We start from the raw sequence: 144179 nt of genomic DNA on the forward strand, positions 1-144179 counted from the left end.
TGTCCCAGTCTTTATCTTCTATCTTTCCTTCTGGTTTCATACATACCCCTAACCTTCCTCTTTCAACCATACTCACATTCATCTTTTTTCAGTGTACTTAAAATATTGTGTTACCATCCCACAGTATTGTGCTGTTTCTGGATCTATGCTATCCATCCTGTTGAACATTCTGTACTCCTTCAGCAACAAATGCCTCATCTCTACCCTCTTTCTATCCCCTGGCATCTCCATTTCTACACTCATCTCCAAACCTCTCTCTCCTGTCTTTTCCTGCCTGTAGCACTCCCTTTAGTATTTCTTATAGAGATTATGTCCTGTTCACAGACTCTCCAGTGTCTGTTAATCTGTAAATATTTTAAACTCTCCCTGATTTTTGAAGGACAGTTTTGCCAGATACAGGATTCTTGGTTGGCAGTATTTCTCTTTCAGTATCTTGAATATATCATACCACTGCCTTCTCACCTCCATGGTTTCTGCTGAGAGATCCACACTTAGTCTTATGGAACTTCCCTTATATGTGATGGATTGCTTTTCTCTTTCAGCTTTCAGAAGTCTCTCTTTGTCTATGATGTTTGAAAATCTGCTTAGCAACTGTCTTGTAGTAGGTCTATTTGGATCAATTCTGTTTGGGGTATTCTGTGCTTCTTGGACCTATAATCTTATGTCTTTCATAAGAGTTGGGAAATTTTCATTTAATATTTTCTCCATTATTCTTTCTGTCCCCCTTTCCATTCTCTTCTCCTTCTGGGGCACCTATAACACATACATTTGTGTGCTTTATTTTGTCATTCAGTTCCCTGAGACCCTGCTCATATTTTTCCATTCTTTTCCCTATCTGTTCTGTTGTGTGTAGCATTTCAGAAGTTCTGTCTTCTATTTATCTGATCCTTTCTTCTGGCTCTCCAAGGCTGCTGTTGTATGTCTCTATTGTGTTTTTCATCTCTTCTTTTGTGCCTTTCATTTCCATAAATTATGCCATTTGTTTTTTTCAAGTTTATGAATTCTTCCTTGTGGTCACCAAATGTCATCCTTATATCCTTCATTTCTTTTGTCACATTTTCTTTCAGCTCATTGATTTGATTTATAAGACTTGTTTGAACATCTTTAATTAGTTGTTTCAACCCCTGAATCTCAGTTGAGGTGTTAGTTTGTTCCTTTAACTGGACCATATCTTTGTGTTTCCTGGTGTGGCTCATGATTTTTTGCTGTCTAGGCATCTGATTTTCTTGATTAGTTTATTCTGGAGGTTGCTTTCTCTCTTTTGCCTAGGGTTTTCTTGTTGATTGTCTTTGATGTCTGTCTTTTCTTTGTTTCTCTTACTGGCCAGTTGTCAGATTGGCTCCGACCCCCAGTCTCCCCCCCCCCCAAATCAAGCACCCACTGTGGCCTGCCATAGGGATGGGAGGTAGGCACCCCCAGCAAGTTCAATCTGCTGGCTTCCAGTGGTGCTCTGCTTTCTGCCAGCCAGCAAGACCTGGGTTTGTTTCAGAGCCCTGCTTTAACAGTTGGGTCTTCTGTATTTCTCAGGGCCGGGTTTCCATACAGGGTGTGTAGACAGCTCCTGTTTGGTAACTTAATTGTCCTCAGAAGTTGCTTTGCCTCCAAGCACAGGCTGCAATTATACAGGTGAGCTGAAACTGTGGGATTCCTATGCCTCAACTTTGTTGGCCAAAATTTGGCCTCCAAATTTGGCCTCAATGTGGGCCTCCACTTGTGGCAAAATACTTCCTCAGCTGATCCAGTATTCCAGCCATCCCTAAGGCAAGGAAATGACCATGGCTGCTGCTTCCCTCAGGGAAGGGAAAGGGCTTTCAGACCTAGGGGTGGAAACACAGTCTCTGTCCATGTTTTCTCAGTCTCTTTGTCCCCCACTGACCTGGGCCTTGAGATGCTCTCTGCTGTCTCATGGGTCTTCAGTGAGGGTATGTCTCACTGCTATGAGAGATTTGTCTGTGTCCGTAGTGGGAGGGGTCCCTTCTGCTGATTCTGTGCCTTTCCCCCAGTGACACCATGTGAGGAAGAAGGGAGAGGACTCGCTGGTCTGGGATGGATACTTCCTACCTGGTATTTCTTCTCTTTCTTCAATTCAGCATTTGCAGGGTCCTTCTCCAGTCTATACTCTCCTCCAGAGTTTCAAACTATTCAGAATTGTCCTTTTTTGTTGTTTAATCTCTGAAGAGAAGGTTTCAGTAGTTGTTTATGTCACCATCTTGGTCCAGATTGTTTTTTAGTGCACTCCTCTTTATCATGTCCTTTCTGCTCCAAAATTTCAACCTCATTTCCTACTTTATAAGTGATAAACTCCTTTGTTTGCCTTTTAAGGCTCCCCATAATCTAAAACCATTCAACTTGATCAGTCAGACATTTGTATATATACCTCTGTGATGGTTAGGTTTATGTGCCAACTTGACCAGGTGATGGTACCCAGGTGTCTGGTTAAGCAAGCACTGGCCCAACTATTACTGCAAGGACATTTGTGGCTGGTTAGTAAACCAGAAAGCTGAATTGACTGCATCTGTGACTGATTACATTAATGAAGGGCATGTCTTCCACAATGAGAGAATTCAATCAGCTGGATTAAATCCAATCAGTTGAAGGTTTTTAAGGAAGAAGAGAGAAAACATTCATTTCTTCTTCAGCCAGTTACCCTCTCCTAGGAAGTTCATTGAAGACCTTCATCGGAATTGCCAGTTCGCTGCCTGCCCTTTGGAATTTGGACTCGTGCATCCCCACAGTTGTGTGAGACACTTTTATAAAATCTTGTATTTACAGATATCTCTTATTGGTTCTGTTTTCCTAGAGAACCCTAACTAATACGATCTCCAAATCAAAATTTCTATTTTTAAGGACTGCTTTTGACAGCATAGAGTATTTGCTCCTCTAATCAGCTTTATCTCTTCACTGTTTTAATGATCCAAGTTCAGTGTTGCTTATGTTGTTTTTTACTTTTGAAAAGCCCACATGTCTTTCCCTCACCTGTCCACATTGTGTCCATGATTCAAGGCTCAGCTAAAATTCCATTCATCTGTAATGTCTTCTCAGATAAGTCTCTCAGGATATGTATCACAATTTAAAAATGAAAAAAAAAAAACCCTACATACATGTTATTTTGTGTTGTTCTCAGTCTTTTAGTATCTCATTGTAATAATTTCTAAATAGTCTGTTGTTATATTCCTTTTTCCTGCTGTAACAGTTTGTAGTAAAATGTTTTAAAACTTCTGAATGGTTGTGATTTTCTAATGTAAACTTTAATTATGCTTTAATTATGGATGTTGGTCAGAAATAAGGACTGTAAAATTCCTGGTCTTTTGAAATTCATTGCAGTTTTTCTTTATGCTATAATCTAGTTTTTGATCAGTTTTTACAAAGTTTTTATGGAAATTTGGAAACAATATGAATTTTGCTTTCAAAAGTTTTTAAAACACTAGTGAAAATATCTTTTTTTGGTACAAAAGAAATGTAACTTATTGTTCAAAATTGGAAAGTAAGTCCATAATCCTACCACACAGAAATAACAGCATTTAACATTTTAGCATATTTGCTTCTAGGTTTCCTCTTACTGTTTTTTTTTTCCAATGCATCCTCATTGTTTTTTTTAATGACTAAAATCCTACTCAATGTGTGTATATATATTTGTGTGTGTAAAATTATATATATATAAAAGTATATATATATAAAATTGTATCCTACTTTCCTGCTTACCAATAATTAAGATTTTTTCCCCAATACCACATCATCATGAACATGATTTTAAAACATATATTAAATATTCCATTAAATAAATATACTGTAACTTAGATAACCAGGTTCCCTAATGTTGTAAATTTAGATTTAATTCTGTCTTTTATGATTATAAATAATATGTTGCACTTCAGTGTTTAGATGACAGACTCAAAACACACCACACCCTCCCATTCTTGTTCTAAATCCTTAGAAATGAAACAAAAGATATATTATTTTAAGTTGTAACTGGATTGCAAAATAAAAAAGGGAGAATTCATGATGGTCTAGGAAGTGTGAAAAATCCATGAATAATGGAAAGTAAATGGAATCTGCTTGCAAAGGAAGACTTGACCCAACAGATGTGTAGGAGAGTACTGCTAGTAAGAACATACCATACCTGGAAGAGATAAATACTAGGAGCAGGGAGGCTCTGGCAGGCAGCAGGGTAGATCTTTCGGGTGCTAGAGCAGGAGCAGCCTGATGTCTTCCTCTGGGTTAGGGCAGTGGATATGGGAGCTCCTGGGGCAATGATTATTTGTTTTTCTCCTTAGATCTATTGATAAATAGTTAGAACTTTACATTATTAAACATGACACTTTTTCTGGACTCTTGATTGATTTTCCATCCTTGTTAACCAACAATAGTAAGCATTTAAAAACATCTCTTATAGTTTGCCCTGTCTCTCCAAATGAACACACATTTTAGTAGCATGTTTCCGAAATTCAGAAAAATGCTAAATAAAGACTAATATATTTTCCAAACTAACTTCCAGAGAATTGACTTTCCATGAATTGGTTTGCCTTCCTCTTCTTATTCTTGTTTCTTGAACTGTATGCTTAAGCTTGAAAATTCTGGTTTTTAAGACTATCTGCTTCCTTACCATTTCATTACAGTAATTGAAAATATTTAGACACTATGTAAAAACGCATAAAGAATTCCTTCTTCCTTATATTTCTCACCTCCAAGCCATGGAGTATCTAACTTTGAGACTTCATGGGAAGATGGAAAATGTGGGATCATTTTTTGGTGGTGTTTGGTGGACTATAGGTAGTTACCAGGGTTAGGTCAGGCCTCTTCAGGCCTCTAAGTGTGTGAAGGTTGTTTGAGTCAAAGATGTATCTTGTCCTAGGCAATTAATTTCATTATTCTCAGTGACTGAGAATTTGGAATTTGAGTAATCATAAAGTCAAACTGAGCCAACCCCCTCTCTCTCTAGCTAAGTCAACTTGGCAGGTGAAATCACTGCCCTCCCCCCTACGTGGGATCAGACACCCAGGGGAGTGAATCTCCCTGGCAATGTGGAATATGACTCCCAGGGAGGAATGTAGACCCGGCATCATGGGATGGAGAACATTTACTTGACCAAAAGGGGGAAATGAAAGGAAATGAAATAAGCTTCAGTGGCAGAGAGATTCCAAAAGGAGCCGAGAGGTCACTCTGGTGGGCACTCTTACGCACAATATAGACAACTCTTTTCAGGTTCTAATGAATTGAGGTAGCTGGCGGTAGATACCTGAAACTATCAAACTACAACCCAGAACCTATGAATCTTGAAGACGATTGTATAAAAATGTAGCTTATGAGGGGTGACAATGTGATTGGGAAAGCCATATGGACCACACTCCCCTTTGTCTAGTTTATGGATGGATGAGTAGAAAAATGGGGGAAGGAAACGAACAAACAAACAAAGGCACCCAGTGTTTTTTTATTTTAATTGTCCTTTTTCACTTTAATTATTATTATTGTTATTTTTGTGTGTGTGATAATGAAGGTGTCAGGGAGTGATTTTGGGGATAAATGCACAACTATGTAATGATACTGTGAACAATTGAATGTATGATTTGTTTTGTATGACTGCATGGTATGTAAATATATCTCAGTAAAATGAATTAAAAACAAAACAAAACTGAGCCAACCACTTGTGCAACAGAATCCCAGTCTATGGATGTGTTGTTTGTTTCCATATCTAATTACATAAAGAAGTTTCCAAGTCACCCCCAGCCTCTTCTGCTCCCCAATCCTTTCTCACTTCTATTGGAGAGGAAAATGCTTTAAAATTATTTGTAAGTAAGACTTACTTTTCTTGTTTTAATATAAAGACTATGGTATAATACCAAGTAGCAATTCAGTATGCTCCATGCAGGTGTTTCCTGTTTCCCTCTTTCCCTTTATTTACTTTTTCCTTATTCACCAATTTCTATCTCTTTTTTTTTTTTTCGAGGACACATGGGAAGTAATTTTGTTTTATTTTATTTTTTTGACTTTAAGCTTGCCAACTCCTTCCTTACTTGAATAGCATTTGTCTTCTGTTTGATACCCTTTTGTACTAATATTGGAAAAGTACTTAGTAATTCCACTTTGCAATTATAATCATATGATTAAAATATTTTGAGTATATGCCTGTACATGTTAGATAAACTTTAGGAGTTTTTAATGTCTCTTTTTTTACAAAAATTTACCTCTATCCTGATGTAGTTGGGTTGATCAAAAACATTAAGTCTAAGGACCAGAAAATTAATTACCTTAAATGAGATAAAAGGAAAGGTTTTTCCAGCTACTTCTGTACAATAAGAAATCTTTCTTTCAAGTATTTAAACAATTTATTTTACTGTATGATGAATTCTAGTTTGGTGGTTTTCAAATGTGATATAGTAAAGATATCATAAAATGAAGACAATATGAAAACAGAGTAAATGGAATACGTAACTCAAAAATAGGTTAAAAACAAATTATCTACAATGGATTTGTTAATTGGTGTATAATCATATATTTAAATTTTAATTACATACATAAGATCAGAGTCAAGGAGTTTAACCATAATTTAAAATTTTATTACTAGCTACTTTTACTATTTCATCACATTTGAACATCTTCACATTTATCACTTCACTTCAAGCAGTGACTTACAAATTTGGTTAGATAATAATAGTTAATAGAGTACCTTTTCTCTTTTTTCCAGGGTAATAATTTTTTTTAAATGATGTGTTGAAGATAAAATACTATCTATAAGAACTTCACCTTTGGATTATGGTCTCTGCTTTGAAGATCTGTAGGAATTTTTCCAGTTAACTTTCAAATCTTCCCAACATCTTTCCATTTAAAGAAATATCATAATTGAAATAATTTGAGTGAATGCTTTACAATAAAAAATGATACACAAGTCCCTATTACTGTAATTGTGAAGTAATCACTAATTTTAATAAGTTCCCTAAATATGTTCTATGTCAATTTTCTTGATTCTAAGATGTCAATAATATAGAAACATTTTTAATAATATTCCAGAACGTTTAATCACAACATTTTCCCATCAACACACCAAAGTCATTTAATGCTGATTATATTGGCCATTTCCATTGATTAGTGGGAGGTTTTTCTACTATAAAGTCTCTCATGGTTTCCACTGTATCATTTTTCTCACCAGACTTAGTTCATGTTCACTTCTATTTGACCTTGCTGAACCTGGTTTTCTAATTTTTTAACATTTGGTTCCGCTTTAACAATACCCAGCTTCTCATTTGTAATCTGTTCTGTTTACTTTCTATAAGCTGCTTTTTTAGGGATTTGCTCAAGAACATAAGGATCTTCATGTACAACATTCTTAGCCTCTCCTGTGGACTATCACAGCCAATCCCACAAGGCCAGTGGTCCTCTCAAGCAAACCCGCCATGACAACACTGACTAGCTGATGACTTGCAGCCCTCCTCTTTCTCTTTTGACTCCCAGATTCTCTATCCGCTTGCAAAAGACTTTAGCTTCCTCTTCCATCTCTCTTTGTTTGGGAGGGAGTCCTCACAGGCACAACTTCAAATAGTGTAATTGCTGCATTCATCTTCAGCATGAGTTTACCCTGGTTTATATTTTGAATGTGCTGAAAGAGTTAGATTATATGTTTTTCATATACAGTTTTGAGGAGTTTTTCCTTCCTTCTTAGACAAAAAATGTTTACAAAGTGTGATAGTTTGGAGCTGTTATGTACCCCAGAAAATGCCATCTTCTTCTAACCCATCTATGTGTGTGCAAACCTATTGTCGGTGGGACCTTTTGATTAGATTGTTTTAATTGAGAGGTGAACCATCCAATTCAAGGTGGGTCTTAATCCTTTACTGGAGTCCTTTATGAGAGGGCAAAGGCCAGAAAAAAGCCGGAGAGCTGAGAGACAGAAACACCCAGAGATCTTACAGAGAAAAGCCCCAGGAAAAGCAAGCAAGGATCAATAGAAACTGAAAGAGCCAGAACCTGAAAGTAATGAAACCTGGGAGAGAAGGATCAGCAAACGCTGGCCATGTGCCTTCCCGTGTGACAGAGGAACCCGGGATGCCATCGACTTTTCTTCAGAGAAGGTGTTGTCCTGTGGATGCCTTAACTGGAACATTTTCATGGCCTTAGAACTCTAAATTTGAAAACTAATAAATCCCCATTGTAAAAGTCAACCCTTTTCTTATATATTGCATTCCAGCAGCTTTAGCAAACCAAAACCCAAAGCAATTATTTGAGTGGATACATGCCCTCTTTCACTTTAATAACACATTCTGGAGAGCTCTGGGATAAGTCATGATTAGAGTTGAAGGTACAGAGAATTACCTACCCAGCTCATTTGACATGTGAGAAAATTCAGGCACAGAGAAGTTGAATGACTTGCTTAATAACACACAGGAAAAAGAGGCACACAAAGGAAGGGAAAGAGGCCTGCATAGAGCACACCAATCTGGATTTGTGGTTGGAAATATAACTTAGATCTTCTTATTCCCAGTTCAGGGATGTTTTGACCACCAGAGGAGAACTGGTCAGGGAAATGGAGAAAGTTTTGTCTTTAAAACTTAGCTCACTGCCAATACCATTGTAAAAAATATAATATCAGTAATATCATTATTCCCACAGTTATTGCCTTGATTACCCTCCTCAGGCCCTAACCACATTGCTCTGTCTTGGCTTTCTTCTCACCCATCATCTGCAGTCTCTAAGCATTGGCTCCCTGATGCTCGGGGGGCCTTTCCCCCTGCATAGGCTGAATTAATTCTTTTGCTTTTAGATTACTTTTTATTAATTCATTGGCAGAATGTTTTTTTTCCACATTTTTATAAGAGCTTTGGCTCTGAAAGAAGTATTTATAATACATGTTCTTTAACCCCAAAGGAAACGAGAAAAAAATGTAAACTGGTACAAGCAATTAATTTTCAGTTTACAGGGAAATTAACAGATGAAGTATGGTTAGAAAAAATTTTCCTGAAATAAAATAACCACATTGGCATTCAATCTTTGCCATTAATGTGGTTTGTCACAATACCAAATTAAATCCTTTTAAAAAATGTTCCATGTTCTTTTAAGCAACTATTTTCCCTAAATTTAAGCAAAAGGAAAAACTCCATTCAAGTCAATAAATATTGGGGTGCTTACTATTTGGAAGGCACTGTGGTGGGCCCTGCAAAGGATACAAAAATTATTAAGTCCCTGTTTCTCGGTGCATGTCATCCGTATCTTTCAAATAGCCTTTACACAAACCAAAGTCTGGGGTCTGTGAGGGAAACATAAACATTCCCACATCTTTTTCCAATCATCATCAGCACGTATGCAGAGGCACTTGACACTGTTAATGAATTTTACACATTGATTCAACAAACATTTAAGAGCTTATTATATGTCTAGTGCAGGTTACTGATAGAGCAGTGAACAAGTCACAAAAATCTCTGTCCCCAATGGAATTTGTATTCTAATGGGAGGGAGAAAGACAACAAACAAATAAGTAAATTATGTAAATGTTATAGAGAAAAATAAAGCAGAGAAGGGGTTTAGGGAGTTCTTGAGGGTGATGGTGTTATAATTTCAAATAGCCTTGTCAGGGAAGGTCTCATTAGAAGGAGAACTTAAGTAATGAGAAGAATGAAATAAAGCCGTTAGCCAAGAAGTTGTCTGTGGAAGAGCATTCCAGACAGAGGAAACAGCAAGTGTGCAGGCTGGCAGTTGGAAGTGTGCCTGTTCTGTTCAAAGATGAGCTCAAAGCTACAAGGCCAGTGTGGCTAGAACTGGTGAACTAGGGAGAGAGCAATAAAAGAAAAGTTTTGACAGACTTTGGCTTTTACTCTGGGGAATGATGTGATATGATTTGCAGTTTAGGTGGGCTGCTGGGTTGAGAGCAGACCAAAGTTGGTCATGGATGGAAGCAGGAACACCAATAAGGTATCTATCACAATATCTAATAGAAATCATTGTGGTAGAGGGAATGGTGAGAAATGGTCCAATTCTGGATTATTTTGATAGCCATCAGGATTTGCTAAGGAACCAAATGTGTGATAGAAGTTTCAAAGAGCTGTGAGCTTCAGAAACCAGTTATGCTGTCAGCATCACCTTTACAAAACGTGGAGCTTTGTGGACATCCAGATACTGTTTTTTCATTGCAGACCTATCAAATCAGTATCTCCAGGATCATGGCCCTGACACAATACATTTAAAATGCTGCCATGCATCAAGGGATTGAAAATGCCTTCTTGACCAAAAGGGGGAAAAGAAAGGTAACAAAATAAGGTTACAATGGCTAAGAGATTTCAAATAGAGTCGAGACGCTGTCCTGGAGGTTACTTTCATGCAAGCTCCAGCTGGATATCCCAAATGGCCACAGTATAACAAGCCCTAACCAACAGTAGCCCCAAAATACTTAGGTCCCTATTTGAGACTCTATGAAAGTTTCACTCACTGTTCCAGTTTGCTAAAGCTGCCATTATGCAAAATACCAGAAATAGATTGGCTTTTATTAGAGGAATTATTAGGTTACAAATTTACAGTTCTAAGGCCATAAAAGCACCCATACTAAGGCATCAACAAGAGGATACCTACACTGAACAATGGCCGGTGGTATCTGGAACACCTTTGTCAGCTGGGAAGGCACATAGCTTGCCTCTGCTGGTCCTTTGCTCTGGATTGTGTTTCAAAATGGCTTTCTCCAGAATGTCTCTGGGCATCTGTCTTAGCTCCTCTCTCTCAGCTGCTGGGCATCCTTGCTTGTTCTCCCAGGATGTTTCTAAGAGTCTAGAGGGTCCTCTTTTAGCTTCTCTGGGGCAAACTCTGAGCTTCATCTCTTAGCTTAGCATCTCCAAATGTCCTTCTGTCCACATCTGCAAGCATCTCCAAGTGTCAGTGTCAGCAAGCGTCTGTGTTGGCTCTTGAGTTCTCTTAAGTAATCCAGTGAACTAATCAAGACCCACCCTGAGTGAGTGGGGTCCACACTTCCATGGAAATAATTTAATCAAAGATATCACCCACAGTTGGGTGAGTCACATCTCTATGGAAACACTCAATCCAGAGGTTCTACGCAACAAGATTGGGTTAAAAGAGCATGACTTTTGTAGGGGTGTCATGGCCCAAGAGGGCTTTTGTAGCCAAAAGACTAAAGAAAGCACTGTACATGTTCTGAGACATGAGCTTTTATTATAGGGCTTACCTACGGGGTGGGGAAGTCGAGCCATTATGCCCTGAAATCAGGAGCTTCTCTGAATGGATTTGGGAGCTGCTCTGAATGGCGGCCAGTTATGTGGGAGCCCCTGGCCCCTAAATGTCTTGAAAACTGCACACAGCAGTTTGCTTGACCTAGGACCTATTCTCCTTGTTATAGCAGATGCTAACTGTAATCTATACCCAAAACTACCTCCTCCCTGAGACTCACTGAGATACTGTTATCTCTATAATCCTTCCCTCCTCCCTGTTGATTACAATCAAACCCTCCCTACATTGCACGACCCTGCTCCCTGCCTTATGCTCTCATACCCATTGGAATGTCGAGCCCTTATAACCAGCTTAGTCAGCACCCCCCAAAGTGCGAACTATTTCCATGTTGTGCTCTGAACTGGCCGCCATTCAGAGCAGCTCCTGAATCCATCCAGAGAAGCTCTTGATTTCAGGGCAATGTGGTTCGACTTCCCCACCCTGTAGGTAAGCCCTGTAATAAAAGCTCATGTCTTAGAACGTGTCCGGTGCTTTCTTTAGTCCTTTGGCTACAAAAGCCCTCTTGGGCCTTGACAGGGGGACATAATGTATCCAAACCAGCCTACTCAATAAGTTTATTTTTCAGAAACTTAAATCTACCAGAGTGTTCCTATGCTAGATAAGTCCCAAAACCCAGAGACAACACCCTTTTTAAGAACATCACTCAGATGCAGTCCCTTTTACCCATAATGTAGACACCCCTTTTCAACATAAACAAGTTAGGGTGGTTACTGCCTAGACACCCCTGAGGATTGAGAAAGTGATTAAATGAGAGGAAGGGGTAGCAATAAACAAGATAGGATTTAACAAAGGATTACAAATACTGAATCTTTATATGTTTTGCTAGATGCTGGAGTATTAGAATAGCTAAAATGAAATAACTGAAATGGTGGAACTACAAACATGACATTCTTTGAACTTTGCTCTATAGCTGCTCATTAAATTGTACTTGAAAGTTATCACCTTTTTGTTTATATCTTGCATTTCACAATTAGGAAATAACTGAAACTGTGGAACTGCAACCCATAACATTCTTTGAAGTTTGCTCTCTAACCACTTGTTAAATCGTACTTTGAAAGTTATCACTGTTTTGTATATATGTTAAAGTTCACAATAAAAAAAAGTATTAAAAATAAATAAACCGCTGCCACAATAATTCTTCCATAGCCTGCTTCAGAATTGTGCTGGCTTAGGGCTGCTTGTGTGAGTTACATGGAGGAGCCCACCTCTTCAGAATGCAAACCAGGCGCACAGAGCTGTGCAAAATGTGTGGGCTGGTGGGGTTGGAGATAAAGATTAACTCCATTCTGATTCCTTTCAAACACAAAACAGGAATAATGCAGGACACCAGAGGTGGGTTGGGTTAACGAAGGAAGGCTTCCGGAGGAGACCGATTTTGAAGAATTTCTCAGGCCTTTATCAGTAAGGAAAGGACCCGGATGAATGGAAAAGGTGATGGGGGTGACGCTGAAGGGTGACAACTGACACTCGCAGGACCTCAGCCTCCCACCCTCCTTATCCGGAGACGCAGCGTTCAAGGAGCGAAAGCAAAGCGCAGGCGCGACTCCGCAAAAGCCACGCCCCTCCCAGAAAAAAACAAGAGGGTTTCTGGCCCGCCCGCAGAAGCGCGGGTTACCGGAAGGACCTGATTCTAGAGCGGACCGACCCGGATGGAGGTCGCTTTCCCTCTTCCGTCCTCTTTCCTATGCTTTTAAAATTCAGGGGATGAGTGGCTCCCTTGCGCAGGCGCATTCGTCGCTCCAGACGCGGTGAGATGCTTGGCCGGCACGTCTCTCGCGTCCGGAACTTGTATCGTCGCATCTTGCTGCTGCACCGAGTTCTGCCCCCTGACCTCAAATCCCTGGGGGATCAGTACGTGAAGGATGAATTTAGGAGACATAAGACCGTTGGTTCTGCTGAGGCCCAGCGCTTCTTGCAGGAATGGGAGGCAAGTGACGCCCCCTCTTCTAACCTCCAAAACTTTGGGGTCCTTCAGTAGTGCCCCGGTTTGACTCTGCCAGAGACCACCTGCCCCGGCTGTCCTCGCGGGCCCCGGGCAGGATCAAATAGCCATAGTCTGCCCCGTCTGAATTAAACAGCGTAGCGTAGAGAACACTTCCCCAAGTTACATCCCGAACCCCTGATTTTTCCTACGGGTTCTTCTCTGGAGCAGATCCTGTAATCTCAGCGTCTCCAATTCATTTCAACTTTTTAAGCTCTTGCCTATGGCACGCACTGGAGGGGTGCGTGTGTGAGGTGACAAACGAGTAAATCACTGTCAGGTGTTTCAAGAGCTCACAGCCTAACGGCTTTCTGTGCCGTGCAGTGCCTTGCCTCCAGTGTAGCACCTATTAATAATTTAATGGTTCTCACATTACTCAGTTTTCAGAATTGGAGGCTTGTTACCATAATTTATGATTTATCTCAGAGCTCTTGATTGGGTCTTATGTTCTCACCTTATTAGGAAATCAAATAACTTTAAAAAGACTGGGAGACTCATGGAAAAAATGTTGGTCAGAATCAAGTTGCGTAAGTTAATTACCTTGGAGCCTGGAGTCACGTTATCTTGTTTCAATACCCCACACCATTGTACTAAATCTTAAGCAGACACATTTAGCCTTTTTATTTATTTATTTGTTTGTTTTTTATGAAGGAAAAAATAGAACATTTCGGGGCCTAGGGGCTTTGCAGAATTGCCCTTAGTTCTGATAGCAAGTATCAAGAAATTTCTGGAATTGGAGATGAGTGACACTAATATAGGTATTTGAAAGCATGAAGCAGCTTTCATCTGAGAATAGTGATAATTCTTCAGCCCAAAAAATCGAGGGCTGAAAGGAGATAACTGAAGTCTGTTTTTTTTTTTTTTAAATCATGAAATTTTAGGCTGACTACAGGACTTTTTCACTGAATTCCAGAATTCTTAATCCAGAGAATCATTGAAGCTTAAAAAAATGGATACTTTTGACAGTGGTGAAATGTAGAACTTTCTTAAAAATCATGGTGAATTAGACTCATTTAGCTTGCCTGGAGCCAGGGGAGTAGAATCTTTATTATATGCAGACCAGAAGTAATTTGGTCTTTGAGCCAGAAGTAATGGATCCAATCAAATCCATTCAAATCACTTAATTTTTCTAGTCTCATTTTCTTTTCTGTAAAATAATGATATAGTATTTATAATATGCACCTCACAATTAGTGTGTTATAATGTCTTTAAATGCACTTTGTAAATTGCAAATTGCAGTGAAGATATTAAAGTGTTAATTATGTGAATCTTTTAAATCAAGTGAGTTTAGGATAGGAAGGAGAATCTCCCAACATAGAATTGGGAGGAAATAAGGGTACTTTGAGAGGTACTAAAGTATAAGAACTTGGAAGCTTTTAAGGACAAAAATAGGAAAGAGTAGGAGCCCAGAATAAATTGATAATAGGTTGAAGGAGAGAGAGAAAGGGTTAAATCAAGAATATGTTGATCAGTCTAGCTTTTTTTTTTTTTTTTAATTTTTTAGTTGAAATGATTTTCGATTTACAGAAGAGTAGTGTTACTGGACCAAGGCAGTGGATTCTTTGTCTGATGCACTCAAATGACCAATTCCCAAGAAACTGGAGTTTCAAAGAGAGAAAGACTTTTATCATTAGGTGCGAAGCAGGAGAGCAGATGACCTATCAGCCCAAAATCTGCCTCCTCGAGCTGTGGTAATTCTGGTAGTTTTATAGTATTAAAAGATAGGCAGGTGTTAGGATAATGAGCATGGTGGTCCCAGATGATGTAATTAGAGGTGTGCAGGTTGATTACATGCTTAGTCACAGAACATATGTAAGAAAATGGTGGCCTTAATATGATGATGGGTGTGATTTTTAGTATTATAATGTGGTATAGGTCACTTACAGGTTAAAGTCTAAGCTACTGTGCATCTCAGGTGGGCCCATTTTGGTTAGATCCAGCTTTGGTTATGTCAAGATAACTTTGGATTTGGGGTAGGTTAGTTCTGGGCTGACCCAAGACACTTTATTAACAAACATTAGGGGCTGTCTTTAGTGAGCATAAGACTTTAAAGTAAAAAAAACCTGGATAAATGGGTACAAGTGAAAATTAGTCCCAGGGTTTTTACAATTGCAAGGACCCAAGATAAAGGCTGTACAATTATTAATGATCAAGGCAGCTATATTACAGTTCAGATATTTCAGGTATTTCCCTTGTCTGTGCTAACATACCAGAAAATAAAAAGCAATATCTATGTAATGATTCAGTAATCATAATGAGCCCTTAAATCCTAACTTTTCAGTTACAGTATCAGACAGTACAGAATTATCATATACCCTAATGCGTTTCCCGTTAGGCATCTTATATAACCATGGTACAATGATCAAAACTAAGAAATTAACATTGGTACAATACTGTTAACTAAGGTACAGGCTTTATTCACATTTTACTAGTTTTTTCATTAATGTCCTTATCTGTTCCAGGATCCAGTGCAAGATCCCACATTGCATTTAATAGTCATGTCTCTTTAGTCTTCCCCAGTCTGTGACAGTTCGTCAGGCTTCCCTTGTGTCTCATGACCTTGATACTTTTGAAAAGTACTGGTCAGTTGTTTTATAGAATGTCTCTCAATTTGGGTTTGTCTGATGTTTTCCTCATGATTAGGTTGATGTTGTGTATTATTGGGAAAAATACCATTAGGTGATGTGCCCCTCTCCGCCCATCATTTGAGAGGGTGCATGATACCAACATGACTTGTTATTACTGATAATGTGGCTCTTGATTACTGGGTAAGCTGATATCTTCCAAGTTTCTCTATTGTCAAGGTACTATTTTTCCCTTATGAATTAATACATATTTTGGGATGTATGCTTGAGGGTAAGCAATATCTTGTTTCTCTTTAAACTTTTATCCTCTAATTTTAGCATTCATTGATGGCTCTTATCATTGTGTCTAATGGTGATTTTCTATTTCCCTCATTCCATCTACGTTTATAAATTGTAATGCTCTGTAAGAAAGTTATTGCCACCATTTTTTGATTTGGCATTTTTACTAATGTTTTGGAATGAAGAAAAGAGTATTCCATCGGACTGGGGGCCCTGTAGTTAACAAATTGACAGCTGGTTAAAGGGAAGTTTAAACCTAGTGATCTATTTAGATAAAATAATGATTCTCGCAGTTGCAAGGCATATCCGTCTAGGCCTGTGAATTAGGAAAGGTAGGGTGAATCTATCATGAAAGATAGTTGCTCTTTACCAAGGATTGGGGCCAGGGAATTGCTAATGATCTGGAGGGGAGAAAAACCTTGCTGAGATAAGTAACAGTGATACCAGAGAATGAAATCCTTCAGCCTTCTGTTTTTCCCCCAACACGGGTCTTCAAAATATCTTAATTTACGATTGTTATACTAGATGCTACTAGGTGTGGTGTGGATTAAATGTTTTTGTTGTTTTTTGGTTAATGGTGAATACAAACTTGGCACATACCTGAATATTTCTAACTTGATATGTATGTTTATTCTAAGCTAAATGAGAGTAAAGTGATTGTGATTTTACTCCTAAGCACGTGGGATTTGCCCTAGTATTTGCGAAATCTGTGTACTTTTTTAGGGGATGCCTTACATTGCCATGTTGATGACATTACTCTCCTTCTTCTTTTTTAATATGAGCATTTATAGCTATAAATTTCCCTCTCAGCACTGCCTTTGCTGCATCCCATACGTTTTGATAACTTGTGTTCTTGTTTTCATTTCTCAAGTTATTTACTGATTAACCTTGTAAAAAATTACAAAATACCACTGATTGTTTAAGAATGTGTTATTTAACTTCTCTGCCTATTATCGATTTGCAGCTTCATTCCATTATGGTTGGAGACGATGCTTCATGCAATTTCAGTCTTTTTTAATTTATTGAGACATGTTTTGTAACCCAAGATGAGGCCAATCCTGGACAATCCATGTGCACTTGAGAAGAATATATATGCTACTGCTTTGGGGTGCAATGTTCTGTATATGTCTGTCAGATCTAGTTCATTTATCATATTATTCAAGTTCTCTGTTTCCTGATTGATCTGTCTAGACATTCTGTCTGTTGATGAGAGTGGTATATTGAAGTCTCCACCTATCATTGTAGAGGTAGGTGTCTGTTTCTCCTTTCAGTTTTGCCAGTGTTTGCCTAGTGTATCTGGGGCACTGTGGTTAGGTGCATAAACATTTATGAGATATATTTATTCTTAGTGGATTGACTCTTTTATTAATATAGAGTGACCTTCTTTGTCTCTTATAATAGCTTTTGATTTAAAAAGTCTGTTTTGTCCATTGTTAGTATTGCTACCTCAGCTCTTTTTTTGGTTACTATTTGCATGGAATATCTTTTTCCACCCTTTCACTTTCAACCTATTTGTGTCTTTGGGTCTAAGATGCATCTCTTGTAAACAATGTATAGTTGGATCATGCTTTTTTATCCATTCTGTTGATTTGTGTCTTTTGATTCGGGAGTGTAATCTGTTGACATTCAGCACCGTTATTTTAAAAGCAATACTTCAGTCATTTTGTCTTTTGGTTTTTTTTTTTTGTTTCTCTTTCCCTTTATTGCAACCTCCTTTTCTTTATAGTTGATCTTTTGTGATGTATCTGACTGCTCTCTTTCTCATTTCTGTTTCTGTATATTTTAAAAATACTTTTTTTTTGGCTACCTTGGACTTTGTATTACCCAACCTACATCTATAACCCACTAATTTAAAAACATACCAACTTAGCTTCAGTATCACACATGTTCTTTTCTCTTGTATCCCGCTGTTTCCCCTCTTTATGCTGTTTTTGTCCCACATAACCCATTTATATTTTGTGTGTCCATTTATCAAGAAATACGCCTTTTTTCTTATTCAGTTATATTCTGATTTTTATGGGAATTAAAGAGTAGAGTTGTGTAATGAGGATCCAGTACTATTGGATTTTGCATTTACCCTTTTAGTTACTTTTACTGAAGATCTTAATTTCTTCTTGATATTCCAAGCCTCTTTCTCCTGTCTTTTCCTTTTAACCTGCAGAACATCCTTTAGTAATTCTTATAGGACAGGTCTTTTGTTGATGAGCTCGCTCAAGTTTTTGTTTATCTGTGAATATTTTAAACTCTTTCTCATTTTGAAGGATAGTTTTGCTGGATAAAGAATTTTTGGCTGACAGTTTTTCTCCTTCAGTACCTTAAATGTATCATACCATGACTGTCTTCTCACCTCCATGGTTTCTGATTTAAAACTGGCATTTAGTCTTATTGAGGATCCCTTGTATATGATGAATTACTTTTCTCTTGCTGCTTTCAGGATTTTCTTTATCTTTGGCATTTGACATTCTGATTAGTATGTGCCTTGGAGGAGAACTATTAGGATTTATTCTGTTTGGAGTACATTGTGCTTCTTGACAGGTATATGTCTTTCATAAGAGTTGGGAAATTTGGGGCCGTTATTTCTTCAGATATTCTTTATGCCCCTTTTCCCTTCTTTTCATCTGGGACACTCATGATGCATATGTTTGTGCACTTCCTGCTGTCACTTAAATCCCTGAGATACTGCTCAATATTTTGTATTCTTCTGACTATATAATTTTGATTGTCCTGTTGTCTAGTTCACTGATTCTTTCTTCTGCCTATTCAAATCTGCTGTGGTATGCCTCTAGTATATTTTTTATCTCCATTATTGTACCTTTCATCCCCATAATTTCTGTTATGTTTCTTTTAAAAGTTTTACGTTTTTCTTTATGCTCACGCATTGCTTTCTTAATATCCTTTAGGTCTTTATCTATATTTCCCTTCCTTTTCTTGAATTGATTTAGGGGATTTATTTCAACATCTTTTGATTAGTTGTTCCAACTTCTGTGTCTCCTGTGAAGTTTTAATTTGTTTCCTTGACTAAGCCATATCTTTTTGTTTGTTAATATGGCCTGTAATTTTTTGCTGATGTCTGGGCATCTGATTATCTTAATGAATCAACTCTGAAGGGCAGTCTTTTCCTTTTTTCTAGGGTTTTATTGTTGATTGGCTTTGTATTAAGGCTCTTCTTTGGTGCTTGGTCCAACTTATTCTGGACCTTTAGAGTAGCCTGTGTTTAATTGATCAGATTTTCTCAGTTCTTCTTCATCTAATTCTTGCCTTGGATATGCAGTACAATTTTTAAGGCTGCAATTTTTATGCAATTGTTTCACCTCCAGGAGAAAGCTTCCTTTCCTCTGTTGCTTCTCTGGGAATCTTGATTTGTTTGTTTTTGTACAGAATTTTCTCTCCAGCTCCTATGAGTTGTTAAAATTGTCTTCCTCACTCAGTGCCCCCTATTCCTTACCCCTCTCAGTTCTGGGACCTGTCCTGAACTTGCAGTTCAGTCCCACCCCAACCATTTTTTTTCTATGGTGCTTTTCTGCTGCTGGTTTCTTCCCTGTTAGGGTATCCTGTGCAAGGGACCTAGATAGGGTCTATCCAGAAAAGTGGATCAGTTCAGAAAATTTCATTTTGTGTTTAGGTGGTCCAGCCAACAGAGACTGGATTGAATGTGTGCAACTCTTGCCAGCAGTTCTGCTGCGTTCTCTCTCTCTCACTCTCTTTTTTCCTCTCTTGTGGCCCTTTTGTATGTGGCATTCCTCAGCTGCTTGTGTTCCAACTGGGTCTCTGCAGACTTGCATCCCCGTTCCTGGACATGCATGGGATTCTAACTTGCTATTCTGAGTGACTTTATAGGCTTCATCTGTGACTAGAGGGACCGGGCTGTGCTGCCTCTGTGGGCTTCCCAGCCTGCATGGGACTGAGTGAGGAGGAGGGGTCTGGACTGTGGGTCCAGGAAATCAGGAAATTATTTTTCTGTTTCTTCGATTCAGCATTTGTAGAATTCTCCTCCAGTCTCTGTCATCCTCCAGAGTCCCAAGCGAGAGGAATTTGTGCTTTTATTAGTAGATTCTAAGGGGAGAATTTTCCAGGGGATGTCTTATGTCACCATGTTGATGATGTCGCCTCTAACCAGTTTTTTTTTTTTTTATTGTGATTGTTCACATACCATACAACATACAATTATCCAAGGATCCAAAGTGTACATTCAGTTGCCCCCAGCACCATCATACAGCTATGCATCCATCACCACAATTAATTTTTGTTCAATTTTTAGAACATTTTCATTACTCCAGAAAAGAAACCAAGACAAAAAAAAAAAAAAAAAGGGAACTCAAATCCTCCATATCCCTAACCACCACCCTCCATTGTTGACTCATAGTATTGGTATAGTACATTTGTTACTGTTTATGAAAGAATGTTGAAATACTACTAACTGTAGTATATAGTTTGCAATAGGTATATATTTTTTCCTATATGCTCTTTTATTATTAACTTCAAGTTGTAGTATCATGCATTTGTTCTGGTTCATGGAAGAGATTTCTAGTATTTGTACAGTTAATCTTGGACATTGCCTACCACAAGATTCACTGTTTCATTCATTCCCATCTTTTAACCTCCAACTTTCCTTCTGGTGACATACATGATTCTGAGCTTCCCCTTTCTGCCACTTTCATGCACCATTCAGCACTGTTAGTTATTCTCACAACGTGCTACCATCACCTCTGTTCATTTCCAAACATTTAAGTTCGACCTAGTCGAACATTCTGCTCATACTAAGTGACCACTCCCCATTTTTTAGCCTCGTTCTGTGTCTTGCTAACTTATATTTCATGTCTGTGAGTTTACATGTTATAATTAGTTCCTGTCTGTGAGACCCTGCAATATTTGTCCTTATATGTCTGGCTTATTTCACTCCCTTTAGTATTCCCTGTAGAGCAGGTATCTTGTTCACAAACTCTGTCATTGTCTGTTTGTCAGAGAATATTTTGAACTCTCCCTCATATTTGAAGGACAGTTTTGCCGGATATAGGATTCTTGGTTGGCGGTTTTTCTCTTTCAGTATCGTAAATGTATCACACCTCTTCCTTCTTGCTTGCATGGTTTCTGCTGAGAAATCTGCACATAGTCTTATTAAGCTTCCTTTGTATGTGATGGATTGCTTTTCTCTTGCTGCTTTTGGGAGTCTCTCTTTGTCTTTGACATTTTATAATCTGATTATTAAGTGTCTTGGCATAGGCCTATTCAGATTTATTCTGTTGGGAGTATGCTGCACTTCTTGGATCTGTAATTTTATGTCTTTCACAAGAGATGGGAAATTGTTGTTGATTATTTCCTCTATTATTGCTTCTGCCTCTTTTCTTTTCTCTTCTTCTGGGACATCCATGACATGTACATTCATGTATTTTGTTTTGTCCTTAAGTTCCCGGAGACGTTGCTCATATTTTTCCATTCTCTTCCCTATCTGTTCTTTTGTGTATAGGCTTTCAGGTGTCTTGTTCTCCAGTTCCTGAGTGTTTTCTTCTGCCTGTTGAGATCTGCTGTTGTATGTTTCCATTGTGTCTTTCATCTCTTGTGTTGTGCCTTTCATTTTCATAGATTCTGCCAGTTGTTTTTTTGAACTTTCGATTTCTGCCTTATGTATGCCCAGTGTTTTCATTATATACTTTGTCTCTTTTGCCATATCTTCTCTAAACTTTTTGAATTAACTTAGCATTAGTTGTTTAAATTCCTGTATCTCAGTTGAAGTGTAAGTTTCTTCCTTTGATTTGGCCATGACTTCATTTTTCTTAGTGTAGGTTGTAGTTTTCTGTTGTCTAGGCATCTGACCTCCTTGGCCACCCCAGTCAGGTTTTCCCAGATGAGAACAGGCTCAGGTCCCAGAGGGAAGAAACATTGAGTATCAGGTTTCCCTGATGGTGTGTCTTAGGGGATTGATACATCCTGTGCTTTTCAGCCCAGCAGGTCGCGCCTGTCAGCTTGTCACTCCAGACTGGTGTAAGGAGGTGTGGCCTGTGGCTGTTTTCCCCCAGGCTCTGGGTTCTGGTTCTGGATGGAAGGCAGGTGGTAGAGCTGGGACCCTCCTCTTTCCTCTTGGATAGATATGCCCCCAAAGAGAGGTCATTTGCATATAAATAGATTCTTTGTTTCTCTGACTTTGCTGCCTCCCTTGTCTGGGTCAGGGTGCTGCAAGTTTAAAAAGGCCAAGGCCTTCTCTACTGCAGAGCACTGCGAGCTGAAAACGGCTGAGGCTTTCTCCACTGAGCCACCCAGGTTGCAGAGAGAGAAAGGGACAGAAAGCCCCCATCCATGGCCCCCAGATTCACCTGTTGGCCAGAGATAGCACCCAATCCCTTGGGCTCCCTGTCCCAAGACAGATAACGTCCTCTGGCTCTCCAAGGTCAGTCATCACCAAAAGTCTCCATCTGCTTGTTTTCCCTGTATTGAGCGGTTAACATTAAAACCCCATTTGGAGGTGAGGTAAGGTATATTCGCTTGTTCAGAGAGTGCTGCTCTGTAGCACCGTGGGGTTTTGAAGTTCAGGCTGCCGTGAGGGAGGGGACTCTCGGCTCGGGACTCCAGCCTTTACTTAAAGATTTTATGCTGTGATCTCAGGCATTTCTCCCAATTCAGATTGTTGCACAATGCGTGGACAGTAGCCACCGTCTCCCAGCAGTTATTCCAGATCTTTTACTAGTTGTTCCTGTTTTTTTTTTTTTTAGTTGCTCTGGGGGGACTAACTACCTTCCACTCCTCTCTATGCCACCATCTTCTCTCTTCACATTCTCTACCCAGTTTTGAGTGAACTTCTTATCACTTATTTTCAGGAAAATATGAGAAAAAGCATTGAAGATTAGATAGTAAGTAAAACATGATGGTTTGAGAGTGTTAGACAAAGTGTGAAAAACAATGTATATTCAGGACCTGCTTTGAAGAAACTCTTTGTGTTTAATTTTCTTTTTCCTGCTCCATTTCTTTATGTCATTTTACTCCTTGCCTGGTTCCTATTTTTCTTTCATAGCTGCTTTCCTCTGTGTCTGTTGGGTTATTTTTATAAGTGGAATTCTGTTTCTGGAGAAAAAGTGAAAAGGCTTAAACATTCTTAATAACAGATAGTTATTAATCATTTATATTGCCAGGTGATGTGTAGGCATTGTGGGACACAAAAATGAATAATAAATGTATTTTACTTTCACAGTGTCCAAAGTTTAGTAGAATAGAATGGACAATTATAGTAAGTACAAAAAGATGTTGTGATGGTTAAGTTCATGGGTCAACTTGGCTAGGTTATGGTGTCCGGGTCTAGCAAGTACTAGCCTGACTGCTACTGTGAGACTATTTCGCTAATTTAAATCATTAGTCAGTTGATTGCATCTATGGCTGATTACATCTACAATCAACAAGGGAGATTGCCTGCAATAATAAGAGAGGTCTGATCCACTAAGTTGAAGGTCTTAAAGAGAGAACTGATGATTTCAGCCATCAGAAAGAATTCGTATTTCTACTTTAGCCAACCAGCTTGTTGTGGGAAGTTCATTGAAACCTTCATTGGAATTCTTGTCTTGCAGCCTACCTTATGGAATTTGGAATTACAAGTCTCCTCAGTAATGTGAGCCAATTCCTATAATAATAGATCTCATAATATGTTGAGATTTCTGTTTCCCTGGAGAGCACTGACTAAAACAATTGTCTAATTAAGGGCTATGTGAGCAAAGAGGGAGTGGGGTAAGTTGAAGGCCACGTAGAATGGCTGAGGTCAGTCTTGAAGAACAAGTCAAACTTATCCATGTCAAGAAAAGGACGTTCTACAAAGAGGGAATAACATGCAGTTTTGTACTGTGGTAAGAAACAGTATGACTTTTTCCAGGAACTGCAGTAATGTAGTTGGAATTCAGTGCCTTACAGACAGGATTGGGAAGAGATAAAGCTAAAGAAGCATGCAAGAGATTTTTATTTTGAATCATTGAAAGATTTTTAGCAGGGGTTGAAATGATTCGAATTATATTCTAGAAAGATCGCTTTAGCAGCAAGGTAGAGGAAAGATTGAAGAATTGGCTAGACTAAAAACAGAGAGAACAGTTAGGAGACTGCTGTAGTAATCCCAAATATGTATGTGCCTGAACCAAGACAGTTGTATTGAGAATGAAAAGGATAGATTCATGAGATATCTTTCATTTTTAAGATAGAATGGACTTGACTTGGTGACTGATAGAGGATTGGTGAGGGGGAGGAGAAAACAGAAAGGATGACTCCTGGGTTTTGGAACATGGTACCATGAGCCAGAATAGGGCATATCAGAGGAGCAAGTGGAAATGAGTTCAGTTTGGTACATTTTGTTACATTTTAAGTTAAAAATTCCATTGGGATAGTCAAATTGAAATGTGAGATGTGGATTGGTCTGATGCTCTGAAGACAGATTGTGGCTGGAGATAAGAGATTTGGAATTCACATCTTCAGGTGGTAGTCCAAAGGTGTGGATGAAATTGCCCAGACGGGGTACAGTATAGGAGAATTTGGTCAAAGAACACTAACATTTAGGAGTTAGGAGAGAGTAAAATTAGCAATATGGTACTGGGACAACTATTCTCTTCTGTTTTGTCTTCTGCATTTAGTTGTTTCTGACTACTTTTTTAAAGGAATATACTTTTTTCCTTCTTAATTATGTTTAATTCTTTAAATTGTGTGATAATCTATATATCATGATATAACATTTGCTTTTTGTTTTGTCGCATTTGTGTTAGAGAAGAGGAAATGCTTCAGATTTCATATAGCTATCATAATTCACATGGGATATCTTATTTATGATTTTGGAGTGGATAATCAGATAAAAATGTATGATTAAGTTGTGCGTCACCTATATTTACAGTTTGTTTAACTTAATATAATTAGGGTTGGATGGCTGTTTTGCTAGTTTTTATAATTGCATGTCTCTCTTAACTAATTTGGAAACCTCATTTTGTTGCTTTTGAACATTCTGATTTGTGTTTGTACTTTAGTTTGTGGGAGAGATGAATTACCTCTCTTCAGTAGATGGATTGTATGTGTGGGGAATATATCTACCAAGAATGAGAGAGTCATTTGGGTACCTCTCAGTTTTATTGTTTATTCTAAATGTTACTCGATGTAGCGTTTTTGTGGTGGTTTATTGAATGGTAATGGTTATTGAATGGTGATATGCCACAAATCTACGTTTTCTAAAGTAAGCTTTACTTTTTAAAAAACTTTAGCTGCATTGTGGTCCTTAGTGGGAAAAAAAGGGATCAAAGAGAGGCTGTGAAGCAATGTATCCTTGCAACAGAAAATGTTTGCTTTTTTCCATGTCTTAAGCATTTGGATTCTTAGTGAATCTTTAAAAATTTTATTATTTTTTAGGAATATTTAACTTTTATTGCTGTAAGATGAAGTGTAACAAAACTTACCTTATAAAGTGATTGATAGTGTTTTAAAAATTCATAATTTGATATATTATTGACTTTGTAGTATATTACTGGACTATGAAGATTGTTTATTTTATTTAAATGATTTAAAATAGTAGTAATAGGATAATAATACTATGCTAGTGGTCATGGTTACAAAATAGATCGTGTGTGTGTGTACATAATATGCAATTTTAAAAACTTGAAGTAAGTTTTTGCAAAGAATTTAAGAAGATATAGGATTATTCATTTTACTTACTATTTTAGGAAAGTAAATGTTGTTTATGCTTGCTTTATCAGAATAATAAATATATCTGAAATTTTACATAGAGTATTAAGATTGACTGAAAGGGAGTTTCAGATTGCTTCATTAAACTTGTACTTTAATCAAACTGTACGCATATGGTTGGGAAATATATTTAGCATTGAAGAGCTTATGATAAAGTGTGATTTATTTTCTTGTGTTCCCTAGTTATCTCTTCTGTAAACATTTTTCTTTTGGTTATTTTGATTCTTATGTTTCAAATGTCTTGTAAATTTTGGTTATCTGTCCATATTTATGAATAAAGCAGTAAGAAACCGATTGAGAACTCTGCTTATAGTTGGGCTTGTTGATGGAGAATTACTTTTAGGGTGACAGTTTCAGTGAATCTCCTATATATTGGCTTCCCATTCCTGCTTTCCTCACCTCCCTGGTGTTTGAGTTCAGCAGTAGTTTGGTTTTCTCTTCAGGTGTACTCCCCTTGGTGTATTCTAAGCTGTGGCTTCCTCTGTCTACCCCGCTTCATTAGTTACTAAACTCCTTTACATTTTCTGAAATTTGTTGAAATCTCTTAGCTGCTGATGGCTCCTCTCTTGTTCTTAGTCATGGTGGATCGCTCCTTTTAAAAGTTCCTTTACTACCAGTTTAATTGGGTTTTGGGAAGGAAAGGCGGTAAGCTCTGTTGATTTCTCTAGTCTGCCATCTTGAGCTGGAAATCCTCAGATTTTTCATTTTAAAAATGAAGCAACTAAGGCCTAGAGTAACAAAATGACTTGTTTTATATCCCACGCTAGATATGGCAAAAATCTTGTGTTTTTACATTATGAAAATCTAGTGAATATTTTGAAAATTAATGTTCCCAAAAAACAGTGTAAAAGGATTATAGATTTTGTTTCTTTGAATTTTGTTTCCTTTCCTACTACAGTTTGTTGGTATGTTTGATTCTTTTTCCATTAAAAGAATATTTTTCCTGAGGGAAAGGGAAACTTCTTAGACACCTTTCCTCTTCTACACCTCTAGCATAATGTTTATAGACAAATGTTTAAATATTGGTTAAGTAATAGTTTATTTTTATGTTTATTAGCCAGAGGTGCTAATTGCTACAGATTTCTGTTTCAAAGATTCATATTAGTAATGAAATGAGAATTGAAATTGCTGGAATAGAACTGTTAAACTATTCTATGAAACAGGCACATGTATATTTTTTCTGTATAATTTTTGGAAGGTTTCTTTGAGTCTTAGTTGTTTCAATAGGGAAAATTATATTTTACCCCTGAAATAAGGGATGGATCAAAAAGTTCTCTTTTACATCTGAGACATGACTGTATCATGAGAGGAGTTAAAACTGTCGAAACTAATGGCTTACACCACTTTACGCTTTTCGTTGGTACTATTGACCTTTCTCTTCACTTTTGTTAGTCAGTTTTAAGGTTATGAGTTAGTATAGAATGGGTAATGAAAATACAGTATATTTTATTTTAATTAATATGATTGATAGCATTAATGTAAGAAGAGTTTAGCTTGATAGGAAAAACACTAACAGCTTTAATAAAAGGCTGGCCAAATGGGACTGTAATAGTTCATTTGATGATTTATGTATAAAGGTGTTAATTGCTGCATGTCCTGTATGTATTTAGTAATTGTGAAAATTTTAAAGTCGTGTAGATGTCCAACAGTGGAAGAAGAATGAAATTATAACCTAGGCATATGATGGATAGGTCAGTATGTAGCTATAAGAAATAGTATTTCAGAAGAATTAATGACTTGCAGAACTGCTCATGATAATAATTAAATGTAAACAATGTTTATCTTTGGGTGGTAGGATTAAGGGTGATTTTAATTTTCTCCTTTGTACCACAAATGATTTAGATTCTCTGCAAAGATCGTGTGTTGCTCTAGTGATGAGAAAAGTCAATAAATGCTATTTTAAAAATGCAGCTAGATATACTCAGTTAATATTTTTATTATCTGCTTTGATTCACAAAGGATTGAGGCAAACACATTTAATGAGTCAAATGCCAGAATCTTACAAATATATTTCCCAATTTTTCCATTTAAATTTTGGAGGTTAAACTTGGACTTTTTAATAAATATTGTCAGCTATATATTTTGTATGATTTGTTGCTGAATTTTATAATGAAATGAAAAAAATCTTTAAACATGTATAGAGTCAGAATTAAACTTTATCCAGTTACTTATTTTTACCCAGCCATTAGAAGAAATATTGAGAATTCTTATGTCTCTAAACTGAGATCAGAATAGAAAAAGCATCAGGGTCATCTGTCTGGTATAGTATTTTATCTTTTTAGGCAACATGAAGAATTGTTTTGTGTTTTAATTTCTCTGGTGATCATACTTAAATATTCAGTGATTATCCAGTAACATGATTTGATTAAAATTTAAAAGTTGCTTAACTGTATTCTATTGTTTAGAATTTCACCTTTTCTAAGCATTGAGAAGGTTGAATGAAAGCTGACTGTGAGGTAGGTAGGACTGAAAGGAGAGATAGGTTTAGCTGTTGGTTTGTCTCCTGCGGAGTTAGACAGGGAGGATGAAAGATAAGTAAATAAGCTCCCTTGGTGGCTTGGAAACCAAGTAGCTTAAGAAAGAAATTTTAGATAGCTATGTGCCACCCGGGGTTGTGATTATAAGACCTGGTAACGGACCTTGTAGGTTTGGAATTGGACTTTACCAGCATACCCAGAGATGATTGGATTCTTGGTAACAGACTCACACTAAATTTATGTTACACTGAAGTATGGCAATTTGCTGATTTCTACTGGGGGTGGGAGGCAGTGGAGGTGAAAAGGGCTTTCCCCCTTTCCGGGAGTCACAATATTTACATCTGCTTTGAGATGTGTTTCAGAATTCAGAATTGTTTAGATTTTAAAAAGGTAATAAGGAGTACGTACTAAAATTTAAGAAGTACCCCGCTGGGACCTGGAGTGGTACCCTGAAATCAAATACATTAATATTTTTGCAGTAAAACATTTGACTGTTCACATTAAGTGGAGTAAATAAGGGTTTCAGGTCTATTTAGGTCAGGATTTGCTGCCAGATGGGTTGTGAAAGAGGTTTTGTTTTTCAAAACAACTTTGACTTCAGAATTGCAAATAAGGGATTGTGGACTTACATTTAACTGTCTGGAAAACTGAATTAGTATTTAGACAGTCGCCTGGTACACATGGAATTAAAATAGTGGGGAGTAGATAAGCATGAGAGATTTTTTATTAGGCCTTACCATGTCTACATTAGAAAACATCTCTTAATGATCATTTTCATTGGTCCATCAGTTTCACTGATCTTTTTTTCCTGGACAGTGCTGAACACCTATTGGCAAGTTTGCCCCTCTCCTTTATTTTTGTTAACCACCTTCTTTCTGTTGAGGCATCATCATCATAATAGATATTATTACTACTATTACTGTTTACTGTGCTACAGGATTAAGCTACCTAATTTATTCTTCTGGGCTTGAGTGACTTCAGATTCTTCCCATTGTGTGTTGATTTAATTAGCTTAATTCCCAAATGAGAGTCCTATTTATTTTATTTACAGGGTTTTGCTCTTCGGTACCCCTAAATCACTGTAACTTGAAGGATTTCTAAAGTAAATTGCATTTTTATTTCTAAATGCTTGAATTCTTAAATATTTAGGCTATATTTGAACAGATTTAAAAATATAATAAGGTTTACTTTCTTTCAGAGAACATTTCATCATTATAAACTTCAAAACAAAATAACAGAAAGTTTCACATTTTGTGTTTAAGTACCAAAGGTTTCTGAACTTTGATGCAGTGGCTCTTCACTTTTCTAATGATGAAGAAGTCCTAGGTTTGTTTAAAACCTGTTCCACTTAATTAAAGAAATCCACACACTTCTCATACCAGCTGACTACCCCCCCCCCTTTCCAAAGCTAAGGACGGCAGCAGATGGCACAGCAAATGCATATATGCAGAATAACTACAACAAACCATCCTGAACGAGGTGGGTGGCTGTTGCAGAGATGGAACCCTGTTGCACCCTTATAAGTCTAGCCTTACAGCACATTTACTGAACATTCACCCCTCCAAAAGGTATAATGCTGTGAGCCTCACACTTCCAAGTATGGGCCTCAAAAGAGTTTGTGTGTGTTGTTTGTTCATTTTATAAGGTAAGCACAATTGATAACTCAGGATTTCTAGCCAATAACCAGAGTTAACACTGCTTAAAAAAATGCTGCAAACGCTTTTAAATGCCTTAACAAAGCTAAGAACAAAATGCACAGAGTGAGAAGAACTTTTTATTTTTAAAATATTTGGAAATATGAACAACTTTGATAACAGTTTCAGGGTTCTCGCGATACTCTTGCCACTTTGTGTAAGTTACAATTTCTAGAGTACCTTTAGAAACTGCAGTGTGATCATATTCTAATTTTGTAATTAAGCCTAATGAGCTTGGAGACATCTTCTCAAAGGAGAAGTGTATTATGGTGTTTTCCCTACTCTGTAAAATTCATATGGAGACGGATATTCAGATTGATTTCATCATCTGTTCTCCCTTCCTCAAACCCCTCCTTTTCTTTCTGTCATCCCTGTCATTGTCATCTTCCACCTCCTTCTTTTTCAGACTTCTTTAGCTGTCACTTTGCATCATCAAATTTTTCTGAGTTAGGTATTTTTTGCTGTCACTCAGATTATTCCACATCTCACCTACCTTTTTGATCTTCACTGGTAATGCTAGGGTTTGTGAGTTTGATCTTAGGGTAGAACCCTGGCAGAACAGGAAGAAGTTATCCAGTGTGGCTGTTTGACACATTATCTGGTCCAAAATGCTTAATTTCTAGATAATCAAATTTGGATTTCCTTTTCCCAGATATTGTTTTCTAACCCCTAGATCACTTCTTAGAAAATTGCAATTTTGATGAAGATCTCTGGATTTTTCGTGTTTGATACTTCTTGGCTTGCCTGCACTAAGAAGGCAAAGCATACTCTTTGCCCTTTGGTTTCTTGGGATGACTTTTAGTCATGTCGACTCTAATTATTTTTAAAGTCTTTGAATACATTTTTAAAGAAGAAATTGTTAGGTTCATGATTATTAGGATAGTTATAAAATGTGTAAGGTATATATCTAAGAACTGTCTTAATAGACATTTCTGTGCTCTTCAGCTATTTAATCTATTAGCTTCACCTGCTGGATTGTCAAGCTATTGGGACAAAGACTGTAATAATAGGAGGTTTTGAAGCCTTGGTACTCTTGTAGCTAATTTTATACTGTGAGTGTATTTCTGAAAAATTGTTTATAAATTTTTTTAAATTTAATTATATTTTAAGTGTACTGACAAACTTACTATTTAAAGGAATCCTTTTGTGAATCCTTTTGTAAAGTGAATAATCAACCCATAATTTCTTTCTTTGTGTAAACCTGCATTTGCATACATCAAATTTTTTTTAAATGGAGTATGTCTACAAATGTCGATGCATGTGTCTAAAAAGAAGAAAATTTAATTTCTGTTTGATGTGAAGAACAGATTTAGATTTGGCACTTTTGTTGAGTGAGACATGCCAGATTATTTTAGCTCATTCTTTTTTCAGTACATGCTATCTGTGGTAGGTTGAATTACGTACCCCAGAAAAACGTGTTCTTAATCTTAATCCATTCCTGTAGGTGTGAACCCATTGTAAATGGGGCCTTTTGAAAATGTTATTTTTATTTAAGTTGTAGCAACTGAATCTGGATGGGTGTTTTCCCCATTACTAGAGGCCTTATAGAGATGACCTCAGGGAGAAAGCCATAAGGGAGGAGTAAAACCTGGAAGTCAACGAACTGAGAAGAGAAAGGAAAAGACATCATCATGTGTATTGCCATGTGACAGGAAAGTCAAGGCACAAGGATGGCCAGCTATCACCCCCAGAATACCACAGTCTTGGATGAGAAAGCATTGCCTCAGTGCTTGATTTTGGACTTCTCCTAGTCTCAAAACTGTGAGCCAGTTAATTTCTGTTGTTATTCCGTCCCATTGTATGGTACTTGTTTAAGCAACTGAGAAACTAAGACCCTTTATAATGTGCTTTACACCTTATTAAGGAAGTAGTAAGAGTTGGTTTGCTTCTTTACAGAAATGGAAAAGCCAGTCATCAAATTTGTATGGAAGGGTAAGAGGCCCCAAATAGTGAAAGCCATCTTGAAAAAAAAGAATGAAGTTGGAGGGCTTACACTTCCTAATCTTAAAATTTATTACTAAACCTCAGGAATCAAAAGAGCATGGTATTGGCCCAAGGACAGATATATAGACCATTGAAATTGAATTGAGAACTCAGAAATCAACCCTCACATTTATGGGCAACTGATTTTTTACAGTGTGGCAAAGACCACTCGATTGGGAAAGATGATCCCTACCTCACAGCATATACAAATATCAATTCAAAATGGAGCAAAGAACTTAATGTAAGAGCTAGAACTATCAAACTCCTAGAAGAAAACAGGACCTTGTGTAAGGCAATGGTTTCTTAGACTTTATATCCAAAGCATAAGCAACAAAAGAAAAAAATAGATAAATTAAAAACTTTTGTTCCTTGAAGGACTTTATCATGAATGTAAAATGACAACCTACTTAATGGGAGAAAATATTTGGAAACCACATATCCAATAAAGGATTAATATCCAGAATATATAAAGAAATCCTCCAACTTAACAAAAAGACAAATAACCCAGTTAACTAATGGCAAAAGACTTGAACAGACATCTCTCCAAAGATGATATATAAATGGCTAAAAAGCCTGTGAAAAGATGCTCAACATCATTAGCTATCAGGGAAATGTAAATCAAGACCACAATGAGATGATATCTTACACCTGTTAGAATGGATGCTATTAAAAAAAAGGAAAATAAATGTTGGAGAGGATGCAGAGAAATAGGGACAGTCATTCATTGCTGGTGGCAATGTAAAATGATGCAGCTGCTGTGGAAGACAGTTTGGCAGTTCCTCAGAAAGCTAAATATAGAACTACCATATGACCCAGCAATCCCACCACTGGGTATATACCCAAAAGAATTGAAAGCAGGGACTTGAACAGATATTTGCACACTGATGTTCTTAGCAGCATTATTCACAATTGCCAAAAGGTGGAAGCAACCCAAGTGTCCATCAACTGACGGATAAATAAAATGTGATATATACACACAGTGGAATATTATTCAGCCATAAAAAGGAATAAAGTCTTGATACCTGTGACACCTGGATAAATCTTGAAGACATCATGTTGAGTGAAATAAACCAGACACAAAGGAGAAATGTGTGATCTCACTGTTTTGAAACAATTAGAATAAGAGAGTCAGAATCTAGAATATAGGTTGCCAGGGATGGGGATAGGGAATGGGAAGTTAATGCTTAAAATGAACAGGGTTCTCATTTGGAATGATGTAAATGTTTTGGTAATGGGGGGTGGTGATGGTAGCACAACATTGTGAACACAGTTAACAGCACTGAAAGGTGTATCTGAATATGATTTCAAGGGGAAATGTTAGATTGTATATATGGTAACAGAATAAAAATTTGAAAAATCGTCTGTGGGAGTGTACTACCTAAACAGTAAACCCTAAGTTAAACCATGGACTTTAACTAATAGTATAGTTATAAAAATGTACTGAGATCAGTTTTAACAATTGTGTTCCATGTGTTGGTGGTGGGGTGGTATATGGGAATCCTGTATTTTTTGCATGATTGTTCTGTAAACCCACAACTTCCCTAAATAATAAAAAAGATTTTTTAAGATTGAGCTGTAGTATATTTTAAAACTGTGTTTTCTTAAATAGTAACAGGACTATGAAGTTATGCAAAGTTTAAAAATTTCCTTAATAGTTTTATCCTTTTTTTAAAAAAAACAAACAAACATAACTGGAATCCCATATCCTAATGATTTGCTTTTCCTTAAAAATTTTGCTTTGTTTTAGTCTATAGTCATAGAAGTGTGTATATATATATATAGTGCTTTTAATTATAATATGCTTATTAGCTTACTCCTGACTAGTTTGATGATACCTAGAGTTTTATTGTTGTGCTTAATGCTTGGAAGATACTAAGGATAATTCATCCTCCTTTTAGCTTGAATATTGAAATGTTGTTAGTCAGAATTAACCATAAATAGCTACTTAGTCCATAATATATCTCTAATATGGTAGACTTATAATAAAAACATAAAATAAAACATCATTGCCCTTGTGTAATATTTTTTGTGCACGGTAGATTAAATTGGCTATTCTTGCAGGACTGTCTACTATTACTGCATTGTTTCTGTGGGAATGTATATTCAGTTTATTGGTGAGAGCATTGGGAACTTGTCCCCATCTCTCAATTCCTCCCCACAGGCTATTGAATAGTCAAAGGAGAATCCTTTTCATGATCTATCATGGGTACTGTTAAATCCCATGGAAAGTAAATCCTTTCCTTGAAGGGTTAGGAAACTCTTGGAAATTTACTAGGATCTGGTGGCAACACCTCCTCTAATATAAATAGGGCCAGTCATTTGTCCATGGCCTTAACAAGTTGAGTGTCAGGGATAATCCCAAGGACAACATTAAGTGTCAAAAAATAAATGCAAAGTCAAAAACTGGAAAAGAGGCAAAGGATTGAGTGTTGAGATTTTAAGATCACTTTCAAGGTGGGGCATGGAGACATTGTTCAAAATGTAGTCCTTGAAAAATATGAGGGCTTCCATTACACTATGCCAGGGAGGACTAGACAGAAGTGGCCCAACGTAAGAGTTCATTTGTTCATTCATTCATTCATTCGTTCATTCAGTGCCTACTACTTTTCAGGGGATACAGAGATTAATACATGGTTATAAGTCTGCTAGAAGTCTGTATAAGATAGAGTGAGCTCCATTGCACCTTAAGAAGAGTAGTTGAGATTGTTGCTCTTTTTTTTGGCAGTGGGGCAAACGAAGATTTAGAATACAAGTGGTGTGAGTATGAGAGGAAGAACTTTTCTTTCCCTTAGGCGCTGAATTTATATTAGGCAGTTCTCCACCCAATTTACCCACCCCATCACTTGCCGTTCCTTCATACGGCTCCATTCTGTAGGATTTTGAAGATCCTTTTATCTTTAAGTTTCCTTTTAAAATATAATTAACCCTGTGGTAGTTTCCATTTTAAACTATTATCAGCTAACATTTTCATGATTATCTAACATTAGTTAACTTCCAGCCACTTACTAACTACATGACCTTGGGCAATTTGATTAACCATCCCAAACCTCAATTTCCTTATCTGTAAAATGGTAACGCCTAGGTTAAGGATTAAATAAGATAATCTATGCATAGTAGTTGTCCAGTGCCTTGCAGGTGCTCAATAAATGCTAGCTATTTTAGCTCTAGTGTGGGTTAGGGAGGAGTTTGATAGGAAGGAGGCAAGATTTGAAAACAAATATTGTAATTTCAATTATTTTTAATTCTCTCTTATCCATATTCAATTAGTTGTCATATCTTATTGACTGTTTCTTTGCTGATATCTGAACTCTGACCTATTGCTTCTGTCCCCATTTTCTGTACTTTTGTAGTGATGTCGCAAATCATCTTATCTTTAGTCTCTTTAACAAATTTCCCAATAATCTTATCTTTAGTTCTTTAGTCTCTTTTTTTTTTTTTTTTTTTTTTTTACAAAACAAATTGTACTTTCGATTGTTTACAGTACCATTACATAGTTGTACATTCATCACCTAAATCAATCCCTGACACCTTCATTAGCACACACACAAAAATAACAAGAATAATAATTAGAGTGAAAAAGAGCAATTGAAGTAAAAAAGAACACTGGGTACCTTTGTCTGTTTGTTTCCTTCCCCTACTTTTCTACATATCCATCCATAAACTAGACAAAGTGGAGTTTGGTCCTTATGGCATTCCCAATCCCACTGTCACCCCTCATAAGCTACATTTTTATACAACTGTCTTCGAGATTCATGGGTTCTGGGTTGTAGTTTAATAGTTTCAGGTATCCACCACCAGCTACCCCAATTCTTTAGAACCTAAAAAAGGTTGTCTAAACTGTGCGTAAGAGTGCCCACCAGAGTGATCTCTCGGCTCGTTTTGGAATCTCTCTGTCACTGAAGCTTATTTCATTTCCTTTCACATCCCCCTTTTGGTCAAGAAGATGTTCTCCGTCCCATGATGCCGGGTCTACATTCCTCCCCGGGAGTCATATTCCGCGTTGCCAGGGAGATTCACTTCCCTGGGTGTCTGATCCCACGTAGGGGGGAGGGCAGTGATTTCACCTTTCAGGTTGGCTTAGCCAGAGAGAGAGGGCCACATCTGAGCAACAAAGAGGCATTCAGGAGGAGACTCTTAGGCACAAATACAGGGAGGCCTAGCCTCTCCTTTGCAGCAACCGTCTTCCCAAGGGTAAAACTTATGGTAGAGGGCTCAACCCATCAAACCACCAGTCCCCTATGTCTGTGGTCATGTTAGCAACCATGGAGGTGGGGTAGGCGAATACCCCTGCATTCTCCACAGGCTCCTCAAGGGGGCACTACAACTTTTTTTTTTTTTTTTCCTTGTTTGTCTTTTTTCTTTTCTTTTTTTTTTTAACTTTCCCTTCTTTTTTAAATCAACTGTATGAAAAAAAAAGTTAAAAAGAAAACAAACATACAATAAAAGAACATTTCAAAGAGACCATAACAAGGGAGTAAGAAAAAGACAACTAACCTAAGATAACTGCTTAACTTCCAACATGTTCCTACTTTACCCCAAGAAAGTTACATAAAATAGCAACATTTCAGTGAACTTGTTCCTACTACATCCATCAGAAATTAACAGACCATAGTCATTTCTGGGCATCCCCAGAACGTTAAATAGCTTATCTGTTGTTCTTCTTGGATTATTGTTCCCCCTTCCTTAATTGCTCTCTACTGCTAGTTCCCCTACATTCTACATTATAAACCATTTGTTTTACATTTTTCAAAGTTCACATTAGTGGTAGCATATAATATTTCTCTTTTTGTGCCTGGCTTATTTCGCTCAGCATTATGTCTTCAAGGTTCATCCATGTTGTCATATGTTTCACCAGATCGTTCCTTCTTACTGCCGCGTAGTATTCCATCGTGTGTATATACCACATTTTATTTATCCACTCATCTGTTGAAGGACATTTGGGTTGTTTCCATCTCTTGGCAATTGTGAATAATGCTGCTATGAACATTGGCATGCAGATATCTGTTCGTGTCACTGCTTTCCGATCTTCCGGGTATATACCGAGAAGTGCAATCGCTGGATCGAATGGTAGCTCTATATCTAGTTTTCTAAGGAACTGCCAGACTGACTTCCAGAGTGGCTGAACCATTATACAGTCCCACCAACAATGAATAAGAGTTCCAATTTCTCCACATCCCCTCCAGCATTTGTAGTTTCCTGTTTGTTTAATGGCAGCCATTCTAACCGGTGTTAGATGGTATCTCATTGTGGTCTTAATTTGCATCTCTCTAATAGCTAGTGAAGCTGAACATTTTTTCATGTGTTTCTTGGCCATTTGTATTTCCTCTTCAGAGAACTGTCTTTTCATATCTTTTGCCCATTTTATAATTGGGCTGTCTGTACTATTGTCGTTGAGTTGTAGGATTTCTTTGTATATGCAAGATATCAGTCTTTTGTCAGATACATGGTTTCCAAAAATTTTTTCCCATTGAGTTGGCTGCCTCTTTACCTTTTTGAGAAATTCCTTTGAGGTGCAGAAACTTCTAAGCTTGAGGAGTTCCCATTTATCTATTTTCTCTTTTGTTGCTTGTGCTTTGGGTGTAAAGTCTAGGAAGTGGCCTCCTAATACAAGGTCTTGAAGATGTTTTCCTACATTATCTTCTAGGAGTTTTATGGTACTTTCTTTTATATTGAGATCTTTGGTCCATTTTGAGTTAATTTTTGTGTAGGGGGTGAGGTAGGGGTCCTCTTTCATTCTTTTGGATATGGATATCCAACTCTCCCAGCCCCATTTGTTGAAAAGACCATTATGGCTCAGTTCGGTGACTTTGGGGGCCTTATCAAAGATCAGTCGGCCATAGATCTGAGGGTCTATCTCTGAATTCTCAATTCGATTCCATTGATCTATATGTCTATCTTTGTGCCAGTACCATGCTGTTTTGGCAACTGTGGCTTTATAATAAGCTTCAAAGTCAGGGAGTGTAAGTCCTCCCACTTCGTTTTTCTTTTTTAGAGTGTCTTTAGCAATTCGAGGCATCTTCCCTTTCCAAATAAATTTGATAACTAGCTTTTCCAAGTCTGCAAAGTAGGTTGTTGGAATTTTGATTGGGATTGCATTGAATCTGTAGATGAGTTTGGGTAGAATTGACATCTTAATGACATTTAGCCTTCCTATCCATGAACATGGAATATTTTTCCATCTTTTAAGGTCCCCTTCTATTTCTTTTAGTAGAGTTATGTAGTTTTCTTTGTATAGGTCTTTTACATCTTTGGTTAAGTTGATTCCTAGGTACTTGATTTTTTTAGTTGCTATTGAAAATGGTATCTTTTTCTTGAGTGTCTCTTCAGTTTGTTCATTTCTAGCATATAGGAACATTACTGACTTATGTGCATTAATCTTGTATCCCGCTACTTTGCTAAATTTGTTTATTAGCTCTAGTAGGTGTATCGTTGATTTCTCAGGGTTTTCTAGATATAAGATCATATCATCTGCAAACAATGACAGTTTTACTTCTTCTTTTCCAATTTGGATGCCTTTTATTTCTTTGTCTTGCCGGATTGCCCTGGCTAGCACATCCAGCACAATGTTGAATAACAGTGGTGACAGCGGGCATCCTTGTCTTGTTCCTGATCTTAGAGGGAAGGCTTTCAGTCTCTCACCATTGATTACTATGCTGGCTGTGGGTTTTTCATATATGCTCTTTATCATGTTGAGGAAGTTTCCTTCAATTCCTACCTTTTGAAGTGTTTTTATCAAAAAGGGATGTTGGATTTTGTCAAATGCTTTTTCAGCATCTATTGAGATGATCAATTGATTTTTCCCTTTCGAGTTTTTAATGTGTTGTAATACATTGATTGTTTTTCTTATGTTGAACCATCCTTGCATGCCTGGAATGAACCCCACTTGGTCATGGTGTATGATTTTTTTAATGTGTCTTTGGATTCGATTTGCAAGTATTTTGTTGAGGATTTTTGCATCTATATTCATTAGGGAGATTGGCCGGTAGTTTTCCTTTTTTGTAGCATCTTTGCCTGGTTTTGGTATTAGATTGATGTTAGCTTCATAAAATGAGTTAGGTAGTGTTCCATTTTTTTCAATGTTTTGAAAGAGTTTGAGTAAGATTGGTGTCAGTTCTTTCTGGAAAGTTTGGTAGAATTCCCCTGTGAAGCCATCTGGCCCTGGGCATTTATTTGTGGGAAGATTTTTGATGACTGATTGGATCTCTTTGCTTGTGATGGGTTGGTTGAGGTCTTCTATTTCTTCTCTGGTCAGTCTAGGTTGTTCATATGTTTCCAGGAAATTGTCCATTTCTTCTACATTATCCAGTTTGTTGCCATACAGTTGTTCATAATATCCTCTTATAATTTTTTTAATTTCTTCAGGATCTGCAGTTATGTCACCTTTTTCATTCATTATTTTGTTTATATGGGTCTTCTCTCTTTTTGATTTTGTCAGTCTAGCTAGGGGCTTGTCAATCTTGTTGATCTTCTCAAAGAACCAACTTTTGGTGATATTTATCCTCTCTATTGTTTTTTTGTTCTCTATGTCATTTATTTCTGCTTTAATCCTTGTTATTTCTTTTCTTCTACTTGGTTTAGGATTGGTTTGCTGTTCATTTTCTAGCTTCTTCAGTTGATCCATTAGTTCTTTGATTTTGGCTCTTTCTTCCTTTTTAATATATGCGTTTAGTGCTATAAATTTCCCCCTTAGCACTGCTTTTGCTGCATCCCATAGGTTTTGGTATGTTGTGTTCTCATTTTCATTCGTCTCTATATATTTAGCAATTTCTCTTGCTATTTCTTCTTTAACCCACTGATTGTTTAGGAGTGTGTTGTTTAACCTCCAGGTATTTGTGAATTTTCTAAGTCTCTGATGGTTATTGACTTCTAATTGTATTCCATTGTGGTCAGAGAATGTGCTTTGAATAATTTCAATCTTTTTAAATTTATTGAGGCTTGTTTTATGTCCCAGCATATGATCTATTCTGGAGAAAGTTCCGTGAGCACTAGAAAAGTATGTGTATCCTGGTGATTTGGGATGTAATGTCCTGTAGATGTCTGTTAAATCTAATTCATTTATCAGATTGTTTAGGTTTTCAATTTCCTTATTGGTCTTCTGTCTGGTTGATCTATCTATAGGACAGAGTGATGTGTTGAAGTCTCCCACAATTATTGTGGAAACATCAATTGCTTCCTTTAGTTTTGCCAGTGTTTCTCTCATGTATTTTGTGACACCTTGATTGGGTGCATAGACATTTACGATTGTTATTTCTTCTTGCTGAATTGCCTCTTTTATTAGTATGTAGTGGCCTTCTTTGTCTCTCAAAACATCCCTGCATTTGAAGTCTATTTTATCTGAGATTAATATTGCTACACCTGCTTTCTTTTGGCTGTAGCTTGCATGAAATATTTTTTTCCATCCTTTCACTTTCAGTTTCTTTGTGTCCTTGTGTCTAAGATGAGTCTCTTGTATGCAACATATTGATGGTTCATTTTTTTTGATCCATTCTGCGAATCTATATCTTTTAATTGGGGAGTTTAATCCATTTACATTCAACGTTAAAACCGTGAAGGCATTTCTTGAATCGGCCATCTTATCCTTTGGTTTATGTTTGCCATATTTTTCCCTCTCTCTCTATTAATATCCTTTATTGTACCCATACCGAATCTCTTTAGTTCTGAACCTTTCTCCAAGTCTCTCTGTCCTGTCTTTGTTTCTCTGTCTGTAGGGCTCCCTTTAGTATCTCCAGTAGGGCAGGTCTCTTGTTAGCAAATTCTCTCAGCATTTCTTTGTCTGTGAAAAATTTAAGCTCTCCCTCAAATTTGAAGGAGAGCTTTGCTGGATAAAGTATTCTTGGCTGGAAATTCCTCTCACTCAGAATTTTAAATATATCGTGCCACTGCCTTCTTGCCTCCATGGTGGCTGCTGAGTAGTCACTACTTAGTCTTATGCTGTTTCCTTTGTATGTGGTGAATTGCTTTTCTCTTGCTGCTTTCAGAACTTGCTCCTTCTCTTCTATGTTTGACAGTGTGATCAGTATATGTCTCGGAGTGGGTTTTTTTGGATTTATTCTATTTGGAGTTCGCTGAGCATTTATGATTTGTGTATTTATGTTGTTTAGAAGATTTGGGAAGTTTTCCCCAACAATTTCTTTGAATACTCTTCCTAGACCTTTACCCTTTTCTTCCCCTTCTGGGACACCAATGAGTCTTATATTTGGTCGTTTCATATTATCTATCATATCCCTGAGGTCCATTTCGAGTTTTTCAATTTTTTTCCCCATTCTTTCTTTTATGCTTTCATTTTCCATTCTGTCATCTTCCAGGTCACTGATTCGTTGTTCAACTTCCTCTAGTCTTGTACTATGAGTGTCCAGAATCTTTTTAATTTGGTCAACAGTTTCTTTAATTTCCATAAGATCATCCATTTTTTAATTTAGTCTTGCAATGTCTTCTTTATGCTCTTCTAGGGTCTTCTTGATTTCCTTCATATCCCGTACTAGGGTCTCATTGTTCATCTTTAGTTCTTTGAGTAGCTGCTCTAGGTGCTGTGTCTCTTCTGGTCTTTTGATTTGGGTGCTTGGGCTTGGGTTATCCATATCGTCTGGTTTTTTCATATGCTTTATAATTTTCTGTTGTTTTTGGCCTCGTGGCATTTGCTGAACTTGATAGGGTTCTTTCAGGGTTTGTAGACCTATTGAAGTCCTTATCTCTAATTTATCAGATCTACAGCTTCGTGGAGTACACTTTCTCTAACTAACCAGCAGGTGGCGTCCACGAGCCACCTGTTCTCCACAAGCCAGTTCTCCCCTGCTTAGCCTTTTTGGTGAGTGGGGGAGTGAGTCTTGTGGGGCCCAATTGGTGTACCAAGCTTGCGTGTGTAGTTGGTGTTGCCTGCCCTGTATGTGGGGCGTGTTTCTGGGCAGTCGGGGCAGTGGCCCTAACAATCAAATCTCCCTGATGATCCTAGAGTTTTAAAGCTGCTGCAATAGTCTAATCCTTCAGTTCAGTCCTGCCACAGTTTGTCTCTGCCACTGACCCACAAGTCTTTGGTATTGGCGTATGGCTCCTGAGACTTGCAAGTGGGCCCCTCTTCCAGGCCGTGCACCCCGGGTCCTCTGTTGAGGGATGACTGTGCTATGTCACAGGTGAGTGCCGTCCCCCCAGGGCAGTTCTGGGCTGCTGGGCTGTGTAGGGAGGCTCCCAGTCTGCTGAAATGATGGCTGAATGAGGCTTTGTTAATTCACACTGCTCCACCTTCCCAGCTCTGGGACATTCAGCTGAGGTTGCAGGGAAGGCTAATGTCCACGCCCAGTTTTGTGATGTGTGCCTGTTATTTGAAGCACTTCCGTCACACTGGGTTGTCTGGGGCAGCTCTGGGCTATGGGGCTGGCGATGGGCAGGAGTGTTTCCTGTCCACCAGGATGGTGGCTGTGAGCGGACACCCCCCTTTTCTTGGGAAGTTGTGTTGTTTAGTGAATTTTCTCAGCCACTGGATTATTGCCTTTTGTCTCAGAGCTCTCTTAGTTCTGCTCTTGACTTGACGTGCCCAAATTGCAATTCTTTGAAGCTTTCTGTATTGGGCTTCTTAGAGTAATTGTTTTAGAAAAAGAAAAAAGGATTTAAAAAAAAAAAAAAAAAAAAAAAAAAACGGCCCTCCTCAGAGATCTAATGGGTTATTGAAATGCTAATAGACAAAGCAACCAGGGCCATTAAGGAAAGGTCCACAGGGCAGAGAGATCAGCTCTGCTTCGGGATTTGCATATGCGCCTCAAGGCCTGAGCTCCGCCCTTCCCCTTTCTGTGTTCACCAGAACTCCAAAAATCCTCTGCTTTTATTTTGGAGTTTTTCGTGTTGTTTTTTTTCTATGCCTGTCTCCTCTCTGCTGGGCTGGGTGCTCTCAGAGTCTCTGGTGTCTGGTCTCAGTCTATCTATGGTTGGAGTTTGAATCAGTAGAATGAGTTTCCGATAAGAGCAGCCACTGCAGTTCTCCCTTCTCCTTCCTGGAGCTGACAGCCCCTCCTCCCCCGGGACTGAGCCTGGCAGGGTGGGGCGCGGGTCCCCTGGCCGCAAAAACTTACAGATTTCGCTGATCTCAGCAGTTCCACGTTTTCATGAGTGTTGTATGAAGTATGCCCAAAGACAGATTGCTCTGTGGTGTCCAGTCCACGCAGTTCCTGGCTTTTTACCTACTTTCCTGGAGGAGTAACTAAAACTTACAGCTCACCAGTCTGCCATCTTGCCCCGCCTCTCTTTAGTCTCTTTTTAACTGTCAGCTTATAAGGCACAACTTTCATTATATTATTGCCCTTGTTACAAATCATCACTGTTTCACCACTGACCTCTCTTTAACCTGAAGTTCAAAATGGCAAAATCTGGCTTGGCTGTATTTTTCCTGTTTTTATATGTCAGTATTCTCTGTTATATATCCTATGTTCCAGACATATTTGACAGTGGGTAGTTTTCTGAATGTGGTCTGTAGTTATTTTGGCTTTCACTCATTTGGCCTAAACATTTTTGTTTCTTTTTCCTCAAGGCCAAATCCTAATGTCTTTCAAAACATCTCCAATCCTATGCTATCACTGTGTTGATTAAATCTTCCAGTGAAAATCAAATTTCTATATCTTCTAACTTTCCAAATCTTTATTTTGGTATTTCTGTTTTGGTGCATAATGGTTTCTACATTGTACTATAGTTATTTGTGTATATCCTTTTTGCCAGTAGTAGATGGTTAGTCCTTGAGAATAAAACCCTGTTTTAACTGTCTTTGTATACTTTAAAGTTCCCAGGAGAGTATTTTGCTCATAATGGTTCTCAGTAAATCTTTTTTTTTACTCCCAAAAGAAAGAGGAATAATTATTTTTCAGATAAAGACCACTAAACATGCTAATGACCACAGCTAGAAAAAAATGTTAACTAATCAAATGCATGAATTGTAGTCTTTATAAAGATTAATACTTTAAGCAAAGGCTTTTACCCTATGGAAATTCTTAAATTAAGTAGTATTTGATAAATGTCAGATTCAGTTTTATATTTCACAGGGTATTAGACTCATTTCAAGCACTTTAGTTCATGTTTTATGTAGATATATTGACATGTCACTAGGGATATGATAGTGTGTGCAGCTGGTTAAGTTTTTTTTTTTAAATTCAGTTTTATTGAGATATATTCACATATTGTACAGTCATCTGTGGTGTACAATCAACTGTTCATAGTACCATCACATAGTTGTGCATTCATCACCCCAATCTATTTTTATGAACATTTTCTTTATACCAGAAAAAGTAAAAATAAGAATAAAAAATAAAAGTAAAAAAGAACACCCAAATCATCCCCTTCCACCCTATTTTTTATTTAGTTTTTATACCCATTTTTCTACTCATCCATCCATACACTGGATAAAGGGAGTGTGATCCACAAGACTTTCACAATCACACTGTCACTACTTGTAAGCTACATTGTTACACAATCATCTTCAAGAGTCAAGGCAACTGGGTTGCAGTTTGATAGTTTCAGGTATTTACTTCTAACTATTCCAGTACATTAAAACCTAAAGAGGGTTATCTATATGGTATATAGTGCATAAGAGTGCCCACCTGAGTGACCTCTTGACTCCATTTGGAATCTCTCAGCCACTGAAACTTTATTTTGTTTCATTTCACATCTCCCTTTTGGTCAAGAAGATGTTCTCAGTCCCACGATGTTCGGTCCAGATTCATCCTTGGGAGTCATATTCTGCTTTGCCAGGGAGGTTCACACCCCTGGGAGTCAGGTCCACCAAGTGGGGAGGGCAGTGAGATCACCTGCCAAGGTGGCTTAGTTAGAGAGAGAGGGCCACATCTGAGCAACAAAGAGGCACTCGGGGAGACTCTTAGGCACAGTTACAAGCAGGTTTAGCCTCTTCTTTGCAGCAACAAGCTCCATGAGGGCAAGCCCCAAGAAAGAGGGTGGGTATAGCTGATTAAGTTTTTAATTATCTTGTGCTATGTGGCTTTTGATTGGCTTTTGGTCTTTTTAAAATTTGTATCCAGCTTCTGTGGTTCCTAATTATTCAGAACAAGTTAAGGGTAGCTTAATGTTCCTGTTGCTTTTCCAAATAATATAGTGTTTTAAGTGCCTAAGACTGGGGAGGGATAAGGAGAGAACATTTAAGGAATTTAACATCATGAACTGGAAAAGATGTAGGGTAGCCATAAACATTGAGTCTTGGAGACAAAAAAAGTTGAGTCCATGTTACAAATGGGCACCATTGCTCTCAGAGAGAAGGAAGTTAAGCTGGGAGTAATTTTGCATGATCCTTTCCACAAAATTCTTCTAAGAGTATTTACCTTATTTACAACTGGATTCACCCTTTCAAATATAAGGAAATAAGGGATTACTGAATATGTTTCTCAGATAGTGATTTTTTTGTGTAAGTGTAATTTCAGAGATTTCCACTTGATGGCAGAAGAGCCTTACATCTGGAAAAACTATTGAATGAAATTCAGAAAACTTTGTATGTCAATTTTATGTGTAATAGTGTTTGTCTTTTCATTGTCCAACTAATAATTTTCATGTTGATATTGTCTATTGATAGATTTCTTATTGCCATTTTAAGTATTTTAAAAAGTGTTCATTAATTTAAAATGGTATAAATATTTTTTCACTTGTCATATACAATTGTAATCTATTTTTTAATATTTCATGGGTTTTCCCTGAATAGTATTTTAAATAATTGTTTTGGTAAATGTCTTATTTTTCTTAGTAAGTCATTTTAGGGGAAATTGATTGCAGTTATTTACTGTTTTTAGAAAAACATGTAATCCAATATGTGGAATTTTTTTAGACATTATTTTCGAAACTAAGTAATTCAACATACATTAATTTGTATTAATGTACCTAGAATTTGAATGTCCATCTGGTGCTCTCTTTCCTGTTTTAATTCCTGCCTCCTTTCTCTATCACTCAAGACTTCTCTGAAATACCTTGAATTTAGTCAAGGATTTTTAGTTCTTGACTATATCTACTGATTTAATCTTTCCCCTTTGTCTGTCAAATAAAAAGAACATTGGCTCCTTATCTACTTGATAGAAAAGCATTACACGAACAAATTAGACCTAGCAAGGCATTCAGACTCTAACAGGAATAAATCTAAACCTAAAAGAATTATTGGCCTTATGAGATGAAAAGTTAGTTGGGTGATTTAGAAGGGCTGCCAATATAGCACTCCTAAGAAATGCCAACATTAATGTTCCACTGATCTCAAGGGCACAGTTGGCTTCTTGATGGATCCTGTGTCTTGGGATTCTTATCTCCAAGTTTGGGGTTGTGCCACAGTACAGACTCATGGTAGACTCTATTGAAATGGCCTGTAACTTTGTTGGCTGCAGTGGACTAGGCCAGGCTTCCATGTAAAAGAACTCCAGAAAATCTGCTTCCCTCTGCCACCACTCCTCACCTCTATTTTTGAAGGTTTGTCCGAGGAACTTCAATTTGGCCCTGCTATCATGATTTACTTTTCTTGAAGTTGATACTGATCAAAGCAGTGCTCAAATGACCAATTCCTGAGACACTGAGGTTTCAAAGAGAGAGAGTTTATTGTTAGGCATGAAGCAGGAGATCAGATGACCTGTCAGTCTAAAAATCTGTCTTCCCAAACTGCAGTAACTCTGATAGTTTTATAGTATCAAAAATGGGCAGGTTTTAGGGTAAAGAGCACAATGGCTTGAGATGGTGAAGTTAGAGATGATGTTATTATTGAGCATGTGCAGATTAATTACATGATTAGTCACAGAACATATGTGAGAAAATGGTGGCCTTAATATGATGATGAGCATGATTTTTAGTATTATAATGAGGTATGGGTCACTTACAGGTTAAAGTTTAAGCTACTGAGCATGTCAGGTGGGCCGCTTTTGGTTAGATCCACTTGCATCTAGCAAGATGGTTTTGGAATTGGGGTGGGTTCGTTCTGGGCTGACTCAAGTCCAGTAATATGCATTAGGGGCTGTCTTTAGTGATTGTAATACTTTAGCATTAAAAAACAGGATAAGAAGGTACAAGTGGGGGTCAGTCACAAGGTTTTTACAATCACAAGATAAAGGCTCTAGAGTTAAACAATGATTATCAGAGATCAGGGCAGCTGGATTACAGTTCAGACATTTCAGATATTTCTCTCTGTCTATTCTAATATATTAGAAAGTAAAAAGAAATATCTATATAATGATTCAGTAATCATCATTTCTTACATGGTAACTTCTCGGTTACAAAGTCTTTCTGTGTTTCTGAGGCTGACATGATTCTATAATAATCCAGTAATAGATTGTACAATACAAAGATTAACTTGACACTTTGAACAAGAAAAGTTTTTGAGTAAGAAATTCATGTATGACCCTTTTGTTTTTAGGATGGCCAGCCGCCTGATTCATATCTAAATAAGTTGGATTGTTTTGTTTTTTTAATCTGGATTCTTGAAACTTTTAAAACCACTATAGAAGTACAGAAGGGAGAAAGTACACTCATGATTGGGTGACATATCTTCAGCCCACGGTTCCTTAGGGTACACAGTGTGTATATTTTAGAAGGTTGCCTAGGATCCTAGGGGTACAAAATAGCTCTTTAATTGTGGTTTCTCGTAATAGTCTTACTAGTTTTGGCTTAATGTACTCCTCAAACAGCTTTTTGCATGTCACTCTACTTTGAATTTGCATAATATTTGAAGAGTTTAAATTTTATTTAAATAAAGGTACTTCAGCATGTCAATGTTTAAAACTGCCTAGTATCCAATTGGTTGTTTTTCTATTGTAGTATCTTTTCAGATGATCAAGCTCTAATTATGGTAATTGGTGTTAGTGTTCATTTTAAAGATAGATTAGGGTTATTTGTTTTATTCATGGGGAGATTAGTGGGAGGGGAATATTCTGTCATTTTCTCCTCTCTGCCTTTTATACCAGTGTGGTGTAATGGTTATAGCGGCCATGTATTTTTTTTTTTTAAACCAAATATTAATGAAATTGATATATGTTCTTTAACAGATATTTATTGTATAGCTGTTAGGTTTCAGGCCTTGTTTGATTTATGATTTTGGGCGTCAAGGAACTTTAAGATATAGAAGAAGCAATAAAACTATAGCTATGAGGCAAAGTAGTAGTGTTTGTTGTGTCTCATAAGTGGAATGCACCACTTAAGAAAACTAAGATTTGAAAATGGAAGTTCATCATGATATGTTGAAAAATATGATATTGTTATAAATGTCGTATATTGCATGACTAATTTTTGATGACTTAAATGAAGATCTTTAACTTTTTGTAAAATGTCTTTTTTTAGCTTTTTCCTCAATTTTCTATCAAAATTTCCATCACTGAAATGATAATTTCTTTTGCCATTGTTCCATCTAATAGTTTTCTTTTTTTGTGTGTGCAAGAATCCAGCCTGTTTCATAGCTAGCTAAAGTTACAGATCCTGTTAAAAGTTGTTTAAAAATGTTTGTGACTTTTGAGAGGAAGCTGCTTATCAAATTCACTATCTGCTGAAAATGTCCCTTAATATTGTGTACTTTATTATTTTAAAATACTTTTTACACAACTGAGTCCAATCAGGAGATGGAAACCACCCAATAATTAGTAGGAAAGTTTAATACAAAGAATTAACTATAACTGGATTGAAGTAACAAGAAATTGGCTAGGAAAAAGTGAAGAGAACTGTGAAGAATATAGGAATAACACGTAAAAGGAACAGCCAGTACGCCCAGGGCTGAGAGAGAGCACATAAGGAATATCTCTCCTCCCCAGAGTTGAGATCCAGACCTTGTTGGAGAGGGCATGGCCATCGCCCACTGGCACTATGTTGGCAGAACATGGAAGAAATCTGCCATCTGAAACTTGCCAGAAATTAGCATCTCAGGTGCTAAGGAAAGCTGTTCACAGGGAGGTGCTTCATTGGAGGCGCTCCACTGTCTCAGGGAGGTGACTAGGGAAGCTGCTGGCCACCGGGCACTGGGGAAGCTGTGAGTGCTACAGGAGCCAGGTGCTGGAGAAAGCCCAGCAGAGGTGAGTTTACTGGAACCGGAAGCAAAACCCTTTCCTCCTGTGCCCTTACTGACAAAAGCTTAGCACTGTGCCTGTTGGTGCAGAAAAAATATTTAAAGGCCCAGGTCCATTAGAGAACAGGCTTTGGGAAATTTGGAACGAAGTGGCAATAAATAAATAATCAGCACCAAAACAAACTGCCTTTTCATTTTGCTCTGTTCCAGCAAATTGCAATTGTCTTTCATTGTGAAATTTGTGATATCTTCTTCCAGGTCTCTTTTTTTTCCGTACTGTTTTGGTTACAATACTAGCTTTTTCTTATCTTCTGATTCTTGATCAGTAGTATGCCTTTTTTATTAAATTTAAAAAGGTGTCCATATTCATATTTCTAAGCTAAAAAATGAATTTAATTACATCATAATTTAAGATAATGAATAATTTAATTACCAGTTATGATTTACCTGGGTATCATTGTAAGTCATGCTGTCCTGCATAAAATATTCAAATATTCATTACCTTGGTGCCTAGGAAAAAACATCTTTCATACTTGAATCAGTCTGTTGGCACTGACTAAATTGGGAATGTGTTTGTGTGTAATACCAGAAGTGACATATGCACCCTCCCCACTACCGTCTCATACAACACAGCTGTTAAAGTGTTTCCTGTCATAACAATGAAGTTGTGTTTAAGGGAAAATACTTTATACTTTTTCAGTTTATTTTTTAACTTTTTGGTTTCATGTGCTTATATGCCATTTATATATCCTCTCCACTGAAATGTCTGTTCATGTCTTTTGCTCATTTTCTAATTAGATTATTGTTTCCTATTGAATTTTGAGAATTTTTTATGTATTCTAGATACTAATCCTTAATTGAATATGTGGTTTGCACATAATTTCTCCTAGTTTGAGGCTTGTCTCTTCATACTCCTAACAGGGTCTTTCTCAGAACAAATGTTTTTAATTTTGATGAAGTTTAAGTTTTTCTTTTCATAGATCATGCTTTTGGTGTCATTAAGAGCTCTTCATCTAACTCTAGAGCTCAAAGATTTGCTCCTGTTTTTTTCTAAGAATTTTATAGTTTTGCGTTTTACATTTGTTTATGTTCCACTTTGAATTAACTTTTGTATATGGTATGAGGTTTAGGTCAAGGTTCTGTTTTTGCCTGTGGATGTCCATTTGTTGAAAAGGCCGTCTTTCCTCCATTGAATTGCTATACATTTAATAAAACTGCATTTGTACAAAATCAGTTGGACATATTTCTGTGAGTCTATTTCCAGGTTCCCTGTTCTGTTCCATTGCTCCATGTTTCTATCCTTCCTCCGGTACCAAACTGTCTTGATTACTGTAGCTCTCTAATAAGTCCTAACATCAAAAGAGTGATTCCTCCATTATTCTTTTTAAAAATTGTTTTGGCTATTCTACGGCCTTTTTCTTTCTATATCCATTTTAGAATACTCTTGTCTGTGTCTACAAAAGCATTTCTAGGATTTTGATAGGAATTGCATTAACCTATAAATCAATTTGGGAAGAATTGACATCTTTACTATGCTGAAGTACTTCCGTTTTAAAATTTCAGTAAAAGAAAATTTAAAATTCAGTTTCTCTGGCTCAGTAATCAGATTTCAAGTACTGTTAGCTTGTGGCTACTCTTGGACAAAGCAGCTCTTGACTCCTGTATATACTGGATCCTTTTTCTGAAACATTCTCCTCCTATTGATCCTGCCCAATTTCTTATCTTTTTAGACTCAACTTAGATGGCACCTTGTGCTGGACACCTTTTCTACCCCACAAGTCTTATTTCTTAGCCCAAGTGCTCCTGTTGTTCTCTGTGTTCATTTCTATTTATGGTGGTTATTATGTACTCACTCCTCTTCATTATTATAGTGTATGGTAATTACCTTTTTACTTGTCTGTTCTCCACTAAATTATAAGCTTCTTTGAATCAGAAATTCCTTGTATCCCTAGCACCTGACATTGTGTGCTCAGTAAATAATTGGTGTTGTATGAACAATAGTATCACATCAAGTTATTTCTATGTTGACTGATTATTCATTATCTAAATGGTGGTCTCCAAATTTTTGGAGCATATGTCTTCATGTATCTGTGTCTGTGTCTACCTCTATGTCTACATCTATCTTTATCGCTACCTCTGTATCTATAACTGTATCTTTATTATTTTATAAATTCTGAATATATGTCTTGTCATTAGCTAATATCTGCAGAATAATGAACACTTAGGGAGACATTCATCATTTATTTTTGTAATTTGTGGCTGAATTTTTTTTAGACCTGATTATATTACCTTTTTTTTTTCCAAGTATGGTACATTTGGCACAACCAGTAAACCCGTATTATTACATTATTCAGTAAAGTCTATACTTTATTCATATTTCCTTAGTTTTTCTTTAATATCCTCTTTCTTCTCCAGGATCCCATCCAAGAGACCAGATTACATTGAGTTGTCATGTCTCCTTAGGTGCCTCTAAACTGTGACAATTTTTTCAGGCTTTCCTTGTTTTTGATATCCTGGCAGTCTTGAGGAGTTCTAGTCAGGTATTTTGCAGAATGTCCCTCCATTGGGGGTTTTCTGAAGATTAAACTGGGGTTATGGGTCTTGGAGAGGATGAGGTAAAGTGCAATTCTCATCATATCATGTCAGGGATACAGTATTGCCATTGTTTTTATCTCATTAATGTGCCTAATGAGCTTGTACTAGTAAGTGGAAAAGTGTCTCTTCTCCATTATCTTCTTGGTTCCTTGTGCTTGCATTATAATACTGTCTTCAATCAGAAGATTTTTGATAGTTGTCTTTTGAGACCAACTGTCCATTTATAAGGGTAATTTAATTAAGCTAGATCATATAGATTGTAAATCCATCTAACTGACATATCAAACTGTAGCACATCCAAATACCATACACAAAAGGCAAATGTGGGAGTTATGGGGGGAGGTCTCTGTCAGTCCCACTGCATTGGAGAACTCCTGTTTGTCCCTCATATTATTTATTGCCTGTATCTTGGGTGATTCTGACTATGTGTTATACATCATGAAGATGCCATTAAGTACCTGTATTGAAATAGTAGCAGAATATTGCTTTTTAAAAAAATTTTTTTACATCTTCATTTCTTCTTATATCATAAACACTTTACTATGTTCCCCATGTTTATGCATAATGCTTTGAAATGGGAGGATATATGAACTGTAACACTGGGAAAAGAAAAAAAAGGAAATAATACCAGGATTACTTTGAGGAAACCCAGTGAACAGAATATGAACTTAAACAGTGGTTTATTAGGACTAGTTATCTTATATTCAAAGGTATTTTTTTTTTGAGGTAGAAAGACTTTTTATTTTCTCCCAGAAAATTGATTAAAATATGTGTAGTGTCTTCATACATTAAAACAAGTCTCTAACAAAATAATATTTTATTGCTAAAAAGTAAAAAGTCTAATCCTATCAGAAATCACTGCAGTATAAAATCAAAAGCAAAAATAAAGCAAAAATATCATCACCATAAACAGTGCTTCGTGTACTTAGCCAGTGAAGCCTTTACACAAGAAAAGGTTTTTTCATTTTTTAATTAACAGCTTCATTGAATTACAATTGACATAAAACAAACTGCACAAACTTAATGTGTGTAATTTGGTAAGTTTTGAGATATGTATTACCCCATGAAACTATCACCATAACCCAGATAATAAACCTATCAATCACCCCCAAATGTTTCTTTGTGCTGAGTGAAAGAAGCCAAACAAAAAGAATAGATACTGTATATTTCAGTATCTTCCCGCTTTCCCTCCCTGAGCCAGATAACCACTGATCTGCTTTCTCTCTATATACATTGGCTTCCTTTTTTTAGAATTTTATATAAATGGAAATATACAGTATCCTTTTTGTTTGGCTTCTTTCACTCAGCATAATTATTCTGAGATTTGTCCATGTTATTGCATGTATCCATAGTTCTTTCTGTTTAACAGCTGAAGTATGGATGTACCGCAATTTGTTTATCCATTCACTTGTTGATGGATATTTGGGTTATTTACAGTTTTTAACTCTTACAAATAAAACTGCTATGAATATTTGCATACAAATATGTTTTCATTTTACTCAGGTAAATAAATACCTAGGAGTGGAATGGCTGGATCATATAGATGTGTGTTTTACTTTTTTTTAAATTCCATTTTATTGAGATATATTCACATACCATATAGTCATCCAAAGTGTACAATCAGTTGTTCACAATACCATCATATAGTTGTGCATTCATCACCCCAATCTATTTTTTGAACATTTTCCTTGTACCAGAAAAAGTGAAAATAAGAATAAAAAATATCCAAAAAACAGAAAATGACAAGTGCTGGAGAGGATGTGGAGAAAGAGGCACACTTATTCATTGTTGGTGAGAATGTAGAATGGTGCAACCACTCTGGAAGACTGTGTGGAGATTCCTCAGGAAGCTAAGTATAGATTTGCCATGTGACCCAGCTATTCCATTGCTAGGTATATACTCAGAGGAACTGAAACTTAAGACACAAACAGACATTTGTAAACCGATGTTTATTGCAGCATTATTCACAATTGCCAAGAGATGGAAACAGCCCAAATGTCCATCAAAGGACGAGTGGATGAACAAACTGTGGTATATACACATGATGGAATATTATGCAGCTGTAAGACAGAACAAAGACATGGATCATGTAATAATGTGGATGAACCTTGAGGACATTATGTTGAGTGAAGTTAGCCAGAAGCAAAAGGACAGGTTCTGTATGTCTCACTAATATGAACAGACATTAATGAACAAACTTTGGGAGTTAAAAGCTGACGACACAGGCGACTAGGACATAGAAAGAGGGCAGAGATCAGCCATTTGATGCTGAAGGACTACAGAATGTTTAGGATTGATTGCATAGATCCAGAAATAGATAGCATAATACTGTGTGATGGTAGCACAGTATTGTAAGTACACTGAACAAAGATGTCTGTGAGTAAAGCTGAAAGAGGTGGGATAGGAGAATGTATGACACCAGAGGTAAAGATAGATAATAAAGACTGGGACTGTATAACGTGGCAAAAACTGGAGTGGCCAATGACTGTTACTAAATATACAAATATAAAATGTTTTTGCATGTGGGAAAGCAAATGAATGTCAACCATGTAGAGAGTTGAAAAGGGGATGGTATTCAGGAAAAAACATAATCAAAGCAAACTGGAGTCTATGGTCAACAGTAACATTGTAATATACCTCCATTAAATGTAACAAAGGCAATATGCCAATGCTAAATGTATATGAGAGGGGGATATAGGGGAGTAATATGGGATTCTTGGTAGTGGTGTTATTTGCTGTCCTTACTAGTATATTGTATTGTATGACATGTTATTTTTCTTTGTATCATTTTTTTCTTATTGCTAAAAAAAAAAAAGAATTTTTCTTGTAGTAATCAATATGTTCAAGTGCTGATTATGGTGATAAATGTACAACTTTATGATGATACCATGAACAACTGATTGTACACTGTGGATAAATGTATGGTATGTGAATATAACTCTATCAAATTGTAGGAAAATATATATATAGGAGTAAAAGTGTTGGAGAAAACATGGTGAGAGGGATGATGCCTCACCAATGTGGACTAACTACAATGTGTAAACTCAGAATTGAATCTTAGAACATAGCCTAACGTGGACATAATAATTGTAACAGTCCCTAGATTGTAAGCTCTTACAGCAGTTAACTCTATCCCTGAATTGTAATGCCTATCTCTAAACTTTGAGAATGCTGATCCCCTAGCATATAACCTGATTGGTCTCTGGAACAATGCATATCTCTGAGACACCTGAAACTCAGAGCTAGAGCTCGGAAGATATGAATGTCAGTATTAGTGCATACAGCCACTGTCAAAAAAAAAAAAAAAAAAAAAAGCTGAAAAAGAGCCCAGACTTCAGTTAGTGATATGAATGAAGCAGGTCTGGTTAAGACCAGGGCAAGCCAGGCCAAAGGGTAAAGGTTGAAACTGATTGTGTTTTAAAACTTCAACTTCCATAGGAGACCAAGGGAAGAGATATCTATTTAGTACAGGATCTAAATTTTCTAAATGGTACAACTCTACAGTCGATTTGTTCAAACACCACAATTGCATGGAACTTTGAATAGGAAGTGAGATATAGTAGGTTAGTATAGGCTGGAATGAAATAGTGACACATCCCAGAGTAATTTGGGCAGATAATAAAAAATATATTTACAGCCTCCCCCTCCCCAGCCCCGAGGATCTGGGGGAAGGTGTAGATGTGTTGGGCATCCTCACCTGGACTGGTGTTGATGTTGTCACAAACAATGGGACTGGCGGTTTGATGTGCTGAGCCCTCGATCATGGGACTTGCCCTTATGAAGCTCGTTACTGCAAAGGAGAGTCTAAACTTTCATGTAATTGTGCCTAAGAGTCTCCCCCTGAGTACCTCTTTGTTGCTCAGATGTGGCCCTCTCTCTCTCTAACTGAGCCATCTCGACAGGTGAACTCTCTGCCCTCCCCCCTACATGGGACCTGACTCCCAGGGGTGTAAATCTCCCTGGGAATGCAGAATATGACTCCCAGGGATGAATGTAGACCCGGCATCGCATCGTGGGACTGAGAGTATCTTCTTGACCAAAAGGGGGATGCAAAATGAGCTGAAATAGTTTCAGTGGCTGAGAGATTTCATATGGAGTCGAGAGGTTACTCTGGTGGACATTCTTATGCACTATATAGATAACACGTCTTAGGTTTTAATGTATTGGAATAGCTAGAAGTAAATACCTGAAACTACCAAACTCCAACCCAGCAGTCTGGACTCCTGAGACAATTATATAATAATGTAGATTACAAGGGGTGACAGTGTGATTGTGAAGACCTTGTGGATCACACCCCCTTTATCTAGTGTATGGATTTGTAGAAAAATGGGGATAAAAACTAAAGGACAAATGGGGTGGGATGGGGGGATGATTTGGGTGTTCTTTTTTCACTTTTATTTTTTATTCTTGTTCTGGTTCTTTCTGATGTAAGGAAAATGTTCAGAGATAGATTGTGGTGATGAATGCATAACTATGTTATCATACTGTGGACAGTGGATTGTATACCATGGATGATTGTATGGTGTGTGAATGTATTTCAGTAAAACTGAATTTAATAAAAAAAAATAAAAAATAAAAGTAAAGAAGAACACCCAAAACACCCCTGTCCCACCTATTTTTCATTTAGTTTTTTGTCCCCATTATTCTACTCATTCATGCATACACTGGATAAAGGGAGTGTGATCCATAAGGCTTTCACAATCACACTGTCACCTCTTGTAAGCTACCTTGCTGTACAATCATCTTCAAGAGTCAAAGCTACTGGGTTGCAGTTTGATAGTTTCAGGTGTTTACTTCTAGCTATTCCAGTGCATTAAAACCTAAAAAGGGTTATCTACATAGTGCGTAAGAATGCCCACCAGAGTGACCTCTTGACTCCATTTGGAATCTCTCAGCCACTGAAACTTTATTTCGTTTCGTTTCGCATCCTGCTTTTGGTCAAGAAGATGTTCTCAATCCCACGATGTCAGGTACAGATTCATCCCCTGGAGTCATATCACACGTTGCCAGGGAGATTTACACCCCTGGGAGTCAGATCCCACTTAGCGGGGAGGGCAGTGAGTTCTCCTGCTGAGTTGGCTTAGCTAGAGAGAGGGCCAGATCTGAGCAACAAAGAGGCACTCAGGGGGAGACTCTTAGGCACAATTATAAGCAGGTTTAGCCTCTCCTTTGCAGTGATGAGCTTCATAAGGGCAAGTCCTGTGATAGAGGGCTCGGCACGTCAACCCACCAGTCCTTCATGTTTGTGAGAACATCGCCAACAATCCAAGTGAGGAAGCCCAACACCTCTGCATTTTCCCCCACCTCCTCAGGGAGACCCTGCATTTGTATGTATGTATATATGTATAGGTATATGTATATATATTATTCTCTGTCCAAATTGCTTTGGGATGTGTTGCTATTTCACACTAACCTATGCAAACCTACCAGGTCTTACTTCCTATTAAAAGTGCTATGTAATTATGGTATTTGAATGAACTGTGCAAGTTAAACTGTTTAGGAAATATAGATCTTGCACTAACTAAACATCTCTTTCCTTGGTCTCACATGGAATTTGAAGTTTTGAAACACAGTCAATATTGTCCTTTACCCTTTGGCCCAATTTGCCCTAGTTCTAACCACATCTGCTTCATTCATATCTCTAGTTGAAGTCTGAATTCTATTTCTGCTTTTTTAACAGTTGCTGTATGTGCTAATACTGACATTCATATCTGCTGAGTTCTATGAGTTTCAGGTGTCACACAGATACCCCAAGTTCCAGGGATTGATCAGGTTATACACAAAGGGAGCAGCATCTTGGAATCTGGAGATAGCCATTACAATTCAGGGATAGATGTGAGTGGTGTAAGAGCTTATAATCTAGGGACCGTTACAATAAGCATTCCCCTGATAAGCTGTGCTGTAAGGTTCAATTCTGAATTTACACATTGTAGTTAGTCCATATTGGTGAGGCATTATAGTGTTTGCCTTTGTTTCTGGCATATTTCACTCAACATGCTGTCTGCAGGATCCATTCACCTCGTTGTGTGTCTCACAGCTTCACTCCTTCTCTCAGTAGCTCAATATTTCATTGTATGCACACATCACAGGTTACCATTCTGTTCCTCAGTCAATGTACCCTTAGGCCACCTCCACCCATTGCAAATCATGTATATTCTATCCATAAACACCAGTGTGCAAATGTCCACTCATGTCCCTGCTCTCATATCCTCCAAGTAAATGCCCACTAATAATGTTGCAGGACCTTATGGCACCCACATACTTAGCTTCATGTGGAACCATCCCACACTGCTCCAGAAAGGCTATACAGTAAATACGTACATCCCTCTCCATGTTTTCTCCAGCAATTTTATCCCTGTTTATATTTTTCCATACAATTTTATAGAACTATATTCACATACCATGTAATTATCCACAGTATACAATCACAATCAGTTGTTTATGGTATCATCATAAGTTGTGCATTTATCACCACAGTCAGAACTTGAACATATTAATTACTACAAAAAATTTTTTTTAAATGAATAATAAAAAATAATAAAAAGAAAAATAAAATACCATACAATACAATATAATAGTAGGGTCAGACAACAACACCACTGCCAAGAATCCCATGTCCCTCCCTTACATCCCCTCTCATACTTATTTAGCTTTGGTATATTGCTTTTGTTACATTTAATGGAAGCATATTACAATGTTACTGTTGACCATAGACTCCAGTTTGCTTTGATTATATTTTTTCCCCACTACCATTCCCTTTTCAACACTCTGCATGGTTGACATTCATTTATTCTCCTACATGTAAGAACAGTTTTATATTTTTACATTTAGTCACAATCATTGACCACTCCAGTTTTTGCTAAGTTAAATAGTTCCAGTCTTTATCTTCTATCTTTACCTAAGGTGTCACACATGCTCCTAGCCCACCTCTTTCAGCCTGCTCATGGACGTCTTTGTTCAGTACAGTTATAATATTGTGCTACCATCACACAGTATTAGTCTATCAATTTATGGGTCTATACAATCAAGCCTGCTGAACATTCTGTAGTCCTTTAGCATCAAATACCTGATCTCTACCCTCTTTCTATCTCCTGGTAGCCTGTGTTATCAGCTTTTAACTCTCAAAATTTGCTCATTAATTTTAGTTCATATTAGACTTACAGTATTTGTCCTTTTGTTTCTAGCTAACTTCGCTCAACATAATGTCCTTAAGATTCATCCATGTTATTTTATGTTCCGTGTCTTTGTTCTGTCTTACGGCTGTGTAATATTTCATCGTATGTATATACCACAGTTTGTTTATCCACTCATCCGTTGATGGACATTTGGGCTGTTTCCATCTCTTAGCGATTGTGAATAATGCCACTATAAACATGAGTTTACAAGTGTCTGTTCATGTCTTAACTTTCAGTTCCTCTGAGTATATACCTAGTAATGGAATAGCTGGGTCATATGGCAAATCTATACTTTGTTTCTTCAGGAACTGCCACACTGTCTTCCAGAGTGGTTCCACTATTCTACGTTCCCACCAACAGTGAATAAATGTGCTTCTTTCTCCACATCCTCTCCAGCACTTGTAATTTTCTGTTTTTTTGGATAATGGCCATTCTGGTAGGTGTGAGATGATATCTCATTGTAGTTTTGATTTGCATTTCCCTAATAGCCAGTGAAGTTGAGCATTTTTTCATATGTTTTTGAGCCATTTGTATTTCCTCTTCAGAAAAGTGTCTGTCCATGTCTTTTGCCCATTTTGTAATTGGGTTGTTTGTCTTTCTGTTGTTGAGTTGTAGGATCACGTATATTCGGGATATTAAACCCTTATCTCTTATGTGGTTTCCAAATATTGTCTCCAATTGTGTAGGCTGCTTTTTTACTTTTCTAACAAAGTTCTTTGATGTACAAAAGTGTTTGATTTTGAGGAGATCCCATTTGTATATTTGTTCTTTGGTTGCTCGTGCTTTGGGCGTAAGGACTAGGAAACTATCTCCTATCACAAGATCTTTAAGAAATTGCCGTGCCTTTTCTTCTAAGACTCTTATGGTCTTTGCGCTAATGTTTAGGTCTTTGATCCATTTCGAGTTAATTTTATAAAAGGTGTGAGACAGAGGTCCTCTTTCATTCTTTTCGAAATGGATATCCAGTTTCCAAACATCATTTATTGAAGAGCTGCTCTGTCCCAGTTGCTTTGGCTTGACTACCTTACCAAAGATCGATTGTCCATAGATGCCAGAGTCTATTTCTGAACACTCAATTTGATTCCATTTGTTGGTATCTCTCTCCTTATGCCAGTACCATGCTGTTTTGAGCACTGTAGCTTTGTAATATGCTTCAAAGTCAAGTAGTGTGAGACCTCCCACTTTGTTCCTCTTTCTCAAGATATTTTTGGCTATTCGGGTCACCTTGCTCTTCCAAATAAATTTGGTTATTGGCTTTTCTATTTCTGCAAAGTAAGTTGTTGGGATTTTAATTTGTATTGCATTGAATCTATAAATTGGTTAAGGTAGAATTGACATCTTGATTATATTTAGTTTTCCAATCCATGAACACAGTATGTTTTTCCATTTTTTTAGGTCCTGTTCAATTTCTTTAGCAGTTTCTTGTAGTTTTCTTTGTATATGTCTTTTGTGACCTTCATTAAGTTTATTCCTAAATACTTGATTCTTTTGGTTGCTATTGTAGATGGAATTTTTTTTTCTTGATTTCTTCCTCTTGTTGCACATTAGTTGTGTATAAGAACACTACAGATTTTTGTGTGTTTATCTTGTAGCCTTCCACTTTGCTGTATTCATTGATTAGTTCTAATAGCTTTGAACTAATCAATGAATCTAATAGATTTTTCTGGATTTTCTACATATAGAATCATGTCATCTGCAAACAATGAAAGTTTTACTTCTACCTCTCCAATTTGGATGCCTTTTATTTCTTTTTCTTGCCTAATTGCTCTAGCTAGAACTTCCAGCTCAATGTTGAATAACAGTGGTGACAATGGGCATCCCTGTCTTGTTCCTGATCTTAGAGGGAAAGCTTTCAGTCTCTCCCCATTGAGAATGATGTTAGCTGTGGATTTTTCATATATTACCTTTATCATATTGAGAAAATTCCCTTCTGTTCCTATCATTTGAAGTGTTTTCCTCAAGAAAGGATGTTGAATTTTGTCAAATGCCTTTTCTGCATTGATTGAGATGATCATGTGGTTCTTCCACTTTGATTTATTGATGTGGTGTATTACATGAATTGATTTTCTTGTGTTGAACCAGCCTTGCATACATGGAATAAATCCCACCTAGTCGTAGTGTATAATTCTTTTAATGTGCTGCTGGATTTGATTTGCGAGTATTTTGTTAAGGATTTTTGCATCTATATTCATTAAAGAGATTGGTCTATAATTTTCTTTTTTTGTAGTATCTTTGTCTGACTTTGATATTAGGGTGATGTTGGCTTCATAGAATGATCTGGGTAGCTTTCCCTCCTCTTCAATTTTTTTGAAGACTTTAAGCAGGATTGGTATTAATTCTTTCTAAATGCTTGGTAGAATTCACATGTGAAGCCATTGTTTTACTTTTTAAGAAGCTGTCCAACAATTTTCCAGAGTGGTGGAACCATTTAAATTTCTACCAGTAGTGAATGACAATTCCAGTTGCTCCACATCCACGCCAATACTTTGTATGGCCAGTGTCGCAGCCCATGAGGGCCATGCCAGACCAGAGGCCAAAGAAGACAGCGAGCATTTTCTGATACATGAATTTTTATTCAGGGCTAACTTACGGGGTGAGAAGTCATGGAGAGATCATGAGGGCTCTCTGAGGCCGGGCAGGCATCACATTCTCAGGGAAGACGACTGAGCGATGCAAAGAGGACAGAAAGCCTTTTATAAGCGTTTAAGACAAAGGCCTTTCATAAGGGTGGAGGGAGCATAGATGCGGGAACAGGTCACTCTGACTTGAGAGGTGGTGCAGGAAGAACTAGAATAACACTTGAACAATTACATTTTGCTCTTTTTGTGAGACTAAGAGCCTCTCACTTCCTGCCTGCTTCCCATACATTTAAGGTCAATTTACCCTTTTACTGGCTTTGCAAGACAATAAGTTGAACATTTAGTTGCCTAGGTCATGCAGACTACTGTGCACCAAAGATCTGCAGGCCTTTTTTGCTCAGGCCACAGGTTGCCACAGCCAGTTATTTTAATCTTACCCATTCTTATAGGTGTCTAATACGTATCCCATTGTGGTTTTAATTTGTATTTACCTAACGACTAATGATGTTGAGCATCTTTCCATGTGTTCATTTTCTATCCATAAATCCTTTTCGGTGAAGTATCTCTTCAAACCCTTTGCACTCATTTTTTATCGGGTTGTTTTCTTATTACTGATTTCAGAGAGTTCATTATACTGTATATTCTGGAGACAAGTCCTGTATCAGAGATATGATTTGCAGATATTTTCTCCTGGCCTGTGGCTTGTCTTTTTATTCATTTAACAGTGTCTTTCAAAGATCAGAAATTTTAAATTTTGAGTAAATCAAATTTACTGTTTTTTTTCTCTTATGGATTGTGCCTTGGGTGTCATATATAAGAAATGTTTGTGTAAACCAAGGTCTCAAAGATTTTTTCCTATGTTCTTTTAGAATTCTGTAGTTTTAGTTTTTACATTAAATCTATGATTCATTTTGAATTAAACTTTTTGTATGGGACAAGGTATTGGTTGATGTTCATTTTCATTTGCATATGGATATTCAAACAGTCCAGCACCATTTGTTGAAAAGATCATCCTTTCTTCACTTAATTGCCTTTGCACTTTTGTCAAAAATAAGTTGTCTTTTCATATGTGGGTCTATTTCTGGGTTCTCTGTTCTGTTCCATTGATCTGTTTGTCTGCGTTTACGCCAATAGCACACCATCTTGAAAACTAGTTTTATAATGTCTTGAAATCATGTACAATTAGTCCTCAAACTTTGTTCTTCTTTTTCAGTTAGTTACTCAGATAACCCAGTTTTTATAGCTGAGAATAGCTATTTTTTAAAAGGTCTCAATAACTCTAGTCTGTTCCGAGAAGATGGAGTAAAAAATCCATTTCAACATAGTTCTGTATGGGTATGCTCAGAGTTAACATGGTGATGCTTTATCACTTCACTTGTATCTTAGACTTTGTTGGAGATAGGTCATGCTTCATTTATTATGTCTGGAATCCACATTAGTCAAGTTCTTGGCAAATACTAACTATTGTAGTATAGATAAGTGAAAAGTAAGTGTGGAGTATAACTTTCAGAAGGCATCTTTGTCTTTTAAATCCTTGCTGTATCTTATTCTGGGAGCCTGCAGAATTTTCTCCTTATTGTCTTACAATGCATTCATTTCAGAGGCTTGAAAGCTTGCTTCCTCCTAGGGCCCCTAACATTCTGGCTGCCCAGAAATCCTTGGTTCATTGGCTTTCCCATCACATGGGGATGTCCTCTCCTTTCTCTTCTGGGTTCTGTTGACTTCCAGCTTCCAGCTCCCCTCTGTGGTTTCCTCTATGTCTGATTTTCTTCCTAAGCCTGCTCCGCTGCCCCGCCGCCCCGCCAGCAGTGACGGCATCTCCAGACTCCAACCCAAATGCACCATTTGTGGCCTAGCTCCCCAAAGATATTTTTGACTATAGTTCATTAAAATAATTCAACTTATAAAAATTTGCTTCATGTGATTTTTTCACAACTGTTATAAAGTAAGGCATATATCTGTAGGCATTTTTGACAGATTCCTGTTGTTAATAGATTCTAGTTAAAAGATTCTCAACACAGCAATATTTGAATAATCTATGCTTCCACATGTATTACCCTTCATATATGTAATGGCTATGACATACTTTTTGGGAGGGGGTTGGGGGTTGTCTCTGTTCTTCTTAAAGAAAACATGAACCTTATGCATATAGATTATAATATATTTTATGTAAGTTTTACTTTTAACTTATTTCAGCATTTATGAACCATCTGTAGTATTCAGAAAATTGAATTCATATTAACTAAGTAATACGAAAGGTTAAATCTCTAAATAAGAGTGGTAAATGGCAAAGCGTCCTAACTAGCATTTTATTGTTACTGTAAGGTGCAGAAATTCATGATATTTGGTAACATGCCCAAGGAAATTAATATTTTATGCCTATTTGACAGTTTTTGAGATGCTGTTTCCTGAATCCAAGTTATTTTACTTTATATGATTTGGAGCATTTTGCAAAGCTGTGATTAGTTTCTGTGTTTAAAAATAGGTATCACAATGAATGCAAGTTTAGGGCTTTGGTCATTCCAGTAAACTTAACAATTGCATGTTTTTCCATTTGTTGCTTTGCCTTCCTGTTGTTTCAAATGACTTTTTATTATTCAGAGCTAATGTCATATATTTCTCATCTTAGGCATTATCATTCAGAAGAGTAATTGCATGGACTTGAATACAATTTGAATAGATTTGTGTTAACTGTTTTGCTTTTCATTTTTAGCTTGGAATTGGTCCATTGTTTTCATGTTTACTACTCCCAAATCGTAATGCTAAAATTCTTTGACTTAGGTGAAACTCACCTTATAAAAGAGATGTATTCTAGAAGTTACTTTTGAGTATATAGAATGTTAGTTCCTGGTTTTTATTATGAAATTTAAGATTTGGTGGCCAATATGTGTCTTTAAAATAATTTTTTAAAAAGTACACATACAGTAATAGTAAATAGCCTGGGACCATTTTCACATCTTTCCCTAGAATTTCAGCAATATAAAGAAAATATACTTGCTGAAAGCATATTTGAACATAACATAGTATAAAGAAAAGCCACTTATTTCTCTTTAGACAGGATCTTTATTCTACAACAAAATAGCATGCATATTTTCTAGTTTCCTTTGATTCCAGGTCTCTACTAATCATGTGATTAAAGTCAGCATCTGTAACAACCCCAAAGTCTCAGTGGTAATACAATAAAAATTTGTGTCTTGCTCTTGAAAGGTGCAGTGTAGATGTTCCTGTTCAAGCAGCGCTTCTGGAGGGATCTCCTCTAAGTCATGACACGAATCTAAACTCCTCCATCTTAAGCATCTCGCTGGCAATGTGGCCACAAAAGGGGAAGAGAGAGCCTGGAGAGGATTGCACTAGGGATTTTATGATCAAGGCTGCAAAGTAGCGTACATCGCTTCCACCCAGTTTCCTTGTCAGAACCGAGTCACATGGTTCCAGTATAACTGCAAGGGAAGCTGGGGAAATACAGTTGAACTGTTTTTCCAGGAAGGAAAAAAAACAAAACAAAACTGTTTTGTGAGTACTAAGCATTTGTCTCTTCTATAATTTCCTAGAGTTTGTAGAAATTTTTGACTGTTAGAAATGACTAATTTTAATGTAGAAGATGCTTTAATGCTGTAGTGCAGCTTTAATGCTAATTGAAGAATGGCTTTTATGATTTGAAGTTCAAATTTTTGTTTTTGGAAGATAGTTATATTCTTTGTCGTACAAAACATAGTCTTGAAATCTTAGAGTTTTTAAGGTTTTTCATGTCCTGAAAACAGTTTTTGCAATAATTCTGTTTCAGGTGATAGCCTCAAAACAGTAGTCAAGGATTTTAATGTGTATAGCATCTGTGTACTTTTCTACTGGGTCTATTTTTGCTTTGTTTGTTCTCAAGGATGAAGCATAAAATGTGTCATTCATTCATTATGCTTATATATTCCATAAATATTCAGTGATTTTGATGTTTCAAGTGCTGTGCTGGGCATTTGGGATATTTCAGTGAACAGTGTAGACATATCTTATGTGAAGCTTGATTTTAATATTTAGCTGTTATGACTGCCTATAATTTATTGTATAATGTCACTGTATATTATAATTTTAATCTATAGAAAATACCTCCCCAAACTAATATTGGAATAAATATTAATTTTGCATTAATAAGATTCTTAAATGTCAAGATTTTTTGCTTGTATAATTTTTAATATACTAAAATACTTAAGGATTTTTTTACTGTTTCAAATTTATAAGATGTATTTTTGGCTATGAAATGATATAAAATGAATAGATATGATAGTCATCTTGAAAAATGTGACTTTTTTCCTGTTGATGGCAGACAGTATGGTAGCATATCCATTGGAATTTTTGACAGAGAGCTGAATTCTTGAGAGATAACTGATATCAATGAGGATTTCCTCTTTGTTTCAGTTTTAGGTTTGATTTAGTTTGGAAGCAGCATATGAGTAAAATTACCTTTATCCCTTTACTCTGTTTTTTTTTTTTTTTTTTATTCCAACGTGTATTTGTATGTTTTTCTGATTTAAATGAGTATATGCTCATGATTGAAAATAGAGGAGAAAAAGCTTGAATTGTTAACCTTTTTGTATATAGCCTTATGATATTTATAATCATAGATACAGGTAACCACAGTCTACAACTGAGATCCTTCTGAAATAATGTTTAAAAATTTTTTTTCTTTATTAGAGAAGTTGTGGGTTTACAGAAAAATCATGTATAAAAAACACGGTTCCCATATACCACCCTATTATTAACACCTTATATGGAAGTTAAATTGATGATAGCACATTTTTATAATTATACTACCACCTATGGTCCCTGGTTTAATTTGGGAACCACTATTTGTATTGTGTAGTTCCATGGATTTTTAAAAAAATTTTTATTCCATTATCATGTTTACAAGCTAACATTTCCCCTTTTTAATCACATTCAGATATATATTGCAGTGCTGTTAATTACGTTTGCAATGTTGTGCTACCATCCCCATCATCCATTACCAAAGCATGAAATACCTTTTTATATCCCATTTTTTTCTTCTGATATTATGTCATAGATTATTTCATATCACTAAATATTTATGGTCATAATATGTTTTTTAGTATTTCATAATACTATTTCCTATGGAAATTACTTGTTTTAATATATTTTTGTACAGTTAGGTTGTTTCCAGTTTTTGTCTTTAACTCTGTGGCTTTTTCTTTTCTCTGTATCTTTTAGAGATGAATTGAATTATTGGATCAATTGGTATCATAAGGCTTTTGATTCTTTCTTAACCAGTCTTTTGGCACCCATCCATTTGTATAAGCAGTGCATATATTTGACCCTATACTCTAACTTTTCTTTGCAAGATGTGGTCAATTTAACAGTACTATCATAGCTACCATGTAAGTTGCAGTATCACTCAAGCCTTATTTCCAAAAGGCTGTAATTTCATCATGTTATGTTAACAATTTGCCCTTGACATTAATTACCATGGGATATATCTTTTCTTTTCAAGAATAATTACTTTGTTATAAAAATGATGGAAGAAAAGCCCACGTAATTCAAAAACATACGAAGTTAGAAATTTCACTACTTAGAAATAATCAGTGTTAATATTTAGCAGTAATTGTTCCAGATATTTCTCCAGGAGGGTGGTTATATAGAAATAATTTTGTAACAATTATACTGTATATGCCTTTAAAAGTAAAAACATATTAAATTTAATTTTACAGAAGAGAAAAATACTCAAGTGAATTGAAAGTAATTGATGGATCTCTGATAAATGTTTATCATCAAAGGAATAATAGTTCTTAAAGTAATCCTTTAGGTTAGAAAAAAGATAATGATAAACATTAAAAGATTGGAATCACTATACTTTATCCATCCATCCATCATTTTTCAAAACCTTTTTATTGTGAAACATTTCATATATACACCAAATGTATGAACCCTCTGCACCTATTACTCAGCCTTAACAATTAGTAATATATGGGCAAACATTTTATCCATGTCAACCTTCCACCTCTCATTAGATTATTTAAAAATAAATACCAGACCTGATTCCTTAAATATATATATTTTTAATTTTATTGAGATTGTTCACATACCATACAATCATCCAAAGATCCAAAGTGTACAATCAGTTGCCCACGGTACCATCATACAGCTGTGCATCTGTCGCCACAATTAATTTTTGTCAATTTTTAGAACATTTTCATTACTCCAGAAAAGATAGAAAGACTAAAAAGAGAACTTGAATCCTCCCATATCCCTAACTAACCCCCCCTCCATTATTGACTCATAGTATTGGTATAGTTCATTTGTTACTGTTGATGAAAGAATGTTAAAATACTGCTAACTGTAATACATAGTTTGTGATAGGTATATTTCTTCCCTATACTAACTTCTAGTTATAGTGTCATACATTTGTTCTAGTTCATGAAAGAGATTTCTGATATTTGTACAGTTGATCACAGACATTGTCCGCCACAAGATTTACTGTTTTATGCATTCCCCTATTTTAAACTCCAACTTTCTTTCTGGTAATATATGTGGCTCTAAGCTTCCCCTTTCTACCACAGTCACACACCATTCAGCACTGTTAGTTATTCTCACAGGAACGTGCTACCCTCACCTCTGTCCATTTCCAAACACTTAAGTTCAGCCTAGTTAAACATTCTGCTCATAATAAACACCTGCTCCCCATTCCTTAACCTTGTTCTATATCCTGGTAACTTATGTTTCATGTCTATGAGTTTACATGTTATAATTAGTTCTTATCAGTGAGACCATACAATATTTGTCCCTATGTGTCTGACTTATTTCACTTAATATAGTGCCCTCAAGGTTTCTTCTTCAACCTGTTTTATTTTTTAAGACAGTTTTGTTCACCCACCATACATTCTGACCTAGGTAAACAATCGATGGTCCTTGTATAAACATGTGTTCATGCATTCACCACTATCTATATAAGGATATTTCCATTTCTTCCACAAAGAAAGAGGGAGAGTCAAAGAAGGTGGAGAGACAAAAGAAAAAGAAAAAGAAAGAAAAGAAAAAAAATGACAGGTAAAAAGCAAGAAAAGGAAAGACAGAATTAAACTAACGTACAATAATAGAGTCATACAACATCACCAATGCCAAGAGTCCCATGCCTCTCCCTTATGTCCCCTCTTATAGGCATTTAGCCTTGGTATATTGCCTCTGTTACATTCAAGGAAGCATAATACCGTGTTTCTGTTGACTGTAGTTTCTAGTTTTTATTGATGTATTTTTTTTTCCCCAATACCACCCTATTTTTAACACCTTGCAAGATTGACATTCGTTTGTTCTCCCTCATGTAAAAGCATATTTGTACATTTTGTCACAATTGTTGAGCACTCTAGGTTTCACTGAGTTATACAGTCCCAGTCTTTATCATCCCTCTTTCCTTCTGGTGTCCCACATGCTCCTAACCTTCCTCTTTTAACCATACTCACAGTCATCTTTGTTCAGTGTACTTACTTTGTTATGCTACCATCACCCAAATCTGTGTTCCAAGCCTCTCACGTCTGTCTTTTCCTTTCTATCTCTGGTGCTCCCAGATACCTGTATCTGTATCTGTATCTGTTGTAGAGCAGGTATCTTGTTCATAAACTCTGTCATTGTCTGTTTGTCAGAGAATATTTTAAACTCTCCCTCATATTCGAAGGATAGTTTTGCCGGATATAGGATTCTTGGTTGGCAGCTTTTCTCTTTCAGTATCTTAAATATATCACCACACTTCCTTCTTGCCTCCATGATTTCTGCTGAGAAATCTGCACATAGTCTTATCAAGCTTCCTTTGAATGTGATGGATAGCTTTTCTCTTGCTGCTTTCAGGATTCTCTGTTTGTCTTTGATGTTTGATAATCTGATTATTAAGTGTCTTGGTATAGTTCTATTCAGATCTATTCTGTTTGGGGTATGCTGTACTTCTTGGATCTGTAATTTTATGTCTTTCGTAAGAGATGGGAAATTTTCATTGATTATTTCCTCTATTATTGCTTCTGCCCCTTTTCCCCTCTCTTCTCCATCTGGAACACCCATGACATATACATTCATGTGCTTCATGTTGTCATTCAGTTCCCTGAGACATTGCTCATATTTTTCCATTCTTTTCCATATGTGTTCTTTTGTGTATAGGTTTTCACGTGTCTTGTTCTCCAGTTCCTGAGTGTTTTGTTCTGCCTCTTGAGATCTGCTGTTATATGTCTCCATTGTGTTTTTCATCTCTTGTGTCGTGCCTTTCATTTCCATAGATTCTTCCAGTTGTTTTTTCAAACTTTTGATTTCTACCTTATATTTGCCCAGTATTTTCTTTATAGCCTTCATCTCTTTTGCCATATCTTCCCTGAACTTGTTGATTTGGTTTTTGATTTGATTTAGTATATTCCTTTGAAAATCTTTAATTGATTGTTTCCTTAAAGTGAAACAATATCTCAGCTGTATCTTAATTGAGGTGTAAGTTTGTTCCTTTGACTAGGCCATATTTTTGTTTTTCCTATTGTAATTTGTAGTTTTCTGTTGTCTAGGCATCTGGTTTCCTTGGTTACCCCAATCAGATTTTCCCAGACCAGAATGGGTTCAGGTCTCAGAATGGGGTTATATTCAAGGTGTATCTTAGAAGAATGACATACTTTCCTGTGAGGCCTCTAGCTGCTGTGCTTTTCCTAACCTGCCCAGAAGGTGGCACCTGTTAGCCTGTCGCTCCCGACTGGTGTAAGGAGGTATGGCCCCTTTAGTTTCTGTTTTGGCTGTTTTTCCCCCTGGTTCTGGGGTCTGAGTTCTGAAGGGCAGGCCAGCCCTAGAGCTGGGGCCCCACCTCCTTCCTCTTAGGGAAGATACACCCCCTATGTAGTTATCTTGAATTGGTGCTTCTCTTATCTCCACCCCTGTCTGGGTCAGAGTGCTGTGAACTGAAAGTGGCTGAGGCTTTCCCTACTGAGCCACTCAGGTTGAGAGAGAGAAAAAGGAAAGAAAGCCTCTTTTCAGAGCCAGTCCACGGCCCCCACTTTTGCTGGTCGGTCAGAGAGAGTCCCTGGTCTTTCTGGCTCTTTAAGGTCAGTTGTCTCTAAAAGCCTCTGTCTGCTTGTTAGGGGTTTTCTATATATATTAGCTTGTATTCAGCAGTCCACGTTTGTTAATTAAAACCCCAGTTGGAGCTGAGCTGAGCTATATTCACTGGCTCTGGGAATGCTGATTTCTCCTACAGCGAGGGCTTGCAGCTCAGCCTGCCATGGGGGGAGGGGACTCCTGGCACGTTCCGCAGTTTTTAATTACAGATTTTATGCTGTGATCTTAGCCATTCAACCCAATTCAGGTTGGTGTACGATGTGTGGACAGTCACAGTTGTCCCCCAGCAGTTGTTGCAGATTATTTACTAGTTGTTCCTGATTCTTTGTTAGTTGTTCCAGGGGACTAACTAAATTCCCCTCCTCTCTATGCCACCATCTTGCCCTTCCCTTGATTCCTTAAATATTTAATACTTAAGTATGTACCAAGAAATAAGGACTCCTTTTAAAAAGTTTTTTTAAGCAAACTTTATGCCATCTGAAACCTAAATTAATAATGTTCAAAATCTCCCCATTGCCTCATACATGTCTTGTTACGGTTGTTTTGCACAACTGTCCACATATTGCATTTAGTTAACGTCTTATGTTAAATCTCTTTTAAACTGTAAATTTCCCTTGCTTTTTCGCCCCTTGCTCTTTGCTTGCTGAAGAAACTAGAGTCTTTGTCTTATAAAACTTATTGTATTCTAGATTTTGCTAATTGAATCCCCTTGGTGGTATGTTTCTCTGTCCCCTGTATTTTTTTTGTAAATTGGTAGTTAGCTCTAGAGACTTAATCGGATTAAGTTTTCTTTTTTTTGGTAAGAATGAGCCACATGTGGGTGAGTCTGTGGTATTTCCTATTGCATAGACATTCCTATTGCATAGACATTTCTCCAAAGAAGATTTTCCTGCCTCCCTGGAATCAACTATTTCCTCAAGGAGTTCTGGTTTCTTATAGTGGGAAGTGGAATTTTAAAGAAAACAATCCGGATACTAAGAGTACTTAGTGCTACTGGGCTGGTCATTGCTTCTAGGTCTTCTCAAAGTGGATGATCCAGAAAACAAAAAAATCCAAAGGCAGTAAGAGAAAATATAGATACATTTAACTTACTACATTAAAAATAAGTCTTTTTTAACATGGTAAAAGAGAACCAAAAGCAAAGTAAAAAGATAAATGACAAACTTGGAAAAAATTAGTTGCAACTTACGACAAAAATGGTTTCTTATCCTGATAACAAGTATCTAAAAATTGGGAATGAAAGGAGCAAAAAATCTTATTAAAACATAGGCAAAAAAATATGACTAGCTTAATATATGTATGACGACACTTCACTGAAAAACAAATGCCAAAGGCCCTTAAACATTTAAGGGGGAAATATATATGTGTATGTCTGTGTATATAAAAGAAACAGGATAAACCAGAAACTAAGGAAAATGATTACTCATGGGGGATGGAGAAGAGAAAGATTGAGCGATCCACTTGATCATTTTGCTTTCAAATTTTAGCAGCTTTTTCTAAGTTGTTATTTAATTTTGTCTTATAGTTATGTAAAATGTTTACGTGGTTGCAGTCAAAATTATAAAGCAAAATGCTAGTCTAGTTTCTCTCTGTCTCCTGCGTCCTGTTCAGTGACTAGGATGTTCCTGGAAGAAACCCTGGAAGCTAGGCCTATGGGATTGTTCAAAGAGAATTTGGCTAAGTCTGGGTAGTTTCTGCCCCAACTGTTTTCCCTTGTCCCAGGCAGCAGCGACTAGTACATTCCCCTTTAAATATTTTTTATTTAACACCTCTCAGAGCCTCCTCAGCACTGGGAGAGATCTGAGTTAGGCTAGATAAAGGCAGACCCTTTGAACCAGTCCTCCAGGGAACCACCAGACAGGTCAAAACAGACAACCCCAGATCTTTGAGATGAGATCTGTTCTAGTCTCTCTGGTACCTAGTACTTGTGCTGGAAATGTGAGCTGTGGCTTTCAAGGCCACCATGATCTGAAGAGTGCAAGATAGGACTAGGGTAAGTTGAAATGCTGAAAAGCTCTCTCTCAGATTCTGCCCTTGTTTCTTGATTAAGTGTTTCCCTGGTTGTTGCAAACTTTGTTAGTTCCCAGAGCTTTGAGATTCTTAGATTCTTAGAGATTTTGCTAGTTTATTTGTTGTTTTTGTGGAGGGGCAAAATCTTGAAGATCCCTACTTCACCATTTTCACTGATACCCAGTTCTGTGAATTTTAATGTTTGAGAATAGTACTATCCTGATGACACTGGGAAAGGAGAGATGATAATGACAAGGCTGTGTTAAGAATAAGCTACTGGAAAGATATCTAATTAGAGATACATTGTAGACAATTGTATACTGGAGTTGAGGCAGAGGTCAGTGGTTGAGTTTGGGTTTTGGATTGGTAATTTTGAAGCTATGGAATTTACAAGTGAGTTAGTAGAAAGAAAAGGGACATGCTCTCAAGGCTTGAGCTTTGGAAAAAACCCTTAGTGCGTGTAATAAAACCTGTGAAATGGGCGCAATAAGGCTTTTCTTTTTTTTTGTTGTTCTTTAAAAAGTGGGAAAACCAGTTTTGGAATTTGGTAAAAGCTAACATTAATTTCTACTTGTGCCAGTTTCTTTGTCATCTTTTAAATTAATACATATTCTGTTGGATTATACTTCACAACTAGCTGCTATTGGTGGGGGGTTGAAAGAAGGAATGATTACAACAGCAGTGTTTCTTTGCTTAGTTTTTATCAGGGACTACTCTGTACTACTTTGCCCTTTATACTCACTTTGTACTAAAAGAAATAAGAAAGACCTGCCTAATCAGTGTCTTTTTTTTATGCTATCTTTCTTTCAATTACAGGCCTACAGCTATTCTATGAAAAGGCAGTGAGATGAAATTTTTATCAAAAATTCCAATGTATCTTGCCAGTTTCCAGGGTGGAATACCAGAGGCTTTAATTATCTGGAAATGTCAAATAATCTCTTAAAATTAAAAAGTATTTTTTGTAAATATCATATAAACTGAATTATTACCTCCTGGGAATTTCAAAATGCTTTCTCTCTAGTGACTTGTAAGTTATTTCTCTTTTAAAAATCAATCCATAATTAGACTGGAAAAGGAAGGATATGATCATGGACGTTTTAATTGCTCCCTAAGTGTATTTTACCAAGTAACAACATTTATTTTTAGTTGGAAAAGGAAGACAGTATACTACAGACTATATTATTGAAAGTAGAAACACCAAAAGCATTCCTGTAGCATATTGGTTTAGAATAACATTATCTATGTTATATTATCTAAGTTAATATTGTATCTATTAATGAAATTTAGAGAAATTTCTAAATTTAAAAGGAATTCAGTGTATAAGTAAATATTGAATCTTGTGAATATGTCTTCTTTAAAATATTCTTGTTCTTTTACTGCAGAAGGGTTAGTATAAAATCTTATACTATGTATATACACATGGAGATTGTTTGTGTGCCTTGGAACCTGGTTTCATGAAAAGGCCAGGGCAGTGAGGAAACTTGCTAAGGGATATAGGACCATGAACCATATGGAGTGCAGGATCTCCAATCCTCTGCATTTTCTTATTGTCTTAACATGACCTTATAAAACTATGAAATGGGAAAGGTGAGGATTAGAGGATCCTTCAGGTAGTGTTCCCTTTACTCAGTAGGCAGCATATCTTTAAGAACTGAAGCAATTCCAGCCTAATTAGTAACTGCCACATTCTTCTTGGATCTTGTAGTAACTAAGATTTTTAGTAGCTGAAGTGGTTCTGATCACACCTTGCTTAAAATTGTAGACTAGTAGTTGGACTGCCTTTGGAAATAAATCCTAAGGCACAGTTCAGCTGAGTGGAGTGTATATCAAATTTAACCATGTGTGCCTTGTGTGTCTTTTCATTTATTATGATAATTGAGAAGTGTTTGTAACGGAAATTTATAACTTTTAAATTTTGTGCAGGAAATTTTATAGTTAAACTGATTGAGGAACCTTTTAAAGATAGCTTCTTAAAGCTGTTTGAGAAGTTATATTTAAAAAGAATGGATAAGAGCTGTATATGAAATGGCAGATTTGTTTCACAATATAATCATTTTCCTTAAGCTGATACTACTCAAGTACAGTATAACATTTATGAAAAGTAAGCCAGAGCTTAAATTTGGGTTTGAGATCTAGTATATAGGCAGATGCATTTTAAATGATTAAAAATTATGTTTTCATATTTTTCAGTTTTGAGTTGATTTATGAATTGATCATCAGTAAATTTGCCAGATTTTTCTTTATTGTGATTAAGTCTAACACTTATACTTAATGTGGTGAAATCATTTACTGTAACATAATATGTAAATCTTTGTTTCTAGTAAATCTAGTCTAACATATTTGTCGATGCTAAATATGATATATGTAAAACTGTATATTGTAGAAAGTTTTTCTTAAATTAATGATATAGGTCTATTCTTTTTATCTTGAGATCATATTGAATACATTAAATTTCCATTTTAACATAATGAAAAAAGAGTTTACCAAGGAAAATAACTTTCTTCCAAGCCCTGAATATATTAATATTTTTGTGTTTTTTAAGTTTCTGAAATTTAAGATATACCAAAGTAGAATACAGTTACCAAAAATCCTGCTAAATAAGACTCTAAAGTTGCTTTAATTTTATGGTGATATTTTTTAAGAAACTAAAACTACGTGCAGCCCTGCCTGGATCAAGATGGTGGAGTGAAATGCTTCATAGCCCCGTCCCCCAACAGAAGCTTTAAACAACTGGCAAGAACTGACAGAAACATCTTTCCTAAGCTCAGGAAAACAGTTCAAGTACTGCAGTAACTGAATCAGGAAAAAGGCTACTTAAAAGCCCAGGACTGTGAGGAAACTTTCCTAGGGTAAAGAGGACACATGTGTCTGTGTAAATGGGAATTCTAAGCACCACATGTGCAAGCCCAAGACAAGATGCATGCACAGAAAGGACCAGGATTGCCCCATACATTGGCTTGGAGCTATTCTCTAAGCTTATTGTATAGATAAGCCCTGAAAGTGAGCACTTGCATAGGTCAGTCTGCATGGACTGGGCAAGGTGTTTCTGTTTTTCCTTTTTTTTTTTTTTTGTTAGCTCCTGGCATCTGAAGAAAGCTCGGTCGTAACACTAGCTAGGTACAAGCTTAACAGACACCCCAGAGTCTAAAATTCCAGCAATAACACTGTAAAATATCCAAATGCCCAGGTTTCAACAAAATGTTACAAAAGATACAAAGAAACAGGAAGTGATGGCCCAGGCAACGAAGAGTAAAGCATTAGAAACCATCAATGAGGAGGAACAGACCTGGGACATACTAGACAAAGACTTTTAAAAAATGGTCCTAAATATACTCAAAGAGCTGAAGGAAACCATGGACAAAGAACTAAAGGAAATCAGGAAAATGGTAGATGAACACAAAGAGAAGAAAATTATGAAAAGGAACCAAACATTGCTGAAGACCACAACTAAAATTAAAAATTCTCTGGAGGGGTTCAGTGGCAGGTTGGAGCTGGCAGAAGAAAGAATCAGAGAACTTGAAAAAGGAGACAGTTGAAATAATTCCATCTGAGGAGCAGAAGGAAGAAAGAATGAAGAAAAGTGAACAGAGCCTGAGGAACCTGTGGAACACCATCAAGCATACCAGTATACTCTTGTGGGAGTCCCAGACAGAGAAGAAAGGAGAGAAAGAGAGAGAATACTCAAAGAAATAATGGCCAAAAACTTTCCAAATTTAATAAAATACCTGATTACATGCATCCAATTATGCTCAATGTACTCCAAACAGGATAAATCCAAATAGACCCAAGCCATGGCGTTTTATGATCAAATGTCAAATGGCAGAGATAAAAAGAGTATTCTGAAAGCCACAAGAGAGAAGCAGCGTATCACATACAAGAGCGTCTTAATAAGATTAAGTTCTGTTTTCTCATTGGAAACCATGGAGGCAAGAAGGCAGTGTGGAATGATATATTTAAAGTACTGAAAGCAAAAAATTGCCAACCAAGAATTCTATGTCTGGCAAAATTGTCTGTCAGAAATGAAGGAGAGATTAAGACATTTCCAGATAAACAAAAACTGAGGGAATTCTTACCACTAGACTGCTAAAGAGAGTTCTGCAGGTTGAAAGGAAAGGACAACATAAAATAGATTAAAGCTGCAAGAAGAAATAAAGATCTCCAGTAGGGGTAATGGCATGGGCAAATATAAATGCCAGTACTACTATAGTTTTGGTTTGTAACTCCACCTTTTACTTCCTACAGGATCTAAAAGCAAGTGCATAAAATATAATAATACATCACTGGTTTTGGACTCATAATGTATAAACATGTAATTGTGACAAGAACTACATAAAGGTGGGGGAAAGGAGAAGTATGGGAGAATAGTTTGTGTATACTGTTGAATATAAGTTGGCCTCAAAGCAAATGAGAGTGTTATATATTTAGAATGTTAAATTTAAGCCCCAGTGTTGTGTTAAACATTACATAATGTTATGAAAGATAGAAAATGTTAATGAAAGATACAAAGAAACAATAAGCGATGGCCCAGGCAAAGGAGAAGAGTAAAGCATTAGAAACCACTGATAGGTTTCTATCTTCTGCATAAAGCACCTCTGCATACTGAAGTTCAGTGGTTGTCCTGAGGAAAAGCACTTGTGCAGATATCTGACTTGCAAGCTAAATTAACCACTTTTTTTCATTATAAACCATTTTTTTTTTTTTTTACCTGAAAGAAGAATTGAGAAACTATCATTTTCAGAGTTAGGTACTTGCAGACATTTTCTCAAAAATTTATGGAATGAACCTGTGACTTCAAGGAAAATAACTGACAGTATGTATAGCCAAAGATAAGATTTGAATCTCCAAAAGAAAACTAGAATTTTGGCAAACTTCTATCCACCACTGTAAGCATGACAGCTTCGAAAACTTTTAACATTTTTATGATTAGCTCAGTGGTGATATTAATGATATTTTGATGATGCACAATGAAATAAGTCAGCATTTGGAAGATCAGCATAACCCAGTGAATCAATATTTTTCAAATGCATGCTATTGCAGGATTATATATGGATAAAAGAATCATTGAAAGTACAAGAAAGAGCAATGTATTTTAATGTAATGGAGTAGGTAAAGTTTATTGATATAGTACATTGCTCTAACCTTTCAGAAACTACCATTTGTCCAGTTTTGGTGTAGCATCAAAGGATAATATCCATAGTTATCATAAAAAGCTATTACTCCTCTGTTTTCCAATTAACATTTGTCTGTGAGGCTAGAGTTTCTCCATATACTTCAACCAAAATTATGTATCATGACAGATTGAATGCAGCAGATATGAGAATCCAGCTGTCTTTAGTAAGCTGGCCACTAAAGAGATTTGTGAAATGTAAAACAAAACAATGCCACTCTTCTCACGTTTTTTTTTTAATAAAATTATTTTTCATACAAATATGCTGTTATATTATGAATTTGAGTTGATGAGTTTATTTAGTTTGTAAGTTTATTATTTCATGAATATTTAAGAAGTAAGTTTTAATTTCTAACATGGTAAATATTGATAGGTATAATCCACATAAACAAAAGCTCTTCCTTTTAAAGAGCATAAAGGATTTCTGGGACTCAGAAGTTTGAGAAACACTGAACAGAGATGTAACCTTTGAAAATGTCATCAATACAAGATATTGAAAGTAGTGTGGCAGGTCCTATAAAGTGAAAATACCAAAATCTTAAGTTGTAGGTCCTTATAAAATTTAGAAACAAGTAGGTATGGTTAAGATTAGGCATTTGACAGTGTGTCTGTAATACTCTGGGAGAGTGGTTCCTGGTAAGGTTAAACAACTTTCATTTATTTATCATTAAGGTGATAGTCAATGAGCACATTCTAGTGGGGAAACAAAATAATTTCAGATTAGGATAAGTACAGAGCAGGAAATTTAGGATTCTGAGAAAGAGTAGCAGGCCTGACCCACTGCACATAGGTGAGTCAGGAAGGCCTCTCCGAGGAAGGGACAGGTAAGCTGACACCTGAGAGATGAGAAGGAGCCAGTGTGAGTACAGTATTCCAGGCAAGGGGATGCATACTCACAAAGACACCCATCAAGAGAATTCTACAGTGTTTATAACCTGGATACAAATACCAATCTCATTTAATTCACAACAGTCCTGTGAGGTATACAGTGCAGATATCATTACTGTTCTGTAAACTTTTGGTAGTTCTGGTTAATAAAGATGTCCAGTTAGTTAGAATGCTGGATAACACAGTTTTCACATTTTTTCAATGCACTATGTTGGTGGATCATAGTATTATAGATTTAATTCTATATAACATAACAAAGTATTATAAAACATTGATGCAAGTTATATCACTAAAGGGTAAATTAAAGTTGCTTTATAACATATAAAATGTGTAAATAGTCCAGTTACCTCAGTAATTTTTGCAGTGAGTGAGAAACTATTTTTAAAATTAGTTTTACAAATATAATTTTAGATAGTGAAGAGTTGCCTTTAAGTAAAATGAGTTATGCAATAATGTTTACCTTCAATGCAATGCTATCATTATTAAGCTATTCAGAACTTTTGGATGAGTTTCATGAAAAAGAATGTGCTTGTTTATTTGCACTGGCTACTCGTTTTTGACATGATGTATTTGATTTGCATGTGTCTAATGTAAAGGACACACAGTGTTCATAGTAGACAAGTATAAAGAATATTTGTAAAACAGGTCTTTCCTGACATTTTCCTAACACTTCCCTAGCCAGGGACCTTCCATTTTTTTGTTTTTGTTCTCTTTTTTCCTACTGCTGTAAGTTGCTCGAGTCTCAGGTGATTCCTGAGTCTGGTTTGCTTCTCTGGGCAGAGGAACCTGGGAAGCTTGATTCCAGAGAGGCCCGGCTTCATGGTCACCTGAGAAATATACGTATCAGTGACACTAGTGTTACTTTCCATTCTTGTTTGTTTGTGTTCTGTGAAGTGGTATGATGTATTATAAGTGCTTGGCTAAGAAAATAGTAGGTTATTATTTAATGATGCTTTTTGTTATAAAAATAGATAATCTATTATCAGTGACCTGGAAATCATAAACCTGACCAGAGTGTCAAGAAGTCAAATTTATATCATTGTCAATATACATTCCGTTTTTTTCCTGTAATATAAAATATTCTGTATCAATGACTTGGGCAGCTGTGCTTCAAATCCCCAAGCTGTATTTGAATTTAGTTATTGTAATTTAGGTAACTGAATTTCAGTTTTCTTATGGAGGGAGAGGTGGTTATTTTTACTCCTTGAGGACGCATGGCATTTTTAATCAGTTCTCTAGGGAAAACTTGGCTAACTGCTCCAAACTTAAATTTGTTGGTTCACTGTTGCTAAATAGAATCTTACAATAATTGAATAATTTTGTAAGAAAGGTAACTTTTTTCTTCGAGATCTAGTAGTAGTCTTTAGGAGATTATATTGAAGGAGTAAAAATAATTTAATTTGCCAAGGCTCTGAAAAATTACTATAATTTTAGCTTTCCAGGAAATTGTGAGCAGGGCAAAATGGCATGTGCCTATATTGTAAGGGAATTTATAATATGATTTATGTAATTCATAAGAAAGATGGGCTTCCTCAGATTAACTCTGATTATATTATGTGGAAAAATCATGGTAACATTTTATGTTAAATCATGTATCTTTAATGTTACCAAGGAAACTTTGCAGTTAAAATATAAAATAAAATAAATTTATTTAAAATAAATTTAATAGCACAGAAGTTACATAGCTAGGTATTTTCTTGAATTACACTCTAATAAGTTGATGAGTACCTTAATAATGGTATGTTCATAAAATGTTTTAAACCAATTGGTTTCACTTTTAAAGGGAACCTGTGATACATGCTTTTCTAAATATGAATATCCTTTAGTTAAGCGACAGTTAATCTTTTTATTTACAAAGTTTGGCAGTTTGGATTTTTATAATATTGTGGTTTCTTAAGATAAAAATGTTTCTAACTTAAAAATGTTGATGGGATATAAGTTTATTGGGCTACTTAGTTGCAATTTTGTTTTAAAGAACAAAGAAGGACAAATCAGTCAATAGATAATTAAACAAAATAATGAAATCTTGAGTTTTATTTTATTAATCTTTATAGACAAATTAATTATTTACAGTAGATAAATTGATTTGGTCTCTGCTATCAGGACAAATCATGAAAAACCAGCACTATAACAATTCTGTGCTCTCTTTCCCTTCCATTAATAACAAATACTATTCATTATAAAAGATCAAAATATTACAGAGGTGAGAGGTGTTCAGAACAAAATATGAAATGCTATCTCCCAAACGTTATGGGCATCCTTCAGCCTCCTTTCTACTTACATATGTAAATATATAAATGTTTTATTCCATCTATGAATCTGTATATTTTAAAACAAAGAAATGATACCATTTACATACTTTTCTACAAGTTGCTTTTTTCACTTGTCTTGGAGAGCCTTTTTTTTTTTCCTTAGAACAGTAAATGCCTTTATTACATGAGCTAGGATGGGAGGGAGGAATTATTTGCCTTTCTGGGCCTTGATTTTCCTCAGCTAAAATTCCAGCTTCTTGCCCTCTAACACACAGCCATCTGTTCGGCCACACTGGCCTGGCCTCGAAGCGATGCACACATGAAGCTTGCCCAGCTGGAACTAACTGCTTTTTAGAAGACTGCTGATCTTGGCATTCTTTTTCCTTTCATCACATTTCTTCTGAAATTTCTTTGATTGTTTTTTGTTTAAAATCTCTTTCTCTTCAGGAGTCTGCTTGGTCTCCTTCTTGTGGTGCAGGGGCAGAGCATAGTGGGACTTGTACCACTGCTGCTACGGTGTGCTGTCAGTGAGCACAATACAGTTCCTCACGAGGGTCTTGGTATGCAGCGGCTCATTATTGGATACATTGTAGACCACATTGATGATCCTTGTTTTGCGAGTACGACACGTAGAACCCCAGGAGTTCCCCACATCCAGCCTCAGGGCACAGTTTTTCTTGTTGCCTCCTTGTACCTGAACTGTGTGTATGCCACGGGGGCCAATCTTAGCATTGTCAGCGGGCGTCCTAGCTCTTACTTCCACTTCTTGTGGTAGGGCTTTCCCTTGCCCCTGGTCTTGTGGTGCTTCTGCCTGTTGTCCTGGGAGATGCCCATTATATGGCACTGGCTGGAAAGAGCTTGGAAAGCTTTTTATATCAGTACATGATGTTTGGCTTTATTCTTTTAACTGTTGCATAATATTCTATAGTATAGATGTATCATAGTTAATACTACCAATCTTTATACCTCTTTATATATACATGTGACTATTTGTTTAAGATACATGTGTCCAGTAGCTTTTTTTTGGCCTGGTATTCCTGTTACTCACACTTAAAGTCTCAATTAACTGGAAATCTATAGATTTATTTTCTTGATTTTTGACTTTCTGTGATACTGCCACCTTTATCCTCTATTCAAATCCCATTTTCTCTTGTCAACCCTGTTCCTTTCTGGCATCTTTAAAAAATTGTGGCCTAGATTTGTTCATAAGATGGTATCGATTTAAATTTTGGTATGCCGATTGTCTAAGGAATTGTATTCCACTTAGATTCCACCTTGTGGGACAAGCAGCACAAATCCAGTGATTCACATTGTGAGTAGGAAAGCTAATTTAAAGGCATATGGATAGAATTAAATCAGGGTACACCAGTCATATGCTGAAGTGGCAATTATGAGAAATCCTATTTTTTGGTGAGGAAATATCTATGGAACCTTTTAAAAAGTGACTTTGGTATATTATCTTAGATTAAAAAAATGTGTATGGCTTAAAAATTATAATAATGCTAAGGTCTTTAAGAAACTTTTCCAAAAATGAAAAGAAGAAAAATGGATGGTTTGTCTAGACTTTCTTCATTAAACAACATTAGTGTGTTCTCTAATGAACACTCGCTAGAGAAGGGGAAACCTAGTGAAACGGTTAATTGGCAGCAGGACAGAATGAGGATCAAACAAGATTTATTAACATTAAGAACTAAAAGGGATAAAACTTTATTATCCAGGTAATCATAATGATGTAATTTAAAAATCAGTCCCAGGATTGAGAAAAGATATCCTTATACTTAACAAGTTTTCTTCTTTGGACCTTGATGAATCCAAAAGGAAATTATTTGAAAAGTATTTCTAGAAGTTGAGATGGCAAACAACAGACAATATTTGAATGAGTAAAGTACAGTTTGCTTTTTTCTTTGACAATCCTTAAAAATAAATTTGAATTTAGCAGTGAAGACACTTGGTATGTTTCACTCATTAAAATAAAAAGAATTGAGAGCTATCATTTTTAGTTTGATTTAAATTAGATTTATAATTGAAGACAGGAGAATGAACTTAGTGAACTTTGAGACCCACTTTTAAGCCTGTAAGATTAATGACCCCCTTTGAAAATCTGATAAAAGCTGTGGTCCCAGAAATACGTGCTGTATTCTTGTGTACATATACTTACCCATATAATTTTGAGTAGCTATGCATACTTCTGGAGCCCATCCATGCCCTCCTTCCCAGGATCTTCAGGTAAGAACTTTGCTTTAAGCCTGTAAAAACTCTTAAAGTGTTAAAAATAAGATACATTTGTAATTATGATCAAACAGTTAGAGACACAACTATATTGTTTGTATCTTCTCCAAATCAGAAAATCCAGGGATGGAGAAAAAAGGTGAATTGGAATTTGAATTATTCAAGCCCTCAACATTAAATAAATGAACATAGATCTTTTAACTTTAGAGCTATAAGCTACATTTTTCTTTTTCTTTTTCTTTTTACTAGGCATATGCAGCAATGCTATGGCAACAAGCTAACGAAAGCAGACACAAATCATATGAAAAAGCATGTTTTGGAACTGCCCTCCCAGCAGAAAAACTGAATGACTTTCGTGATGAACAGATTGGACAGTTGCATGAGTTAATGCAAGAAGCTACTAAGCCCAGTAGGCAATTTAGTATTACTGAGTCTACCAAACCAGAATTTTAGTCTATACAATAAAGTGTAGCAAAGCATTTTAAATTGCAGGCTCCTTATTTTAACTACCAGTGTTGTGTTGTGTTTGGTTTGGTTTTAAATTCATTTTATCAGCTTTTAGGCTTTAAGAATGCCTGGTATTAATGAAGTATTCTTTAATTTTTGGATATTATGAATGCTCTGCTCTATTGGGTTGGTATCACTAGTAGAAAGTTGAAAAACTACATTATTGGGGTAACAGTTGTGCTGGTTTGAATGTATTATGTCCCCCAGAAAAAGCCGTACTCTTTGATGCAATCTTGTGGGGCAGACATATTAGTGGGGATTAAGTTGGAACATTTGGATTAGGGTGTTTGCATGGAAATGTGCCCCACCCAACTGTAGGTGATAACTCTGATGAGATAATTCCCATGGAGGCATGGCCCCACCCATTCAGGGTGGGCCTTGATCAGTGGAGCCATATAAATGAGCTGACAAACAGAAGGAACGCAGTGCAGCTGTGAGTGATGTTTTGAAGAGGAGCTACAGCCAAGAGGGACACTTTGAAGAAAGCGCAGGAGCTGCAGATGAGAGACAGTTTGAAGACAACCATTGAAAGCAGACTCTTCCTCTGGAGAAGCTGAGAGAGGACAAATATCCCAAGTGCAACTAAGGGTGACATTTTTGAGGAACTGCAGCCTAGAGAGGAACATCCTGAGAGAAAGCCATTTTGGAACCAGAGCTTTGGAGCAGACGCCAGCCACGTGCCTTCCCAGGTAACAGATTTTCCAGACACCATTGGCCATCCTCCAGTGAAGGTACCCGATTGCTGATGTGTTACGTTGGACACTTGATGGCCTTAAGACTGTAACTGTGTAACCAAATAAATCCTCTTTTATAAAAGCCAGTCCATTTCTGGTGTTTTGCATTCCAGCAGCATTAGCAAACAAAACATTTTGGTAGTGAGAGTGGGGTGCTTTTGCTGCGGTGTTTGCAAATACCAAACATGTTGGAGTGGCTTTTTAAATGGATAAGGGGAAGATTCTGGAAGAATTGTGAGGCGCTTGATAGAAAAGGCCTAAACTGCTTTGAAGAGATTGTTTGTGGAAATATGGACTCTAAAGATACTTCTGATGAGGACTTGAACAGAAATGATGAATGTGTTGTTGTGAACTGGAAGAAAGGTGATCCTTGTTTTAAAGTGGCAGAGAATTTGGCAAAATTGAGTCCTGGTGTCAGATGGAAGGAAGAATTTGAAAACGACAACCTGGAATACTTAGCTGAGGAGCTTCAGACTACGTGTGGAGGATGTACCCTGGCTTCTCCTTGCAGCTTAAAGTACAATGTGAGCGGAGAGAGAGAAACTTAGAACTGAACTCTTGGGTTCAAAGAAACCAGAAGCTGATGGCTTGGAAAATTCCAGGCTTCCAGGGGGTGGAATCCCAGAAGCTACAGCCCAATGTGAGGATGTAACCAAATGTGGAACTCAGCCGCCATTTCAGTACAAGCCAAGATTGGAAAAGGAGTTAAGCAGAAAGGATTTGTGGAAAGTCCAAAGGGCTTTGACCCCTGTGTACTTCATGTGAAGCCAACAGAATTTTTGCAAGATCTTTGTAGACAGAGCTGTTGCCAGTCTGGACTGGAGGAGACAGACAATGAACAAATTGAAGGAAAAATTTCTTCAAAGACAGAGCCATGGAGGTTGAGGTCTGGAGTCAAGAGGCCTTGGGCTGGGAGAGCGGAGCAGCCCACATGCATGGAAAGGGTGAGTTTGCCCTGGAGGTCGAGGGCGGGCCTTCCACCTCGATGCTCCAGAAGAGTTTTGCCACCCCAGGTCCCAAAGCAGGAGGAGCACACTCCCAGGGAATTGGGGAGAGCCTGGCTGCCATGCCACTGTTCTGAAGGGGATGAGTGTGTGCCCCAGAGATGGAAGGGAATCCAGGTGCTACCCCGATGTTTGAGGAGTGTGGGGCCAAGAAGGTGGTCTCCCCAGTGTGTGGATATGTTGGAGAACTCACCCCAGCATTTGGAGAGGAAAGGGCTGCTGAAAAGGCCCTTAGGAAGGGTTAGACTCCCACTCTCTCAAGCCCCAAGGATACAACTTCATTGTGTTAATGACTCTCAGACTTTGAAATCTAATGGAGTTTGTCCTTGCAGGTTTTAGGAACTGCATTGGTCCTGTGAACCCTGTTTTCCTTAAGGATTCTTCTTAAGGCGTTGAGAATGTTTATCCTATGAATGCCCCTCCTTTGTATATTGGAAGCACATAACTTGTTCTAAGTTCACAGATCCACAGCTAAAGGAGAATTATGCCTTAGGACCAACCATGCCTATAGTTGATTTTGATGGAATCTTGTACTTAACTATTGTTACTGAAATGATTTAGGTTTTTGTGATATTGTGATGGGATGAATGTATTTTGTATTTAGAAAGAATATGCTTTTCTGAGGTCCAGGGGGTGGAATGTGCTAGTTTGAATGTATTATGTCCCCCAGAAAAAGCCATATTCTTTGATGCAATCTTGTGGGGCAGACATATTAGTGGAGATTAAGTTGGAACATTTGGATTAGGTGGTTTGCATGGAAATGCGCCCCACCCAACTGTAGGTGATAACTCTGATGAGATAATTTCCATGGAGGCTTGGCCCCGCCCATTCAGGGTGGCCATGATCAGTGGAGCCATATAAATGAGCTGACAAACAGAAGGAATGCAGTGCAGCTGTGAGTGACGTTTTGAAGAGGAGCTACAGCTACGAGGGACACTTTGAAGAAAGCACAGGAACTGCGGATGAGAGACAGTTTGAAGACAGCCGTTGAAAGCAGACTCTTCCTCTGGAGAAGCTGAGAGAGGACAAATACCCCAAGTGCAACTAAGAGTGACATTTTTGAGGAACTGCAGCCTAGAGAGGAACGTCCTGGGAGAAAGCCATTTTGGAACCAGCATTAGCAAACTAAAACAACAATATTACTGGATGAGATTTGATTTTTGAACTAAATAAGAAAGAATGATTCTAAAATGGTTCCAAAATTCTGGAATTTTGCTGATAAGCTTTTTAAATATGTAAATTTATTTTTAATGTCACTCCTGTGCGATTTTTCTGTAGCTTTGCCGGATAAGGATGTCATGATAATGATAGATATGGAATTTCAACAAGATTATTATTTAAATCCATTATAATTGCAATTCTAAGTTTCATAATTTCTACTCTAATAAAACATATATGATTATTCTTTTGAAAATCCTCTTACTGAGTCATTGTTTATTCACAATGACATGTTAAAGAGAAACTTTAAGATTCAGCATTATGCTATCACTGTATAGTATATCATACAAAGGTAAAATACATTTCTACAGTGTTTGTTAATAAGGAATGTCCTCTTTAGTAATTTTTACTTACCCTGAGAATCTCATTTATTGCCTAATGGTTGGAGAAGTAAAAATGCTTTTATAGATTTTTCTGACACGTTGATTTATAAGCTAAAAAATCATAAAGTAAACCCATTCACATCATAAAAAGTTTATTATGAATTTTAGAAGATATAGTAGGGTAAAATGATTCGTGTCTTTAGTTATGGATGTTTACTCAAATTCTGAAACTAGCATTTTTCAGATGCAGTTGCATTAAGTCAGCGCTTTAAAAACAGGTTAACTCTGTCTAATTTTGCTATCTCACAAGTGCTCTCTGTGTATGACTGCCAGGCATTCAGTCCTTTCTTTCATCTTTTCTTTGAGTCAGTATTTCAGTTGATCAGTTGGTCTTTTTCTCTTTGAAATATAGGCAATCAGCCAATCAATAATTAATCTAATGTCTACATTATAATAGACTCCAGGGATACAGGAATGAATAAGTAAAGCCCCGTCCTCAAGAAGTTTAAAATCTAGTTGTGCATTCAGGAACCTCATTTCATTAAGAAGAAATACTTTGCTTCAAACTATTTACAATATTATCTTTTCCAGCTTTATGCCTAATAAAAACCTAACACCTGTGAGGATACTGATTCCCCTGTAGTCTTGCGATTAGAAGTTATGAATTCTTTTACAATTCACTGTAACATAGAAATCCCTCTTTTGTCTCTTTCAAGCCATCACTTTGCCACCCTCTCTTAAAAAACTTTTTCCTTTGTGATGTGATGTGATGTGTGTGTGTGTGTGTGTGTGTGTATGGGTTATACTTTTCTATTCCGTTCTTTAGTGCTGGCTCTCATCTTTCCATCTTAAGTCTTCCCATCATTTTCATGGCCTCATTATCCATATCGTGGACTTACCCAGTAGTCTAATGGTTCTTTGACATTATTCACTTTCATTCATTCAACCATCCAAGTTTGACAACACTTAAGTCTTTACTTTATTCAGAACTGTTCCATACTGAAATTATGAATTACAATATCCCATGCTGTTGTCACTATTTCTTATCTTTAACAACTTGACTACTCCTAATCATTCACTCAACAATACCTATTGAGAACTTTCTATATACCAGGTATCTTTCTAGAGACTGGGGATACAGCAGTGATCAAAGACAAAAAGACAAAAAGACAAAAAGCCTACCCTCATCAAACTCACAATCTAAGGTGCACAAGGAAAATGAGCACCATGATTGAAAGAGAAGAGAACATACCACTAGAAAACTCAGATTTGGAATTAGCACATGTATAATATAAAACATCTATGTTTATATGCTTAAAAATATGAAAATCAAGCTTGAAAATATTTTCAGGAACCAATGCATGTTAAAAATTGATCTGGCATGTTTCAGAAAGAACCAAATAGAATGTGTAGGGAAAAAAAATGGAATAGCTGAAATTAAAAACAAACCTCAATAGATAGTCTTAACAGAGTATAAGATGGACATGAAATGAGAATTAGTGACTGCAAGATAGGACAGAAGAACTTATCCAGAATGCAGCATAGAAAAGGAACTTGAAAATAACTGAAGAGAGATTAAGAAATGGAGGATAGAGCAAACAGGTCTAATATGCATGTAATAATAGTTTCAGATATTTAATGGGAAAGAAGCAATATTTGAGAAGATAATTGCTGAAAATTTTTCAAATCAATGAAAAACACCAGTCCACAGATTTAAGTATCTCATTAAATTCCAAGCAGAATAAATAAGAATTCATCATATAGACATAGCATAGAGAAACAGTAGAATGCCAAAGAGAGAAACTCATAAAAGCAGCCAAAGCAAAGTCACAAATAACCTTCAAAGGACTATCAGCTACATCTTCAGCTGACCTTTCAACTGCAACAGTGAAAGCCAGAATCAATGGAATGGAAAATAACTACGAACTTAAACTTTTATACCCAGCAAATATCTTTCAAGATTGATGGTGGAATAAAGACAATTTTAGACAGACAGAACATGAGGAAGGTAGCCACCTTTTGATTCTTACTAAAGGAAATTCTGAAGGATGTGCTTTATGTAGTAGGAAAGTGATAAAAGAAGAAATAGAAGAAGGAGGTAGCAAATGTGGATGAATGAGAGGAACATTTACTATTTGGAACAATAATGTTTTATGGGGTTAAATAAATGAGATTTAAAATACAGAAGAACAATAATGTTGGTAAGGGGGAGTTGGTTGGAGTAAGTATTGTAAATTGTATGATCTGAGAAGAGAAGTTAATTAAGTCTGATTAAGTTAATTTTAAGTTAAATACAAATGTGATTTCTAGTGTAACCACTACAAATGGTGGTTATATAGAAATAAATGCATAACTTCTGAGACAGTAGAGGGGAAAAATGGAATGGGGAAAAATTCCTTCTAAAAGAAGGGGAGAAAAAGAGAAGAATATAGAAGAGGCAGGATCAATAGGAAAAAGAAAAAAACAAAACTATAGATAGAATCCAAATATGTCCGTAATTATATTAAGTCAAATGGGCTAAGTTATCTAATTGAAGGCAGATTGTCAATCTGGTTAAAATATGAAATCCAACTATATTCTGTTATAATAGACCACACCTAAAGCATAATGATACAGAAAGATTGAAATAAAAATGTTGGCAAAATTTTACCATGCAAATACTAATCAGAAGAAAGCTGGGGTAGATATTTTATCTGAAAAAAGATTGTTAAGGCAGAGATATTACTAGGTATAAAGAAAGTCACTTCATAATAATAAAAGCTTTGATTCATTAGGGAGATAATTTTAAATTGGCATTTACCTGGGAAGAAAATGATTAAGCAGCTCCATAAATTTTAGGTAGTTAACACAGTTCCAAATAACCCAAAAATCAAAGAAGAAATCCTAATTTCTGTAAGTGAAACTAACTAGTTCCACTTATATTCCTATAATATAAGTGGAACTAGTTGCTGGTGAAAACACTTAGTGAAATTTATGGTTTGCAGTACTTGAAGGGAAATTGATAGCCTTATTTTAGTAAGTTAGAAAAACAAGTCAAAATAAGCTGAAAGGAAACAGAAGGAAGAAAATAAAGATTAGAGCAGAGAATAATGAAAAATCAAAAGTCCATTCTTTGAAAAAGACTCATGACAGTGACAAACTTCTGGCAAAGTAAGTCAAAAAAAGCAGACATAATTAACAAATTTCATGAATGAAAAAGAAGAAATAACTATTTGTTGTGATATTAAGTAGATATCAAGGCTAATAAGTTTTTAACATGTGGAAGAAATGGACACATTTCCAGAAAACTATGGTTGGTGGATGAATTGTGTCCTCCATTTGGACATATTCTTGGTGCTGTTCCACATTCTTATGTGTGTAGACCCAACGTAAATGGGATGATCTCTTGAAGATGTTACTTCAGTGAAGATATGGCCCAACTGAATCAAGTTGGGCTTTAATCTAAATTACTGGCGTCCCTTTGAGCAGAGTGAAATTCAGACATTTAGAGAAAACCATGGGAAGAAGCTGGAAATCAATAGAACCCAGAGAGAAAAAGAGAAGACATCGCCCTGTGCATTGCAGTGTGACAGAAAAGCCAGACCAAGGCTCACTGGCAGGCAGCCCCAGAATACAACCGTTTCTGGGGAGAAAGCATCACCTTGCTTATGCCTCAATTTTGGAGTTCTCTTAGCCTGAAAACTGTAAATTCCCATCATTGTGTGGTATTTATTTTAGCAACTGGGAAACTAAAACACATCTTGTCATAATAGACAAAAGAATGGTGTTATAGCCATTCAAATAATCAAATCAATAGTTAAAAAATATTCCCAGAGAATTCCAAGCTTACACAACTTTTTTGGTGAGTAATCCAAATATTCAAGAATCAGATAATTCCAAACTTAAGCCCTTCTAGAGAATTAAAAGGAGAGTTCCTAACTCGTTAGATACCGTATACAGTATTAGAAAAGCAAATCACAGGTCAACCTCACTTAGTAACATAAATGCAAAAATTCTAAACTAAATATTAGCAAGACAAATCCAGCAATGTATAAAGGAGATGATTCATCCTGACCTGGTCAGGTTTATGCAAGGATTCCAAAGTTGCTTTTACTTTAGAAAATAAATTACTGTGACCCACCACATTATTAAAGGAGAATTAATCATGATCATTTCATTAGATGTAGAAAAAGCATTTGCTAAATATTCAACACACTTTCATGATAAAAATGTTCTTATACTAGGTATAAAGGGCACTTCATCAATTTAATTAAAAGGTTTCTATCAAACATCTGCAGTAAATGTAACGAACTGTTGAAAGCTTTCTTTTTGAAATTGGGAAAATGACAAGAATGTCACCACTTCTTTTCAAGACAAATCTATTATTCTCAGATAATAGGATTGTGAATGTAGAAAATCCATAAGAATCTACAGATTATTAGAATGAATGAGAGGTTAGCAACTTTGATAGATGCAAAAATCACTATAAAATAAAATTGTGTTACTATAAACCAGTGACAAACAGAACATGAGAATTTTTTAAAATACCGTTAAAATATTATCAACAGAATCTTACAGAGGAGGGGCAAGATGGCAGCATAGAGAGGAGTGGAAGCTAAGTAGTCCCCCTGGAACAACTACAAAAAACCAGAAATAACTAGTAAATAATCCAGAATAACTGCGGGGGGACAAACGAGACCATCCACTCATACACCAACCTGAATTGGGAGGAATGCCCGAGAACACAGCATAAAATCTGTAAGTAAAACCTGCAGATCCAAGTCGTGAGACTCCCTCCCCCGTAGCCCGAGCTGCAAAGCCTCGTGGTGCCAGAGAGAAGCTCTCTCCCAGCAAGCGAATATAGCTCAGCTGAGCTCCAACTGGGGTTTTAAGTAGTGAGTGTGAACTGCTCACTACAGGTACGCATCCCCAAAAAACAGACAGAGGCCATGGGTGATGACTGACCTGGGAGAGCCGGAGGGTTGCCTTGGACTGGGTCTGAAGAGGACTATCTGTTTCTTTTTTGGCTCAGTGGAGAAAGCCCCAGTCATTTTCAGTTTCCAGGGCTGTGAAGCAGAGAAGGGTGGAGACAGCACAAGCAGAGAGTGAGACCATTGAAATGCTAATGACCTCCACCTGGGGGCTCTGTCTTCTCTAGGAGGAAAGGGGTGGGACCCTTTCCATTCAGAACCAGACCCCAGAGCCTGGGGGAACACAGCCATACCTCCTCACACCAGTCAAGAATTATAGGCTAACAGGCATCACCTGCTGGGCAGAAAAGCACAGTGACCTGAGGCATCAAAGGGTGGAGCAGTTTTCTAAGACACACCCTCAGGGAAACCAGATACTGAATATTTCTTCCCTCTGGGACCTGAGCCTGTTCTGGTCTGGGAAAACCTGATTTGGATAACCAAGGAAACCATGCCTAGACAACAGAAAATTACAACCTACACTAAGAAAAACAAAGTTATGGCCCAGTCAAAGGAACAAACGTATACACTTCAACTGAGATACAGGAATTTAAACAACTAATGCTAAATCAATTCAAAAAGTTTAGAGAAGATATTGCAAAAGAGATAGAGGCTGTAAAGGAAGCACTGGGCATGTATACGGCAGAAATCAAAAGTTCAAAAAAACAACTAGTAGAATCTATGGAAATGAAAGGCACAACACAAGAGATGAAAGACACAATGGAAACATACAACAGCAGATCTCAAGAGGCAGAAGAAAACACTCAGGAACTGGAGAACAAAACACCTGAAAGCTTACACGCAAAGGAGCAGATGGAGAAAAGAATGAAAAAATATGAGCAACGTCTCTGGAAACTCAAGGATGAAACAAAGTACAATAATGTACGTATCATTGGTGTCCCAGAAGGAGAAGAGAAGGGAAAGGGGGCAGAAGCAATAATAGAGGAAATAATTAATGAAAATTTCCCATCTCTTATGAAAGACATAAAATTACAGATCCAAGAAGCACAGCATACTCCAAACAGAAGAGATATGAATAGACCTATGCCAAGACACTTAATAATCAGATTATCAAATGTCAAAGACAGAGAGAATCCTGAAAGCAGCAAGAGAAAAGCGATCCATTACATACAAAGGAAGCTTAATAAGACTATGTGCGGATCTCTCAGCAGAAACAATGGAGGCAAGAAGGATGTGGTGTGATATATTTAAGATACTGAAAGAGAAAAACCACCAACCAAGAATCTTGTATCCAGCAAAGCTGTCCTTCAAATATGAGGGAGAGCTCAAAATATTTTCTGACAGACAATGAGAGACTTTGTGAACAAGACACCTGTCCTATAGGAAATACTAAAGGGAGTACTACAGGGTGATAGAAGACAGGAGTGTGTGGTTTAGAACACAGTTTTGGGAGATGGTAGCACAACAATGTAAGTACACTGAACAAAGGTAACTATGAATACGGTTGAGAGAGGAAGGTGGGGAGCATGTGAGACACCACAAGAAAGGAGGAAAGATAAAGACTGGGACTGTGTAACTTGGTGAAATCTAGAGTATCCAACAATTGTGATAAAATGTACAAGTATGTTGTTTTATGAGGGAGAACAAGCAAATGTCAACCTTGCAAGGTGTTAAAAATGGGGAGGCATTGGGGGAGGGATGCAATCAGCATAAACTAGAGACTGTAACTAATAGAATCATTGTATTATGCTTCCTTTAATGTAACAAAGGTGATATACCAAGGTGAATGCAGATAAGAGGGGGGGATAGGGGAGGCATGTTAGACACTTCACATTGGTGGTATTGTCTGATTCTTTATTCTACTTTGATTTAAGGTTATTTTTCCTTTTGCTGCTTCCTAGCGGTCTTTTTTTTTTCCTCTTTCTTTTGCCTCTCTACCTTCTTTGACTCTCCCTCCTGCCTTGTGGAAGAAATGTAGATGCTCTTGTATAGATAATGGTGAAGGTGGTGAACACATAAATGTATGACCATGCAGAAAACCATCGATTATTTACTTGGGATGGAATGTATGGTGAGTGAACAAAACCATATTAAAAAAAAATGGGTTGATGACAAAACCTCAAGGGCAATATACTGAGTGAAATAAGCCAGACACATTAGGACAATTATTGCAGGGTCTCACTGATAGGAACTAATTATAATATGTAAACTCATAGACATGAAATATAGGGTACCAAGATACAGGACGAGGCTTAAGAATGGGGAGTGGTTGCTTAGTATGAGCAGAATGTTCAATTAGGATGAACTTAAATGTTTGGAAATGAACAGGGGTGTTGGTAGCAAGATGTGAGAATAACTAACAGTACCGAATGGTGTGTGAATGAGGAGGAAAGGGGAAGCTCAGAGTCATATATGTCACCGGAAGGAAAGTTGGAGGTCAAAAGATGGGAATGTATAAAACTGAATCCTATGGTGGGCAATGTCCATGATCAACTGTACAAATACTAGAAATCACTTCCATGAACCAGAACAAATGTATGACAATATAATTAGAAGTTAATAATAGAGGGGCATATAGGGAAGAACTATATACCTATTACAAACTATATTCTACAGTTAGTAGTATTTCAACATTTTTTCATAAACAGTAACAAATGTACTATATCAATACTACGAGTCAACAATTGAGGGGGGTTGGTTAGGGATAGGGGAGGATTAGAGTTTCCTTTTCTTTTTTTCTTTTTTCATCTTTCACTTTATTTCTTGTCTGGAGTAATGAAAAGTTTCTAAAAATTGAACAAAAATTAAGTGTGATGGATGCACAGCTGTATGAGGGTACCCAGGGGCAAGTGATTGTACACTTTGGATCTTTGGATAATTGTATGGTATCTGAACAATCTCAATAAAAATGAAAAAAAAATATTATGAACAAATATTAAGTACTTAGGAACCAGTTTAAGAAAAGATGTTCAGAACTCTGGAGAAAATAATAAAATTTTATTTAGAGACACTAAAGAAAACTTAAATAAATGAGGTGGTATTGCACACTGAACTATTTGAAGTTTTAATACTGTGAAGATATTGGTTGTTCCCAAACGGCCTGTAGTTTTAATGCAATCATCACCAAAATTCCAGACATGTTTACTTTTAATTGATAAGCTTATTTTATAATTTATATGGAAATTCAAAGGGTCAGTAATAACCAAGGCACACTTTAAGAATGATGTGATAGGACTTACCCTACCAGATATCAAAATATGTTAAAGCTGGATTTCTTAAGATAGTGTAGTATTTTATCACATGGGGACTTGATTTATGACAGTGGTGGTACTGCACTGCAGTGGGGGGAAAGGAGATGGCTTTCAATAAATGGTTCTAGGACAACTGGGCATTTTCATAGGGGGGAAAGAACTTTGGCTCCTAGGTTTTTTGAGGGCCTAAATATGATGGCAAATTATAACACTTTTAGGAAATAACAGAGAATATCCTCAACATATTGGAGGAAAAGAGGATTTCTTAAATAAGACAAGTTCCAACTAAAGGAAAAAAATTGATTAAATCTGAGTACATTAACATGTACTTCTTTTCATCAAAATCAGTAAAGAGTGAAAACACAAACCTCAGATTGTGAAGACATAGTTGCAACACATATAGTGGCCAAAGGAATAGTGTACAGAAATCTAAAGAACTCATTTATCACCAAGAAAAATGTAACAACCAAGTAGGAAATGGACAAAAACTTGAACAAGCAATTCACAGATAAGGAAATTCAAATGTTCATTAAACATTTAAAAATCCTTGGAAATGCAAATGTAAATCACAATGAACTATCATTACCCACTTCTAGGTTGACTAAAATCAGGAAGTCTGCCAATAACAAGTGTTGACAAAGATACAAAGTAATAGAAACTCTTTTATCCTGCTTGTGGGAGTGTAGAGTAGGATAACCTCTTTGGAGAACAATTTGACGTTCTCTAGTAAATTCGAAAAATTTTTATACTCTAAATTCTATTGTATTATGTTATTGTGGTTGAGTACAGACTCTGCTGCTGATACATGGAGTTTGAATCCCATCTTATTGGTTTTATGACCTTGAGCATATAACTTTAGCCATAGAAAGAGTAGGATACACACCACCCCTCAAGAACCAGTGTTCACTCTCATAGGATGTTGGTGAGGATTAAATGAGTTAATCTGTTTGAACTGCACAGAACATTATCTGGAACATAGTAAACATTATAAAGTCTCTGCTAGTGTTGTTTTTATTATCAATATTACTTTACAACCCTCCCCAAACCACTCTAGATATGTACATTAGATAATCTTAAGCACTCGTGGATTAGGATACTGTAAAAGAGTGTTCACATCCGAATTGTTTTAGTAGCTCCAAACTAGAAACAAGCCTAAAGTCCCTCAACAGTAGAATGATTGGATAGTAGAACCATGACACAAAAAGTAATGGTATAACCATACATTGGGAATGAATTAACTCTAGCTTTTTATAAATATAATCCTGATTGAAAGAGAGAAGTCAAATACAAATATTGTTAGGAATGGAGACATTAGTGGTAGAATTTTAAATAAAAGGAGGGAAATGACTGACACAAAAATTAGGTTAGTGGTTACCCTCAAGGGAGCAAACAAGGTTGTGATTGGGAATGAGTACATGGGGGTCTTATGGGGTCTTGGTGGCAGTGCTTTTTTTCCTGAGCTAGGTGATACTTATATGACTATTTTGTAGTTATTCTTCAAATTATACTTGTGTGTTTTATACGTTCTTTTGCATGTGTGGTATACCTCATTGACTCCTGTTTTGAAGTTATTAAAAACTTATGGAGTAGAAAAAATAGTTGTCTAAAATAAGAGTATAGGAAGGAGAGAAATGAGAAAATATAATCTCTAAATGTCTGAAGGCTTTTGGAGACACTTGCTTAAGATAATGGGAAGAAAAATAGTGGGGAAGATATGGATAAATCCCTCCCAAAAAGAATATTGGGAGGAAAAACAAAAGAGGATAGGAAATGAAAGGTGAATTTGTAAAAAATTTAGTGTTAGTGAAATTTTTATGCAGTCTATGATTATATGAGCATTCTGACTCCAGCAGGTTGTAAATACAGTGGACCACACGTCCAAACGATGGCCAAATACTTGAAGCCTCAGATATTCAGAAAGTTGCAGACTTCTTAGTGCTCTTGTTTTTTGTTTTTTGTTTTTTTTTTTTCTTCTTTCTTTTTACCATATGGAAATAATTGACTCAGATTCCATGGTCTACATGGTTTTATGTCAGCTTGTACAAAGATAGATTCTAAGCAACCGTTTATACTAAGCATTCCAATTTCTGAGGATCATAATTATCTGAATAGATTCTTAAAATACAGATGAATGGTCCTCACCCTGAAGATTCTGTGAGGATACAGCCTGGGCATTTGCAGTTTTTAAAAGTTTTCTGAAATTCTGAAGAGCTTCTGGGATTGGGTCCCATTACCTTATTAAAACAAACAATAACAACAAACCTTGAATGAATAAACAGTAAGCTAGGAAAGGAATTATTTCAATCAAGGATCAACCACAGGTTTTCTAATTATCCTTTTTCTTTGGCATAATCAAATTCCTCCAATTTTAACTGAATCATAAAATTAAGAAGCTTGTTCAAAATGTAATATAAGAATATACCTATTTGAGAGGGAAATAGGGATAATGGATACTTCTGTTTTGCACTTTGTGCTGGTTTAGATGTATTATGTTCCCCAAAATGCCATTATCTTTGATGCAGTCTTGTGTGGGCAGAAAATGTATTGGTGTTGATTGGCTTGACTTTTGATTGGATGTTTCCAGGGAGATGTGATCACTCATCTGTGGGCAAGATCTTTCATTGGATAATTTCCCTGAAGGTGTGCCCCGCCCATTCAGCATGGACCTTGATTAGTTTACTGGAGCATTGTATAAGCTCAGACAGAAGGAGTGAGCTTGCTACAGCTGAGAGGGACACTTTGAAGAATGCACAGGAGCTGAGAGAGGAGCTGCAGATGAGAGACGTTTTGAAGACTGCCATCAAAAGCAGACTCTTGCTCCAAAGGGCTAAGAAAGGACAAATGCCCTACACTCAGTTGTGACATTCTGAAGAGGAACTGCAGCCTAGAGAGGAACGTCCTGGGAGAAAGATATTTTGAAATCGAAACTTGGAGCAGGCGCCAGCCACATGCCTTCCCAACTAACAGAGGTTTTCTGGACACCGTTGGCCATCCTCCAGTGAAGGTACCCAATTGTTGATGACTTACTTTGGACACTTTATGGCCTTAAGACTGTAAATTTGTAACCAAACAAACCCCCTTTATAAAGCTGATCCATTTCTGGTGTTTTGTGGAAAGGCAGCATTAGCAACTAGAACACACTTGTTGCTTTGTTTATTTTTTATAAAGGTCTTTCATTTCCAGCCCTTGGTTCCATTTTATGTTGATATGTTTCAAATAAAAGTGGTTTTGCTGTGAGTAACAAGGATCATTTGCATTTTCTCATTGGTCTCTAATTTACTCTTTTGGTAAGAGGCCTGATAGAAGAAAGGCTATGGAATCTTTCTAACTTCAATTAGATGCATGTAAAATTACTGAATTTGAAGAATGTGAAGAGACTGATTGAATTTAGTCTAACCACATATTCATACTTTCATTTTCAGAATTTATTTGATAAAGAAATGCATTTTGACTCTCAAAGTTAATGACTTTAAAACACAAGTTCTTTTATTCCAACTAGTTTTTTGTTTTGGGTATCTCTACATCAGATATACAGAAATATACAGAAATGCGGGCTCAATTGGCAATTATGTTCTTTAAGAAATGAAAGTATGATTTGGGCATACTGTAAGATTGACTTTTGCTACCTTAGCAAAAAATGATAGAGTTCAATGGTAGATACCTGAAATAATACACTCTTTTTAGATTTTCAAGACATTTCAGTGAAAAGCTGATAGAATCTGAGTGTTGAATAACTGTTGGTAAGCAGCTTTACAGAATAACTGTCCACATGGTATTGTCAAGTCCACTGATGCTGCTACTCACATTTAGATGACTGAAAAGAGATCCAAGCACCAGGATGCAAGAATAGTAAAATTTTAAATTTAAAATGTATATCATAATAAACTTGTAAGATAAGCTCACTTCAAACTGAAAAAGGGGTCAATTCAACAAGAAGATGTAACAATTAAAATGTATAAGCACCTAACATCAGAACCCCAAAATACATGAAGCAAATACTGACCAGTTTGGAATGAGAAATAGATGGTTCTACATTAATAGTAGGAGACTTTAATACACCACTTTGAATAATGGATAGGACATCTAAATAGAAGATCAATATGGAAATATAGAACTTGAGTGATACTCTAAACCAACTAGACCTAATAGACACATATAGAACACTTCACTCAGTAGCACATTCACCCAATAGAATGCACAGTCTTCTCAAGTCCCCTTAGATCATTATCCAGGATAGATAATATTTTAGGCCACAAAACAAGTCTCAATAAATTAAAAAAATATGGAAATTGCACAGTGTGTCTTCTTTGGCTACAGTGGAATGATGTTAGAAATCAATAATGGAGAAATGGAAAGTTCACAAATACGTGGAAATTAAACAATTCACTATTAAACAACCAGTGGCTTAGAGAGAAAATCACAAGGGATACTAGGAAGTATCTTGAGGCCAAATGAAAACAAAAAAAACATACCAAAACTTGTGGGATGCAGCCAAGGAAGTGGTGAGTGAGCAATGTATACCTCTAAAGGCTTACAATAAAAAGAAAGATTTCTGGAAATGAAAGGATGGAAAAAATTATTTCATGCAAGCTACAGCCAAAAGAAAGCAGGGTTAGCAATACTAATTTCAGATAAAATAGACTTTAAATGCAAGGATGTCGTAAGAGACAAAGAAGGACACTATATATTACTAATAGGGACAATTCACCAAGAAGAAATAACAACCATAAGTTTTTTTTTGTTTTTTTTTTAATCTTCATTTTATTGAGGTATATTCACATACCACGCAGTCATACAAAACAAATCGTACTTTCGATTCTTTACAGTACCATTACATAGTGGTACATTCATCACCCAAATCAATCCCTGACACCTTCATTAGCACACACACAAAAATAACAAGAATAATAATTAAAGTGAAAAAGAGCAATTGAAGTAAAAAAGAACACTGGGTACCTTTGTCTGTTTGTTTCCTTCCCCTATTTTTCTACTCATCCATCCATAAACTAGACAAAGTGGAGTGTGGTCCTTATGGCTTTCCCAATCCCATTGTCACCCCTCATAAGCTACGTTTTAATACAACTGTCTTCGAGATTCATGGGTTCTGGGTTGTAGTTTGATAGTTTCAGGTATCCACCACCAGCTACCCCAATTCTTTAGAACATAAAAAGGGTTGTCTAAAGTGTGCATAAGAGTGCCCACCAGAGTGACCTCTCGGCTCCTTTTGGATTCTCTCTGCCACTGAAGCTTATTTCATTTCCTTCACATCCCTCTTTTGGTCAAGAAGATGTTCTCCGTCCCACGATGCCAGGTCTACATTCCTGCCCGGGAGTCATATTCCACGTTGCCAGGGAGATTCACTCCCCTGGGTGTCTGATCCCACGTAGGGGGGAGGGCAGTGATTTCACCTTTCAAGTTGGCTTAGCTAGAGAGACAGGGCCACATCTGAGCAACAAAGAGGCATTAAGGAGGAGGCTCTTAGGCACAACCATAGGGAGGCCTAGCCTCTCCTTTGCAGCAACCGTCTTCCCAAGGGTAAAACCTGTGGTAGAGGGCTCAACCCATCAACCCACCAGTCCCCTATGTCTGTGGTCATGTTAGCAACCATGGAGGTGGGGTAGGCGAATACCCCTGCTTTCTCCACAGGCTCCTCAAGGGGGCACTACATCTTTTTTTTTTTCCCTTGTTTTTCTTTTCTTTTTTTTTTTTTTTAACTTTCCCTTCTTTTTTAAATCAACTGTATGAAAAGAAAGTTAAAAAGAAAACAAACATACAATAAAAGAACATTTCAAAGAGACCATAACAAGGGAGTAAGAAAAAGACAACTAACCTAAGATAACTGCTTAACTTCCAACATGTTCCTACTTTACCCCAAGAAAGTTACCTAATATAGCAACATTTCTGTGAACTTGCTCCTACTATATCCATCAGAAATTAACAGACCATAGTCATTCCTGGGCATCCCCAGAACGTTAAATAGTTTATCTGTACTTCTTGGATTATTGTTCCCCGTTCCTTAATTGCTCTCTATTGCTAGTTCCCCTACATTCTACATTATAAGCCATTTGTTTTACATTTTTCAAAGTCACATTAGTGGTAGCATATAATATTTCTCTTTTTGTGCCTGGCTTATTTCGCTCAGCATTATGTCTTCAAGGTTCATCCATGTTGTCATATGTTTCACGAGGTCGTTCCTTCTTACTGCCGCATAGTATTCCATCGTGTGTATATACCACATTTTATTTATCCACTCATCTGTTGAAGGACATTTGGGTTGTTTCCATCTCTTGGCAATTGTGAATAATGCTGCTATGAACATTGGTGTGCAGATATCTGTTCATGTCACTGCTTTCCGATCTTCCGGGTATATACCGAGAAGTGCAATTGCTGGATCGAATGGTAACTCTATATCTAGTTTTCTAAGGAACTGCCAGACTGACTTCCAGAGTGGCTGAACCATTATACAGTCCCACCAACAGTGAATAAGAGTTCCAATTTCTCCACATCCCCTCCAGCATTTGTAGTTTCCTGTTTGTTTAATGGCAGCCATTCTAACCGGTGTTAGATGGTATCTCATTGTGGTCTTAATTTGCATCTCTCTAATAGCTAGTGAAGCTGAACATTTTTTCATGTGTTTCTTGGCCATTTGTATTTCCTCTTCAGAGAACTGTCTTTTCATATCTTTTGCCCATTTTATAATTGGGCTGACTGTACTATTGTCATTGAGTTGTAGGATTTCTTTATATATGCAAGATATCAGTCTTTTGTCAGATACATGGTTTCCAAAATTTTTTCCCATTGAGTTGGCTGCCTCTTTACCTTTTTTGAGAAATTCCTTTGAGGTGCAGAAACTTCTAAGCTTGAGGAGTTCCCATTTATCTATTTTCTCTTTTGTTGCTTGTGCTTTGGGTGTAAAGTCTAGGAAGTGGCCGCCTAATACAAGGTCTTGAAGATGTTTTCCTACATTATCTTCTAGGAGTTTTATGGTACTTTCTTTTATATTGAGATCTTTGGTCCATTTTGAGTTAATTTTTGTGTAGGGGGTGAGGTAGGGGTCCTCTTTCATTCTTTTGGATATGGATAGCCAACTCTCCCAGCCCCATTTGTTGAAAAGACCATTATGACTCAGTTCAGTGACTTTGGGGGCCTTATCAAAGATCAGTCGGCCATAGATCTGAGGGTCTATCTCCAAATTCTCAATTCGATTCCATTGATCTATATGTCTATCTTTGTGCCAGTACCATGCTGTTTTGGCAACTGTGGCTTTATAATAAGCTTCAAAGTCAGGGAGTGTAAGTCCTCCCACTTTGTTTTTCTTTTTTAGGGTGTCTTTAGCAATTCGAGGCATCTTCCCTTTCCAAATAAATTTGATAACTAGCTTTTCCAAGTCTGCAAAGTAGGTTGTTGGAATTTTGATTGGGATTGCATTGAATCTGTAGATGAGTTTGGATAGAATTGACATCTTAATGACATTTAGTCTTCCTATCCATGAACATGGAATATTTTTTCCATCTTTTAAGGTCCCCTTCTATTTCTTTTAGTAGAGTTATGTAGTTTTCTTTGTATAGGTCTTTTACATCTTTGGTTAAGTTTATTCCTAGGTACTTTATTTTTTAGTTACTAATGAAAATGGTATCTTTTTCTTGAGTGTCTCTTCAGTTTGTTCATTTCTAGCATATAGAAACATTACTGACTTATGTGCATTAATCTTGTATCCCGCTACTTTGCTAAATTTGTTTATTAGCTCTAGTAGCTGTATCGTCGATTTCTCAGGGTTTTCTAGATATAAGATCATATCATCTGCAAACAATGACAGTTTTACTTCTTCTTTTCCAATTTGGATGCCTTTTATTTCTTTGTCTTGCTGGATTGCCCTGGCTAGCACTTCCAGCACAATGTTGAATAACAGTGGTGACAGCGGGCATCCTTGTCTTGTTCCTGATCTTAGAGGGAAGGCTTTCAGTCTCTCACCATTGAGTACTATGCTGGCTGTGGGTTTTTTCATATATGCTCTTTATCATGTTGAGGAAGTTTCCTTCAATTCCTACCTTTTGAAGTGTTTTTATCAAAAAGGATGTTGGATTTTGTCAAATGCTTTTTCAGCATCTATTGAGATGATCCATTGATTTTTCCCTTTTGACTTGTTAATGTGTTGTAATACATTGATTGATTTTCTTATGTTGAACCATCCTTGCATGCCTGGAATAAACCCCACTTGGTCATAGTGTATGATTTTTTTAATGTGTCTTTGGATTCTATTTGCAAGTATTTTGTTGAGGATTTTTGCATCTATATTCATTAGGGAGATTGGCCGGTAGTTTTCCTTTTTTGTAGCATCTTTGCCTGGTTTTCGTATTAGATTGATGTTAGCTTCATAAAATGAGTTAGGTAGTGTTCCATTTTCTTCAATGTTTTGAAAGAGTTTGAGTAAGATTGGTGTCAGTTCTTTCTGGAAAGTTTGGTAGAATTCCCCTGTGAAGCCATCTGGCCCTGTGCATTTATTTGTGGGAAGATTTTTGATGACTGATTGGATCTCTTTGCTTGTGATGGGTTGGTTGAGGTCTTCTGTTTCTTCTCTGGTCAGTCTAGGTTGTTCATATGTTTCCAGGAAATTGTCCATTTCCTCTACATTCTCCAGTTTGTTGCCATACAGTTGTTCATAGTATCCTCTTATAATTTTTTTAATTTCTTCAGGATCTGCAGTTATGTCACCTTTTTCATTCATTATTTTGTTTATATGGGTCTTCTCTCTTTTTGATTTTGTCAGTCTAGCTAGGGGCTTGTCAATCTTGTTGATCTTCTCAAAGAACCAACTTTTGGTGATATTTATCGTCTCTATTGTTTTTTTGTTCTCTATGTCATTTATTTCTGCTTTAATCCTTGTTATTTCTTTTCTTCTAATTGGTTTAGGATTGGTTTGCTGTTCATTTTCTAGCTTCTTCAGTTGATCCATTAGTTCTTTGATTTTGGCTCTTTCTTCCTTTTTAATATATGTGTTTAGTGCTATAAATTTCCCCCCTTAGCACTGCTTTTGCTGCATCCCATAGGTTTTGGTATGTTGTGTTCTCATTTTCATTCATCTCTATATATTTAGCAATTTCTCTTGCTATTTCTTCTTTAACCCACTGATTGTTTAGGAGTGTGTTGTTTAACCTCCAGGTATTTGTGAATTTTCTAAGTGTCTGATGGTTATTGACTTCTAATTGTATTCCATTGTGGTCAGAGAATGTGCTTTGAATAATTTCAATCTTTTTAAATTTATTGAGGCTTGTTTTATGTCCCAGCATATGATCTATTCTGGAGAAAGTTCCGTGAGCACTAGAAAAGTATGTGTATCCTGGTGATTTGGGATGTAATGTCCTGTATATGTCTGTTAAATCTAATTCATTTATCAGATTGTTTAGATTTTCAATTTCCTTATTGGTCTTCTGTCTGGTTGATCTATCTATAGGAGAGAGTGATGTGTTGAAGTCTCCCACAATTATTGTGGAAACATCAATTGCTTCCTTTAGTTTTGCCAGTGTTTCTCTTCATGTATTTTGTGGCACCTTGATTGGGTGCATAGACATTTACGATTGTTATTTCTTCTTGCTGAATTGCCCCTTTTATTAGTATGTAGTGGCCTTCTTTGTCTCTCAAAACATCCCTGCATTTGAAGTCTATTTTATCTGAGATTAATATTGCTACACCTGCTTTCTTTTGGCTGTAGCTTGCATGAAATATTTTTTTCCATCCTTTCACTTTCAGTTTCTTTGTGTCCCTGTGTCTAAGATGAGTCTCTTGTATGCAACATATTGATGGTTCATTTTTTTTGATCCATTCTGCGAATCTATATCTTTTAATTAGGGAGTTTAATCCATTTACATTCAACGTTATAACCGTGAAGGCATTTCTTGAATCAGCCATCTTATCCTTTGGTTTATGTTTGTCATATTTTTCCCCTCTGTCTATTATTATCCTTTATTGTACCCATACCGAATCTCTTTAGTACTGAACCTTTCTCCAAGTCTCTCTGTCCTTTCTTTGTTTCTCTGTCTGTAGGGCTCCCTTGAGTATCTCCAGTAGGGCAGGTCTCTTGTTAGCAAATTCTCTCAGCATTTGTTTGTCTGTGAAAAATTTAAGCTCTCCCTCAAATTTGAAGGAGAGCTTTGCTGGATAAAGTATTCTTGGCTGGAAATTTTTCTCACTCAGAATTTTAAATATATCGTGCCACTGCCTTCTTGCCTCCATGGTGGCTGCTGAGTAGTCACTACTTAGTCTTATGCTGTTTCCTTTGTATGTGGTGAATTGCTTTTCTCTTGCTGCTTTCAGAACTTGCTCCTTCTCTTCTGTGTTTGACAGTGTGATCATTATATGTCTCGGAGTGGGTTTATTTGGATTTATTCTATTTGGGGTTTGGTGAGCATTTATGATTTGTGTATTTATGTTGTTTAGAAGATTTGGGAAGTTTTCCCCAACAATTTCTTTGAATACTCTTCCTAGACCTTTACCCTTTTCTTCCCCTTCTGGGACACCAATGAGTCTTATATTTGGTCGTTTCATATTATCTATCATATCCCTGAGGTCCATTTTGATTTTTTCAATTTTTTTCCCCATTCTTTCTTTTATGCTTTCATTTTCCATTCTGTCATCTTCGAGGTCACTGATTCGTTGTTCAACTTCCTCTAGTCTTGTACTATGAGTGTCCAGAATCTTTTTAATTTGGTCAACAGTTTCTTTAATTTCCATAAGATCATCCATTTTTTAATTTAGTCTTGCAGTGTCTTCTTTATGCTCTTCTAGGGTCTTCTTGATTTCCTTTATCTCCCGTACTATGGTCTCATTGTTCATCTTTAGTTCTTTGAGTAGCTGCTCTAGGTGTTGTGTCTCTTCTGGTCTTTTGATTTGGGTGCTTGGGCTTGGGTTATCCATATCATCTGTTTTTTTCATATGCTTTATAATTTTCTGTTGTTTTTGGCCTTGTGGCATTTGCTGAACTTGTTAGGGTTCTTTTAGGATTTGTAGACTAATTGAAGTCCTTATCTCTAATTTATCAGATCTACAGCTTCGTGGAGTACACTTTCTCTAACTAACCAGCAGGTGGCGTCCATTAGCCACCCGTTCTGCACAAGCCAGTTCTCCCCTGCTTAGCCTTTTTGGTGAGTGGGGGAGTGAGTCTTGTCGGGTCCAATTGGTGTACCAAGCTTGCGTGTGTAGTTGGTGTTGCCTGCCCTGTATTTGGGGCGTGTTTCTGGGCAGTCGGGGGGGGGGGGTGGCTCTAACAATCAAATCTCCCTGGTGATCCTAGAGTTTTAAAGCTGCTGCAATAGTCTAATCCTTCAGTTCAGTCCTGCCACAGTTTGTCTCTGCCACTGACCCACAAGTCCTTGGTATTGGCGTATGGCTCCTGAGACTTGCAAGTGGGCCCCTCCTCCAGGCCATGCACCCCGGGTCCTCTGTTGAGGGATGACTGTGCTATGTCACAGGTGAGTGCCGTCCCCCAAGGGCAGTTCTGGGCTGCTGGGCTGTGTAGGGAGGCTCCCAGTCTGCTGAAATGATGGCTGAATGGGGCTTTGTTAATTCACACTGCTCTACCTTCCCAACTCTGGGACAATCAGCTGAGGTTGCAGGGAAGGCTAATGTTCACGCCCAGTTTTGTGGTGTGTGCCTGTTATTTGAAGCACTTCCGTCACACTGGGTTGTCTGGGGCAGTTCTGGGCTATGGGGCTGGCGATGGGCAGGAGTGTTTCCTGTCCACCAGGATGATGGCTGTGAGCGGACACCCCCCTTTTCTTGGGAAGTTGTGGTGTTTAGTGAATTTTCTCAGCCACTGGATTATTGCGTTTTGTCTCAGAGCGCTCCTAGTTCTGCTCTTGACTTGACCTGCCCAAATTGCAAGTCTTTGAAGCTTTCTGTATTGGGCTTCTTAGAGTAATTGTTTTAGAAAAAGAAAAAAGGATTAAAAAAAAAAAAAATGGCCCTCCTCAGAGATCTAATGGGTTATTGAAATGCTAAGAGACAAAGCAACCAGGGCCATTAAGGAAAGGTCCACAGGGCAGAGAGATCAGCTTTTCTTGGGGATTTGCATATTCGCCTCAGGGCCCTTCCCCTTTCTATGTTCACCAGAACTCCAAAAATCCTCCGCTTTTATTTTGGAGTTTTTCGTGTTGTTTTTTTTTTTTTCTCTGTGCCTGTCTCCTCTCTGCTGGGCTGGCTGCTCTCAGATTCTCTGGTGTCTGGTCTCAGTCTATAGATTTCGCTGATCTCAGCAGTTCCACGTTTTCATGAGTGTTGTATGAAGTATGCCCAAACGCAGATTGCTCTGTGTTGTCCAGACCACGCAGTTCCTGGCTTTCTACCTACTTTCCTGGAGGAGTAACTAAAACATACAGCTCACCAGTCTGCCATCTTGCCCTGCTGGTCAACCATAAGTTTTTATGCACCAAATCAATGTGCCCCAAGTTACATGAGACAAACATTGGCAAAACTGAAGGAAGCAATAAATGTTTCCAAAATAATCAAGGGAGACTTCAATATACCACTCTCTCCAATAGATAGAACAACCAGACAGAGGACCAATAAGGAAATTGAGAACCTAAACAATGTGATAAATGAATTAGACTTAAAAGACATATATAGAGCATTACATCCCAAATTACCAGGATATACATTCTTCTCTAGTGCTCATGAAACTTTCTCCAGGATAGATCATATGCTGGGACATAAGCCTCAGTAAATTTAAAAAGATTGAAATTATTCAAAGCACATTCTCTGACCACAATGGAATACAACTAGAAGTCAATAACCATCAAAAATCTAGAACATTCACAAATATCTGGAGTTAAATAACACTCCTACACAATCTGGGTGAAAGAAGAAATTACAAGAGAAACAGAAAGATATCTAGAGGCAAAAGAAAATGAAAACACAACATACCAAAACTTATGAGAAGCAGCAAAGGCGGTGTTCAGAGGGAAATTTATAGCTCTAAATGCATACATTAAAAAGGATGAAAGAGCTAAAATCAAAGAGCAACTGAAGAAGCTAGAGAATGATCAGCAAACTAATCCTAAGGCAAGTAGAAGAAAAGAAATAACAAGGTTTAAAGCAGAAATAAATGACACGGAGAAGAAAAAAACGAGAGAATAAATAAAACCAAAAGTTGGTTTTTTGAGAAGATGAACAAGATTGACAAACTCTTAGCTAGACTGACAAAGTGAAAAAGAGAAAAAGCCCAAATGAACAAGATAATAAATGAGAGGGAGGGATATTACTGCAGATCTCAAAGAAATTTAAAAAATTGTAGGATACTATGAACAACTGTATGCCAACAAACTAGACAATTTAGAGGAAATGGATAATTTCCTGGAAACACATGAACAACCTAGACTGACCCTAGAAGAAATAGAAGACCTCAATAAACCAATCACAAGTAAAGAGGTCCAATCTGTCATCAAAAAGCTTCCTACAAATAAAAGCCCAGGGCCAGATGGCTTCACAGGGGAATTTTATCACACTTTCCAAAAAGAACTGACACTGTTCCTATTAAAACTCTTCCAAAAAATTGAAAAAATTGAACACTACCTAACTTATTTTATGAAGTCAATATCATTCTACTACCAAAACCAGATAAAGATGCTACAAGAAAGGAAAACTATAGGCTAATCTCCCCAGTAAATACAGATGCAAAAATTTTCAACAAAATTCTTGCAAATCAAAGCCAAAGACACATTAAGAAAATCATACACCATGACTAACTGGGGTTCATCCTAGGCATTTAAGGGTGGTTCAACATAAAAAAAGCAATCAGTGTAATACAACACATTAACAAATCAAAAGGGAAAAATCAAATGATTGTCTCAATAGATGCAGAGAAAGCATTTGACAAAATCCAGAATCCCTTTTTGATAAAAACACTTCAAAAGGTAGAATTGAAGGAAACTTCCTCAGTATGATAAAGGGCATATATGAAAAACCCACAGCCAGTAGAGTACTCAAGGGTGAGAAACTGAAAGTCTTCCCCCTAAGATCTGGAATGAGACAAGGATGCCCTCTGTAACCACTATTATTCAACATAGTGCTAGAAGTTCTAGCCAGAGCAATTCAGCAAGACAAAGAAATAAAAGACATCCAAATTGTAAAGGAAGAAGCCAAACTCTCATTATTTGCAGATGATATGATCTATTACTTGGAAAACCCTGAGAAATCATTAACACACCTACTTGAGCTAATAAAGAAATTCAACAAAGTGGCAGGATATAAGATTAATGCATATCAGTCAGTCATGTTCCTATACAGTAGAAATGACATAACTGAAGGGACACTCAAGGAAAAGATTCCATTCTCAAAAGCAACTAAAAAAATTAAGTACTTAGGAATAATCTTAACCAAGGATATAAAAGACTTCTACACAGAAAATTACATAACTCTACTAAAAGAAATAAAAGGGGTCCTAAAGAGATGGAGAGATAGTCTGTGTTCATGGATAGGAAGGCCAAATGTCATTAAGATGTCAATCCTACCCAAACTGATCTACAGTTTCAATGCAATTCCAATAAATATTCCAATAACCTACTTTGCAGACTTAGAAAAGCTAGTTATCAAATTTATTTGGAAGGGAAAGAGGCCTTGAATTGCTAAAAAGCTTCTAAAAAAGCAAAATTGGGAGGACTTGTACTTCCTGACTTTGAAACCCATTATAAACCCATAGTAGTCAAAACAGCATGGTATTGGAACAAAGATAGACATATTGATTAATGGAATTGAATTAGAATTCAGAAGTAGACCCCAAGATCTATGGTTGACTGATTTTTGATTAGGTCCCCAAATCCACTGAACTGGAACAGAACTGTCTCTTCAACAAATGGGGCTGGGAAAACTGGATATCCATATCCAAAGTAATGAAAGAGGACCCCTATCTCACACCCTGTACAAGAATTAACTCAAAGTTGATCAAAGACCTCAATATAAGAGACAGTCCCATAAAACTCCTAGAAGATAATGTAGGGAAACATCTTCAAAACTTAGTAGTAGGAGATCGCTTTTTAGACCTTATACCCAGAGCGCAAGCAACAACAACAACAAAAAACAGATAAATGGGAACTCCTCAAAATCAAAATCTTCTGTACCTAAAAGGAATTTGTCAATAGAGTGAAGAGGCAGCCAACACAATGGGAGAAAATATTTGGAACCATGTATCTGATAAGAGACTGATATCTTGCTTATATAAAGAAATTCTCAAACGCTACAACAGTAGTACAAACAGCCCAATTATAAAATGGGCAAAAGATATGAAAAGACAGTTCTCCAGAGAGAAAATAAAAATGGCCAAAGAACACATGAAAAAATGTTCATCTTCAATAGCTATTAGGGAAATGCAAATCAAGACCGCAATGAGATAACATCTCACACCAATAAGAATGGCTGCCATTAAACAAACAGGAAACTACAAATGCTGGAGAGGACATGGAGAAATTGGAACACTTATTCATTTCTGGTGGGCCTGTATAATGGTACAGCCACTGTGGAAGACAGTTTGGTGTTTCCTCAGAAAACTGGATATTGAGTTACCCTGCAACCCAGCAATTTCACTTCTTGGTATATACCCAGAAGATCTGAAAGCAGTGGCATAAACAGATATTTGCACACTGATGTTCATAGCACCATTGTTCACAATTGCCAAGAGATGGAAACAATCCATATGTTCAACAGATGAGTGGATAAACAAAATGTGGTATATACATATGGTGGAATACTACACAGCAGTAACAAGGAAAGAGTTCATGAAGCATATGACAACATGGATGTACCTTGAAAACATAATGCTGAGTTAAATATGCCAGACACAAAAGGAGAGATAATGTATGTTAACACTCACGTGAACTTTATGAAAAAGTCATGTAAAATAACTGTCTTATTTTGTAGAATATAGGGGATCCAGAGATAGACAGAAGATAGTGAAGGGGGAATGACAATCTAATATATACAGATATGATAGGGTGAACTTAATGGTATGAGAATGGTCAGTTGTGACTGTGGTTCATTAGTGGGAATATAAGTATCAATGACTCATTGAAGGTTAACATGTTCATAAATGCTTACCTGTAGCTGATAAGAGCTCTGGGATGTTTTATATTATGATAATTGTTTAAAGTTGAGAGTGATGATGATTGTACAACTAAGTGAAGATAATGTAAGAAACTTACCATTTATTTTGGGATAGAATATACATTAAGTGAAATTAGAAACCCGCTACTTATTAAATCAGGCCCTTGACTTGAGGCTTACTCTTGTGAAACTTAGTGCTTTAAATGGGAGGCTGAGCCTTCCTATAATTATGCCTAAGAGGCTCCTCCAGGGAGCCTCTTTCATTGCTCAGATGTGGCCTATCTCTTTCTAAGCCCAACTCAGCAAATAAATTCATTAATCTCCCGCCCAGCAGGGGCATGACTCCCAAGGGAATGAATCTCCCTGGTGATGTGGGATGCAACTCCCAGGAATGAGCCTGGCCCTGGCAGTGAGGAACTGAAAATGCTTACTGGAACAAAAGGGGAAAAAGAAACATAACAATCTGAGGTTACAGTGGCTGACAGATAGAGTTGAGGGGCTATCTTGGAGGTTTCTCTTATGCATGCTCCAGCTGGAAGTCCCAAATAGCCACAGTATGCCATGCCCTTACCAAAAGTGGTCCCCAAATACCTAGTCCCTACCTGAGATTCTATAAAAGATTCAGTAAATTTTATCTCTGAGGAACTTAAATCCACCAGAGTGTTCCTGTGCCAGACAAGTCCTAAAACCCAGAGACAGCCTCTTTAAGAACAGCAATCAGATGCAGCCCCCTTGCCCACACTGTCAACACACCCTTTCAATATGAACAAATTAGGGTGGTCACTACCTAGACACAACTGAAGATGGAGAAAGAGATTAACTGAGAGGAAGGAGTGGCAACAAACAAGATTTAACAAAGGTCTAGGAATACTGAAACTATATATATATATATATATATGCTGAGCTGTTGGATAGCTCGGAGGTAAATGACATGGTAGAACTGTAACCTATAATATTTTTTGAAATTTGCTCTATAGCTAGTCATTGAATTGTGCTTTGAAAGTCTTCACCTTTCTATACATATCCTATATTTCATAATAAGGAAATAAACTGTGGAACTGTAACCCATAACAATTTTTGAAATTACCTATATAACTGCTTTTTGAGCTGTACATCAAAAGTTAACACCTTTCTGTGTGTATGTTATATTTTACAATAATGGAAATAGCTGAAGTTGTGGAACTGTGACCCATGACATTCTTTGAAATTTGCTGTCTAACTTCTTGTTAAATTGTATTTTGAAGGTTATCTCATACACATATATATATATATTCACAATAAAAATGCATTTAATAAAAAGAAAGATTTCAAATCAAAGACCTAACCTCACAACTAGAAGGACTAGAAAAAGAAGAGCAAACCAAACCAAAGGCAAGCAGAAGGAAGGAAACTAAGTTTAGAGTGGAGATAAATGAAATAGAGAATAAAAATTAGAGTCAAAACCAAAAGTTGGTTCTTTGAAAAAAATCAATAAAATTTACAAAACTTTAGACTAATGAACAAAAGAGAGGGCATACATAACTAAAATCAAATGAAAAGGGGGGCATTACTACTGGCACCACTAAAATGAAAAGTACTATAAGAGGATACTATGAACAACTGTATGCCAGCAAATTAGATAACCTAGATAAAATGGACAAATTCCTAGAAACACACATGCTACTTACACTGACTGAAGAAGAAATATATTATCTCATAAACCAATAACTAGTTACAAAATGAATCAGTCATTAAAAAACCCCCAGCAGAGAAAAACCCAGGACCAGAAGACTTTGCAAGAGAATTTTACCAGACATTCCAGGAAAAGTTAACACCAATCCTGCTCAAACTCTTGTAAAGAATTGAAGAGGAAGGAATACTCCTTAATTCATTCTTGTAGACCAACATTACCTTCATTCCAAAGCCGGATAAAGACACTACAAGAAACGAAAACCACAGATAAATATCTCTTATGAATATAGGTTTAAAAATCCTCAACAAAATACTAGCAAACTGAATCCCACAGCACATTAAAGGAATTACACATCATGTTTAAGTGGGATTCATCTCAACTATGGTTCAGGAGAAGAAAATCAGTTAATGTAATATACCACATTACCAGAATGAAGGAAACACACACACACACACACACACACACACACACACACAATTATCTCAGTTGATGCAGAAAAAGCATTTGACAGAATCCAGTGCCCCTTCTTGATAAAAAGGCTGAGAAGACTAGAAATAGAAACTCCCTCAACATGATAAATGACATATATGAAAAACAGCTAACATCGTACTCAATTGTGAAAGACCGAACGCTCATCCTCTAAGATCAGGAATGTGACAAGGATGTTCAATATTGTAGTGTACTTTCTAGCTGTACCTTTTTTTGGTCAAGAAAAATAAATAAAAGTCATCCAAATTGGGAAGGAAGAAGTAAAACTTTCACTATTAGCAGATGGCATGATCCTATATATAGAAAATCCTGAAAAATTCACAAGAAAGCTCCTAGAGCTAATAAATGAATTCAGCAAAGTGGTGGAGTACATGATCAACACTTCAAAAGAAGTAATATTTCTATACACTAGTAATGAACAATCTGAAGAAGAAATCAAGAAAAAAATCCATTTAAAATATAAAGTAAAATATCAAATATCTAGGAATAAATATAATCAAGGATATAAAGGAGTTGTACACAAAAAACTACAAAACATTGTAAAAGAAATTTAAAAAGATCTAAATAATGGCTGGACATTGTGTGTTCATAGATTGGAAGACTAAATATTGTTAAGATGTCAGTTCTATCCAAAATTACTTACAGATTCAATGCCATACCAATCAAAATGACAACAACCTTCCTTGCAGCAATGGAAAAGCCAATCATCAGATTTATATGCCAGAGTAAGGGGCCCTGAATTGCTAAAGCCGTCTTGAAAAAGAAGAATGAAGTTGGAGGTCTCATACTTCCCAATCTTAAAACTTATTACAAAGCCACAATAATCAAAACAGCATGGTACAGGTACAAGGACAGATATATAGACCAATGGAATAGAACTGAGAGCTCAGAAATCAACCCTCACATTTATGCCCAACTGTTTTCTTTAAGCTTTAATTTTGTTGAGATTGTTCACATACTATACAATTATCCAAAGATCCAAAATGTACAATCACTTGTCCACAGTACCATCATACAGCTGTGTATTCATCACAATTAATTTTTTTCCAAATTTTTAGAACATTTTCATTACTCTAGAAAAGAAATAAAGACAAAAAAGAAAACTCAATTCCTCCCCTACTCCTAACCACCACCACCCTCCATTAGTGTCTCATAGTATTGGTATACTACATTTGTTACTGTTGATAAAAGAATGTTAAATACTTGTACTGGTTTGTATATATTATGTCCCCCAGAAAAAGCCATGTTGTTTGATGTAATCTTGTGGGGTTAGACATACTAGTGGGGATTAAGTTGGAACATTTGGATTAGGTTGTTTCCATGGAAATGTGCCCCACCCAACTGTGGGTGATGACTTTGGATAGTTTCCATGGAGGTGTGGCCCCACCCATTCAGCATGGGCCTTGATGAGTTTACTGGCACACTATATAAGCTTAGACAGAAGGAGCAAGCTTGCTATAGCCAAGAGGGACACTTTGAAGAATGCACGGAAGCTGAGAGAGTAGCTGCAGATGAGAGACAGTTTGAAGATGGCCATTGAAAGCAGACTCTTGTTCCCGGAGATGCTGAGAGTATGCCCCAAATGTAACCAAGAGTGACATTTTGAAGAGGAGCTGTGGCCTAGAGAGGAACGTCCTGGGAGAAAGCCACTTCGAAAACAGAACTTGGAGCAGATGCCAGCCATGTATCTTCTCAGCTAACAGAGGTTTTCCAGATGCCATTGGCCATCCTCCAGTAAAGGTACCCAATTGTTGATGTGTTACCTTGGACACTTTATGGCCTTAAGACTGTAACTTTGTGACCAAATGAACCCCCTTCATAAAAACCAATCCACTTCTGATGTTTTGCATTCCAGCAGCATTAGCAAACTAGAACAATAGTGTTAACTGTAGTTCATAGTTTGCAATAGGTATGTGTGCCAGTTTGAATGTATTACGTCCCCCAAACGCCATTATCTTTTATGTAATCTTGTGTGGGCGGACCTATCAGTGTTGATTAGATTGTAATTCTTTGAGTGTTTCCATGGAATGTGCCCCACCCAAATGTGGGTGGTAACTCTGATGAGATAATTTCCATGGAGGTGTGGCCCCACCCATTCAGGGTTGGCCTTGATCACTGGAACCATATAAATGGGCTGACAAACAGAAGGAACTCAGTGCAGCTGCAGCTGTGAGTGATGTTTTGAAGAGGAGCTACAGCCAAGAGGGACACTTCGAAGAAAGCACAGGAGCTGCAGATGAGAAAGCAGACTTTTGCTTCAGAGAAGCTAAGAGAGGACAAATATCCCAAGTGCAACTAAGAGTGACATTTTTGAGGAACTGCAGCCTAGAGAGGAATGTCCTGGGAGAAAGCCATTTTGAAACCAGAGCTTTGGAGCAGACACCAGCCACGTGCCTTCCCAGCTAACAGAGGATTTCCGGACACCATTGGCCATCCTCCAGTGAAGGTACCCGATTGCTGATGTGTTACCTTGGACACTTTATGACCTTAAGACTGTAACTTTGTAACCAAATAAAACCCCTTTTATAAAAGCCAATCCATCTCTGGTGTTTTGCATTCCAGCAGCATTATCAAACTAAAACAGTATGTATTTTCCCCTATATACCCCTCTATTATTAGCTTCTAGTTATAGTGTCATACAATTGTTCTAATTCATGAAAGATATTTCTATTATTTGTACAGTTAATCAGGGTCATTGTCCACCACAAGATTCACTGTTTTATACATTCCCATCTTTTAACCTCCACCTTTCCTTCTGATGACATACGTGACTCTAAGCTTCTCCTTTCCATCACATTCATGCACCATTCAGCACTGTTAGTTATTCTCATGGTAATGTGCTACCGTCACCTCTGTCCATTTCCAAACACTTAAGTTCAGCCTAGTTGACCATTCTGCTGATAATAAGCAACTGCTCCCCAGGCTTTAGCCTCTGTCTATATCCTAGTGACTTATATTTCGTGTCTATGTGTTTACATATCATAATTAGTTCATGTCAGTGAGAGCATTCAATATTTGTCCTTATGTGTCTGACTTATTTCACTCATTGTAGTAGCCTCAAGGTTTCTTCATGAACCTGTTTTTTTTTTTTAAGACAATTTTATTCATCCACTGTGCCAGTTTGAATGTATTATGTTCCCCAGAAAAAGCCATATTCTTTGATGCAATCTTGTGGGGCAAGCATATTAGTGGCAATTAAATTGGAACATTTGGATTAGGTTGTTTGCATGGAAATGTGCCCCACGCAACTGTAGGTGATAACTCTGATGAGATACTTCCATGGAGGTGTGGCCCCACCCATTCAGGGTGGGCCTTGATCAGTGGAGCCATATAAATGAGCTGACAAACAGAAGGAACTCAGTGCAGCTGAGAGTGGCATTTTGAAGAGGAGCTACAGCCAAGAGAGACACTTTAAAGAATGCACTAGAACTGAGAGAGGAGCTTCAACTTACAGAGACACTTTGGAGATGGCCTTGGAAAGCAGACTTTTGCTCCGGAGAGGCTAAGAGAGGACAAACGCCCCAAGAGCAACAAAGAGTGACATTTTTGAGGAGCTGAAGCCTAGAGAGGAACATCCTGGGAGGAAGTCATTTGAAACCAGAACTTGGAGCAGAGACCAGCCACGTGCCTTCCCAGCTAACAGAGGTTTTCCAGATGCCATTGGCCATCCTCCAGTGAAGGTACCTGATTGTTGATGAGTTACCTTAGACACTTTACGGCCTTAAGACTGTAACTGTGTAACCAAATAAACCCCCTTTTATGAAAGCCAATCCATCTCTGGTGTTTTGTATTCCAGCAGCATTAGCAAACTAGAATACCCACCATACATTCCGTCCTAAGTAAACAATCAGTGGTTCCCTGTATAGTTACATATTTATGTATTCACCACCATCACCACTATCTATATAAGGACATCTCCATTTCTTCTACAGAGAAGAAGGAAGAGTCAAAGAAGGTAGAGAGACAAAAGAAAAAGAAAAACAAAGAAAAAAAAACGTGCTGGCTAAAAAGCAACAAAAGGAAAGATAGAATTAAACTAAAGTAGAATAAAAGAGTCAGACAACATCACCAATGCCAAGAGTCCCATGCCCCTCCCTTATATCCCCTTCTTATAGGCATTTAGCTTTGGTATATTGCCTTTATTACATTAAAGGAAGCATAATACAAAGTTTCTGTTAACTGTAGACTCTAGTTTGCATTGATTGTATTTTTTCCCCTATTTTTAACATCTTGCAAGGTTGACATTCATTTTTTTCCCTCATGTAAAAACATATTTCCCTCATGTAAAAACAATATCACAATTGTTGAGCACCCTAGGTTTCACTGAGTTATACAGTCCCAGTCTTTATCTTTCCTCTTTCCTTCTGGTGTCCCACATGCTCCTAACATTCTTCTTTGAACCATCCTCACAGTCATCTTTGTTCAGTGTACTTACATTGCTGTGCTACCATCACCCAAAACTGTGTTCCAAACCTCTCACTCCTGTCTTTTCCTATCTGTCTGTAGTGCTCCCTTTGTATTTCCTTTAGAGTAGGTGTCTTTTTCACAAACTCTGTCATTGTCTGTTTGTTAGAGAATATTTTAAACTCTCCCTCATATTTGAAGTACAGTTTTGCTGGATATAAGATTCTTGGATGGTGGTTTTTCTCTTTTAGTATCTTAAATATATCACACCTCTTCCTTCTTGCCTCCATGGTTTCTACTGAGAAATCCACACATAGTTTTATGAAGCTTCCTTTTTATGTGATGCATCACTTTTCTCTTATTGCTTTCAGGATTCTCTCTTTGTCTTTGATGTTTGATAATCTGATTATTAAGTGACTTGGGGTAGGTCTATTCAGATCTATCCTGTTTGTGGTATGCTGTGCTTCTTGTATCCGTAATTTTATGTCTTTCATAAGAGACGGGAAATTTTCATTGGTTATTCCCTCTAGTATTGCTTCTGCCCCTTTTCCCTTCTCTTCTCCTTTGGGGACACTCATGACATGTACATTCATCCGCTTCATGTTGCCATTCAGTTCCCTGAGATGTTGCTCATATTTTTCCATTCTTTTCCCTATCTGTTCTTTTGTGTGTAGGATTTCAGATGTTTTGTTCTCCAGTTCCTGAGTGTTTTCTTTTGCTTCTTGAGATCTGCTGTTGTATGTCTCCATTGTTTTTCTTCATCTCTTGTGTTGTGCCTTTCATTTTCATTGAGTCTGCCAGTTGTTTTTTCAAACTTTCGATTTCTACCTCATTGTGCCAGTTTGAATGCATTTTGTCCCCCAAACGCCATTATCTTTGTGGTCTTGTGGGACAGACGTTTTGGTGCTGGTTAGATTTGCTTGGAATGTGCCCCACCCAGCTGTGGGTGGTGACTTTGGTGGGATACTCCCATGGAGGCATGACCCTACCCATTGAGGGTGGGCCTTGATCAGTGGAGCCATATAAAACATGCTGACTCAAAGAGACTGGATGGAGTGCAGCTGGGAGTAATGTTTTGAAGAGGAGCAAGCTTGCTAGAGAGGAACGTCCTGGGAGAAAGCCGTTTTGAGGCCGGAGCTTTGGAGCAGACTTCAGCTGCCTTCCTAGCTAACAGAGGTTTTCCGGACGCCATTGGCCATCCTCCGGTGAAGGTACCCGATTGCTGAGGTGTTACCTTGGATGCTTTGTGGCCTTAAGACTGTAACTGTGTAGCGAAATAAACCCCTATTTTATAAAAGCCTATCCATCTCTGGTGTTTTGCATTCTGCAGCATTAGCAAACTAGAACAGATTTTGGTACCAGAGAAGTGGGGTGCTTTTGCTGCTGAGTTTGCAAATACCAAACATGTTGGAACGGCTTTTTAAATGGATAATGGAGAGTTTCTGGAAGAGTTGTGAGGAGCTTGATAGAAAAGGCCAAAACTGCTTTAAAGAGACTGTTTATGGAAATATGGACTCTAAAGATACTTCTGATGAGGACTTGAGCAGAAATGATGAATGTGTTGTTGCAAACTGGAAGAAAGGCAATCCTTGTTTTAAAGTGGCAGAGAATTTGACAAAATTGAGTCCTGGTGTCATATGGAAGGAAGAATCTGGAAGCAACAACCTGGAATACTTAGCTGAGGAGATCTCCAGACTACATATGGAGAATGTATCCTGGCTTCTCCTTGCAGCTTATAGTAAAATGCGAGCAGAGAGAGATAAACTTAGAACCGAACTCTTGGGTTCAAAGAAACCAGAAGCTGATGACTTGGAAAATTATGAGCTTCCAGGGGGTGGAATCCCAGAAGCTACAGCCCAACATGAGGATGTAACCAAACGTGGAACCCAGCCACCATTTCAGTACAAGCCAAGATTGGAGATGGAATTATCCAGAAAGGATTTGTGGAAACTCCTATTGTTTGATGGCTTTGACCCCTGCATGCTTCATGCGAAGCCAACAGAATTTTTGCTAGATATTTACAGACAGAGCCGCTGCCAGTCAGGACTGGAGGAGAAAGACAAGGAACAAATTGAAGGAAAAGTTTCTTCAAAGACAGAGCCATGGAGGTTGAGGTCCGGAGCCAAGAGGCCTTGGGCTGGGAGAGTGGAGCAGCCCACATGCATGGAAAGGGTGAGTTTGCCCCGGAGGTTGAGGGTGGGCATTCCACCTCGATGCTCCAGAAGAGTTTTGCCACCCGAGGTCCCAAAGAGGGTGGAGCACATTCCCAGGGAATTGGGGAGAGCCTGGCTGCCACCACACTGTTCTGAAGGGGTTGAGCGTGTGCCCCAGAGATGGAAGGGAATCCGGGAGCAGCCTCGATCTTCGAGGAGGGTGGGGCCGAGAAGGTGGTCTCCCCAATGTGTGGAAATGTTGGAGCACTCACCTAAGCATTTGGAGAGGAAAGGGCTGCCAGAGAGGCCCTTAGGAAGAGTTAGACTCCCGCTCTTTCAAGCCCCAAGGATGCAGCGTTGTTCTGTAAATGACTCTCAGACTTTGAAATCTAATGGAGTTTGTCCTGCAGGTTTTAGGAACTGGTTTGGTCCTGTTAACCCTGTTTTCCTTACTCTTTCTCCTTATGGCAATGGGAATGTTTATCCTATGAATGTCCCTCCTTTGTATATTGGAAGCATATAACTTGTTCTAAGTCCACAGATCCAAAGCTAAAGGAGAATTGTGCCTTAGGACCCACCATGCCTGTAATTGATTTTGATGGGATCTTGTATTTAACTTTTGTTACTGAAATGATTTAAGTTTTTGTGATATTGTGATGGAATGAAGGTATTTTGTACTTGGGAAGATAATGTCATTTTGGGGTCCAGGGGGTGGAATGTACCAGTTTGAATGCATTTTGTCCCCCAAACGCCATTATCTTTGTGGTCTTGTGGGACAGACGTTTTGGTGCTGGTTAGATTTGCTTGGAATGTGCCCCACCCAGCTGTGGTGACTTTGGTGGGATACTCCCATGGAGGCATGACCCCACCCATTGAGGGTGGGCCTTGATCAGTGGAGCCATATAAAACATGCTGACTCAAAGAGACTGGATGGAGTGCAGCTGGGAGTAATGTTTTGAAGAGGAGCAAGCTTGCTAGAGAGGAACGTCCTGGGAGAAAGCCGTTTTGAGGCCGGAGCTTTGGAGCAGACTTCAGCTGCCTTCCTAGCTAACAGAGGTTTTCCGGACGCCATTGGCCATCCTCCGGTGAAGGTACCCGATTGCTGAGGTGTTACCTTGGATGCTTTGTGGCCTTAAGACTGTAACTGTGTAGCGAAATAAACCCCCATTTTATAAAAGCCTATCCATCTCTGGTGTTTTGCATTCTGCAGCATTAGCAAACTAGAACACTCATGTTCACCCAGTGTTTTCTTTATAGCCTTCATCTCTTTTGTTATATCTTCCCTGAACTCTTTGATTTAGTGTTTGATTTGATTTAGTGTATTTGTTTGAAAATCCTTAATAGATTGTTTCATTAAAGTGAAACAATATCTCAACTGTATGTTGATTGAGGTGTAAGATTGTTCCTTTGACTGGGCCATATATTCATTTTTTCCTGGTATAGATTGTAGTTTTCTGTTGTCTAGGCATCTGGATTCCTTGGTTACCCCAGTCAGATTTTCCCAGACCAGAATGGGTTCAGGTCTCAGAATGGGGTTATATTTAGGTGTATCTTAGAGGAATGACAGCCTTTCCTGTGAGGTTTCCTGTTGCTGTGCTTTTCCTAACCTGCCCAGCTAGTGGCACCTGTCAGCCTGTCACTCCCGACTCGTGTGAGGAGGTGTGGCCTCCTTAGTTTTTGTTTTGGCTGTTTCTTCCCAGGCTCTGGGGTCTGGTTCTGAAGGGAAATCTTGCCCCACCTTCTTATTCTTCAGAAAGATACACCCCCTAGGGAGTTATCATCTGCATTGAATAGTCTCTCTGACTCTGTTATCTCCACCCCTGTCTGGGTCAGAGTGCTGCAAACAGAAAATGGCTGCAGCTCTCTCCCCTAAGCCTCTCAGGTTGAGGTAGAGAAAAAGGGACAGAAAGCCCCCTTTTGAAGCCAGTACATGGCCCCCCAGTTTCACTCATCGGCCGGAGTCTTCTCTTCACCCAGTCTTCTCTGCTTCTCCTCCCTGGACAGATGTGTCTCCTGGTTCTTTAAGGTCAGTGTGCCAGTTTGAATGTATTATGTCCCCCCAGTGCCATTATCTTTGATGTAATCTTGTGTGCGCAGATGTTGTCAGTGTCGATTAGATTGTAATTCTTTGAGTGTTTCTGTGGAGATGTGCCCCACCTAGCTGTGGGTGATGACTCTGATTAGTTGTTTCCATGGAGGCATGGCCCCACCCATTCAGGGTGGGCCTTGATCACTGGAGCCATATAAATGAGCTGACAGGCAGAGAGAACTCAGTGCAGCTGTGAGTGATGTTTTGAAGAGGAGCTACAGCCAAGAGGGACACTTTGAAGAAAGCGCAGGAGCTGCAGATGAGAGACAGTTTGAAGACGGCTGTTGAAAGCAGACTCGTGCTCTCGAGAAGCTGAGAGAGGACAGATATCCCAAGTGCAACTGAGAGTGACATTTTTGAGGAACTGCAGCCTAGAGAGGAACATCCTGGGAGAAAGCCATTTTGAAACCAGAACTTTGGAGCAGACCCCAGCCACATGCCATCCTAGCTAACAGAGGTTTTCTGGACACCATTGGCCATCCTCCAGTGAAGGTACCCGATTGCTGATGTGTTACCTTGGACACTTTATGGCCTTAAGACTGTAACTTTGTAACCAAATAAAACCCCTTTTATAAAAGGCAATCCATCTCTGGTGTTTTGCATTCTGGCAGCATTAGCAAACTAGAACAGTCAGTCATCACTAAAAGCCTCTCTCTGCTTGTTGAGAGTTTGTAGCTTGTATTCAGCAGTCCACATTTGTTAATTAAAACCCCAGGTAGAACTCAGCTGAGCTATGTTCGCTAGTTTGGGGAGTGCTGTAATTTCTACCATAGCAAGGTTTTGCAGCAAAGCCTGCTGTTGGGGGAGGGGCTCTTAGCGCAGTTCTGTAGCTTTTACTTACAGGTTCTATGCTGCAATCTCAGGCATTCCTCCCAATCCAGGTTGGTGTATGATGTGTGGACAGTCATGGTTGTCCCCCAGCAGTTATTCCAAATTATTTACTAGTTGTTCCTGGTTGTTTATTAGTTATTCCAGGGGACTGACTAAATTTCACTCCTCTCTGTGCTGCCATCTTGCCTCTCCTCCTCTAACTGATTTTTGGCAAGGGGATAAAGGCAATTCAATTGGGAAATGGTAGTCTCTTCAACAAATTGTGCTTGGAGAACTGGATCTCCACTTGCAAAAAAAAAGGAGGACCCCTACTACACACTATATACAAAAATCAACTCAAAATGGATCGAAGACCCAATCTAATAGTTAGAAGTATCAAACTCCTAGAAGAAAATGTAGGCAAGAATCTCCAAGATCTTGTTTTAGGCAATGGTTTCTTAGACTTTATACCCAAAACACAAACTACAAAAGACAAAATAGATAAATGGGACCTTATCCAAATTAAAATTTTTTGTGCATCAAAGGACTTCATCATGAAAGTAAAATGACAGCCTACACAATGGGAGAAAATATTTGGAAACCATGTAGTTGATAAAGGTCTAATATCCAGAATATATAAAGAAATCCTTCAACTTAACAACAAAAGACAAACAACCCAATTAAAAAATGGGCAAAAGTCTTGAACAGACATTTATCCAAAGAATATATAAAAATGGCCAAAAGCACATGAATGTCATTAGCCGTTAGAGAAATGCAAATTTAAACCACAATGAGATACTATTTCACGCCTACCAGAATGGCTACAATTAAAAAAACAGAAAACTACAAGTGTTAGAGAGAATGTGGAGAAATAGGAACACTCATTCATTGCTGGTTGGAATATAAAATGGGGCAGCCACTATGTAAAACAGTTTGGCAGTTCCTCAGAAAGCTAAGTATAGAATTACTTTATGACCCGGCAATTGCACTTCTTGGTATACATTGAAAAGATTTGAAAACAGGGACTTGAACAGATATCTGCACACCAGTGTTCATAGCAGCATTATTCACAGTTGTTAAAAGATGGAAGCAACCCAAGTGTCTATCAATTGATGAATGGATAAATAAAAAGTAATACACAGAATGTAATATTATTCAGCTGCAAAAAGATATGAAGTTCTGATACATGCAACAACATGGATGAATCTTGAAGATGTCATGTTGAGTGAAATAAGCCAGACACAAATGTACAAATATTGTATGATCTCACTGATATGAAATAATTAGAATAAGCAAATTCATGATCAGAATCTGGAATATAGATTACTAGAGGATGGGGTAAGGTTGAGGAATAGGGAGTTAAGACTTAAAATATACAGGGTTTTTGACTGGGATGATGGAAAAGTTTTGGTAGTGGATGGTGGTGATGATAGCACAAAATTGTGAATGTGATTAAGAGCACTAAATTATATATTTGAATGTGATTAAAGGGGGGAAATGCTAGGTTGTATATGTGGTAGTAGAATAAAAATTATTTGAAAAAATCCAGGGAACTGCACAACACTTACAGTGATTCCTAAGTTAAACCAAGGACTATAGCTAATAGTCCAATTTAAAAAATGTGTTTTAATCAATTGTAACAAATGTACCATCCCAATGCATGATGTTAATAATAGGGTGATGTAAGGGAACCTTGTATTTTATGCATGATTTTTCTTTAAACATACAATTTCTGTAATGAAAAAAATAAGGATAAAAGGAAGGAAGGACTTATGTTTTCTCATCTAAGTATTTAGTATGGGCTGGTAAGTGATTAAGGGGGAAAAGTAGAAAACTGTTTTTCCTTTTTTCTTTGGATTCTATGAATGTGCTTAACTACTTGGTAGTGAGGTTTTTCTTGTTGTTTACTTCTTTGTACTGTATTCCTCCTGCTCTTACATATGTTAAGGTCATGGTGTGATGAGGACTAAATGAAATAATGCATTATTTTATCAGTTAGGTGTTGAGGTTGGCTGCATGACAGAAAACCCGAACAGCTTAAACAAGATAAGTAGGCATTTATTTTATTTCCTCTAACAAGAAGACAAGAAATGGGCAGTAAAGGACTGATATGGCTGCTCCATGCTGCTGCCAGAGACCCAGGTGTACTGCATCTCTCTGCTCCATCATCGTTAGGGCTTGGCTCTTACCCTCATGCCAACATAATGCAGCAGGAGAAGCTCCATTAACTTGTCCAAGTTTCAAAAAGCAGGAAGGAGGAAGAGTCAGTGACTGAGCTTGCATCCCTTCTAAGGATCTTTCCCCCAAATCCCATAGCCAACCACTTCTGTCCAATTTTTGTGTGACCTACCCCACAAGGAAAACATAGGTTTTTAACTGGACCCATTGTCACTCCCAACACAAAATGGGTTCTGTTTGTGTAAAAACTGGGTTCTGCTTGTGTAAAAAGGATGGCAATTATCTGTCTCCCAATACATTAATGTAAGTGCTCAATTGTAATTAATAATTAGCTATTATTAGGTATGTGATGCTTTTTGAATAAATGAGTAAATAGATGGCAACATTTCCATACCCACAAGCGACAGAATTAGAAATAGCTGTACCACTATCTTCATTTGAGGGCTTATGGGTTATATACTTGTAGCCACACAAGATTGAGTCCTTAGTTCAGAGGACACAAAGGAGGCAGGTGTGCAATGAAGAGAAGCCTCACTACTTGGTGCTTTATTGCCTTTCTCCACTTAAGAACAGGCAGAGCAGTAGTGGAAGGAAAGATTTAGGACTCTGATATTCAAGGCCCTTTTCCTCTACATTCCAAATGTTTTCCCTCTTTTTCCATGTAATCCTTTCCTTTAACAAACAAATCTATCCACTCACAGTTCCCATTCCATTCCTATTTCCTCAGTACTTTATTTTCTGTGCTTTGTTCAGTCCATACCTGCCCCCTAACCTCCTGCCCCTGCTCTGAGGGCCCTTTTCCCTTCCTTCTCTTCTCTCAAATGACTTCTGTTCGTTCGTTTGATTCCCTCTGTTCTTGGTCCTGACCATCCCCGAACCATTCCATTCCCGTCTCTGGTTGCATCAGTCTCTGCACTGATCTCCCTCTGCAGAATTCCTGGCCATCTAAATGCATCACCCAGATTTCTCTTACCTGTGAGCCCCTTGTGAACAAGGATCACCTCCCTCGCACCCTCCCCCCTCTCTTTTCCTTGTTGTAGCTTTCACAATGCCCCAATACTGTTAGACGGTCCATAAAGATATTCTGGCTAATTGTTCCATTGACCTTGCAGCCCAGACCTTGTTGCTGCCATGGGTGATGACAAGACTTGGAGTGAAGCAGTTTTCCCTTGGCAAGGTGGATGGGAGAACATCACTTTGCTGTTTTTCCTAGCTTTTCCCCTCCTCTGCTATGTGAGAAAAGCAGCTTGTTGCCATGCCTCTATATCCTTGGCTGTTTGTTTTAATGTTTCATGAAGCCAAAGAGGCTTCCTAAATTATCCAAAACTTTCATTGTCATGGGGGGCCCAAGCAAGAGTCAACCATGGGTTTCAGTTTCCCTTGCTCTTCACGTGGTTGTCTGTCTGTCTGACTGCCTGTAAACCTCAGGTGGAGGGGGGTGAGGACTCAATCAAGTAGTAGGCAACTTTGTGGGGCTTCTGAATTTAAAGCAAAAGACTGCAGAAACAAATCTTGCACATTGGAGTCCATAGGTGGGATGGCTTTAACTCAGATCAGGGTTTTAGACAGGCCTTAAAACCAAAAATAGCACAATGCTCAGAACAGCCCCTTCAGTGCAAAAGAGGAAAAACCAAACCAAAACAACTAACTCTATTGGCCAGGGTTCTTAATGGAAGAAAAACAATCCCCTCTACCTAGTAGAAAGATGCATATCTAAAGGTTTTGGTTGGCTCACAGAATTTACACAGTCAGGAGCAATAAGAAAGGACATGCATCCTACATCCCTTGAGTTGGTTATAATAAAAAAAACCATTGCTGCCATAGCTTGCTGCTTATTCCTGTGATGCTAGAGACTGGACACTAGAAAGCTAACTGAAGTTGTACAGAAAATCCAGATACTTCTGCCATTGTGCCTTCTAGAAGATTTGATTGCTTTGCACTTGGCCATTGTCACCTGGTGCTCATGTCTACCTCCAAGTCTCTGATTGGCAAGACCACACAAGTGAGTTTCTAGTTTGAGTTGTCATTCAAACTTTCAAGGCACAGCAGGCTTACCCAGCACAATGTTTTACTTAGCTTTAAGGAAGGATATAGAACAGAGGGCACCCAGAACAACAGCATCACTGAGGCCTTGGATGCAGCTTCTGATGTCCCAGTAACTGCACAGGACATGTGTTGGTCACAAGAAATGACAAGAAGCTGAAGTGAATCCAGGTCACATCATTTTGGAAAGCCACAGGGTTTAGGTTCCCTCAACTTAAACACTTTGCCACTCATCTAGCACCTGGAAGGTTCTATGTGTAATTCCTATTCTTTAGTGCAGCTTCAGTCCCTAAATTTCAGGTCATACAATAAACTATCTCTTCAACTAAGTACAACATACTTGGGCACATCCTTGCTTCCCTCATTTCACTGCAATGGATACATTTCCTTAATTGATACTGCAAGAAGTTTGACTGAGCCATTAATTCTTTACTTTCACTGGGTCACTTGTAGTCTCCTGGCTGAAAAGGAGTCTGGGAAATGCAGCTTTTACCTTTTCCAAGCATCTATGGTCCAGGAAGTCAAGCATATAGTATGTATCACACTGTCAATATGATTAAAAGCACAAAAGAGAGGTAGTGTAAAAATCCTTGGCCAGGGAATCTGGTGATGGGCCTCTAAACTTACTCTGCCCTAACTGTGACTTTGGATAAATCACATACCCACTTTGGTTTTCAGCTTCCTCATCTGCCACTAAAGAGATTTGAACTATACTGCTGTAGCAATTAGTCTGGTTCTCACATTATATAATTCCATAATTTTGAATAAATTTATTCCAGATTCACCGAGCTTCAGCACCATGGAGCACACATGAATAGGCTGTGTGTAACTGATGTCTGAATTAAAAATCTATCCTATACTAGAATGTCAGATCTCCTATATCTTCATTCTATTAACAGATTTGTGAAGTATTTTGCCTTCTCTTATGCTAATGTGACTTGTATAAAAGTCAGTTGGCTTTAATTCACATTCATAATATTCAGTTTAACAAGTTGAAAGTCTTGAAGCATATTTAAAAATTTTTTTGGGCACATTTAATTTCTGGAAAAAATAAAGTTTTATCAAGAAAATATCTACATCATACCAAAAAAATATGGTGTCAGGTGCATTTCATCAACTTTTAGGCAAAAATACAGCTGCCTAAGTGGGTAAAGAGATGTGCCCCATCGGTCAAAATCCCTAAAGGAATGTGGGTATAAACAAACAAAACCAAAACCAAACAAAATAATTCATAGCTGAGTATCAGTGATTTCTATCTGGCTTAGCTTTTCTCACAATTTGTTTTTTAAACCTTGCCATAAGAAAGGTAAAACTCCAAAATGTTAAAATTGGTGGTGGGACTGGGTATCTGGTGGGGATATGTTGGAATTTTCTCTATAGGTTTTTTTAAAACACTGTTTTATTGTGAAATATAGCATATTTGCAGAAAAGTGATAAAATTCAAAGTACAGTTTAACAAATAGTTACAGAGCAAACACCTGTCAAGGGTCTAACATTGCTGACACCCTAGAAGCCTCCTTTATATCTATTTCTGGACACAACATCCTTTTTCTCCACAAAGATATGCATCCCTATGATATACAGTGGTTTAGTTTTTGCCTATTTTTGAACATTGCGTAAATGGAATCAACTTTGGGAAGTTTTATTTTTTTCTGTAAAGTATTATGTTTGTAAGTTTCACTTTTTTTATGTTTCTGTTAATTTTATTGTTATTTTTTTCCCCATGCATGTCTTAATTTTATTACTCATCTAACCATACACTGGATAAAGGGGTGTTAGTCACAAGGCTTTTATAATCACTTGGTCACAAGATAATACCTATATAGTTATACAATCATTGTCGAAGACCAAAGTTACTGGGTTATAGTTCAGATATTTCAGGTTTTTCCTTCTGGCTGTTCTAATACACTAGAAGCTAAAAATTATCTATATAATGATTTAGTAGTCATAATCATTTGTTGAATCCTGACTTCTCTGTTACACCTCTTCCCTCTCATTTGATTACTCTTTCAATCTTCAGAGATGTCTGGGCAATGACCATTCTAACTTCTTCATGCTGAAAAGAGGTATTGACATTATGAGGTAGAGGAACGAAACTGGTTGATGTTCTTGGAGACACTGGGACCTCTGGGTTTCAGGGCTTATCTGGCATACGAGCCATCTGGAGGCTTTAAGTTTCTGAAAAAATAAACTTAATGAATAAAACTTTTATGTAGTCTTAGAGCACTGGGTGTTGTTTAGGGTTTTCAGGAATACAGTTGGTTGGGGCTTGGCATACTGTGGCAATTTGCGATATCTAACTGAAGCTTCCATAAGAATGACCTCCAGAATGTACTCTCAACTCTATTTGAAATCTTTTATCCACGGAAACCTTATTTTGTTTCAATTCTTTTCTCTCTTTTGGTCATGAAGACATTGTCAATTCCATGATGCCAGGGCCAGATACTGAAGAGGCGTAATTATTACAGAAGTAGAACTACAAAGAGATGCTCTGATTAATTTAGAAATGAAAATCGTCTTACTGACAAGTCATATTAACCTCACTGCAATGTTCACCAGAAAAGTCCAACTTGGTTATGCATATTTTACAACCTTAATGGGGCAAAACCTAATTGTGCCAAGTCATTTACAAGGATAACTAAGAAGAGGTTGAAAGCACAAACATACTGTGGCACATTCTTCTGAATATTTCTCAGGACAGTTTATCTTCTGGCTTGGAGGATCAGTTTAATTTTGGGAATAGTCAAGTCTGGCAAGTATGCGGGTAATGAAGTTGGGAGGTATATATTGCCTATTATCAAAACATTGTGAATGTAATTAATACGACCTAATTGTACACTTGAAAGTGGTAAAAATGGGAAATTTTGAATTACATATATGTTCCCACAACAGAAAGTTTAAAAAAATGATGTTTAATAGACTTTGTGCAGTTGAAAACCAGCTCTGTTGAGGGCATGAGGTGGATAAAACTTGTGTGCTGAGAATTTTGTGTTCCTAGTCTTGCTTCCACAGCTATTCATGTGCCACCCTTATTCATGACTCTCTCAGTTTTGAAACTCACACTTCAGGTTATAGATCTTGAATTATTCAGTTCTCAAAATGACCTCCAGCTCTTTTGGCCTTTTTCTCTTAAGTTTTACCGCAATTCTACGATAGAAGAGACCAGCACTTGCTTTTACCTGAAAAGGTACAACAGTTTTTATTGACTGGGAAAGGCCAGAGTTGCTGGGGCTCAAAAGAGCCTTTTGAAACCTTATCAACCCTGGGAAAAATAGTGACAAAACGAGTGCCTTCGTTTGTTGCCCTCGCTGACATGAAAATAAATAACAAAGCCTTCCTGAGATGCACAGGTCTATTCGAAGTGCTCAGAGATCCAGTAGTGATGACTTCATAAATCTGGGCCTGAGCAAATATTTCATATTTTATGACTTTGGCTCCAGAAATGTTTTATCACAAAACAATCCTAACATATAAAAGGAGGCAGGTTTGTAACTGCATAGATTCTCATCCCTAATGTTTCAAAGACAAGACTGAAAGTGGTATTTTAGGATTGGATAAAATTTAAAGAGGGGGCTGTGTAGCAGGAAAAAAATGAAAAATTAATCAAGTAGGGGGAAGACTTCAAGAGGCAGCCTCAATACTTGCAGTTGTAGCTAGAAGAGGATGGCACAGCAGAAGGATCCATGGGAAGAACATTCCTTTGTCAATTTATTTCTCTTCAGGGATTGTCCTGGTGTTTTCCTTGGTCATTGGGGAAAGATAGAGAGGGGTGAATATTAGAAGAGAGACCTATTATCATTATTTTTATGTCAGAAAAAAAGTGACAGTACATTTCAATAGATACCTGTGGAATCAGAGTAAAAAGGACAATAGCTCTAGATAGTGGATTCATTTGGGAAGGAGCACTGGGCAGTTCCTGGGAAAAGATGGGACACTTGGTCTCTGGGATGACGTTTGAGCAGGTCAGAAGATACTTAGAGGTAGAATTGCCAGATTTAGCAAAAGAAACCCAGTAAAAAAAAAACCCAAACCAACCAACCAACCAAACAAAAAAAATGAACAAACCCATGAACAAAAAACAGGACTCCCAGAGTTAAATTTGAATTTCAGATAAACAAAGAATGCTTTGTGTGTGTGTGTGTGTATGTACGTGTACTTTTAATATGTCCCAATGGATATACTAAATGAGTATTTTTTTTAGCATGTTCGTATTTATATATTTATATTTTTAATATGCTCCAGTGGATATACTAAATTCACATTTAACAGTATTTACACACAAAAGCCAGGACAGTCTCTAGGAGAGCATAAAGAAGCAGGACTGGACTGCACTAGAAGAAACCTGACTCTGTGGTGTTATTTTTTGTAGGCAGAGAGCAGAGGCTGAAAAGGGGCAAGAGGAGGGGCCACCATTGGGCGCCCATGGAAAATTCTAGATTCCCTGCAATCCTGATGTGTCCTGTCCTCCTTTATGGTCACTTTCCTACCTGGCCAGAGGTGTATAAAGGACAGATTGTTGGAGAAGGGCATCCAATGTCAAGCATCTCAAACTCAGAAAACTCTTGGGACAAGACAGTCAACAAATATATGTGAAGTTAAGGTATGTGCTCTTTTGTTTTTCTGAAATACGAAGCCTTTTTGTCTTTCATTTTCTCATTTTTGATAGGGACATGAGTACGATAAAATGTTTTTCTTTCATAAGGAAAATGAGAGTGCACATGATGATAAATGGCAGTGGATACTTAGGTTCAGTGTGGGGTGGGGGGGACAGAAAGATATGGGGAAGCCTATGTGTCCTGTCTGAAGGGGGCAATATCTGATCAGTTCCAGCCAAGTTGTGCCACTCAGGAATCAAAGATGTGGGAAATCTGAATTTGCAGGTGAAATATTTCTATTTTTAAATGTCACTTACTGTCTGAGCCCAGTGAAATTTATCTGTGAGTTACATTCAGTTCTGAAGCTACTAGACATAGATCTTGTTCTGGCCTTCCCATTTTGTGATCTGGCCATCTTTCTTTCTCTTGCTCCCTGCTTTCCCTCCTTCTTTTTCTATTTTTTTGGTGAAAGTCGTATCTGAGCCATGTTGCAGTCATTCAAAGTTGTCCACTTTTATTGTTTTTACTAAAACTATTCCAAACCCTCCCCGATGATCTAAACATCCACCTCTTGGTTAAATGCACCTACCAGAGAACTTTGTATGCAGTAGGCACTCAAAATGGCCATTGATAACTTAAACTTGAACTTACAGCTCTGTGGTCCCCCTCTGAACATGCTGTGGTACTGTATTGTTTTTCATTCCATCCAGTCCCGATGATGTTGTCAGGGGGCCTGGTGCTGGTATCATGCTCCCCTAAGGTTTTGTAGGGAGCGTAGCAGACTTACTGTTGAGCGAATAAAGCTTAAGCATCAAGTCCTCTCACTTTCCTGGAGCCCTGAGAAAGCCAGGAGCTTCTGGAAGGTGTTCTTGGTAGAGAGGGAAAGTTGGGTTGCAATTGGCTAATTTATGGTGATTTCTTCTCTCATTCTAAATAAATGTTCAGTTTTGCACCTAATTGTGCTCCTATCTTTGTATTCTTTTTCTTAGAGAGGGTCCCAAATTGTATATACTTCAGGTCACACAAAACCTGTATCTGCCCTTGCAGGTAACCTAAAGTCCGTGCTCTGAAGGGATTTGTATCTAATGCAGAGCCTCACTCTCCAGTATCGCCCAGAATAATGCAATGCTGGACCTGGAGTCTCTCAGAGCATTTACATAGGGGTGGAGTGTGGTTAGGGACTTAGATCCTGGATGGGGCAGAACAAGGCTCAAAGCCCAGCTTTATCTATTACCACCTGGGTGACTTTGGGAGAGTTAATTAGCCTTTTTCAAGCGTCAGTTTCCTTAGCTGTAAAACAGGATGAAAATGGTAGGACCTACATCATTTTGGTTGTTATGAGGATTAAGAAACCAATGCTAAGGAGGCATCAGCAGGATACTGAACACATAAGAAACACCCAGCACATGCTCACCATTGTTACCATTTCCCCCAGAAGTAATTCAGGAGCCACCTGGTTGACTGACAGGGGCAGATTGAAGGAACAGCTTTTTCTTCAAGTAAAACAGCTTTTTTTCAATTAAAGCGGCTCAGTACTTAGCTCTTTTATACATTAAAGTTGTATGTTAAATTTCTTGTGAAAAATGAGTTTTGCTGCTAGGAAAAGTTTGAGATTCACTGAGCTTTTTTGGTATAAATTTTAGTTGAGAATAGAAACTACCTGAAGAATTTAAATTGAGCAGGAAATTTCATCATTCTTTTTGATTCTTATTTAGCATTTGGAAATCTGGGATTCTTGCTTTACTGAAAGAATAGACCCAATGCCAGTAGTTAATCTTGTCTGGCTGCTCAAAAGGTGGTCAACTGATCAGCATCACCAGCATCACCCAGATGTTGAAATGCAGAATCTCAGACCCTGACTCAGCCTCCTGAAACAGAATCTGCATTTTAACAAGATCCTCCAAGCACATTGAATTTAAGAAGCAGTAAAGCAATTAGGAACATGGACTGTGATATCAGATGGACTTGGTTTTGAATCCTGTTTGTCATACTCCTTCTAACTGTGTCTAACTGTGACAATGTGGGCAAGTTACCTAACCTTGTTAAGCCTCAGTTTTGTAATTTATAACACTAGGAAAGTGAGAATACCCATCTCAAAGAGTATAATGAGGATGAAATGAGTTAATGCTGTAAAGCTCTTAGCACAGTGCCTGGCAAGCAAAAAGTAGTCAATAAATGTTATGTACTGATGTCGCTTGAAATGTCAGTGGTAGCAAAGGCTTGTTTGAACTTCTTATCTGAGAGTTTTGCCCTCTCAACTCCCAAAATAATTTTTTTCTTATAAAAGATGGAAGAAGGAAGGAAGGAAGGGAGGGAGGGAGGGAGGGAGGGAGGGAGAGGGAGGGAAGAAAGTTCTTTGGACTTTAAAGGTATCAGTATGCTAAAGGCTTCCTCAGATAGCTGGACTGTTCCTTTCTATTTGTGGAAATAATTGGCATTATTCTCTTGGAGCTCTGCATAAAAATCAAATGAATCAATCTGCTACAGCATGACACCACATAAATGAACTCATTTAGCTCTCATTTAGGATAAATGATTTGTTGCTAGTCAGTTACTCCATCTGACTTCCTTTTCACACAGAAATAAATAAATAAATAGAAATAAATAGGTCCTCTTCCAGTCCTATTAGCAGCAGAAGTGCCAATGTATCTTGGCATTAGAACCTGTTACCTGGCATTGATTGAAGGACTCTATCATTTGACAACAAAATAATCTGTCGAGAAGTCAAACAAATGGATTGTTTGACTCCCTGCAGTATCAAAATTCAGAGGTTCTGTGGTTTGTTTTCACCATGCCTGTATAGGAGCTCCTTCCTGTGGATCTGAATGTGGATGGTGATTCCAATGGCCATGCCAGTAAACTATCGTGGTGGGTCCTTTCCTAATGTTTTTCCCTCTGTGTCAAAAGCCCCGTTTCCTTCCAATTCTTGAGAATTCTTACTCATTCCTCAGATGCAGCCTAAATGTCAGCTTCTCTGTGAAGCCTTCCTAGTTACCTTAGGCACAGTTTGAATGTTTATAGCATGTTGCACTTACCTCTGTCTTATACATGTATCCCTCTGTCATTGCTGGCTCTGGTGTGTTGGTCCCCACGCACCTGCTCCCCTAGTTTGTGAGTTCCCGGGAAGTGGGGATCATGTCATTCCCCTCTGTATTCCTAGCACTCAGCCTGCAGAGACAGCCAGGAGACACCTATTGAGTGGTTGCTGACTAACTGTTACTGGGATGGTGAGGTTCTTAGAGGAATTCCCACTGTGGAAATGGATGGTGCCTTCCACTCCATCTTTGTACAAGTGGGAATTCTAATGTAGCCTGAAGATCACAGGCAGCGTTAATAAATGGCAGCTGGAAATTGAACATCAGGCACAGATGTTGAATTGCCACACGAAATACATCAATTTCTCAAGTAGTATAAAAATTTCCCTTGCCTAGAGAGCTCTCTCAAATACTTGTTAAATGAATGCAAATTCATAAAACAAAAGTTTTTATAGTTTTCAGTGGAAAGAAATAACACTTACTCTTTACTCAGGGTTGACCAGATATTTAGAAATCATAAATATTGAGTGCTTTCATGTTAGCCATAATTTACTTCACAATTTACCAAACTTTTAGCACCTTGCATTCTAATAACTTCAGAAAATAATAAGAGTTACAAAGTAGATTAATTCTTTTTTAATGCAATTTTATTGATATATGTTCACATACCAGATTAATTAATTCTTGAGGATAGCATCGGAATATGTTGAAAAGGGTGTTGAGATTTTGAAGGTCTAGGATGTTAATAGCCTAGGCCCTGGCATCAATGGCAGACTGCAACAGCTGGGCAGACCTCAGTTCCTTTGACATTGGTCATTGGCAGCCTTGGCCTGGGTAGGAGCTTTGGTGGGTATGTCTTGCAGACCTTGGCAGGATACTAGTTACAGGGGTCCCAGAAGATAATGATAGAGGAAAAAATTGGCAGGTGCCAATGGAGAGTAAAGAGGCCTTGGCATACATACATCAGATGCCCTCTTCAGTTCCTGCAACCATTTGGGAGGAATTAGGTGAAACAGGTATTCTGGAGTTCTGGTAGGACACTGTGAGGCTGAGCCAGACATTTCCTGAGTGATGACATTCATGGTGATCTTATTTTACCTCTTGAGTTGTGCAGCTTTAAGTTCATGGTTACACAAAAAAGACACAAAGATCACCCAGAAGCCTCAGAGAGCATAAAAGGCAACAGCACGAAGGCAAGAGAGAAAGAAGGGAAAAAGAAGATAAAATGAGAGAAGAGAAGTTCCCAGGGAAATCAGAGATGCCTAATGATTAATTAGGGAAGATCTGAGCAGCAGAGTACAAATGTAATGAGAATGGTCATGAGAAGGGGTGAGATTGGGAAGATGGTTTAAGGCCCTCTGTCTCTAAAAATCAAGGCAGATGGAAGATAAAGAGGACAAGTAACTTTTCGTCTAGGAGATGGGAAGGATATGGAGAACATCCTAGTGTATTCTATGTCACTACGGTTCCAAGTGTGTTCTGGGAGGGGATGGTGGGAGAGGCTTTGAGGTTCTGGGGCAGTTGGCATGTGGGGGAAGGAGAAGGGGAAGGCTAGGGAAGATGGCAAGGATGTAGCAGGAGGCATTGACATACTGACCCAAATGTTCATGTGCACCGCAGTCAGGGGTGTTGTGTGTGGTTGTGCAGGTTGTGCACAGGGCACAAGGGAGATGGAATCTAGGCTGTACCTGTCACACTAAGCTGTGAGTCCTGTCTCACGAGGCATCCCTTGAAGGAAGGAGGGAGAATTTTAAAAATTCACAAATGAAGCATGTGTGGGCTAGCAGTAGCCTTGACCAGTAGACTTCTCTGGTCATTTTTGGCACCTGAGCCATTCATGCTGCTTCCTTCTTTCCATATTTGGAAATGCTCCCTTCTACACGTTCTAGGAAGCCTGGAGCCTGTGCTGATTTCTCCAATCCACTTGGATAGAGGTATTTGACACACACTTGAGAAAGCTCTTATGCTGTATCTCCCCATCCAGCTCCTCATCAGTTACTCTTGAATAATTTACCTGCCTTAATACCTGTAGGAGATAGCCTTGCTTTCCCGGGGCAGACTTGCCTGCTCAGGAGAGGGGCTCAGACATTCTTAGTTCTCATCCCCTGTTGTCTTACACTCTACCATGAAAAATGATCTTTAATTCTATCTGAAGGTTTCTCTTGCCTTTCTCAGGCTTAAGCTTTCTCTTTTGGTTTTGAATGCCCACAATTGCACTTACAGCTTCAGAGGTTTCTGGACTGTAAAACTCATTCATGGACTTCTGGGATGATGGCAGAGTAGGTAAGGCAGAATGGGTTTCTCCTCTGTGAAAGAAACTAGAGGGGCTGGAGGATGCCTGGGACCATGTTTTTCAGATGTGACCAGCCATAGAGGGTCCTGCACAATATGTGGAAGGGATGTGGATAAAAAAGCTAGAGATGACAACTCAAGGGACAGGGTCCACCTCTCAGGCTGGCAGCCAGGAGATGACCTCTGGGCCAGAGAGTGAGCAGCAGCTCTCCACTCTCATGCACCTACATTGGCGGTTAGCTGGGGAGTTGATCCTCCACAGCTAGATGACTTGGAGCTCCTGTGAGGGAACCTGGGAAGCAGTGTTTGCTCTCCCCATACAGAAGTCTGGGAGGTACACTGGAGATAGGTGGGAGAAAGGAGAGGGTGTTATATCAGCACATAAAAAGGAGCCCTTCCCACACCCCAGAGACTCATGGGCACACAGCAGGCAGGGAGCCAGGCACATTTGATCTGCGGGGTGCCCTTCAGCAGACTCCCTGCCTAACCATCCAGGGCGCGTGTCACAGCCCCAGGGCAGGTATTCCCCAGTGAACACAGAACCAGTGCACTGATTGGTTCCCCACCAAGTTTGGACTCCACCCAGTGCACTGAAGAAGTTTGAGGAAGACTGACCAAGAGTGCCACCTGCTGGTAGAATTGGGAAACTGCACTCCAGTAAGGTGTAGCTCTCCCCAATTTTATACACACACACACACACACACACACACACACACACACACACACTCAACTAATCCTGCATTTCCCAAAATAACCTTATCAAGACAAGCAAATGCCCCAAAGCCAACAGAAAATCACAAAGTACTTGAAGGATCTAGAAGATATGGACAAGCCAAATGAACAAATTAAAAAGCCAGAAGAGACACAAAATTTAGAGCAATTAATTAAATAAGTACAAATAAATCTCCAAGAACAACTTCAATGAGATGGCTAAAGACATAAAGGAGATCAAGAAGACTCTAGAAGAGAATAAAGAATTTGAAAGAGTAAATAAAAAATAGCAAATCTTATGGAAATAGAAGACACTGTGGATCAAATTAAAAATATACTAGAGATACACAACAGCAGATTTGAAGGCAGAAGAGAGAATAGGTGAACTGGAAGACAAAGCAATAGAATGTGAATGCACAAAAGAACAAGTGGTGAAAAAAAAATTGAAATGGATCTCAGAGAAATGATGGACAACATGAAGCAAACAAATATAAGAATCATTGGTGTCCCAGAAGGAGAAGAGAAGGGTAAAGGGATAGGAAGAGTGTTTCAAGATATAATTGGGGAAAACTTCCCAACCCTTCTTAATGACATAAATATGCAAATCAAAGATGCCCAATGAACTCCAAATAGAATAAATCCAAATAAATCTACTCCGAGTCATATCCTGACTAGATTGTCAAATGCTGAAGAGAAGTAGAAACTTCTGAAAGCAGCAAGAGAAAAGCAATTCACCACACACAAGGGAAACAACATGAGACTAAGTACTGACTACTTAGATAGGCACCATGGAAGTGAGAAGGCAGTGGTATGACATATTTAAAATTCTGAAAGAAAAAAAATGCCAGCCAAGAATTCTTTACTCAGCAATGCTTTCCTTCAATATTGAGGGAAAGCTTACAATTTTCAAAGATGAACAAATGCTGATAGAATTTGTTAACAAGAGACCTGCCCTGCAAGAAAATACTAAAGGGAGCTCTGCCAGCTGAGAAAAAAAGAAAAGAGAGAGAGGTCTGGAGAAGGGCACAAAACTGAAGAGTATTAGTAAGGGTAACTTAAAGGAAAAAAAGAGAGAGGGGGCAAAATAGATATAACAACTGTATTAGTTAGGGTTCTCTAGGGAAACAGAACCAAAAAGAAATATCTGTAAATATATGATTTTATAAAAGTGTCTCATGCAACTGTGGGGATTCATGAGTCCAAATTCCAAGTGCGGGATGCACTAGTCCAAATTCTGTAGGACAGGCTGTGAATTGGCCACTCTGATGAAGGTGTTCAATGAACTCCTCAGGAAATGCTTTGCTGGCTAGCTGAAGAAGAAGTGAAGGTTCTCTTTCTTTCTCCCTTAAAAGGCTTAAACTGGTTGGATTAAATCAAGCTGATTGAATTCTTTCATCAGGGAAGACACACACTTTGTTGATGTAATCAGTCACAGATGCAGTCAATTGGCTGGTGATTTAAGAAACCAGCCTTCTGGTTTATTAACTAGCCATAAATGTCCTTGCAGTAATGGTTAGGCCAGTGCTTGCTTGACCAGACACCTGGACACCATCACCTGGCCAAGTTGACACATGAACCTAATCATCACAACAACTAAAAACCAAAAGATAAGATGGCTGGTTCAGGAAATCTCTTCACAGTAATAACTTTGAATGTGAATGGGTTAAACTCTCCAATTAAAAGATACAGACTGGTAGAATGGATTTAAAAGTATGACCCATGGGTGTGCTGATTACAAGAGACTCATCTCAGACCCTGTAACACAGAGAGTCTGAAAGTGAAAGGACAGAAAAATATATTCTATGCAAACTGTAACCAAAAGAAAGCTGGGGTAGCTATACTAATATCACACAAAAGAGCTTTAAATGCAAAGATGTCATAATAGACAAAGAAGGACACTGTATATTAATGAAAGGGACAATTCACCAAGAAGAAATAACAGTCATAAATGTTTATGCACCCAATCAAGGAGCTCCAAAATACATGAGACAAACATTGGCTAAACAGAAGGGAGCTATAGACATGTCTACAATAATAGTGGGAGGCTACAATACACCACTCTCTTCTATAGATAGAAAAGCTAGACCGAGGACCAGTAAAGAAATTAAGAACCTAAACAATATGATGAATTAGACTTAATAGACATATATAGATCATTTAATCCCAGAGTACCAGGATATACATTTTTTTCTAGTGCTCTTGGAGTATTTTCCAGGTAGTTCATATGCTGCAGCACAAAACAAGTCTTAGTAATTTTAAAAAAGATTGAAATTATTCAAAATACATTCTCTGACCATACTGGAATGAAGCTAGAAATCAATAAACACCAAAGAACTAAGTCCTTCAGAAATATATGGAGATTAAATGACAGACTCCTAAACAACCAATGGGTCAAAGAAGAAATTGCAAGAGAAATAGGTAAATATCCAGAGATGAATGAAAATGAGAACATAACATATCAAAACCTGTGGGATACAGCAAAAGCAGTGCTGAGAGGGAAATTTATAGCTCCAAATGCATTTCTCAAAAAGCAAGAGCTAAAACCAAGACCTAACTGAACAACTGAAGAGGCTAGATAATTATCAGCAGACTAACCCTCAAGCAAGTAGAAGAAAAGAAATGACAAAGATTAAAGTAGAAACAAATGAACTGGAGAACAACAAAAAATAGAATAAACAAAACCAAAAGTTGGTTCTTTGAGAAGATCAACAAGATTGACAGACCCTTAGCTAGACTAACGAAGTTAAAAAGAGAGAAGACTCAAATAAAATGAATGAGAAATGAGAAGGGTATAATTACTACAGATTCCAAAGAAATTAAAAAAATCATAAGTGGATACTATGAACAACTGTATGCCAACAAGATAGATAATTTACAGGAAATGGACAGTTTCATGGAAACACTTGAACAACCTAGACTGACTCAGGAAGAAATAGAAAACCTCAACAAACCAATCACAAGCAAAGAGATCCAATCAGTCATCAAAAATCTACCTACAATTAAGAGCCCAGGGCCAGATGGCTTCACAGGGGAATTTTACCAAACTTTCCAAAAGAATTGGCACCATTCCTGCTCAAACTCTTTCAATAAATTGAAGAAAAAGAAACACTACCTAATGCATTTTATGAAGCTAATATCACTATGATACAGAAACCAGATAAAGATACTACAAAAAAGGAAAACTGTAGGCCAATCTCCCTGATGAATATAGATGCAAAAATTCTCAAAAAAATACTTGCAAATTGAAGTCAAAGGCATATTAAAAGAATTATACAGCACAACCAAATGGGGTTCATTCCTGGCATGTAAGGGTGGTTCAACATAAGAAAATCAATTAATGTAATACAGCACATTAACAAATCATAAGGGAAAAATCAAATGATCATCTTGATAGATGCTGAAAAAGCATTTGACAAAATTTGACATCCCTTTTTGATAAAAACCCTTCAAAAGGTACGAATTGAAGGAAACTTCCTCAATATTATAAAAGGCATATATGAAAACCCTACAGCCAGCATAGTACTCAATGGCGAGATACTGAAAGCTTTCCCTTTAAGATCAGGAATGAGACAAGGATGCCCACTATCACCTCTATTATTCGACATTGTGCTAGAAGTTCTAGCCAGAGCAGTTCTCCAAGACAAAGAAATAAAAGTTATCCAAATTGGAAAGGAAGAAGTAAACCTGTCATTATTTGCATATGATATGATCTTATCTTTAGAAAATCCTGAGAATTCGACAACAAAGCTACTTGAGCTAATAAAAAAATTCAATAGAGTGGCAAGATACAAGATTAATGCACATCATCAGTAATGTTCCTATACACTAGTAATGACCTAACTGAAGAGGCAATCAAAAAAAAAAAATTCCATTCATTCACAATAGCAACTAAAAAAATATCAAGTACCTAGCAATAAACTTAATCAAGGATGTAAAAGACCTCTACACAGAAAATTACAAAACTTTACTAAAAGAAATGAAAAAGGACCTAAGTAGGTGGAAAACTGTTCTGTGCTTATGGATAGGAAGACTAAACATAATTAACATGTCAATTCTACCCAAACTAATCTACAGATTCAATGTAATCCCTATCCAGTTTCCAACAACCTACTTTGCAGACTTGGAAAAGCTAGTTAGCAAATTTATTTGGAAAGGAAAGGGACCTTGAGTTGCCAAAAACATCCTAAAAAAGAACAATCAAGTGGGAGGACTCACACTTCCAGCCTACTATAAAGCCACAGTGGTCAAAACAGCATGGAATTGGCACAAAGATAGACATATTGATCAATGGAATCAAACTGGAGTTTGGAAATAGACACCCAGATCTATGGTCAACTGATTTTTTTTTTTTTTTTTTAATCATCATTTTATTGAGATATATTCACATACCACGCAGTCATACAAAACAAATTGTACTTTCGATTGTTTACAGTACCATTACATAGTTGTACATTCATCACCTAAATCAATCCCTGACACCTTCATTAGCACACACACAAAAATAACAAGAATAATAATTAGAGTGAAAAAGAGCAATTGAAGTAAAAAAGAACACTAGGTACCTTTGTCTGTTTGTTTGCTTCCCCTACTTTTCTACACATCCATCCATAAACTAGACAAAGTGGAGTTTGGTCCTTATGGCATTCCCAATCCCACTGTCACCCCTCATAAGCTACATTTTTATACAACTGTCTTCAAGATTCATGGGTTCTGGGTTGTAGTTTAATAGTTTCAGGTATCCACCACCAGCTACCCCAATTCTTTAGAACCTAAAAAAGGTTGTCTAAAGTGTGCGTAAGAGTGCCCACCAGAGTGATCTCTCGGCTCGTTTTGGAATCTCTCTGCCACTGAAGCTTATTTCATTTCCTTTCACATCCCCTTTTTGGTCAAGAAGATGTTCTCCATCCCACGATGCTGGGTCTACATTCCTCCCCGGGAGTCATATTCCACGTTGCCAGGGAGATTCACTTCCCTGGGTGTCTGATCCCACGTAGGGGGGAGGGCAGTGATTTCACCTTTCAAGTTGGCTTAGCCAGAGAGAGAGGGCCACATCTGAGCAACAAAGAGGCATTAAGGAGGAGACTCTTAGGCACAAATACAGGGAGGCCTAGCCTCTCCTTTGCAGCAACCGTCTTCCCAAGGGTAAAACTTATGGTAGAGGGCTCAACCCATCAAACCACCAGTCCCCTATGTCTGTGGTCATGTTAGCAACCATGGAGGTGGGGTAGGCGAATACCCCTGCATTCTCCACAGGCTCCTCAAGGGGGCACTACATCTTTTTTTTTTTTTTTTTTTTCCTTGTTTGTCTTTTTTCTTTTTTTTTTTTTTTTTTAACTTTCCCTTCTTTTTTTCAAATCAACTGTGTGAAAAAAAAAGTTAAAAAGAAAACAAACATACAATAAAAAACATTTCAAAGAGACCATAGCAAGGGAGTAAGAAAAAGACAACTAACCTAAGATAACTGCTTAACTTCCAACATGTTCCTACTTTACCCCAAGAAAGTTACATAATATAGCAACATTTCAGTGAACTTGTTCCTACTACATCCATCAGAAATTAACAGACCATAGTCATTTCTGGGCCTCCCCAGAACGTTAAATAGCTTATCTGTTCTTCTTGGATTATTGTTTCCCCTTCCTTACTTGCTCTCTACTGCTAGTTCCCCTACATTCTACATTATAAACCATTTGTTTTACATTTTTCAAAGTTCACATTAGTGGTAGCATATAATATTTCTCTTTTTGTGCCTGGCTTATTTCGCTCAGCATTATGTCTTCAAGGTTCATCCATGTTGTCATATGTTTCACCAGATCGTTCCTTCTTACTGCCGCGTAGTATTCCATCGTGTGTATATACCACATTTTATTTATCCACTCATCTGTTGAAGGACATTTGGGTTGTTTCCATCTCTTGGCAATTGTGAATAATGCTGCTATGAACATTGGCGTGCAGATATCTGTTCGTGTCACTGCTTTCCGATCTTCCGGGTATATACCGAGAAGTGCAATCGCTGGATCGAATGGTAGCTCTATGTCTAGTTTTCTAAGGAACTGCCAGACTGACTTCCAGAGTGGCTGAACCATTATACAGTCCCACCAACAATGAATAAGAGTTCCAATTTCTCCACATCCCCTCCAGCATTTGTAGTTTCCTGTTTGTTTAATGGCAGCCATTCTAACCGGTGTTAGATGATATCTCATTGTGGTCTTAATTTGCATCTCTCTAATAGCTAGTGAAGCTGAACATTTTTTCATGTGTTTCTTGGCCATTTGTATTTCCTCTTCAGAGAACTGTCTTTTCATATCTTTTGCCCATTTTATAATTGGGCTGTCTGTACTATTGTCATTGAGTTGTAGGATTTCTTTGTATATGCAAGATATCAGTCTTTTGTCAGATACATGGTTTCCAAAAATTTTTTCCCATTGAGTTGGCTGCCTCTTTACCTTTTTGAGAAATTCCTTTGAGGTGCAGAAACTTCTAAGCTTGAGGAGTTCCCATTTATCTATTTTCTCTTTTGTTGCTTGTGCTTTGGGTGTAAAGTCTAGGAAGTGGCCGCCTAATACAAGGTCTTGAAGATGTTTCCCTACATTATCTTCTAGGAGTTTTATGGTACTTTCTTTTATATTGAGATCTTTGGTCCATTTTGAGTTAATTTTTGTGTAGGGGGTGAGGTAGGGGTCCTCTTTCATTCTTTTGGATATGGATATCCAACTCTCCCAGCCCCATTTGTTGAAAAGACCATTATGGCTCAGTTCGGTGACTTTAGGGGCCTTATCAAAGATCAGTCGGCCATAGATCTGAGGGTC

The 144179-nt window shown here is 37.5% G+C and overlaps 1 protein-coding gene and 2 pseudogenes across 1 annotated transcript; 1 reads left to right on the forward strand and 2 right to left on the reverse strand.

Moving 5' to 3' along the window:
• Nucleotides 1-7058: 7058 nt before the first annotated feature.
• LOC119535110 lies at nt 7059-7390 on the reverse strand (annotated as a pseudogene).
• A 5451-nt stretch (nt 7391-12841) lies between these two features.
• On the forward strand, nt 12842-83355 carry SDHAF3 (succinate dehydrogenase complex assembly factor 3). The gene is made up of 2 exons (XM_037837497.1): nt 12842-13144; nt 83119-83355. The coding sequence occupies exons 1-2, from the start codon at nt 12971-12973 to the stop codon at nt 83320-83322; spliced, it is 378 nt and encodes a 125-aa protein (XP_037693425.1). The 5' UTR covers nt 12842-12970; the 3' UTR covers nt 83323-83355.
• Nucleotides 80849-81474, reverse strand: LOC119534961 (annotated as a pseudogene).
• Nucleotides 83356-144179: the final 60824 nt, after the last annotated feature.

This window comes from Choloepus didactylus, chromosome 5 (genome assembly GCF_015220235.1).
Source record: "Choloepus didactylus isolate mChoDid1 chromosome 5, mChoDid1.pri, whole genome shotgun sequence".
Taxonomy (NCBI): domain Eukaryota; kingdom Metazoa; phylum Chordata; class Mammalia; order Pilosa; family Megalonychidae; genus Choloepus; species Choloepus didactylus.

Excerpts from the sequence above, each read along its gene's own strand:
- SDHAF3 (XM_037837497.1), top strand. The coding sequence starts at position 12,971 with ATGCTTGGCCGGCACGTCTCTCGCGTCCGGAACTTGTATCGTCGCATC. Across the intron at positions 13,145-83,118 it reads GCTTCTTGCAGGAATGGGAG|GCATATGCAGCAATGCTATG; the intron begins GCAAGTGACGCC and ends TCTTTTTACTAG.